This window comes from Astatotilapia calliptera, chromosome 10 (genome assembly GCF_900246225.1).
Source record: "Astatotilapia calliptera chromosome 10, fAstCal1.2, whole genome shotgun sequence".
Lineage (NCBI taxonomy): Eukaryota > Metazoa > Chordata > Actinopteri > Cichliformes > Cichlidae > Astatotilapia > Astatotilapia calliptera.
The window spans coordinates 18063914-18203266 of NC_039311.1; the positions used below are offsets into that span (position 1 = coordinate 18063914).

At 40.6% G+C, this 139353-nt stretch overlaps 1 protein-coding gene across 1 annotated transcript; it reads right to left on the bottom strand.

Annotated features, from left to right (window-relative positions):
- Window positions 1-3707: 3707 nt before the first annotated feature.
- rtn4rl1a (reticulon 4 receptor-like 1a) lies at window positions 3708-121244 on the bottom strand. The gene is made up of 3 exons (XM_026182938.1): window positions 120560-121244; window positions 8560-9014; window positions 3708-6743 (listed from the first exon to the last, which is right to left on the bottom strand). Exons 1-3 carry the CDS (start codon window positions 120570-120572, stop codon window positions 5844-5846), a joined length of 1368 nt encoding a protein of 455 aa, XP_026038723.1. The 5' UTR covers window positions 120573-121244; the 3' UTR covers window positions 3708-5843.
- Window positions 121245-139353: the final 18109 nt, after the last annotated feature.

Below are 139353 nucleotides of genomic sequence, written 5' to 3' on the forward strand. Positions count from 1 at the left end.
TTACACAGGCCACAGGCAAGTAAGTGCCATGCAAGTGTTAACTTCAAACTTGAAACTTTTGAAAAAGTTTCACATCTAGAAATGTACAGGCTCACAGTTTCCACTAGCTCAGTCACAGTTCAATACTTTGACCTTCTCTCTAATTAGAACCATATATTTGCCGATAATGAGAGTAATGTAGCCTGATGGTTATGGCCATGGAAAGATGGCTGGTGTTAAATGGTGCTTACAGCCAGCAACTGTAAGGCATGTGAGCTGGTGCACGAGAGATGCAATGCACTCGGATGGTGATGGGAATAAAAATCAAGTAAGATAGTGTGAATTATATTCTTGCAGTCTTACTGGTATAGATTGTATGCGAGACGAACATTTGCATCAGTGTGGTGCAGTTGTACACTTGCGTTTAGCCGAAGGTGTCTCTCATTTCTTCGTTTTTGACTCATTTCACAAAAATCCTCCTCTGTTCTTTCTAGAATAGCTTTATTTCTTTCGCTTTACTCTCCCTTGCTCTTTGCTGCTTTTCTTTTGCTGAGTCTCAACTCTTCGGGGATTCACACAGAGAAATCAATTTTGCCTGGCCTCTTTGCCGATGGAATATATATAAATATTCACATGCGGCTATTTTAGATCCTCAGCTTAGGGACTGAACTAGTGGATGAGCTGTTCTACTGTTTGATCATGAAGCTTGCATACATCTGTCTCTGAATGTTTTCTCTTTTCCCCCCCATGCATCCTTCTCTTCTTTAATTTCCTCCTTCCATTCCTCTGATTGACTTTAACGGCATCTGTTACGTCTGTTGATTGCTTTTTTTCTTCTCTCTCTTCTCCAAACTCTTCCTACACTTGAAGCGGGATAAATAATAGGAAGGCTCCTATTATTTATCACGCTTCTCTTCCTCACTTTTACCTTTCTTGTTTTATTTTTCCATATGTACTTATTAAAATCTCTAATTTCTACCCAAAATTTCCTGTTTGTTCAGAGATTCCTAACTCTGACATTTGCCAACTTGGTCATTTTTATTAATTCATCATGTTCTTTTCTGTTATGTAGTGCTGAGAAATTATTTTGCATATATTTCACCATGACATATTTCAGATCATCAAACAAATTTTAATATTAGTCAAAGATAAGCTGAATAAATACAAAATGCAGTTTTTAATTCATTCAATTATTTCAGTCATTCAACGGAGAAAAAGACGTAATCTGAACCTGCCTGGACCTGTGTGAAAAAGTGATTTCCTTCCTAAATCTAATAACTGGCAGTAAGAACTACAATACCAGCATTTGCATTGACTGGGGAGGAGTCTTTCACATCACTGTGGAGGAATTTTGGCTCACTGTTCTTTGCAGAATTGTTTTGATTCAGCCACAGTGGAGGATTTTCACGTATGAATGGCCTGTTTAAGGTCGAGCCAAAACATCTCAGGTGAATTTCTTTTTTGAGGTATTCAGAGGTAGACTTGCTGGTGTTTCCCATCATTCCTTTGCTGAATAATCCGAGTGCCAGTCATCAAGAAATTTTTTATCTAATGTGAAAATGCCCCTCTCCCATGGATGCCATTTTTCCTCATTTCTGCTCATTCTCTTACTGTTGAATCATGAACTCTGACCTCAACTGATGCTCTTCTGGAATAGTTTTGGTTGACCGGCCTCTCCTGGGAAGGTTCACCACTGTCCCAAGTTTTCTCCATTTGTGGATAATTACTCTCACTGTGGTTCACCAGGCTGGGTTCACTCAAGGCTTTGTAACCCTTTCTAGACTAATGATGTTGTTTCTCAGCTGTTCTTGAGTTATTTTAGATCGTTTGGACGATTTGTTGAAGGATTTCTTAATTCAATAGGCTTTGTGGTAATCAGGTGTGAGTTGTGGGGGGTAACTTTTTTAAATTTACATCATTAGAAAAAACGCACTTTATATTTTCTCACCTTATCTTAGTCTAATGTCTTTTTTCATCATCTGAAATTAGTATTCAGTCTTCTTTCCTTCGCATCTTCCATACATCTCACCTCCTGCAGTTTCACTGGCCATTCTTTATTGTGCTCATAAACCTTTTACTTCAACTATCTTTATAATTAATACCCTTTGAACCATGTGACTTCAATTTTAGAAACAGATTCATATTTCATAAATCTCCCCGAACTCACTGATGCAGAACCTTTCTGCTTAATTTAAATGCTGGCTTCTAGTGGTTTGCATAGTGCCTCTACATGAATGAACACATGTAAGCTGCAACCCAGGCTTAATTTGGGACGCACACAGCGACCGACTGTACACCAGCAGCCGCTGATGCTGGAGCCACCTGTGTTATGCTGACTTCCTATCCCCTGGCCGCTGGTCTGTCTGGCGCTGATAACTACTTCATGGACATCCACCCTTCTGCCTTAAATCCTAGTGTCTAATTCACTCTCTCTCTCTCCCAATTGTCAGCTTTGTTTTACAAACAGAGCAGTGATATTGTCTCTCAGAGGCACACCTCTCTCTGCCCTAGCCGGCTGTCAGGCTAGATCTGAGCCAGTGTGCATACAAGGTACAGCGGTGAGCATGCATATTTAGTGCACAAACACGCACGTCTGCATCAATACAACAATTCACATGCGGACACACACATGAGCATGAACACGAACACATTTAAAGCAGGCACAGCACATGCCAACGCTCTAGACGACCTCGCCTTGACCCGACGCAAGACAACTCACTGGCACCCTCGCAGCTAATAGAGCTCGACAGGTGAGTGTATTTGACAGTTTGTGCGCGCGCATGTGCTTAGACTCACTCTGATACATATTTAATATGAGGCTGCAGCGTAGTGAGTGAAACTAGGACACGAAGCAGGCCAAAATATATCCTGGCTAAATGTGAGTGTTTCTCTCCGAGCAGTAGATGATGTGCATACTTATTCATTAGCTTTTTTTTTCTTTTTTAAAAAAAACTTTTTAACCATTTTCCTCTCCTTTCACTCGCTTATCATTCAGCCCCAGGGCTCATTTTAGACGTATGTCTATTAGCCACACACAGACAGATGCGCATATGTGCTGACAAAAGGGAGGCAAACAAACACAAGACCACCTCAGCCATTTGAGGACACTTTCTGTTTAATGTTATTTATAAACAGCTTTTGAGTCTGGCATTGTTTGATAACCACATACAAAACATTTGGGTTGCACAAAGGAAGAGAGTAAAGGAAAAGAGTTTAGAGATAGAGCTGTGTGTGTGTGTGTGTGTGTGTGTGTGTGTGTGTGTGTGTGTGTGTGTGTGTGTGTGTGTGTGTGTTGGGAGTAGCAAGGAAAGGAGCAGAGAAGGAGGAGAAGGAAAAGAGAATAGACAGACAGACAAGGAGAGAGAAAGGATGCAAGTTTTGGAGGGGTGAGGAGAAGGGGAGGGGAGGGAGAAAAGGGGATGAATAGGAAAGCTGGAGGAGCGGTAAGGGGAGGGGTTGGGGGTGGAGCAGTGCAGTGTACCGTTTATCTTCAGTGAGTCAGCGAAAACAAAACAGGAAAGCAAAAAAAAATAAAAAGACTGAAAGGGAAAATGATATAATGATAAAAATCATATTTAAAAAATAATAATAAAAGTTCCAGCCTCAAGCTCCCTGTTTTTAGTCTCTCTCTTTTTTTTGAGGGAACTACTGAGACACATCAGAGAATCAGTTTATCCACTTTTTTTTCTCTTTTTTTTTAATATATATATAAAAGTCATCCTCACAGGAATAAACAGACACAATTTACATCACCTCTGGGTTAACAGCAGCACAAACAAGTTCACCAGTAGGGATTTCTAAATCCTACATGTCAGGAGAATGACTCAAGTGACAGGCTTCCCGACATCTAGATAGAGAGACATGAAAAGGCGGGGCTCAGTGGGAAACACACCCAAGCAGGGTACAAATGCGGGCCCTGCTCATGAATTCCCATCAAAACCAGGTATTTTAAGGATGCCAGCAAAACTAAACTCATTATTCTTTGTGCTTTTTGTTAGCGTGCCAATTATTTAGCTTGTTTTTTTTTTAAGCTTATAGTTCATCTTTTGCATAAAAGAGTATTTTTATTTTTCAAAATAAGATTTATAACTTTGTAATTGTAAAAGAAACAAAGAGATCTTTAGCATTACTGGCTTGCCAAGGTACCCGGGTGGCCCATGAGTATCTGTACAGGTTTTGTCATTGAGCACTTTGGCTGAGTGACTGAGTCAAAGTCTCGGCATTATCTGTGGTGCTCTGTTTATGATTCAAAAACCTTGGACTCATGGGGTGTTTATAGTGGGACAGGAAGGCTGTGAAGGTGATAGATTGGGCTATTTTGGGAGGGTTAGAGGGTGTGTGCTTGAACTGCTCAAAGGGCGCCATGTCACACAGTTCTTTCTGTGCTTTTTTTAATTTCTTGAAGAGTAGTCCCGAGCCAACAAAAGGCCAATGGGATTCTCTCTCCTCAAACGTAGCAGCATTAAAATCCAAGTCTCCAGTCAGGGCTTGCACATCGATGTCTGTTTCGGAGCACACTAAACAAAGAGAGAAAACCAGGAGTTTGTCAGTCGTCCGGTGATCATCACAGATTTTGAGCTACTTCTCTGCTCTCCTTTTGATGAACGATTGGATCTTGGCAGAAGATGTCGTGACTTGTGGTGATCATCATCTGATTGAAAGCTCCCGAAGAATATTTGGATTGGATCATCTCTCTTTAGAAGATGTATTTATAGCCGGTATGAAAGAGGAAAGTGCATATCTGTTTCTTGGAATTGTGAGTCTGGCTCAGGCCTCAGCTTTTCCTTGACCTGCATAAGCTGAGCCTCTGTTTTGTAGCCACAGAGGTCAAAGGCTGAATGAAATTCCAAAGTTTTGCCCATATTGGAAACTGGCTCTCGATAGGCACTCTTGCTTTCTAACTTCATTCTACCCGCATGGCTTTAGCGTTTTTTAATTAAATTTTTTAGAGGACACACACACACACATACACACACATATACATACAAACATTAATACAAAAAAATCGTAATCTTTTTCAGTCACTCGTTCCCATTCATTTACACTGACTGTGACCAGCTGGCTCCTTGAACGATTGGTTAGTTCTGAATGGCTTTTTGAAGTTTCGATGTGAGGGCACAGACAGATTATAGTTTTCAACAGTTTGAAGACCTGAATGGCGAATAGTTGAGTGACAATTTCTGTGGTACTTTCAGAATTTAGACTAAAAAGTTAAAAGTTAAGCATACAGATTCACATTAAACTTGTCCTGATACGTGAAAGAAAACCACTTTATTTGCAGGTATATAATGGTTATAGCTATTACTGCTAAAACGTTTCACAATGACTCATTTTCCTGCCACTTGTGTCAGCGGTATTTTCTTTCTTGATCTTAAGGTGTTGCTGAGTGAGTACGGTGACAGCTACAAATGAGTATGTCTTCCTCTCGGCTTGACTGACAGATGGAGGTTGCGGTTGAGAGCGCTATCGTGTCACGGGGGCTAAACGCAGAGACTGAGCCATGAACTGTTTTGTTACTTACTGTGTGTTCCTGTTGCTGAATTATTGGCTTGTTATTTTATGTGGCTGTACATAAATTCAGTGAAGCAGTTGATGCCAGAGACACAAAAGTTTTCCTGTTGTTTCCCTTGGTGACATCATCAAAGCAAGTGGGCAAAATAGTTTTCCCTGACTAACATGTATTGATTATGACTCAGAATGACCCCTGCATTAATACCACAGGGATTTTCAGTGATGTCCTTTGTACACAGTCATTTACACACACATTTATGTGCACATGCCTCATTTAAAGAGCCAGAACAAGGTGGTTCAGGAGAATGAATCATATGGTTGCATCACCAGCACAACAGTGTCCGTTTCCTGTCTCAACGTAGGATCACAAAGTAGAGTGACAGCAGCAGAGCTGATGACAAACACGAAACTAAACCTGCATGATGTGACCCTGCTTTGTTATTAGCTCTCTGGACCCCAATTGGTGGGCCAACGGAAGTTCTGGGGATGCACTTGTTCTTCCTCCTTGTTGTGGCAGACAGGTCATATTTATCACCATCTGGAGTGTAGTCTTTTTCACCCCCCTCCTGAAGTACCTGCACCTCATTGAGCCCCCCTTTTGCCTTGCGGCCACGGCGAGTACAGTTTCGGCGGCCTCCTTTAGGTGGCCGTGGTAGGGGTGAGGGTGAAGGCAAGCTGTACTGGTCCCCGTGGGGCAAGTATGGCCGCTGATGGTGGTTGTGATGGTTTCTGTGACGATTCAGGTGGTTTAAAGACTCCCCGTGCTCAATCTCTCTGCCTGGGGCGCCATGCGCATGACTCTCGCCTGATATGCAGCTGGGCAGCTCCTCTTTCTTGAGCGTTTTCAGGTCCCTCCCTGTCAGCTCAGGCGGCGAAACACACATCAGAGAGGAGGTGGAGCCTCTGAACCTCCGCAGCCAATCCCAAAGCGACAGGGCCTTGCAGTCACACTCCCAGGGGTTGTCGTTGAGTCGCAGGTACTCCAGGGCTGGTAGAAGAGTCAGGGTGGCTCCAGACAGCTCAGTGAGGGAGTTATTAAACAGGTACAAAGTAGTGAGACGCCGAAGGTCATGGAAGGCCTGACGATCAACCCACTGGATTCGATTCTGGTGGAGAAGGAGCCGGTCTAAGACTCCTAGACCTCGAAAAGTGTTCTGGCGAAGACTCCATAGACGATTGCCATGTAGGAAGAGATGACTGAGGTTCAGAAGGTCGATGAACAAATCATCCTCTAGGAATTCTAACTGGTTATCCTGCCAGGATGTAGGAATAAAAAGGAAAGATAAAAAGAGAAGCTTAAAATGGGTTGCAAGACATCAAGCATAGTTTTTATTACCTGAGTATGAGTAATCCATTGCATTTGCATTTTTCTGTTTGTTTTAGAATCATACAAGATACAGATAATATGTTAATTTTAATCCTTAAATAAACTATACATGTGTGTTTGGTGTGTGTGTGTGTGTGTGTGTGTTATAGAGAACACATGCATAAACTAACTGAACTGGCTAAATAAAGTGGATTAAAGAGCTCAAAAGTGGACCCTTTGAATTAAAAACTATGTTTTGAGTTTTGACTAAGTTTGGAGATTACTATATCAAATAAATAATAAGGGGTAATCTACTCTCATTCTACCAACTGATTTCTCTCTATTTTTTTCCCTTTGGGGTTTCTTTGAAAAAACAAACAAACAAACATTTGACGTAAAAGTGCTTCCAAACTTGTCAGTCTGTAGCTGTTGCCTCAGTTACTAAGTAGGTTTGAAACAATGAAAACATCATTTACTCATAATGAACCTTTGGACAGTTTTGAACTCACTCATGGTTCTGTACATTTTCAGTTCAGTGAAAAAAGAAAAGAAAAACTTTTTCATTTATTAAAATAATAACTGAATAAATACCCAATTAGCCATAATTCAAATTGCAACAGTTACAGCGCTTAAAAGCTACAAACAGTAAGTACTGTAAGAAAGTAAGAAAAAAGGCTATGAGCTGTTAACTCTCAATATAACAAAAACATAAATCAAATAAAACATATCCATTAAGGAGAAAAACACACACAGTCAGCTGTCACACAGTCAGCTGTGTAATTTCAGCTTCAAAAAAATTGCCCATAGTAACAATGATTTTCTCTCTGTTAACATTGAGAATGCAGCTCATGATCTGATGAGGCTTTTATCATGAATTTATTCCCTTTGTGAAAGTAAAGCGTGTTGTAGGAACACTTTTAGTGCCAATAAACTGTCCTTTCGAAAATATGATTTGAAAACAGAATTTTCTAAACCCTTCATATAATGTTATGAATTCCACTTTTATTTGGCCCAATATAAGTTTTCTCCAGAGCAGTGTAAAAATCTAAACAGACTCTTTATTTGAACACTAATAGGTAAAAAACAGTTTCTTTCATGTCTAAACCTGTTAGACTGCTATAGCTCACTGACAACATCTAGCAAGCAAGTCAAAACTACTAGACATCTGACATTTGCACTTAACAGACCCAAAGATATTTGATAAATGGGCTGGCACTTACATAGCGCTTTTGTACTCAATTCAAGCACTCAAAGAACTTTCTTACTACAAGCTTCATTCAATCATCCACACGACACTGAAGTCCTCTTTTATTTTTCTATCCAAACCACTTTTAACCTTTACTGTTCACATACTCACACTCTGCATCGCGGGCCACTGAGGGTTCAACATCTTGCTCAAAGATACTTTGCAGTAAATGCACCACTTTCATTCACTGCCAATCTTAGCAATTTTTCCATCGTGATATAAATAGATCATCCTTCTGTCTTCATAAACATACTGTGTAATTAATGAAATCATATATTCAGGCATGGATTCGGATTACATAGTTCTCTTGCAGCGTTTAGCCACAGAAGTTGTACTATAGGAGTATTGTTGTTTCAGGAAAGCTCGTGGTATTTTCATTACACTCAGTTATTTGATCAGGGACCAATTCATGGGGCGTAAGTGCTGAACCAACTTGATTGACAGATTACACCATAATGCGATTGTGGTGGCAGATGCAGTACACAATAGAGATAAAAGGCAGCTGTTATCCGTGTACCTGTAGATAGAGATACTGGAGATTATGTAAGCCTGAAAAGATCCCGGGAGGGAGGGTGATCAGGCCACAGTGGTATAGATGAAGGGCATGTAGCCGACCAAGGCCCAGGAAGGTGTCCGAGGCAATGGCCTTCAGGTGCCGGTTGTCCCCAAGATCAAGCTCCTCTAGGCGGTCAAAGCCATGGAAGGTGGATGGTTGTATATAGGAGATGTTGTTGGAGTAAAGCCACAGCATAGTGGTAGTGGGCGAGAAATGCCCTCGAAGTAGCCGTTGGATCTTGTTGTTTTGCAAGAAAACGCGCTCGCTCTGAGCGGGGATGCCCTCAGGCACAGCATGGAAGTTGTGGGCCTGGCAGGAGACAGTGCTAGGTGAAGTGTAGCAGATACAGTGGCGAGGGCAGGGTGAAGAGAGATCCAGGCCCCACAACACCAACAGTAGCTCCACCCCACCGTAACCTGAGAGGGGAGGAGGAGAGGAGGATGGGGATGAAAAAAAGAGAAGGATGGAAAGAGAGAGAGAGAGAAGCTTTATTAATTTAATTCATACGGCAGAAATTCTGTTATCAGACGCATCTTGAATGAAACACTCATTGCTCTCAGTTTACAAGGGCAACAATAGGCATGGTTCAGTGCAGACGAATTACAACGCTGACACAAATCTCTCTCTGTCTCGCACACACACACACACACACACACACACACACACACACACACACACACACACACACACACACACACACACACACTTGTGTATGGTTGTGTGAGCTCATTCTTCCTACATATTTTTCAACTGTTTGCTCTCAAACCTTTTCTACACCCACTGCTACCTTCACAATAAACACAATAAACTAGTTCAAACCCCCAATTTTAAAGTCATGGGATCATTTTCTACCAAAGCCTCAGAAAGGCTCTGTATACAATGTGCAAAACATGGAAAAATACTGCTCAGGTGTGCAAGCATTCTGTTAAGAGGGGAGAGTGTGTGGTGTTTTTTATCATGCGCTAGTATTGCTGTCAGTGAGGTAAATACATATATATTTTTCTCTTCCTTCCACTAATCTTGACAATATGGCGCACACACACACACACACACACACACACACAGCATCCCATCATGCAGTGTTATATCCTTTGGTTATCTTCTAAAGGCGACACAAAATCGATGTTTCTGCTGCTTACAAGTGAACACACACCACACCTGTAATACGTTCCCACAATAAAGGAAACCAAGAAAGGAGGATATTGGGAGAGGGAGGAGGTGGAGGATGAATAGGGGAATCATCTGCAGTGTGGCTGTGAAGTGGATATTACTTTTTGTTTTCAGATTCCCTTCATCTCACTCACATTTATTTGACTTTTTCCCCTGCTCTGGATCATTCTAGTGTTTGATGTGTTTGTAAGGCTGGGGAGACAAAAATGAAGTCAAGCAGAAAGAGATGAGGGTGCAGATCTCGGGAATAACTGCTAAATGAAGAGAACGATGACCTGTGTGTAACTTTTGGTGTGTCGGTGTATATGTCTGCCTTTCATTGTCAATTTTATTTATATAGCATAACTTTAGAACCACAGTCTGTTTAAGGCACTTCAGATTGAAGACCCTACAATATTATAATTATTATTCATTTAAATTTGATTTAGACAAGTCATATACAATACAGACAAAGATGACACAAGCAAGTAAGATTCCTTTTATTTGAAATGAAATGTGTGTGTGTGCATAACTTGTGCTTTTGCACCAGCTTAAGTCTCAGATTGTATGATTAGAAGGGAGAGCTAAGACGGGTATTGAAATTAAACCAATAAAGAAAGAAAGAAAGAAAGAAAAATAAAGAATAAATAGATTAAGTAGTTAAATGAATGGTTCCTATAATATTAGAAAGAAACTCCAACAGTCACATGACCCCTTAATAGAAAGCATGTGGTGACAATGGGAAGTAAGCACACTTTTTTTAACAAGAAGAAACCTCATACAGGAAAGGGCTCAATCTACTCGGTTTTGTTTTTTTCCGATTACAATTGAGTATCATCTAATTTGCATGTGGTTGTTATAACAACGTGGCCAAAAGTACGGTGACGTCATTTGTATGCAACACAAAGACAACACATCAACGTCGAGGTGACGGTATACCTGCTATAGTGAGTTTAATTTCTTGCGGTTCTGAGTTTTTGAAATCTGTTTTTACTCCATGTCTTTCTAACTGATGGTTTGCAATACTGTGCTCTCTTTGTTTTGTTATTTATTACATTTCGGTTCATAACTTGTATATTATTTCTAGTATTAGTTGTACAAATTGTAATAATCATCTTCCCTGTGTTTCTGCCTCATCTCTTCTTTTTCCAAATTTAGGCCTGTTTGTGTTTCCTTGTCTCGTGCATCTTGTTAAGTTTTTGTATATGTGACAATAAAAACAATAAAAAACCAATGAACAATATTTAACAATATAGAGGGGGAGCAAATTAAGAATGGAATAGAAAGAAAATAACACAAAGACAATCACGCCAAAATAGAAACATGTTTTTGTGTTAGCAGGCCCATGACCAGGGTTTAGAGATTAATGAGGTCCTGTCCTGTTTCTTATAAAGCACCTTTTTACTCTACCTGAGCACTCAAAGCAATTTATGCAGTATGCCACATTCACCCATTCACTTATCCCATTTGTTTTTATACTTAGGTGCTTTCTATCAGTCACACACATTCACTCTCCAATGAATGCATCAAAAGGCAATTTAGGGTTAGTATCTTGCCCAGGAAAATTTGGGATGCAGATTGGAGCAACCAGGGAATGAATCACCAACCACCGACACTACCTCTGAAGCTACATTTAAACCACACAAGTCATGCTTCCACCTAAACCCCCTAAATACAACCCAATGACAGGGAAATTAGAATTCCTGTCTTTTCAAAGTAAAAGCCATCTAGAGTGTCACTCATTGATTCGTGCCAATTTTTATTGTCTTATTTTGAAAAAAGTTTCAGGTTCAGTACTCAGTGATCTAATAGCTATTAACTGGCATGTGTGAGTGATATGGACAGATGTGATGGACAGATGTCATCCTGACCAGGACATCGCTGCTCTGTAAAGAACAACATGTTCTAAAATGTAAGCAGAGGATAGCAGAGTTTTATCCACACACTGCACGATTCTGTATTACTCTAAGCGGGACTGCAGCATTCTGTCCTGCTGTAACATAATGTGTGTTTGTCAGTATATCTAAATTCCTTGTAATAGTTCGTAAAGCTCTCAGTGGTTTTTACTTCCTAATTACATCTCTTACTTGCTCACTGTCTGTAACCCAGTGAATGCTCTGAGGTCATCAGATGCAAACAGCAGTTGCCTCGAAGCCCTTAATGTTTTAAGGTAAAGACCCTATAATAAAACAAAGAAAACAGAGAAAACCCCCAAAATCACATGAATCCCTTTGAGTAAAAGCTTTGGCGACAGTGGAAAGGAAAATATTCCTTTTAACAGGAAGAAACCTCCAGCAGAACCAGGCTCAGGGAGGGGTGGCTATGTGCTACAAGCTACCCTGTTGATTTTTAACTCATTTTCATTAATATACATTATAGTTAACAAAAGTATTTAGGATTAAGTTTAGAGGTTTTATTAATTTAACAAATTATTTAGATAATTTCAGTTCATATCTTAAAGGTAAATTACGCGGAACCTACAAATACGCTAATAAACAAAGACTACAACAAACAACACAATCTAAAAGATTGAACCAGCCACTACCTGCATTTTAAAACTGACCTCACAGCTGGCAACAGCTAAATAAGAAACACATTTTAATACAATTCTGTAAAACTAGAAAAGTTAAAGGTTATCTTGCAGCGTCTCTCTGTCATTTACCATTCATACGTTTCCAGCTCAGTCTGCAGCTCTTTACATCTTCAGCTCTTGTCTTATGGTCTGAAACTCATATCATTCTGCTGCTCCGCTCCGGGTTTCACTCGTTATTTGTTCGGATAAATTCTCCACACTGGACTCTCTACTCAGTTCAGATATTGCTCCCTTGCTTTTTTGCACAGGTATGGAGTAGTGTCTGGGTTCCACTCTGCCACAACTTTATAGTCCAACTGCGATGCTACAGTATGTTAATGCTAACAGATGGCTAATGTGGCTATTTTATGGCTGTATTTTATCTATTTGTGAAGTTTTTTTTGCCCTGTTTTTGGTAACACTTTATAACATGACCTGCGAATGAGAGGCAAACACCCTGTACTTACATGCATTCTGCGGGCAACTAGTCAGGTTTTTGCAGGAAACAATCAAAATAATTTCACTGTTAGACTGCAAGTACCCTGTAATTACATGTAATTTCATGTAACAAGTTTTGTACTAGGGTTGGGTGATATGTAAAAAATAATAGTAGCTCCATCGTTATTAGCAAACTTACTCATGGGCAAATAAATAAATGAATCGGCCTTGTAAAACGATCGCCGATAGGGGATAGTCGATATAGCCGTCCAATCGCCGAACCCTGCTTTGTACAGGAAACAATGAAATACTAACATAGAATTTAATTAAGTAATTTTAAGGGGTTATTTCATGGTAAATTTTAAGTGTACTTAAGGGTGTACAGTATACTTGATTCATTGTTTCTTGCAAAAACCACACGTGCTGCCTGCAAATTGCACGTAAGTACAGGGTACTTGCACCTTAGTCACTCCATAACACTACACGCACCCCAGAAAGTATACTTACAGTGTACTTGTTTCATTGTTTCCTGCAAAAACCTGACTTGTTGCCCGCAAATTGCATCCAAATACAGGGTACTTGTAGTGTACTTGTTACATGAAATTACACGTAATTACAGGGTACTTGCGGTCTAACAGTGTAATTATTTCAGTGTTCCATGCAAAAAGTATTTTAGTCTTACTTATGGTATTTTTGTGTTTTAATCTTTTATGTTAAGCAAATTTGAGATTGCACATGACAAAATCCTGGATTTCTGGATTGATTACTTATAAAAGTATTCAGATATTTCACACAATCTGGTTAAACCAATTGTATACAGACACGCACACTTTTAATGTCTTTATTGCACACACTAAGTAAAAAGTTGCGTTTCCCACCAACCAAGAAAGTGCAGACTATGCCGGTCAAGACTTTTTATGCCTTTATTTATAGGGAAGGAAATCTCTACAACCCACACATCCAATCTCATCTCCCCAGGAACACAGTGGTTCATTTATTTTTTTCCTGCCTTAACTGTGATCGATTGCTTAGTGTGTTCACAAAAAAAGGCATGGAAAGCACAGCAGCTTGTTTCCTTTAAGTTTAATCAGCTTGTTTTTTAGATAGAGATCACATTAGTTCACTTTTATAAAAACCTGAAACTCCAAGGCTTCACAAACTTTTGCTTGCAGAAGTATGTGACATTTCTTCTGAAGGATATACTGAGAGCACTGTCTGCTCTGTTGGACAAGTCTGACCTTTTTGTCAAAAAAAAAATGTTGGCACACAGCCTCCGTTATCACAGCAGCCCATCTTCTGTCTTCTCTCATAACAACAACAAATCAATGCTGTGTACTTTAAAATTGTATGATATAATGAATATTAATAAATATGGATGGTTAAGCAATAACTACTTAATTATTTGTGGATTTGTCCATGTTTTTACTATTTATCTGGAAATAAAAATACATAATTTATTAAGAATTGAAAGAAAATTATTATGCGTGGTTTGAAAAGTTAAACATGCTTAACTTTTCAAACCACGCATCATTAGATGCGTGGCAACCTTTAGCAGAAATTAAAGTAGCACCCCCCACCCCAACCCCAGGTAGTGAGTCCACCTGTATGTGCTGGTTTGTGCATGTGACTGTTGGCTCTCTCCGAGAAGGAAGGAAAGTAAGAATGAAAGGAAAACATTTTTAGAGTATTTCATTCATGTTATTTTATGTATGTTTATGTTATTTTATTGTTTATTTTATTCCAGCTCAGTGTGAAAATTTTTATTGCTGTTTTGCTGCTCTGCATCGTGACTGACCACGTTCAACACACGAGAGGGGAGCGCAGAGCAGAGGAAGACACACGGAGAAAGAGAATCTGACAAAAAGCAACAAAACAGCAGTAGAGATCTTTATCACAGCGGTGGCCCCGACACAAGTTGCCTTAAAGTGCAGCACAGCCATTCAGTGCAATCCAAGAGTTTGGATTTTCTCACTGCAGAATAAAAGGGAAATGTTTCAATTTGTTTCAGTTTGAGATGGTCTCTGGTCTCGTGCAACATCAGGTAGACCTCAATGTCATTTAACAGTTTTATGTTTATGTTTTATAAATTTTCATATTGAGAATCATAACTAACTTACTAGCAGTTTTTCTTGTCAGTCACTGTCAGTCAAGTATCTATACAACTAATGAATCACAGCACAAGCAAAACTTCTCTTCTTCTGTGATCACTATATAGCCATATAGCATTGTTCCCAAACTTATATCAATATCCAACTTACATGGCATTTTTTTAAAACACTGGCAGTGGAAATGTGCTAAAGTGAGATGAAGCAGATATGAAAGGGGTTTTTTGCCACTGAGGTAAGGTATAATAGTAATGCAGTAAAAGAAGCAACTCATTTTAAAATGTGTTGTTATACAGCAAATAAGTAAGCCATCGTAAACTAGCCGTTGCTGTTCGTTACTGTGTTGCGGTGCTTTCTGCAGTACCAACAAATAAGATCATAGCTTGGTTTGTGAGCTGTACTAATGTATCTAAATTTGAATATATACATTGCACTGACAGACCCACTCTAGGGTTGAATAATAAATATAAAAACTGATCAATTTTACATTAAATATTAATGTTAGAGTTCCCTTCACATGTGCAGCCCCCAGCTTCCCTAGTTGTCCTTGTCTGTCTCGTTTTCCCTGTCCTCTTTTCCTTTTCTTTTTTTATCTGTTCCACACATTTTCGTCCCCCCAGTCTGTGTATAGGCTTGACTGGTCATTCGTTATTGCTATAAACGGTAACACATATAGTGGATATTCAGTGTTGCGGGGTATAGAAATGATTTTATCTTAACTTTTCTCTACTCCTTTGCTTTATTGGTCCATCTATGTTGCCCGTTTTCTTCATGCTTCTCTGCCTTCTTTCTACCGAACATTTACACATGCCTTCCTCCCCAGCTTATCTTCATGTGCTGCTCTGCCCCACCTGCTGTTTCTGTTAATTAGGGATAAAGCTGCTGTTTGTTACTTTGTGTGCGTGAGCATGGGAAATAAATACTGTGCATGTACGTCTTTCTGCGTTTGCGTCCTTGTCTCTTTGTGGTTCTTACTGAACAGCATTGCTTGACGGGACTTGACTGAACTCTATTGTCTTTGCTTGAATAGAAGCTCATCTTAATCTTTTGCCTCGAGATGCTTTCAGCTGATGAATTTGTTGTTAAAGCTGACGTGGCAGTGACATTCAGCTCCTAATTGCATACACTGTTCCAAAAAATAGTAATGTCAAATTATTTTACTGTGTATTTTACAGTTGCGTACTGTTTTTCTAGAATATCATTACATTTACATAAGTAGACTGTGATCTGACACGTCAAATGTAAAATAACATAACATCACTGTAAATGTAATAAAACACAATTTACTTGTTTGTTAAATATATTTTGTTGTACATATGTAAATTTAGATCGTAAAAATACGTCCAGAAATGTCTCCCATCATGCCTTGGGACATGTGCTGCTGTTTAGATGTTCTTGTTTTAATGTAATACAACATAATTGTCATGATTATTAAATGTATCTGTCTGTACATATGCATATTTAGATTGTTAAAATACATTCACAAATGTATCATGATCTCACAAATATCTGTCCGTTATTTGAAAGATTGAACTGTTGAATTCAAATGTAATGCTATGGAAAAGCATATAACATGATCCCTATAAGCTTGTGTTACATCACATAAATATTATTATCGTTGCTAGTTAGGTCGTTTGTGGCTCAAGAGTTGTCAGTTCGCCTTGTGATCCGAAGAGTGCCAGTTCGCGCCCCGGCTCGGACACTCTCCGTCGTTGTGTCCGTGGTCAAGACTCTTTACCTACCGCCTACCGTATTTTCACGACCATAAGGCGCACTTAAAAGCCTTAGATTTTCTTCAAAAAGTGCGGCGCGCCCTATAGCGCGGTGCGCCCTATGTGTTGTAAGGAGAACGTAGTAGAGAACACCATGAGAACGTTAAAGGGTGAAGTGTGGGCGTTGATCGTATATACCGGGACAATCGCACATACCTGTATAAAAGAACAGGTATGTGCATTATGCAAGACATCGTTGTTTTAACAACCCTGAAAATGGCAAAGAGACACGCTTACGAAGCACAGTTTAAACTGAAGGCCATCAGCTACGCGGAGGAACATGGAAATCGAGCAGCGGCGAGAGAATTTAAGATTAACGAATCGATGGTTCGCAAATGGAGGAAGCTAGAAAACAAGCTCCGGCAGGTCAAGAAAACGCAGCTGAGTTTCCGCGGACATAAGGCAAGGTGGCTCGAGTTGGAGGAAAGACTCGAGCGGTGGATCATCGAGCAAAGAGCGAGCGGGAGAAGCGTTTCGACGGTCACCATTCGGCTAAAAGCAGTTTCACTTTCACTTTTTATGACACGGTGCCATTTTTCCATCCGGACCAGGACTACGGTAGCGCAGCAACTTCCAGCGGATTATAAGGAAAAGCTGGCCATCCTCCGCTCCTACTGCAGCAAACACATCGGCGACAAAAACATCCAGCCCAGCCACATCACTAACATGGACGAGGTCCCGCTCACTTTTGACATCCCGGTGAGTCACACTGTGGAGAAGAAGGGGACCAGCACGGTAGCGATACGCACAACGGGGTATGAAAAGTCTTCTTTTACTGTTGTGCTTGGCTGCCATGCTAATGGACAGAAACTGCCGCCTATGGTGATTTTTAAGCGAAAGACTTTGCCTAAAGAGAAGTTTCCAGCAGGAATCATCAAGGCAAATGAAAAGGGCTGGATGGATGAGGAAATGATGAAAGAGTGGCTGAGGGAGGTATATGTAAGGAGACCAGGTGGTTTTTTCCACGCATCACCATCGCTGTTGATCTGTGACTCTATGCATCTCACAGCCGATGTGAAAAAACTAGTGCAACAAATGCACTGTGAGCTTGCTGTCATTCTGGGAGGCCTGACAAAGGAACTCCAACCGCTGGACATCGGTGTGAACCGCCCGTTCAAAGTAAGGCTGCGAGCGGCCTGGGAGCGATGGATGACCGGTGGAGACCACAGTTTCACTAAGAGTGGAAGGCAGCGCCGGGCGAGTTACGCCACAATTTGCCAATGGATTGTAGATGCTTGGGCTAACATGTCTGCTGGCACTGTTGTTCGAGCTTTCGCAAAAGCCGGCATCGTTTCCGAGGAGCCGCACGGCACGGAAAGTGACTCTGACGGTGAAGACAGTGAACCTGGAATGTTTGATGGAGATTTAGCGCAGTTGTTCAATTCAGACACAGAGGATGAGGACTTCCATGGGTTTGATTGATGATAAAAATGTGAGTACCAAACTCAGTTTTGCTCCTGCTTTATTTTTAAATACGCACACTTGTATGCTTGTGTGTTGTTGATGATGACGATTACCGGCAATAGAAATGTGAGTAAGGTACCGAATTCAGGTTTGCTCCCGCTTTATTTTTAAATACGCATACGGTACTTGTATGCGCCCTATGATCGAGTGCGCCTTATGTGTGTGTTAAATACAGTAATGGCACACATAACTGAGACTGCGCCTTTTAGCACAGTGCGCCTTATGGTCGTGAAAATACGGTACTAGTGATGGCCAAAGGGGCCGATGGTGTGATATGGCAGCCTCGCCTCTGTCAGTCTGTCCCAGGGGATGCAATCAATTGTTATTTAAACCAACTGTTAACTGTATATTTCTGTACATTTACGTATTATGATTGTTGTTTATAGGTAATTTCATTGTTTGATCATGTAAAAATGTTCCTAATTTAATGTCTAAAACCACTTGGAAAAGGCAGAATCCCATGTCAAATTAGCGCAACAAACTCTATTTTCATTACTGAAAATGACCGTATTTTTATGGGACAGTTATTTTCTGTTATTTTACGGTCGCATTTTGGCGCCCCAGCTGCCGGAATATTACCCTTTTTTTAAGATGGTTTTGTTCCCTATTTATAGATGATTTCATTGTTTAATCACATTAACATGTTCCTGATTTAATGTTTAGCGGCACTTGAAAAAGGCGAGATCCCATGTCAAATTAGCGCAACTAATTGTATTTTCATTACTGGAAATAACCGTATTTTTATGCGGGAGTTATTTTCTGTTATTTCACGGTCGTATTTTGGCGCCCCAGCTGCCGGAATATTACCGTTGTTTTAGGATGTTTTTTTTAACAGTGTAACTTAAGGTCTTCATATCTTGGTAAAGTACACTCAACATTCTACTGGGAACGTCTCCAACCTCAGTTGCATCCCAAATCACATTTATGATTTCTCAGCTGTTAGTATACTTTAAATTTGCAATGGTAAACTCACCAGTAGCGTGTTCCCACTGGTCCCATTATGTGTATTTTTTCATCCAAATTGTCTTTGGTTCAAGACTCCTTGACACACACTTGCGATAATGCTGTTAGCGTTTAAGTTTGCATTTCCAATTGCTTTTCCTCCCTCGTTGCCTTTTGTTTACCCCTGCAGTCTTTCATTTCTTTTTTTCCTTTTGGTATTTTCATCATTTCTTTATATCTGACACCCTTCTCTTTACCCTTTACCCCCTTCAGTCTTTCCAATTATATCTCCCATCTTTCTGCTTTTCATTGTTCAATATAGTGTGTGCATGTGTTTCCCATTTGAGGGCAATGTCTGCTGATTCATGCTTATCTTTGCTTGCAGATTAACTGTGGGTGTTCAAAGTTTACAGATTGAGAGATGAAGCTGATGATATTAGATAAAAAGATTGCTGACTGCCATATGGCTTTGACACCGGGGGCAGTATAACTCCCACCAGCATCCATCCATCCAGACGCTTTATTTATTCATCATTTGCCTTGTAAAACACGAAATTTTCTCTGTTCACTTATGGTAAATGGTAAATGGCCTGTATTTATATAGCGCTTTTCTAGTCCCTAAGGACCCCAAAGCGCTTTACATATCCAGTCATCCACCCATTCACGCACACATTCACACACTGGTGATGGTAAGCTACATTGTAGCCACAGCCACCCTGGGGCGCACTGACAGAGGCGAGGCTGCCGGACACTGGCGCCACCAGGCCCTCTGACCACCACCAGTAGGCAACGGGTGAAGTGTCTTGCCCAAGGACACAACGACCGAGACTGTCCAAGCTGGGGCTCGAACCGGCAACCTTCCGATTACAAGGCGAACTCCCAACTCTTGAGCCACGATCACTTATGATGTTAGACAGCTTTTAAGAGTAAGATAGAAACAAAGAAAAAAGGGCTTGTGAGTCAAGGATTGAGCCACATAGGCATTCTTAATGATGCATAAGCTGTTGACATTTCTCAAAATGTACGCTACTGTTCTCAGCACCTTTGAGGGAAAATCTCCAATCCTGCATCAACAACAGGACCTTGTTTCCAAGCATGTTTCGAAACATCGTAATTTGAAGTCAGCAGTTCTTTGGACTCGCCACTGCCTTTAGCTTCACAGTACTAGTGCTGAAATACATAAACATGATTGCAAATCAGCAAGTAGCCGAGGTATCAAACTGGAATTGGGCCAAATCTAAAACCCCTAAAAACTCCCAGTATGGAGCTTCAAAGTAAAAAAACAAATGTCTTTTTCACTGGTAACTGTTTATGATGCATTTCCCCCGTGTGCTGCAGTTAAATAAGAAAATGAATTATGGGTACTTTCATTAAAGTGATTCATACCTGGCTTGAATCTTTCTTGATTAAATATTTTAAAGCTTATTTGATTTGATACCTGCTGCCTTAAGACATTTTTAGAGCTATATAGAGCAGTAGTTGGACAACAGCACATGTTTGCTTGCCCTTGATCCCTAATCACTTACCTTCCACTGGAAGTGCAAAAAACAATGTAAAGAGAGCTTCAGAGGAGTTTTTGTTGCCCCAAATAGATGTTTGTCAAAGAAAAATGTCTTCTATTGAGATTTACGGTATATAGAACCAGGAAGCATCTAGCAAGTAAGGCAGTAAAATGAACGACACAGTCATTAGATGCACAAATTACAGTAGCTTTGACACCAGGACATCACATGTACAAATTAACTTGAGTGATGAGTAACTGTTCAGCTCACCACTTACGATGAACCACAGGTTCTGCTGTGTCCATCCAAAGACCTTTCTTGCATGTTTCTCTGCCTGTCGTCTCTCCACTGTCTGTAATAAAGGCTTAAAATGCCCAATGATACTGAAAAATAATCTGCTGCCATAATAGCCTCCACTCTTCTGAGAAAGCCTTTGATAAGAATTTAGAGCCTGGCTGCAGGGATTTGTATTAGTGAGGATGGATGCTGTTGTTGGGTGATCAGATCTGGGTCCCTGTCATGTTCCCATTTCATCCAGAAGGTGCTGGATGGTGTTGAGGTTGGGATGGAAAGCTGTGTTCAGCTTTACGTATCTCTACACCAAATGGATAAAAAACTCATTTTTAATCTCTTTGTGTGTCATATCATCAAGTTGAAAGTTCAAAGTCTGCATATTTAGCATTCCTGTTTATTTGTTTTAACCAAAATGTATTGCTTTTCTTTTTTGTAATTATAAGCCCCCGACATAACTATTCTCCACTGACTATTGTAATTTGTTTGCTCACTATTCTGCTGGCTTCAACACTGATAGTTAGCCAGCAGTGGGTAAACACTTAGCCCAGCTGAACTATGCACAGTAAGGACTCCGTTATAATTGGAGTCCAAGGATGTCTTATAGAGGGACCAAACCACAGACTTAGATTTCAGACTTATTATTTGTAGTTTTCACAATGGGATCCTTAAAAGACAGCTCATGCTAAAGTGTTCTCCACGTTTCTCTTTTCCAGGACAGTGCAGTATGTGAGAGCTTCCAATGACTAAGCCTGTGTTTAAATAGTATGTATGAAAAACAAAGTCAGGTAGTGGCTGCTTTAATCAGTTACTGAGAATTTGCAGACAGGTGACCACTAATGATGTGATGTTAAAGTAAAGCCCCGGTAACAAAGACCTAGAGACTGAGCTGCAACCATCTGGCAACCACTGGCTGTGAGGAAAAAAATGAGCATTCACCCACTGATTGTGGGTGGCTGCTGGAAGCTAGTGAAAATTATTGCTCCTGTCTATATCCGAACATATAGACAGGCCTATAGACAGTCTGCCTCTCACCCTATGACAGCTGGGATAGGAATATTGGATAGATGGATGAAGTTATATAAACATTTGCCCAATGCTGCTGTCACAAGAGGAAAATTTCCTATCAAGACAACAACAACAAAAAAAAGAAAAACACTTTGGGGACGGACCATTTAGGGAGCTACATTTTTGATTTTTGTTTTCTCCTCCCTGTCCCGTCCGGTAGCTTTAGCCCTGTTGTTCATTTTATTTTATTATTTTTCATAATGCCATGGTCCTGCAGTTTTAGAAAGCTGTGCTTTGGCTTGATTTTCACCCCCTATTGGTCAAGATCATTTTTTGGAGTTGGGTGTCAACACACTTTTGGTCATGACCTTTCTGAAGTGGTAAAGTTTTGTCTCCAGTGGTTTGCTGTTCAAATTCCAGCTTGACTGCCTCATTAACACACAGATGACGATGTCCTTTTGTCCTCTGGTGTAGCGTACACAATGTGGTGTTCACTTTACACCAGTAATTGTCTGGTTCGGCAAGTGATGCCTTTTTAATCAAAACTCTTTCTCTCTCATTCTTTTCACTCTCTGTGTCTGCATCCATTTCCCGCTGGTTGTTTGTCTAAATTCTCATCTTAGCTTCCCTGGTTAGATATTTGCTGAAAGCTTCATCAAGCACAGCCAGGGTTCAATTACAAGATCTGTCTTCCTCTTCTCTCTCATTCTCATTCCTCCATACCAGTAATAATGTGCGTACAACACACAGAGAAAGAAGAAGAAGGAGGAAAAAAAAACTGCAAGCGCACATGCTGCTTGTCAGGTCGTCGTCAAAACTGCCTCCCAACAACAACTTGGCATCTGGAAGAGACACCTGCCACTCATTCTGGCAAACACAAGGAGAAGGTAACAGAATGTGGAATGTAAGAGCGGGAGGGAAAAGGAGAGGAAGGGATCCGGAGAGGGGAGGAATGGGCAATGTCATGCTCAAAGGGAATGTGGAGCTCTTATAACATGAAAGCAGAGGCAGGAGGAGAGAGGCACAGTGTGGTGGTGTGGGAGGGAAAGAGAGCATAGCAAGTGAGACTGTAGCTAAAAAAAGGATGATGGGGATGACAGGGATCTACTTCGAAGTGTAAACCATTATATAGGTAGGAGTGTAAATGTCTGTCTGCTCAGCAAAGAGTACAACTGTGACTTCCTGAATTGCCACCCAATTCAATGACCTTCTGCGTGATCAGTCAGATAAACACTTACCAATAAATTATACATACCACACTTGTATAGTCACTGACCTAAAAACTGCGAAAAAATAATTTAGTCACAATGAACCACATGTGCGCAATGCACAGGTGAACCAGGTTCACATGCAGACAAGCAAAATCAACTCCAATTAGGCAGCAACAGCTGGATTTGAACAGGAAAATAGCACAAGAAAAGCAGAGAGCAAAACACATACTAAAACATAAAGGCAAAGGTAGGGCAAAGAAGGCCAATGCCCTGGTTTTCACTTTTAAAGAAATTTGACATTTGGCTGAGTTGATTGTACTGACAAACAGAAAAGAAACAGGAATGATCACGCAGAACAAAAGTCCAGTTTACACAAATGCAGAAATGCAGGGGGCGAGGAGGGGTGCAGGAGGAAAGATGGCTAGCTCAGACACTCGATATAGATGCTGCTCCCCTCTTGTTAGTGGTTGATTTAGCTTAGCATAATCCCGAAGATCATTTAGCGTTGCTCATTCAAACGGTGATAAATCTCTGGCAGAGTTAATAGGAGATTTAAATGGCGTCATTGCCTCAAAGACACAGCTGAAATATCTCTGCACTATATAATCCTCTCCTCTCATGTAATATAGTACATAACATCCATCTTCATATTGCAGACAAATCAGGTCAATACTGCCGGCTCTGCACCACTGATTCCCTGTGGCCTAGGAATTATTATTTTGTAGTTTTGAAAGTTTTGTTCATTCAAAGTCCCACTCTTGTGACCCCAAACAAAAAAATTCAAACAATACTTAAAAGCAAATAACTGGCTATCCGAGTCTGAGAAGGAGTAACAATTGATTTCTTGAAACAGACGCAGCAGTAGCTACGCCCTTGTTTTGATCCTTGATGCGCTGTCTAACTGTTTAAAGAGAATCTTATGAGGAAAGGTAGAAGTGCCTTTGGGACATGACGTAACAAAAAAAGTGCTGCAGATCTTAAAACATTTTACACATCAGAATACTTTTCATTTCTTACACAGTTTGAAGCAAGTTTTACTTTTGAAAACAAAAAAGACAAATAAAACCACCGAAACAATGTTTTTGTTTGAGGGCCAGACAAGTTAAGCGCTCTTATTGTACTGATCAATCGTTACAAGCGATAAATCAGACTTTTTTTTCTTTTTGATTGAACCGGGCCATCCATCTATCCATCCGTCTCCATCAATCTGAGTCCTGTGTAACAACTAACAACCAAAGTGACATGGCTGCCATCTCCATTCTGTTCAGCGAAAACCTAATAATTAAATGTGGAGTTTTTCTACAGGTGACTCTCAAGTTTTTGATAATAAAGTGTCCTTGAACACACCACCGATGACACCTTTCAGAAGAGTCCTTGCTTGTGAATATGTGATTACTCCCAGTGTATTTGACACATAAAGTGCTCAGGTTGATAAACTACTCCTTTGGTGTTCACACAGAATTTTCCACATCAAAACTGCCTGGAAGGGAAAGATTACAGAATTGTGTTGTATGACGTGTAGCTACTGTTAATGCACCAAAACATGCATATCCATTTTGTAATCACATTAGACTAAAAACTAGACTCTTTAATCAGAACAGCAATGCTGTGCGCCTTTGTCCAGCAGGAAAGCAAAATGTTTAAAGCTGAAATAAAAAAAATCGATGTTCATTAGCATGAAAGAAGTTCACTGGCTCCTTGCTTGTATAACAAATTCACGAAGGCCTGCTTGAAAGCTATTTTCAAGGTATCTAGGTATCTTATAATTAGTGCTGGTCCTATGAGGTCTATTTTCCACTGCCTGACAGTCTCGGCAGTCTGATTCTCTGCTGTGGCCCCCATGGCCACTGGCCTGGTGTTGTGACATCTGTTCAGCACACAACATACTGGCCCATTAAAAATACACGCGCTCTTCTCCGATCGGTGAGGGTGTGTGCATGGACAACGGCAGAGATAGAGAGACCAAACGCATATATAACGTCTACCCCTCTTTGCATGCAGTAATTGGGTCATTTGAAAGGCTAAGCTTATCTCAACACTAATCAGACTCTAATTATACTCCGAAAAACTTTGCTCACCCCTCCCTCCCTCCCATATATGCACACACCCACAGTCTTCAGATGCATAATCAGATGATGCAGGTCACAGCTTTCCCTATTTAAATCATGCCTATTAGTGGTAAGATGTGAGCGAGCTCACGGCGCTGCTTCTGCTGCTGCTCTTCATCTTGTCCTGTCTCACTCAAAACTGCGACGATAACACAGAGCGACAGGGTGACGTGTGTCAATGGGAAACAGGGGGTATGTTCAGATTTCAAAGAGGAGGTGTGGCCCTTGCTCCTCAGGCACCCAAAACAAATTCATTAAGGACACAGGAAGGCCATGCACTTGTTAGCACAATGAATGCTTCTCAACAAATAGATAAAAAATGGAACAACGAGGCCATCTTAAAGTACTGAATGTAATATCACCCAAGTATCAGCCCGCCTGGACTTATCTTGTAATTTTGGCTGTAAAATTAGAAAATAATAATTTTTCAGAAACCATTTTAATTTTCTTTCTACCCCAAAGTGGTTGAGAGTTACGGTAGTTACAGTGAAGTGCACATGGTGAAATCTAGCTGGATCTGATTTTTCTATCTGTGTTTAGACACCAGTACCTTGTGAATGCTTTGTGCCATCATAACACATTAAAGTCTAAGAAGCTTGGAAATCTACCTAATCACATGAGCCAAGGTGTGAAGACAGGTGTGGGTCCCAATCAGCCAGGGTTTCGGGTGAGCTCACTGTGAAAATGACATGTGAAAATTCACAGTGAGCTCACCCGAAACCCTGGCTGATTGGGACCCACACCTGTCTTCACACCTTGGCTCATGTGATTAGGTAGAGGGGATACTCCCACTGGGTTTAAATCTGGGACTCTCCACCATTTGACCCTTAGAACTGAAGAAGATTCTCGGATGAGAGGTGAAACGTCTTCAAGCAACTTAAAGAAGTCCAGATGCTTTTCTTTCCAAGCTTCTTAGACTACGATGACCTGGATAACTGAGAACCTTCACAGACATAACACACTAAAGCTCATCTTACTACTCAAAATTATTTAAAAAACAAAATTATCAACCTTTAACATGCTGCCTGTTATTTCAATTCAATTTCAAGTCTTAATAATTTGCAAATTGTTCTGTTTTAATTTCAATTTGACACACTTCGCTCTTTCAAATGATAACACACAGGCTTACAGGCATAAATGCAGATGCAAAGTGACACATACAAACAGCGATGTATACCCACAGTGAAGCAAATACACACCAATCACAGGAATTTCACAGCTGACTGACCCTGATCTGGCAGCAGGCATCTGTGTCTGCTGAGATGGTGTGCATGAACAGTTTTAACATCTTTGTGTGTCTGTGTGTGTGCCCATTGATGCACACTTCACATGAATTGTGTGTTAAGGTGCTGGTGCCCCCCTGCCCCGTGTCGCCCCATTGCTGGATCCGGACGTCTCTTTGGCAGATATCCTCAGTGGAAAGTGGCAAGAAATGAGCTTGTCCAACAGCCCAAAGAGAAGAGGATGAGAAAGTGCAGCATGGGGGCGAGGTGGTTCTTCTCTTAATAGCTGTTTGTCCAATTCTCCCAGCACAAGGAAAATCTCTCTTCCTCTTGTGACTAAATCATTCCCTGCTCCCCTCTCTACACTGCCGGGATGAATCACCCTTTGTCACCCTCCTCCGCTTTCCTCCCTCTTGTTCCTTTAGTTTCCCATCTGTCTCTATTACAAAGACTGTTAAAAGTACATCAGGAGTTATTATTGCATACATCTTTCTAGCAATGAGTGTCTGCGCTCTTGCACCTTATTTCCAAAGTATTTGTTTTTGAGGCTCCCGGAGAGAAATTTCTGTCGAGCTCTGGGATTACACTTGTAAATCAGCCACGTGCAGACTCAAGAAAAGACAGAAGAAAAAGAGGAAGGCGACAGAAGGCGAGCGAGATGAAGGGTTACAAATCCAAATATCCAGAATGACAAGTGAAGTGTGCGATTTTAGTGCAGTGACATGTCTGAGGGATCATCTGTCGACGGGCTGTTTTATGCGCTAGCACGCTGCTATTGCACATTTGTTGTTGACAGAGCCAATCACAGGCAGGCACTGACCATTTTTCAGCCTGATTGGATGAAACAAGAGGGGGAAATCGGCATCAAGCCTCTCATCAAATAAGCTCCCCGTGGAGCACGACTTTAAGTCACATTGATGTAAACAGTTTTGTTCCAAATGGCTTATGCAGGAGCTGACAAGTGAGACCCAGAGCAACAAAATGATTAATGACTTGAAACCACAGCTACATATACTGTATTACTGCGCTGGACTGAAACTGATGGATCAACCATCTCAATGTAAACCCAGAATGTCACACTGTTTCTAATAGTTTTCAACTGATCACAATATAACTGCTCTCAAAACACTATTAGCATGATATTAGAGTTGCAAAGTGCTACATTTTCCCTTCGGCCTGCTTTTCATGTTGACATTTTTCACACCATGGTGCTTGTGGAAAAATGCATTCAGGTGGAATGACAGAGAAATGGCATAGAGGAGACATCAATCAGGAAATATGAGACGGGAAGTGGAAGGGAGAGGAAGGATGTATGAGGGGGAAACAGGGAGAGGTGTCACAGATTTTCTCCATCAGCTAAAGGGAGATGGATGAAACGAGAAGAGGATGTCAGTTAAACTTCCCTAATCAGTCATTGGATGTAGCTAATCTGAAGGTTGCCGGTTAAACTCTGCCATTAGTCACAGAGTTTGGCTGCTGTGAAGGTTAGAATAATCTAGAAATGTCTCATCATGCTCGTCTTCTGCGCTTTCTTATAATGATCGCTTCTGTTATTAGTATAAGGGCTGTGCTCTGTCTATAACAGCTATCTGGTGATCCTGATCGTGTTTCTTATTTTAGGGGCTTTTTTAAAATAAAGAAAAATGTGATGCACTGGAAATCTACCAAGAGTATAAAATACTCACCATCTGTAAAGATGGCTTTAAAAAGCCTGAAACTCATTCATTCAGGGTGAGGGTAAGTATGCAGGATTCAGAGGAGCTGTATTCCAGTGATGACTCAGTCACAACATCAAAAATGTCTCTAAACATACCAAGTATTAACAGAAACCTTTGAAATTCCTGCAATGCAACAGTTTTTCTTTGTTGCTTAGCTTTATGCTGGCTGTGCATCAGTGTCAATATACCACTTCACCATGTGGTAAGTATGAGAAGGAGTATGACTATTAGCAATGTTGTGAAAACTATGAGCGTTCCTCTTCAGTGGCATTGTAATGAAGGATTCAAACCTACAGTATTATAAAAAACACAGGAACTCAGATTCAGTGCACTGAAAATGCCGAGACCTGGTTCTGTGTCTATGCTCTGAGGTCTTATTACAGCTCAGTGTGTACAGACACAGCACTGTGCAGGTGGTTTTGATGACAGACAGGGGAAAATATCATTTCTGATGTGGTTAAACATGACTTTTGTTTGACTTTTCAGGTTATTCATATACTGAAAGAAAGAACATGCTAAAAAAATCACAATAACTTATAATCAGTTTTTCATACTTCTTGTATATACTGATTTTTTTTTTTAAAAATCTTTGTTTGTCTGTTTGACCTTGTTAAGATTGTAGACACAAACACTGTGTGGAACTTATATTCTCCACATATTCTTTCCAGTAAATCTCCAAATTTGGGGTTTTTTGTGCATTGTACAATCTGACATTCCAAGCTGTGATTAGCAGGATGAGTAGGTTTAAACTTTTCCTTGGATTGTTATTGTATGACTAAAAAAATAAAAACCTGTTCCTCCAATAAATGAATTAAATTACTTTTATTTGTTTTTATTTTGTTTGCTTTATTCTCCTTGTCTTAATTGGACGAAAGTGCAGCAGAAAGCTCTGGCTAAATAAAGTTCACACCAGAAACAGTATGTTGGGGCTTCGGTTTGCATAATTCAGGTTACGCAGGGGCAACCGTGGCTCAGGAGGTTGGGAATCTGTAACCGTAAAGTTGCCGGTTCGATCCCCGGGCTCTCTGCCCTGGTCGTTGTGTCCTTGGCCAAGACACTTTACCCTACTGGTGTTGGCCAGAGGGGCCGATGACGCGATATGGCAGCCTCACTTCTGTCAGTCTGTCCCAGGGCAGCTGTGGCTACAACTGTAGCTCGCCTCCACCAGTGTGTGAATGTGAGAGTGAATGAATAGTTGAATTGTAAAGCGCTTTAGGTGCTATATAAATGGTATATAAATGCAATCCATTATTATTATGCTTGAGAATTTTAAGACTAAATATTCTCACAGTCATCTCACATACACTATGGAAAAAAATACTCCTACATATCACACCTATAGATGATGCTTAACCATGGAAACCTATGCCGTGAAACTCCTGGTGAATCACTCTGTAAGTTTATGCGGTTGCTGAGGTTTCTAAACACTTCAGGTTTATAATAGTACCATTTAGAGCTGATCGTGGAGTATAAAGGAGGGAAGAAAGAAAGTTTCATGGCAACTGTTATTGTGATTTGGTGATAAATAAAATTGAACTGAATTGCCTGTGCTCTTTCGAATGACCTGTTCTTTCTTTCATTTTTTAAACCCTGCAGCAGCGAGACTGAAAATATGAATTCTCAGATTAAGCGGTATGGCCTAATAATCTTGTCCATACGGTATATAATCACTGGGTTTTTCCATTTTTCACATTTAAAAGTCAGTGCTCGATATAATTCTTTTCATTTACCTTCAGTTTTCTTTTCACTCTTTGCACTTTTTCTGACTTCGTTTTGTTTTTGTTTACTGTTACTCTACCATTTTTATTCCCCTTTCATTGATTGCAGTGACTCTTAGTTTATTGCCACTGTTTATTTTGGTAAAAACTTTTGAAAAGGGTTCACAGAGAGGTGTACGGATTATCCAGGATAACCGGGACACTGTTTCTGGAAAAAAAAAAAAAAGCATGTGACTGTTTTTTCAGATGTAATTTTAAGCTCTCTTAAAACTAAATTTGATTCACCTCCACTGTATTGGGGTGGCAGCAGAGGATTTAGAGATGGATCAGCCACAACATTAAAACCAGTGGCGTGTGGTGACTTTTAGACAAAGGCAAGCAGAGAGGAATGCAATATACACACAAAAAAAACCATCTCGCTCTACAATTTACCAATTTAACAGGATAATTTGGATGAGAGTAAGACATACCATTTGTGCTGTCTGTCTGTCTGCAGCACCTTTCTGTACTACAATTCTGGCTGTAGAATTATACAAACATTGCTTCTACTTTAAACACATATTATCACCAAAATGATTTATAATTAGCTGAAAATGACAAGGTGTGGAGGAATTTTCTCAAACCATTCCTTTAGAAAAAGAAGCAATACAGCACCATGAAAACACACTAGAACACATAAAACTATTACTGGAAAACTGTGCATAAAGTATAAAGAGTAAAAATTATTAGTTTTCAGAAAAACGTCCTCTACCAGTGTTAAATAGAAATATTATTAGTACTGCATGTCTTTAAGACTAAGCTCATTTTAGACACTGTATTTCTGTTCAATGCTCAGCATGATATTCTATATATAATCACGCGATCATTAGCACAGAAACACAGACCTGCATCTTGTTAATGTACTAAAGTAATTATTAACACCTTTTTCATGCTCCATCTTCTCTACATCACACATGCTGGCCAAGTTGGTTATCAAGAGGAAACTCATCTGCTATGTTGCTACAATGCTAGCTGAATGTAACCGATCTCAGAATAGTAAAAGCTGACCAGCAGCACCTTGCCTCTCATTGTGACCTCCCTTCACTTTACATTCACTGAGCAGCGGTTTATCCACAATGTGGAGGTGCAAACCTCTCAGCTTGCCCGGCACCAACCATTGTTAACAGGAGGCAGAAGCGCCCTTGCTATGAGATTGAAAAAAGCTTTCAGCAAACATAAGCTGGCTTATGTAAAGGGTGGATACACATATTAATTGACAGGCAAAGAGCTTTCTGAGATAAAAGCAGAGAGGTGGCTTTGTTTTGGTACATTTTAAATTATTTCTGTTTTGGAATTGTCAAAGTAAGCACTGCCTGCCTTGCTTGTCCTGATGGAGTGCCACTGACAGGTGATGTGAATAAGAATCATATTGCAATACAGTCTTCTAATGGGAAACCTTCAGACCTACGATTTCCTACGTTGATGCATATTACCTACCTATATGTTGTTGTAGAACAATCACACCCCTCCTTATGGCAATAGTATGGTCTCTAGTACAATAACTTGATCCGCCACACTCCAGAAACTGCACAGACCCAGACCTCCAGTCTCCAATTCCACATATACCAAAACAAGGCATCAGAGGATCTGCTCCCAAAGTCGTGGTGGCAACACAGGACACGCTCAGACGAATTGTGTCCATACCTTCACAGGTCAGAGCTACGATGGTGGGATATACACCACCAATATTGTGGCTGATAGGAGAAAATATGTTGTCTTAGTCTACGTCCACACGTACCCGGGTATTTTTGAAAACGCAGATTTTTCTATGCGTTTGCACCTTTCGTCCACACGTAAACGGCGTTTTTGGTCACTGAAAACAGATTTTTAAAAACTCCGGCCAGGGTGGATATTTTTGAAAACTCAGTTTTTGCATTTATGTGTGGACGAGGAAAACGCAGAAAACGCAGCGTCAAAGGTGTGCGCCTTTTTTGACGTCATACTGTGCGCCACGTTATTGTTTCGGTGAAATGAATTTCTACAATACTATTACTGTTAATTGTACTCTCTGCAGTGTTTGACTATGCTCCACATTTAATTTATTTAACATACTGAAAGCATGTGCTGTCTGAGACGCTGAACTCAGGGCAGAAATTTCAATTGAATATCTTTTTACATACTTTCCCACTCTCACAGACACGCACACACATACACACACACAAAGACAAGGGTTCTTCAACAAAACACACCTTTGCAATTCAGGACTGTGAATTAAACTGAAACATATTATTTCAGGCCGTGCAACTCCACTCTACTTCACCTGAGGCGAGGAAAGAGAAGCACAGTGCAGTGTGTCCCTGATCTTTTTCAGCATGAGGGCCAAACCACTCATCACGACTTCATAAATGTTCTGATTTTTCTTCCTGAAGGCCACAGTCATTGTACACAAACACCTCCAAATGCACACACATGTGAGCACACACTAAACAAAAAATTTTTTAAATGCAGAAACACAAAAACATGCAGTCAAGGGTGTGTGTCAACACACCCAGATTATGGTTGAGATGAATGAGTGCAATTGCTGCGGCACGTGCACGCATACGTACAAGCTAAAAAAGCAAACACGCACTACTTGCATAGTCTTAAGCACTATGCAAGTTCCATCCCACTCACACACATATTGTACATACTGTGCCAGAAACTCACACACAAACACAAATGCACACGCCAGCTGGAGATGAATTATGAATGCATGTCTCCAGCTCAGTCCTCCTTCCCAACTTACTCACCGTTCGCTCAATCCAATCCTTCACCTTGGCTACATAATCCTCAATTTCTCACCGGCTTTGTACCACCTTCCCATGACCCCGTCACTTCGCTCAGTTTCTACTCCTCTATTCCTTCTCTTCCTCCTCCGTGTGTCTGAATTAGAGTTGACCCACGCAGTTTGACTCTGAATTCTTTTGATCCTAGAGAGAGCTGGTCCTGGCTTTTCCCTTGTTTTTACTCCAGCTTAGGGAAGTTGGGCAATGCCAGTAATATATGTGTGTGCGTGTGTCTTTGTGTGCATGTGCGTTTTTATAAATGCCACTTTGTACTGCCAGCTTATGGCAGCCCTGAAGACAAACACACAACAATCGTTCTCAGCTACAGAGTTCTGGTGGTAAAATGTCTCACACTGAGGAAAACTATATACCAGCACACCCTCAACCCCCACACACCCAAACTCACGCACTCCTGAATTTCTCTCTCTCTTTATCTCTCTTTCTGTCTTTCCTTCAATTAGAGTCCATATGCTAGAAGGCCCCCAGCTCTCCATGTGCCCCTTTGAAGTGAAGTAGATTTAAAAAACAAACGTTTCGAAAAACCCTAAATGAGCACTTGCAGAGCTGTGAATGGGGGGAGCACACACACAAATTCCCAGAATGCATTTATTAGCATGCATAGACTTACAGTATCACACACATGTGCAGAAACATCCAGATCTCAGATGAGACCGGAATAAATCTGCATAAATACGCACATGCAGAGTCACCGTATTTTCAATATTCCATGTGACCTCTGCCTGTTTCATAAATGTACGATATGAGGCATGTGCTGAGAGATGGGTGGAAAGAGAGAAAAGGGAAGCCTGCATCCAAGTTATGTTGGATTGAAATTATTCTCTCCTGAATGTAAAGCAGGTTTGGAAAATTGGATTTTGAAGCCATTTTGTTCTCATGTTTAAACTCTGGTCAGTGCATTCTCTGCACAGGGATTTGTCACCTGTAGTGTAGCATATTATCTGTTCCTTTTTACAAAACATATACAGCGATTACTCTCTGCCTTTGCATATGAACACACTTGAGTGTGCACACACACATACGACTCACACGTGCACATACACTTCCTGCTGTGTTCAGCCGGTATTTACATTTCATCCCATATGGCCTTAGGATTGTTCTCACGAAGCTCAACAGCAATTAACAAGTCATTCTCAGTAGGGACTGCAACACAATCCACAAATAAACACAAGCATAAAGTAGGGAAAAAATATATTGTCTGAAATGACAGCTGTCACAAGCTAAACTAATCAAAATACCATAATTTGTCTTTTACTTACTACACTATAAAAAATGTGATCATTATGGTTAAAACTGAGCAGCAAATGTGGAGTTTGCATGCTCTCCCTGTGGGGCTGTTAGGTTAGGTTATAGATTATTATTATTATTATTATTCTGCCCAAATGAATATGAATTGTTGTCTGTCTCTGCGATAGAGCTGCCATAGACCTATCCAGTGTGGACCCTGCCCCCCGACCCTGATAAGGATAAACAGGCATGTTTTATGCATCACGTACAATCAAAAAACAAGTAAAACATGTAATTTTACTGGGTTAAGTTAATCATATGGTTCAGGTTCAGTTTAAAGTTTGGGTATTATTAGTTGTAATTACTGAACTACCACTTGAAAAGGAAAAAAAAGGAATACTGACCAATTCTTGATAACCCTGAGGTATGTATAGACAGGTAGATACAGAGAAACGCCTGTTTAATATTATAGTAATGCACACTTTCTGATAAAGAGTAGTTTCAAAAACATAATCTTGCAAAGGCACTTCCTAGCAGGGAAGTAACATCTTCATAGTTAAAAATACTTTTCCATAAAGGCAAAAAGTCAGCCAGCTTGTGATTCGTGTATGGCAGACTTTAGATGGCACTATAGATGACAAGATAATCATCCACACAAAAGACATGCATTGTTCTTGTATTGTAGGTTGGAGCCAATTAGCACCATAATTCTACAGTAATGCACTACATAAAAATAACCCTTGAGTATTCTGAAGGGCCGCTGCGGCGGGTAGGTTGACGTTGAATATTTATACTTTCAAACTCCATGCTTTACTTGAGCCCAAGAAAGAATTTGATGGGAAGTGACGCAAATAACCGATGTGTATTATTCTACCTTTCTTTCTTTGTTTCTATGATCTATTACAATCAGTAAAAATTGTTTGTGTCTGAGCTGACGTAGCACACATACTGTATCTTAAGCTGAGCGAAGTGTTAAGTATAAAGTCAATCCAAGATATGAAGGTTCCCAAATAAATGTCGTGTTAGACAAAGGATTGCTGTAAATAATATGTTTAACTTGTTCCAGTGAGGTATAATACTACAGAAGCTATACCTTCACAATATAAATACGGCAAATAGCTAATAGCATGCACATTCTTCTGGAAATCATACTGTCACGGTTTGCGGGGCAAGCCGTGTGGATTTGTAGTAAGGACCCAAAAGGCGGCAGCTCTGGTGCAGGTGAGTGTTTATTTACAGCAGTGGGTACAAACAGCAACGGGGTGTGAACATGAAACCGAAACCTAAACTGGGTAAACTAACAACACAAACCAGGAATGACGGTGCAGGGAGGTCCGGGGAAATACATACAGGGAGACCGAGGGGAAACAACACAGACGAACCAGCAACTACTATGACAGAAGACACAACTTAAATACACTCAGAGAACACAGGGGGATTACATACAGGTGGGAACACAGCTGGGAGTAATTAACATGACGAGACTAGGGAGGCAAACTGAAAACACTCACATAAGACACAGACCTTCACAATAAAACAGGAACTTACACATGAAAGGACACAAACTAAGAAACGCGGACTAGATACAGGAACACACGGGCAGAACAGAGTAAATACTAACCAGAGGAAGAACAGAACCAAAATCGCGAAGAGAAAACACAAAACGCTGGGTCAAAAGGACCCAGGATCATGACACATACATTCTTGGTATTCTTTGTTTCTTTGACCTATTACATTTAATCAGTAAAATTATGGCCAGCAGTACAGAATTACAGAAATTATGTTAATGAACCAGACCTGCTGCTCTATGACTTTGAACAAATCTGAAACTGTTAGTCTAAAGTGCCACAACCAAACCTTTTACACCAGTAAAAAGCAACCTGGATGACATTTCTGAATTTAAAAACAACTCTTCCCCTGCGATAAAGCGTGACAGCACGTTTAGGACAGAGAGAGTGTTTTCTCTTGTTTCTTCCTCAGCCTCCTGGGGTTAAACAATTTGTTGGCCTTCAGTCGCATCTCGGTCACGGCATAATGACTGCAAGAGTGACAAAGAGGTGAGAAGAGGGCGGTGGGAAATGCTTTGAGCATGTATGGCCAAGGTGTGTCTTTATGCATGTGTGTGTTGCGACTTAGTATATGCAGGCTTGTGTCTGCGTGGGCTACACGTGTCAGCAGGCCTCAAATCCAGTTGTGTTTTCTGTCCTTCTGTGTAATTAACTGTCGTCACCTTTCGGCTCAGGTGTAAATCTGACCGTAATGAGACTGCTACTACGAAGGCGACCTGACAGAATAGGAATCCTGAATGAGAGGATTTGGGGGAATTGTGGTGCATATATTCAAACTGACACAACAGAGCAATGAGTCATGCACAGTTAGCTGACAAGATTGGCTTCTCCTCAGTGACAACACATACATGTACATAAGGAACTGGATAGCTGTTAGATGCCAGTTTTATCAAGTAGTGGTTTACAAGTGCTTAATTGGTGTAAATACTGCAAAAACTGTAACAATAGTAGAGATTTTTCCTCTAAGATTATACTGTGCTCTGGTTCTCCTTATGCAAACTGTTAAATTGACACTTAATTAATCTTTTTCAGACTGGTTCAAATTATATTTATGTCAGGATCTATTTGTGTCTGTGTCTAGTTTTTGCACTTGGTCTGTTTTGTTGTTATACTAATCTGTTTATAATTATAATTATAATTATAATTATCCATCCATTTCTTCTGCTTATCCAACTCAGGGTCCCAATAATAATTATAGTAAGACCGATCATTTCAATTACAGATATAAAAGGTAGCAAAAGCCAGTAATCATCAATGTATTTAAGCTTTGCTCAGGTTGTATTGGAATTTCTCTTCTCATTTCAAGGTACAGCGGCTAAATGTTAAATATCTGTCTCAAACAGTCATGCTAACAGTTGGCGTCTTTGAAGCTCATTCCTGGACATACCCGTGTTTACTTTTTGTATATTGGAAAAGAAGCTTTTAATCTAGCACCGCTTTGACTGCATTAACATAAAAGGTTTAGAAAACAAATGTAGTGCAATGTAGGTAGGTGAGGTGCAGATTTCATTTACATTTTTGGCCAATGTAGTGTTATTTTACACCTAAGTACTATGTACTCCATTAAACCCACGCTGCATATGTCTTTATACGTGAGACCATGTGTTCTTGTATATAAGATGGTAATGTTTCTCATAAGGTTAAATACTCAGTCGGGGAATTAACCAGTTGTGAAATTTCAGGGTCAGCTTTGAGTAAATAGTTCAGCCAACGCCTTCTGATCTCAAATCAACAAATTTTTCTTTTGTTGTTGCTATTTTTCCCTGACCCAACACCCCTGCATTATTTCCTATGGAAATGAAGAAATCCAAAATTGTGTGCGTGTTTTTTGTTTGTTTGTTTTCTTTTCTTTTTCAGATCTTTATCGCCACATTCGTGAGTATCACTCTTTGCTAAAGGGTAGATATGCTTTCAGAGCATCCAAACCACCACTGCCAAAAACTGCAATAGCTCCTTTCCCCAGGCAAAAAGGCTTTGCCGCACCTTCAGGCCTCTTCCCCCGGATCAAGAGACAGCATGGTATGTCTGCACTGTACAGACTAACTTACTGCAGTATGTTTACATTTGGACACACTGGTAACCGTAGATTTTTACACTCTCATCTCATAATGATGTATGTTATATTCCACTAGCTATCCTATACTATATACAGAAACTTCATATCTACTGTCTAAAAGCTACTGGTACTAATACTGGCAAGTTTGTTTCTACTATTGTGAATACAACTGTCTATATCTGCACTTTAGGGTTGTCATGTGCTGTTAATTGTTGCAACATGAGCTGACAATAAATGCTGCTTTAACTTTTACTGTGTATTTGTATATAAACAGGCTCATAATAAGCCTCTCTTCAATCTTTTAAATAACTTTATAGATCTGTGTCATTACAGTATGTGGGATTGTACATTTATTGCCTTTAGGACAATAGGAGAAATCCTCCTGTAAATGGTGCATCTTCAAACTTCAAACTGTGATTTTTCTTTTAATCCATTTATAAAAACCTAACAAATCTTAACAATACTTCTAAAAGATTTGGAAATATGTTTTGGAGGAATAAAAAACATATCAGTGTTGGTTTATATATGAATAGCAATGCAAATGTAGGGTGCATGAGCGCATATGTGAAAATGAACAGGAAGACAACACTCAGTGATTTTCACACCAGAAACCCAGATGTGAGTAAATGTGACATTTACACTTTGAGCACACAAACGAGAAGAAAGAGAATAAATCTGTTGCGCTTTCTTTCTCTCAGCAGTTGTTTAAGTTTTTAACATTATTACCAGCTCTATGTTCTGACCTCCTGCAGCCGTTTTTCTGGCTTCTACACAGCAGCAGATGGTGTAATGAGCATCTTCCAAGTACAATAAAATGAATAATAAGATCCCTAATGTATATTTCCTGTATAGAGTAAAGATTACACTTAAAACACAAAGTCTATTTCTAAACTGAAGATCCTCATTTTTTAATTGTTTGTTTGTGTCTGTACTGATGCGGCGCGCATACTGTGTGCTTGGAGCCCCTTAAGCTGAGCCAAGTGTAGTCAGTCATCAGAACCCACTTATTATTTCATTTATGTTAGCTACGTTAAGTCAAGCCAAGATATGAAGATTCCCCAAAAATTCCATGTCACGCTAAGGGTCTGCTCTAAAAATATTACATTTAAGTTGTTCTAGTGTGCAGATGATATGACCATGACATAACTCTACTGCTCCCAAAATCAAATTTTTTAAATTATTTTTTGCTTTTGTGTACCACCTCCGTGTTCCTCCTCATCCAACATGTACACTTAAATTACAAATAATGAGAAGACATGTTTAGCTAAATTTATAATGGGAGCTTTTTTCCATGCCCAGTTGTTATGTTGTTTCTTCTGCTCTTGTGTTTTGTTGTCTAATGCACTGTCAATGTGAGTATTGTAGGAAACACACTAAACTTAAACTCTACATGGTGGAGCTGCCCTTATGGAGCTCCCAAAATACTGCACAGTGAGTTTTCTGCCTAGAGACAGATACAGTCACACAGAAAGATTGAGTAACTGACTAAAGATGAAAGAGGAAGAACAGCACAAGGCGGGATGGGCCTGAATGAATAATAGGCAATCTATAATGGATGACAAGTTGACCAAGTTCCCCCTCTCTGCCTCTCTCTCTCTGTCTTTCTCTTATATTTCTTATATTCACTTTCTTACTGTATTCTCCCTCCCTTTGCTTTTTTTTTTTTTTTAAACTTTTCTCCTCTTTCTCTGTGCTCTTCTCTCACTGTGACACCATGTCACTGCTTTGAGGCACATGTTCTGGAAGAAGACGGTGGCTGCCATCCTCCCTTGAGCCTCTTAGCTGCCTTTGGAAGAGAGCCGCTTTACTTTATGGGCTTCTCAAATCTCCTGGAGACGTTCTCTCTTCTCTCTGCTTCTCAGAAAAGTCCGATTAGAGGACAGGCAATGTAAAACAGGGAGAGAGGAAAGGAAGGGCGGGGTGAGAAAGGAGGAAAAATCACTGGTATAAAAAAAACTGTATACTCTTTTAACAAGGATATAAAATGGGGAACTGTGTAAATAGGGACAGACACTCATAATTCAAACATTTGCCACCAGTTTCTTGATCTTTTGCTCTTTCTGCTATGTAATTTGCACATCAAAATCATATTATTGTATTTGCCTCCACTCTTGGTATGTTTAATATTACCGCAGGAACAGACGTGACTCTCACAGACAAACAGTGTGTACACATAAATCTGTGTGCTCATAAACGTTGCACACAAAAATCTTGGATTTGTTTGAATTTGTTCATACTGCTTCCTGTTTTTGCTTCAGAGTCTTTCTTTTTGCAACAACTTCACAGCTTTCTTCACAATCTGCCTCAGGTTAATGTGTTTCCTTAATGTAGAGAAAAAGGACAGAATTCTATTTGGAGATTGCAGATAGCAAGAATCCACCTATCAAGGTATAATTCTGACCCTATATGCATGTCATTAAAAAGAAATTTGGCCAGTGCCCCCATTCCGTGACTCCCAATGGCAATTTTGCATGTGCACTTATACCGTATTGCCAAGAGAATTCACTCAGCCGTTTAAAATCGGTGAATTCAGCTGCTCTAGTCTCTTCCGTGGTCACAGGTGTACAAATTCAAGCCCCTATGCATGCAGACTGCGTCTACAAAGATTTGTCAAAGAATGGGTCGCTCTCAGGAGCTCAGTGAACTCTAGCGTGGTACCTTGGTAGGATGACACTTCTGCAGTCATGAAATTTCCTCACTACTAAATATTCCACAGTCAACTGTTAGTGGTATAATAACAAAGTGCAAGTGACTAGGAACAGCAACTTGGCCACGCTGTGTAAAATCATAGAGTGGATTCAGTCAGTCGATGCTGAGGCAAATAGTGAGCAGAGGTCAGCGACTTTCTGCAGACCCAGTCGCTACAGACTTTGAAACTTCATGTGGCCTTCAGATTAGCTCACGAGCAGTGTTTATAGAGCTTCACAGAATGTGTTTCCATAGCTGAAAAGCTGCACCCAGGCCTTACATCACCCAACACAATGAAACGCCTTGGATGTACAGTACACCACTGGACTCTAGAGCAGTGGAGACGTCTGGGTTTGCTAAGTGTAAAGTTTGTTGTAGGGGGAATTATAGTCTGAGGTTGCGTTTGAGGAGTTGGGCTTGGCCCTCTATAGCTTTAGTGAAAGGAACTCTTAATACTTTAGCATACCAGCATAAGATTACTGCACACCAGTGCACAAAGCATAGTACATAAAGACATGGATGTGCGTGTTTGGTGTGGAAGAACTTGACTGGCCTGCACAGAGTCCTGACCTTAATCCCATAGAACATCTTTGGGATGAATTAGAGTGGACACTGTGAGCCAGGCCTTCTTGTCCAGCATCAGCGTTTGACTTCACAAATGTGCTACTGGAAGAATGGTCAAAAATTCCCATAGACACATTTCTAACCCTTGCGAAAAGTCTTTCCAGAAGAGTTAAAGCCGGTATAGCTGCAATGGAGTGGGCTGACATCATTTTAAACCCGGCATGAAGAATGGAATGGCACTCAAGTTCATATGAGAATACTTTTAGCAATATTGCATGTGTTTTGCCCCAGGTGGGACAGTTTCTTGACATTCATCAGTGAATGAGGCACAATAAGAGAGAAAGAGTCAAGTGTGGCAGAAATGTTCATCTTCAGTTTCTTTATTTCTTCCTTCAGTCACACTGTCACTAATACATATTTGCACCTGTTATGAGAAAGCGGCGCGGCATGGTTTTCTATCCTTGGCAGCATGCAGGTAGCAGAGTCGCTCCGTGATGTTTTGTCTACAGCAGCTGTGTTGCTTGTCCATAAGCTCCTAAGCTCCCTTCCCTACTGCGCCACTCCCTGTGTTGCTAAGACCTCCCGTGGTTTTCCTCTGGTAAGTTTATTATACATATCAAAAGAGAGCACTGAGCGTATTACGACATGGAGTGAGGTGGAAATAATAGCCCGGGCATCTATAGCCTCTCTCTGCTTTATGTGATGGTATTTCAGGCTGAATCCACTTTGTTGTTGAAACAGAGACAGGAAAGAGGAAGGCAGAGGTGGAAAAGCCTCTTTCTTCCTAGATCAGATTTGTGCTTGTTATTGGATTTAAATCCTAGAATTGAATAAGCATGTTTGTTGCAGGTGAAAGGGAGAGCAAGCAGCATTAAGCGACAAAAGGATTAGATAACAGCAACGATAAGAAGAAAACACGGAAAAAAGGAGAGTTGAAAACAAACAACTGCCGAGGTGATTCCTGCATTGACTCTTGTGCAGTAGTCAGCTGGGACCCACAGCACTCAGCTCCCTGGGACCTGCTCATTTTTTCCATGCCCTCTGTTTTGAGTCCAAAACAGTTGAGCCTTTCCATTTCACACAACACTGTGAAAAACAGAGATTAGAAACGGTTGTTGCCTCATTTTTATTGCTATTTTGGTTTAGTTTGATCTATCCTCATCCATCTTTTAGCCGTTAACCACATCAATAGTCTCTCGCTTTCTCAGTAAGACAAACGCCTGCGAGGACATGAGCTGAAATATTTAACACGGCTCTCCCTGACTCCACAGTCAGCATACGAGCAGCTGTATGCGAGCAACATTAACCCCGCTCCAAACAAATTTGTTGTTGTCTCCACTGTACCGAGCTCAGTGCTCAGCACTAATTGGCATCCGTCCAGGTTTACAAGGCCAAAACCTGATTTTAAAAAGCAATCTGACTTTGTTTTTATTATTATTTATTTATAATTATTGCACCGTGAATGGATAAGCTGAGACCCGCAAGTATAATACCCATTTGACACATGAGGCACATTCAGGCTTAATACATTCAATGCATTCTTTTTTGTTTTGTTTTGTTTTGGGGGTTGTTGTTTTTTTTGGGGGGGGTAGTAAAAAACAAAAAAATTGAGGCACTTGTCACAGCTGGAGAGTGTTGTTGGATGAGAAAAATAATTGCTTATTGTTTTGCTTTGCACTCGTGTGCAGTGACAATGGAAATTGCGTGTTTTTATTTATATGGCAAACAACACGGAAATGACATTTTAACAACTCAGCACTTAGTGTGATGGATGTTTCTGATGACTGATGGGATATTTTCACAATCTGTTTATAAACGGGACTGTCGGGTTTTTACTTCAATGCATATTTTCCCATTTACTACTGCCATACCCCAAAGATGTCTGTCTGTGTAAAATCATGTACTCCATTAAGTTAATACCAAATCTTTGGCCTACAGATATATTTGCTTTATGCCGTAGTACGCCCACTGCTGTGCCTGTACAACCTCGTAGAAGAATTTCTTCAAAAATGTCATCCAAAGCCTTAATTAGTGCAGCATTTTTTTGATGTCTGGCCGTTTTTCATCAAGCGACATCGTCACGTGCAGGACGTGAATGCAAAAAGATTCCCTTGTACAAGTCAGCTCAGACAAAACTGCCCCACAGAGATACTGTGCAGACAAATGCACACAGACAAACAAGAATGCAAATATTAACATTCATTTACAGATTTGCAGCTTTTCTTGGCGCGTAAAATCACACATGGGGGTGTTTCGGGCAAAAGTAGCAACAGAAGTAATTTTTTATGTAATGCAGACGATCCGAAGAAGCAGTGAGTTCACAAGAGTGTGTGTATGTGTGTGCATGTGTGGATGTGTGGACACACTCCTGTTTGACTGACAGCTGAGGTAATTATAGTTCCACAGTGGCAGTAACCCCCGTGCAACCTCTCAGGCTGAGTCCTTGCACTCAAGCACTGATGAACCCCGGCACAGAGGCTAATGCCACAACGTATGCTTCCTCAGCTGAAAACATACCTGCTAAGTAGCTGAGGAAGGAGAACCAGGCGGAGAAGGAAAATAAACAAAGGAAACACACCAGCACTGGCCAACCAGGAGGTGGTGAAAAAGTGATCAAAATGGAGAAATGATGTGAGCGAGTACAAAGAGAAGGGAGGGAAATAGTGAGGGGCTGTCTGCAAAGCAGTGACAACCATCTTATGCTGCTGTGCTAACAGGCAAAGGACTAAAATAAACCTGTATGACTGAGCAGAGGTGAGAAGATGCAACCATTTTTAATAGAGAACGGGGATGGGAAGATGGGAAAGGAGGTGAAGAGAGAGAACGACTGGGGGGAAGGAAAAACTTGTTAGAATAGAGTGACTGTGAAAGTTGGTGTGGTGGAAAAACAAGAAGAAGAAGATATACTGAGAGAGAGGGAGGGAAAGACACGGGGAGTGTGCCGATTTGGGTTGTACCAGCTATTTCTAAAATCATGCAGCTTCAGGCTTTTTTCAGTGAAACAGCTCTGATAAACAATCTTTATTCTACCCTCTATCTTCTGTTATTCTATCCGTATTCAGGGAGGTGGAGGTTTTAGCCACTAAACAATAATTTGAAAACCAAAATGTGGATAGAAAAATGTCAGACGCAGTCGTTACTGGTTCCTAATAATATCAGAGGTTTAAGGGTTTTTCTTCATATTTTAACATTTTCGTAGGATCATAATAAATCTAGCTAATAGTGTCATATATGACATTCAGAACCACTATATGTCTGACTAGGGCTCAAACTAGTACAAAGCAACACCTCCACTTTTCAGATCATTTTCACTCGGAGAGAATATTTATATATATATAAAAAAGAGGAACAATTATATTCCCACAGCAAAAGAATACACAGTGAATGAGCATATGATGCCACAGAAGGGCTTCTTGCCAGTAACAGGGATTTTCTATATTTTGGTCTGGCCTATAGATTTTGGTTGCTGACATCTTAGGTCAACAGTTGCTCAACAACATTTATTGGCCTTTCATCAATGGGACAAGTTGTCCTCAATTTTAAGAACACATCTTCAAGCTGCTTCTCTGCTCTGGAGTGCATGTGTCACAATGACACAGGCACGCAGCTGAGCAGGAGATGGACACACACACACACACACACACACACATTTGTTTACATGTCTTAGTGAGGATATCGAATTGACACAATGCTTTTCCTAGCCCCTTACTCTAACCATCAAATTTGTGAGGACTAGCATTTTGTCCCCAAAAGTACAGTGATGCACCAAAGATGTTTAAACAAGTGCACACACACATGCATGCAAACACATTTCAGGGAAACTAGTGGAGGAGAGCTGCAAAAAAGACAGACACACGCTAAGCGTAAATGAAACAGGTGGACCTTAATTAGGCAAATAACACAAATAAAAAACATTTTTATGAAACCCTTTAAGGAGCTCTGCTTTCTCCCTCGCTTTTACAGCATAGTGTGGGAGGTCACTCTCTTAGTCTATTTATAAAAGCAGGAAAGTCCACCACACAGATCCCCTGGATGAAATGTTATAGTGAGGAGAAATTGCCCTTTTCTGAACTCATGTAACCCTCTCCAGAATCTTTCCTCAGCCTTAGCATCGTTTACCTTGAGAAACCAAACTCTGACCGTTGCTGCTGTTTGTTTGTTTCAGGTTATGTTTGGATAAAACTGGTTTGTGCATCAGCTTTTTTGTTTCACTTAATTGTTGCAAAAGTCCCCACTTAATGTATAATCTAGAAGTCGAGGCTATAAATCACGCTATACATAAGTTTAAGTGAGAACCCATCAACAGCTGACTTTCTTTTTCTCCACACTCTCTTCACCTTACCTCTCTCGCTCTCTGTCTCGCTGTTCCAGGATTTCACAAGTTTCATTAAATATTCATGTTTTCCTTACGTAGCCCTGCTCTCTTCCCCTCCCTTCCCTCCACCTCTTTGCCACTGCTTCATCTGTCATGAAAATCCAAATTGTTTTTTTGCTTTCCTCCTCCCGAACCCATCTGTGCTCCCTCTTTCCATCCGTTCCTGCCTCTCGCTGATGTACAACTAAAATCTTCCCCTTTTTTATTTAGCGATGCTAACATAATGTGTGGATTTTCTCTGTGGGGTGGCTGTACTGGAAGTGTTTAATGTAAAGAGTTAATGTGACGTACAGTAACAGAACAGCTCTTGTTAGTGGAGCTTTGTTAGTGATATCTGATATACAGTGGAGTGAAACATGCTCTGCTAAGCCTCGCGGCACTCTGTTGATAGATAAGGAGAAAAATTCAATACAGCAACTTATCAGGGGTTAGAAATAATTTATCATTTCACACTTCATATATTCTGTTTCCAAGCTGCTGACCCACCGTACACACTCTTTGCGCTTAACATGTGTAAGCCAAGAGTCAGCTGAAATGAGGCACATGCATCTCATCATTTCATTTGACATATCAAGGTCACATTGTATTATGTTTTGGGATGTGTGCTCCTGATCTTATACAACTGAATTCTGTTTGCCTAGGCTCCTGCTCATTTTCCAGCATGCTGCATCTGTAACCTTTGCTAAATGGTGCTAAACCAGGCACTGCATTTCCCCACCAGCGCCATACAATCACCTGAGGGTGTTTAAAAAGCAGCAAATGTAAAAAAAAAAACAATAATAAAAATAACATTAAGACACATATAACAAGGAAAGAGAAGGAGTTTATGAGCTAATTAAAAATCTAATCACCCGGTAAAGAAGAGTTAATAGTTTCTTAAATAATTTGATTGGATTTCTTGCTGAGTTCCAGACTGCATACAAACATGTCTTGGAAATGGCTACCGCCATCTTGTGCAGGTAATGTCACTGCAGCCGGAGTCTGCAAACAGCTTCTTATCCCAGCTTGTCAAATGTTACCATTCTGTCAGAAGCTGCAGGTGTTACAGAGATAATTACAAGGTGTCCTTTTGAGTTTGTGCCTCGACATCATCTACAGCAATGCTGAACATAGAGAGCTAATAGTTACACTTTAAAGGGCAAGTCCAGAGAAGAAGGTAGGAAGTATAGTGGTGGCAGAAATCACAAAATTCTTATCTAGGAGACAGTTATGGATGCGCTGTTTGGAAACATTGTGTTTTTATTTAAGTTTTGTTTAGTTTTCACTCAATTTATATGTTTATTTTCACTTGTGGTTTGGTTTAGGAAATGATTGTAGTTTAAGTTCCTCTCCAGAATATTAACCCTCCATAGTGAAAAATGATGCTTACACAGTGTAGTGAAATGTCATGGGTCTTCATCGATGTGATGAGCTGGCAGTGAAAGCCAGCAGTGTGTCACAGCACTTATGCCAAAGAACACCTTGAGTGTATGCTACTGTGCAAAGGTCTTGAGCCACCACTCATTTTATCTTTACATTTTGCTTCCAAGGAGCCAGACTTTCATGTAAAAGTTATTTTAAAAGCACATTGGTTTCATTTTCAGTCATTTTGACAAACATAAATTAAACAGTATTTTTGCACCATGTTGAAAACTTGGTATATCTCAACATGCTGAGCAATGTGTCATTAAAAAATTGAAGAAAATGGACAAACGGAAAACAAAAAAAGCAGACCTTCAGTTTATTAATCTACCTAAACACAGGAAAAAATGGCCTGTAATAGTCTCGACTCATTTGACCCACTGTTTTTGAATTTCTGCTGTCTCCACTTCTCCAGTTACCCTTCTGTGAGTATATATTGTCTGAGTCTCGCCTTGTCCTTTGTGATGTCGTCCCTCGTGGTTGTGTGTCCCCCTGTTTAATGCTTCCCTGAAAATGTCTAGTTTTTGGATTCCTTTGCTCCTTCCCACCCAGTTATTGGTTTGTTCTTTTACAGCTGCATTTTGACTTTTGGAATTTGGTCCACATCCTTCCTGCCACACAGCCAATACATGACACAGACAGATTGTGATCACCATGCAATACCATTTGGAAAGCCTCTGATTGACAATGGCTTCATTTTACAGCATTACAATAAACACAAACACACAGCTTATGTAAAAAAAACAAGCATATAATGGGACACAATCAATCATGGATTGGCCAATTACTGAAGCAGTGTGGGATCATCTTGACAGAGAACAGAACAAAAGGTAGTAAAAATCCAAAGAAGAGGTCTGAATCTCCTACAAGGAGCCTAGAGAATTATTCCTGAAGACTACTTAAAAAAATTACAAGAAGGTTGCCTAAGTGAGTCCAGACTGTGTTTAAGATTAAGGTGAACATGCCAAGTATTGACTTTCAAGCTCATTCGAATTCTACAAACTCTCCCTGTCGCTTATATGCTGGATGATATTATATCCATGTATCTTTGTGCATGTTTCCCATTTTCCAAGCAAAATGTATAGAAATGATGGGTGACTCAAGACTTTTGCACAGCACCATATTGCTGAGACTCCAGCTGCCTTGACAGAACAGCAGTATTGGACACCCGAAGAATGAAAAGAGGCTGAGGTTGCACTGTGGTGATCAGGAGTGAAACATTAATGCAATGTTTCGATCCTTCAGTCACTACTGAACAGACTCTGGTTTCAAATGACATCACCAGCTCAACATGACAATGTTCATTTCCAAGATATTTTGGCTTCACTTTGGTACACTGGGGAGAAGCTAGCGAGGTGTCTATTTTTATAAATTAAATGAGAATCTTGATACCACTCTCAACTCTAAGCAATAATAAATCTGCTCTTTCAGAGGAGAAAATCATAACCAGAGTGTGGCCATACAAACCCTCCATTCTGCACTCAACACAACTACAGACACTGTTAAATTATGAACAATAACAATGGAAGAGGAGCACAGATTGACTGTATTCCAACTGGGGTTTTTTTTTTTTTTTTTTTTTTGCAGCCCAAAAAAATCAAATAATTCTTCCACAAAGACATTTCATGCCTCCCCGTGTATTTTTTTCCCCTAGTAAATGAATTCCAAAAGTATCCCAACATTATTGCGAAATGATCCAAGAGACTAAATAGTGTCTTCACTTGGATATTTGCCTTGCTGAGGGATTGCATCACATGTACCATTTTATTGCTTGCAGGAAATCAAATGAGATGAACAAGATGACTGCCATGATGACATGATGGACCTGATGCACATCTCTGCTTCACATAATTAGTTTGGGGAACGGAGTGACTCCATTTCAGTTATTTAGATTCGATATCATAACAGTGGAGTGCGTGGGCAGAATGAGTAGGAAAATGAGCCTGCATGCATGCATTGTACTCCTGAATGTACTTAAGTGTGTCCACCATTGTTCATCTCATCAACTGCATGAAACAGACTCCACAGCTTTTGTCTCCGTATGACACAGAAACTGCATAACGATGCACTCTGAGCGTCTCAGCCAATCAAAATCTCCAGTAAGGGAGGTGGTCCAACGAGGGTAGGAGGTAGAGAGAAAAGCAAGTTGAGATGCAATGAGAGGAGGCAAAGGAAAGGAGGCTAAATGCTTACATATTTTCTGTTAAAATAATCTCTTCTCATTAAAGCACCGAGACATTTGAAAAACCAAAAGAAATGTACCCATATTTCAACCCTAATAACTGCGGATAATAATTATAATCTCCAGTTGTTTATTAGTTGTTCCCAGCCACTAACTCTGTATTGTAATTGGCTGTTTTCTTGCTGATTGCATTGTTTGTACTCTACTGTCTGACTTATTTTGCTGCCTGCTCATGCTGCAGAAGTTTCAGATACGCGAGTGTGCAATATGATGTGTAAATAAACCATTAGCACCACTGTGAACTGAAACTTTTCCGATTCACTTTCAAAGTGGAGAACATCAGATAGTCCACTTTTTTTCCTGATGAATAAATGTATTGACTTCTTTTTTTTTTAACAGGATGTCAGTTTTCCAGCCCCTCGGCAGAGCTCACAATCTCCCTGTGTCCCACGTGATGTGATGTGCGTCTCCCTAATAGAAATAACTTACATGTATTTCTTTAAATTAAACATGTGCATCTTTCTCTCTCTGTCCCTCCCACTCTCTCTCTCTCAGACACACACACATTGAGGCAGAACTGCTGACAACAGTCTCTGGATTATCTCTGAGCTTCTCCATCCTTCTTTACTATTCACACAACCATCACTCCTCTCTCTGTCCATTCCTGGTGCTTTCTTGTCTCCCTCCTTTTTTTCCCCCCATTCAGCCTCTTTTTTGTACATGTAATGCGTGCACAAGGGTACATTATGAGCGATAAGCATAAAAGACCAACATACACGCACAGTACAAAATTAGCAAAGGTCATCTGTTTTTCATGAATCCACGCAGGACTCATGGAGCAGAATATCTTCACCCTTGCATTGGCAGCAGGGCTGAAATATGTGTGTCATTGCCGTAACTGTCAGGTGCATTAGTCTTGCTGTTGACTAGGGGCTCCGGCTGCACTGGAAAAAGCCAAACTGCTGCAACCAGTGGTTAATGAGGTGTGTTCAGCACACTGGCATCTCTAACCATTATCTAGCGTGCAGGGGAACAAACCCACGAGAGGCTATTGATTATGTATTTGACATGCTGCTGAAGCCAGGAGGGAGGGGGTCAGGCCGATAAATCAGGTATGCACTAACAGTGATTGTGTTTAAGAAAATCAGATATGAAAAATGAAAGCACTTGACAGATTACTGTAATTTCCTTCGTTTTTGTAATGATGATTTTGAAGATGAGTTTACCTTTATTGAAACTAGATTTGTACCTTCCTCGACAGTTATAAAACCAAGGTGGTGTTTAAAAGGATTGTGAAGCGTGACGAGCAGTGAAAGAAGGAAATTGCAGATCTGTCATTTTTATATGTATTATTTTGAATTGGTACCACACGAGGAGCCTCGTAATTGCACAAGGCGGCACCGAAGTAATTTCGCATTGCCACATGGTAACTCATCAAACGGATCAATTACAAACATTTCAAACACTAAGCAGTTTGTTTGGTTGCTGTTATTTGTCTTTTAATTTGGAATTCGTGTCAGACTAACAGTCCCAAAACACAAATCAATTATCAAAATAAATTCTGGTTAATTATCCATTCTGTGAGTCTTCTTAGAGTGACTAGACTCAGGCTTTGGTGTCAAACATGACGGCCCTTGGCGTGTAAGAGTGCACCTCTGTGTAACCTTTGGTCCCTCTGTGAATTCCTCAGTCACTGATGATGCTTAATAAAAAGGCGCCTGGTGAAATTTTAAAGCAGAAGCAAAGATTTGACTCTTAGGCATTTTTTTCATCAACTTCCAGCAAATGTTGTTACCTTCATAAAGGACTCACAGACACAGTTCTTGCCCAGCATTGATTATTAATACTGCATCGTTCATGTTGCTGGCTACTCAGGGCAAATATCAAGGCATTTCAATAACAGGGTAATGATCAAAGCCATCCTCAGTGTGGATGTGAGAACAACAACATCAAAAAAGGCTCTGCAACAAATCTAAATCTACAAAATAACTATAATGATCAAACAAATGTCATTTCAAAGCTACCAATACTCATTCAGTCAGGGTGGAATTTTTATTTTTTTAATTTTTTTATGTTTCTTAAGTAGGACATTAGCATGAGTTGTTATTTGTATCTTTCTCCCACAGCTGGAAACCAGAAAATCAAGACTTTAGTCTGTGATGTTATGCTGATTTCCACCCTGGTGCTGCACGGTTCACAGTTAATCAAGGAGTAAATTTGAGGATTTGTGATTATTTGAAATACATATTCGATTGATTAAAGATGCGTCCTAATAATCAGTTCAGAATCAAGGCTGTCGGCTGAGAGGTGAGAGAATTTGATTTTACCAGCATAATACTGAATAAATGAAGGCGCAACAAGAGTAGGAATGAGGTTGTGGTGGATGATGGACGAGGATTTTGTAATGTCACGTGTTTTTCTGACAGTGGAAGCTGAGGTGATGCATATCTGTTCATGTGAGATAGACCCCTCAGCCACATAACTGAAACCAGCATAGCAAATAACATTCCCTCCTCATTACGGTGTGATATTCTGCTGGGAAACATTGGAGCCTGGTAGCCAAGGACCCGTACAGACAATGGTACACCAAAAAAACTGCAACAACTCCACATAACATCTCAGGAACTATTTGAGGGTTGCAACAAAGAGCCAAAGGTAGCCTAGCTTTCAGTTTCCCCACACTGCAATGTGACTGAGTGCAAGCATGATACATTTATAGTACTGTGAAAAAGTCTGGAGCCAGATCTAATTTCTTTGGGATTTGCTTTTGAGCCAGACTTTCTTGTAACTTTCTATTCTCTTCTCTGGGCTTCTGAAGGTCTGTCAAAGTTTTCCTTTGGACATTGGCTGCTTTTACACTGATGTTCAGTCCAGTCCTCCTACTTTTATGAGGAATGATCTTTTGCTTCTTAAGCCACTTAACACTGACCTATGAATCATTCAAACATCTAAAGGAACATAACTCAAGGTATAAATCAATGCTGTGTCTTCACATAACAGATGACTTAGCAAAGAATCGATTTTGCACTTTTAAACTGTATCTTAAGCACTTTGTTATTAGCAGCCAATATGTTTCCATGTCTTTAGCTGAATGTGTGAAAATGCCAAAGTCACCACAGTTTGACAGGCATAAAATAAATAGCATTTTACAAATAGAATAGACCAAAGCAAAGACCTAAGAGATGCAGCTGACCCTTCCATTGATCTACTCTTCACTGAAACCTCAACAGAAAAGGTTTCAGTGGAAGGGTGGCTATCAAGAAGCCATTGTTAAGGAAGGGAAACAGAGAGAGGTTGAGGTATGCCAAATTACAGAAGAACCGGACTGAAAGTCAGTGACAACACTTGTTATGGAGTGATGAATCCAAATTTGACAGTTCGAAATGTCATCAATATATACAAAGAAGGTCAGGAGAAAGGTACAGCAGTGAATGTCCAGAGCTGTAAACACAGTGGAGGCTCTGTCATGGTGCAGGGCTGCATTTCAGTCAGAGGTGTTGGTGATCTTGTCACAGCTGGTGGAATTTGGAATGCAGAAAAGGTTTTGATTCACCAGTACTATCTGGAAATCATCTAACTGGCATTAAGAACATGATTGGATAGTGTGATTGGGAACATGACACTTCCCAATCATACTGCCAATGCATGTAAAAGAATACCTGGATAGGAAGTATGAGATCTTGACAGAGAACAGAACAAAAGGCAGCCAACATCCAAAGAGGAGCATCTAAGAAGCCTGGAGAACTATTCCTGAAGAGTTATTAAAGAAATGACAACAAAGCTGCCTAAGACAGTTCATACTGTGTCGTGGTATGAAGGTGATCACACCAAATATTGACTTTCAAGATCATTAGAATTGTATAAACTCAGTTTTTGTCTTACATACTGTATTTTCATTTATGTTTGCACATGTTTCAATTAATCTCCACACCTACGGTAGTTTCTATTTTGCAAGAAAAATATGAAGGAATTAATAGTGACTCAAGACATTTGCATAACACTAAGTCTCGTACCACAACCCACAGGGCCCATAAGATCCACAGCCTAATGCCAGACAACACAGGAGAGCCCCAGAGGTCCTGTGTCTGTGTCCTGACAGTTTAGAGCTGTTTTGATGGCAGGGGGTTGCTGATCAGTGTCCCTGAGTTCGAAGATATTTTATTGCTTAACAACAACATGAGAGATATTTTCACATCTAGCTGGAAGGGTAAAGCTCCTATTCAATCACCATGTATTTTACTGTCATAGCATTTGCAACTACAGCTGTTTTGTCACTTTGGCCAATGTCAGGTAGCAAATAGATATGGCGCTATGAAATATTACCTGGTATGGTTTGACTTTGCTTACAAAACTTTGTCAACTTTAGATAACCAAACTTTTATTTCACATTTCTATTTCCTATACTGTCACACACACTTTCAGTAATTCCAGAAGCAAAAACCTGGAGTCCACCTGTTTCTCTAATGTTTAAATTAAAGTGTGAAATTTCACGCTTTCAATTGGGGTTTCATTAATAACCACGCGTGAAAACCATGGACTGCTCCTGAAATAGGGGGGAAAGCCAGTATCACTGCCCTGCACCAAATGTTGTGAAAAATCTAATACTGCACAGCATTTTGTGAGTACTGAGGCAGGGCTGTGATAGGAGATGGCCGTTCTTCGTTCTTATCTGGCACCAATTTTGTGGGCCAGAAGCCAACACTACATGAACCAGCAGCAGTTCGCATGCTTATCTGCCTGACATCAAATCTACACACGATTTAGACGTAGGTACACAAAACATTAGCGCACAGGAGCGGAACAGAGCCTGGATGTGTATAAAAAAAAAAAAAACCTTGGCATGTTCTGACCAGTCCTGTTATATGAGATACTGACAGCAAAAGAAATTCAGCTGCAGTAACCAGTGGAAATCCGCACTCAGTTAAAAAGTACACATGTTGGATGTTGGAACAGGAACAGGGGGGTCAAGCATTAGTGGAAAGGTCAGTGGCATTCCATTACTGAAACTGTTGTATTTCTGCCCAACCTAGCACAATGTGACACACCATCCATTCCTCCTAGCCCCTCAGGGATGAGGTCTCTCCCACTAAGTCTTCTTCACACAGACCTTCCATTATCAAAGTCATCAGATAAAGGCCGACATCAATACGTACAACTGACCGGTGGTGCCAAAGACTGGCTGTGATACTTCAGGGTTATGGGATCATCTTTATGTTAAATGGTCAGTTCCACAGTCACTCAGGTGTAGAGGTCAGTGCTTATCAGACCGTGTGCATCTTTGTAAGTGTGTCGTCGGGACCCTATGAATGTTAGTGTGCAGAGATCTGTAAAAAAAAAAACGTCAAACAACTGGCTTCGCGTTTCATTTCCCAGAGGGTTTTTTCCTCAGGCTTAGCCAAGGTGAGAGGTTATCGTGGATAAAGAAAAATAGGATTTAGTACTGGATGTTATTCTACCTTCAGCCAGGTAGAGACAGAAATTAGAGCAGGATAAAAATAGAGAAGGCGGTGAGAGGAATCCTCAGAAGTGCAGATTATAACACAAAGTGAAACAAAACTAAACAGAACCATCAGGAAAGTAGCTAATTTCGTGTTCCTTCAATGCTACATATGCAGACAGTCACAAAATTATTCCTACTTTCAAACACTGCTCCAAAATACATCTTATCTGCTCCCCTCTAATCTAATAACAGCTAGCTCATCTAACTGTGAGCAGTTTGATTCACAGCCTTGCTGCATCATGAGAGTGCAGTGTGTTACCTGAACTTTAAACTGTACAAACTGAGTTCTCAGCACAGAGAAGCATTTAAATACCTACTTCATGCAATCAAAGGCTAATTCAGTACTGGTGTTTGTAAACCGAGAATAGAAAGGAGAGGGAAAAAAGGCTTTGATAAAGCCATAAGCCTTAAATACAGTAGGATATAATAGATGATGCATGTGGGCATTAGTGGAGTAAGATTAGCTAGTGTGATAAAGATATTAGATAATAAAGAGGCCTGCCTGCCAACGTGGAAAGTTCCCATTATGACAGCACAGAACAGAGCAGCTAAATCACATCATGTTCTGTTTCAGAGATTAAAAATTCTACCAGTGTGTTCCTTGAAAGCATACATTGGACATCAGCAGTTTATCCCTAAATCTCTGGATGTTCAGAGAGTTAGAAAGTCTTTGAAAACATAACAGAATCGTGCAGCTGTGAAAAATGTGTTCTTAGAAACCTCATGGGATTGAATCTCTTAGCTGTAGCAGAGGTGACAACTAAGGCTTGCCTAGAAGAATCAGAGATGTTTCTGCACACACTCAAATGATTACCTAATGAAGTGCGACATTTGTTATTGGATGGTTGTACAGGAAAAAATGAGATGTGAAGCGAGACACGGGAAGGCTGAGAGTGAAAAATGGTATCGCTGTAAGGAGGAGGGAGGAACTGAGGTCAGAGTAATGACCTAATGGTGGAGCAAAAGAAAAGGAAAACCAGAAAAATGTAGATAAATGTGATATGGAGGGTGAGACATGTAGAATTTTATTCACTCTAGAGAGTAAAATTTAGTAACATGTTTCTTACTTAACAACCAGTGTTGGGGAGTAACGGAATACATGTACCGCCATTACGTATTTAAAATACAAAATATGAGTAACTGTATTCCGTTACAGTTACCGTTTAAAAAGGTGGTATTCAGAATACAGTTACTTTGTTGAAATAAATGGATTACACTGCGGTACTTTCCTGTTTCATTTTGTCGTGGGTCAGGACTGTTTGGGTTTTGTTTGACAGCTACGTTCTTTTGTTCCAGGCGGCAGCGTTACGGTTGCCATGGTTACAGGGCGACGCTCTCGCTCTCTCTGCGACTGTGTGCTTCCTGTGTGAGAGAGCGCCTTTTCGTTGTTGTTGTTGTTGTGCTAAGCTAACAGGCAGAATGCTACAAGCATAGCTCTAAAGAATGTAGCATCATGGGCAGTGTAGTCCGTGTTGCAGGGAGAATGGACTGCCATACACGTTATGAGTCTGTGAGCGCGAGGAGGGAGAAAAAGGGGAGTGGAAAGGTACGAGTTGTCATCGAGCAAAAACGGGAGCTGGAAGCATGTAAATATAATAATAACCACTTCAGCCAAGAAGAGTGCCTGATGAGCCCAGTTGTAAGTAAGCTATTAAGACTCGACTGTACACCGTGTTCGTGTTTTCCTCCGAAACAATAAGTTCCGTTGGAGCCTTTCAACGCCTCTCTCTGTCTCTCGCAAGAAAAGTTGACCCACACAACAAAGTAAAGCTATTTTTCGGCTACAAGCCGACAGGGACCCCGCCGTATTAGTCAAAGGTCCCTTTACTACAGTTCGGAGTCGCGGACCTTCAGTAACAGTAATAAATCACACAGCAATAGTACATTCACGTTGTTGTAAAAAGCATGATAATATATTAAGTAATCCAAAGTATTCAGAATACGTTACTGTCATTGAGTAACGTAACGGAATACGTTACAGAATACATTTTGGGGCATGTATTCTGTATTCTGTAATGGAATACATTTTAAAAGTAACCTTCCCAACACTGTTAACAACTGATGTCATGAAAAGTGCAGCAAACAACTAAATGATGAAGATGAGGACAGTCCTTTATGGTGTTGTTGTAATCAGGTGCCCGTCTAACGGTAGCCTACTGCATGATGGACAAAAATCTAAAAACTGCATGTACCTACACTTTTCCACAGTATTGCAAATGAAACATCTTGCAAAGTATTTTATCTCCATGCGTCACAGCACATTTGCGAGCATTAAATAAACTTCATACACGCTGTATTGTGTTGCAAATATGTATGTACAAATATGTAATCGCATATTCGCATAGTCTCCACAAGAAATCAACCTTTGTACACGCAAGGGCTTAGAGGGAGCTGGTGCTTCTTATTGCCTTAAGAAAAAATGTGCTGCAATGAGCATGTAAGTAATTACACATGATGCAGTGAGCTGCAAAATGCATATACAGTACCAGCATAATTATAAGTTTCAGTTTACATCCAGTGACATGTAAAGAGATGATGATAATTGTGCTGAGCTGTAGGGGTTTAAGGACCATGTGTTTTCTATTGGCACCACTTAACTTAAAGCTCATCTTCACACCACAGGCCTCACATGTTCAGGTTGCTCTAGATGAACTGCATCCACATGCCGGACATTTTAATGTTACATATGCTAAGACCCCCGCCACCCCGCGACCCTGAAAAAGGATAAGCGGAAGCGAATGGATGGATGGATGCTAAGAATTACTAGTAACTGTATTATTCATCCATCTAAGCACTGGCAGGTCTTTGAAGCTACTAACGGAGCATTAATATAAATCCAAAGTCATGACGTAATGTCCAGCCTAGCCTGCGCACTTCACTGAAATCTCACACTGTCTCTTTCTTTCTTTTCCTGGAAGAAAAAGCGTGTTAAATTATATATTCTAAAACAACTTGGTATCCACTCTGAGAAACTTTAAAAAGCCAAGAGCTTACTTTTGCTGACAATAAATAAATTTGGCACCCATGAAACTTTACCAGCTGTATAATCCAAATCCATGAAGTTAGCAATTCTCTCTTGAAATTTACTGAAGTTTTTAGGTGTAATTTTTACTTAAAGAAAACTAGAGCATTCTATTCTGCCCTTCCTCCTGTTACAGTACCTGCAACAAATGGGGAGACCAGACGTTCACCACAGAGAAAACGAACAGGTGGCTTTGGATAAGAGGACAGGCCAGTGACTCACTGCTGCTGGGATGCAAGCCAGGACTTCATCAACTCTGGCTGGGTAACCTGGGTGAAGGGTTCTGATGCTGAAACCCTCCCCACCTTTCCCACGATCACACCAGGGACATCTATGTCAATGCATCAGAGAACATCCAAATGCATCGTGCAGCCAATCTAAACTAGCATTGATCGCTCGATCCATGCATGGGCTCGCCTCTTTTGTCAAGCTATGACATTTAATTAGCAACGATCTGGTGATCATAAGAAATGGGGTTCATTAAAGATGATTAAAAAGAAAAATATTGGCTCAAATACAAATATTAAACACACCGCAATTTTCTAGGCATATAAGGAAAGCCACATAGTATACTACTGGCTACATTTTTGTTGTTGGCATTGTTACAAAAATAAACAAGACTTTCAATGAAATTTTCTAATTTCAGGTGTACAGTAACATTGCTACAGTCTTACTTCTTTTGTTTATATGCTACTGTTTTACAGACGCTTTCAAAAATGGTTCATATGTCATGTTGTGCTGCTAACATTGCTGACATTTTGCCAACTAGAAAATCGAGAACCTGCTGAAATTATTACAGTTTATCCAGTGAGGAACTTAAAGGCCTGCAACAAGCTTTTCCAAAAGTTCACTCGGCAACCGCTGCAAAGCATTTCACTCAAAACCACATCATAATCATCGAGATGCTAGAGGAAAACCTGTGGGAAATAACGAAATCTGAAACCTGAAACTTCAACATACCAAAAGAAAAGCAGAGAAAAATAAATATTTTCTGAGCCACGACTTTATAGCACAACTCATTCGTGCAAAGGCTGAGGTGAAGATGCTAACAGCGACAGACATGGAGCGGCAGTGATGTGACTCATTTACACCAGGCATCAAACTTCCTGAACAATAATCTCTCCTGAATGTACATCATAGAAATGTACAGCACAAACCAATCTGGATATATATTCACACCGGCTCTGCACGACGTGTGATACATATGGAATAGTGCAGTGGAGCATGTGCCTAATTACACTACACACTCATAAAAACTGCACGCAAACACAAATATACACATCCTGTTGGGGGATACAAGTGTCCGCTTAGGATACTTAAAGAGCCTACTGCAGTGCTGGAGGCAGATGACAATGGCATGAATATTGACAAGGGAAAATGCTTCTGTATTTTCATAATTGTAGAAATGTGAAAATAAAATGGCTGATATGAATATGGAAATAATCGTGGAAAACAACGCAAACATGTCACAGTAAAAGTTGAAGAATGGCTGCGCTCAGGCTGGAGACAGGTTGTAGGGGGGAAATTAATTCATGTACAAGCACAAAACGAAGGCAGTCTTGGACCAGAATAAGCATGTTTTTTTTATGCAGGAAACAGCACTTAATTCCCAGAAGAACATTTGCATTCCGGTTTAAGCTGAGAGACAGCAGCAGTACAGCTGGAAGTTAAGGCATGAAGGCAGTTAGAAGAATCAAAGCACTGACTCTTGCATTATGCAACAGCGCATGTTCTGAACAATAATAATTCTATAATATCCCTTTCTTAACAATTCCCTGCTCTGTCTCTTCTCTCCTACAGCCCTCGCTTCAAATGCACATACTGAGGCTTTATTCTGCTAATGTCACTTTACTGTCACACAGTCAGATCACAGGCTCATTCCTCATGAAATATTTTCATTTCATCTGGAAGTGCACCGAATCATTTCATTTACTCAGGACCATGATCACATATTATGAAGCGCAAACAAATCCTGGCACAATAACAAAACACTGGCATCGCAAAAGCCCGAGAAATGCTGAAGAAAAGCGCTCACATGTCGCACAATAGGATTCGTGATGCTATTTACTTCGTTTGTTATCTGGGTTTGTTTTGGGGCTAGGTGACACAGCGTGCTCTCGCCTACTTTGTAAACTGAACAATTATTTAATAAAGAGATTTTCAGCTGTGCCACACAACGATGGCTGAAGTTAAGAAAGCCCAATCATTGCACTAGCAAGATGAAACGGACGTAAGGGTTCAAAAATGCCCGAGCTTATTGCTAAATCCGAGTGTGAGAATACCCAGAACAAATGAGAGAAATTGTTCATAAAACCATCTGTTTATGAATAACTTTTGGTGTATCTTCCAATAATTATAAATGTAATTCAAATACTATTGCTCTCTATATTTCATTACTCTCCAATAAAATAGTTGCAGATCTAACGGCTTCTATCCACTGAGGACCTTGGGAAAGTGCAGACTCATGTTGTTGAAGTTCCACAACAGTTTATTCACCTTGTCCAGCTTTGTATTTCCCTATAAAACCATTTATTTCTACCTTTTTTGTTCAAGTGTTTGTAACTGTGACGTGATCCATTGCTTGATGATCTGCCGGTGAGTTTCTTCCACAAAAGTTCTTCAGCAATCCTTACAAGAAAGCAAATAATCAAACTAGTACACAGAAGTTTCTCACATTATTAAAAGCAAATGATGACCCTGCCACTTTAAGCTATTATCATGTGGAGTTGTTTTGCTGCTATTTGTATCATCACCACATTTCCAAATCAATACGCAAAGCTTTCACACATCCTGTAATTAGCACATCAGTTGAATTTTTCTTTAATGACACATTAATTCTATGTCATGTTTTCATTTAGGGTGTAGACATTCATGTCACCACACTGTGTAATATTGTGCTTTTAATTACCAAAATTAATAGCTAACACATTTTAAACTGTTTGAGGTCTGTTAGTAACAATTATCTCAAAACTCCATCACTTTTAAATATGCCCATCATCTCCTGCGCATGTTCATCATCTTATCCATATTTTGTTTACAATCATTTTTGTTCACATCTTTCAATAAAAACTAAATTTAAAAAAAAATCTATAAAAACTTGTAGTAACTCATGATGATCGGCTCTCATGATGATCTGCTCTCATGATGATCTGCTCTCATGATGATCTGCTCTTTGGTAAACAGTAGATTGCCATAGTTGCCAGTGTTTTGCCAGGAACAAACTAAATTTTCTTTAAACGTCACACCAGTCAGTGGTGTAAACTGGAAATGGAAACTGTTCCCTTTCAAAGTAAAAGTTCTGCCTTCTGAAATGCCCTGGCTGCAGCGGTAAGCCACAAGGCAAGCGTGCTAAATTTCCCATTAGGGCTGTATTTTTTCATGTGTCACTACAGCTTAGAGGTATGGTGAGTGTTTGCAGACTAGTTAGCGTATTCCATCCAATTATAGGCGATCGCAGCAATCTGCTAGCAACATAAGCAATCACAAAGATTGTTTTAGTGTGGTACTTTGCAACCAATTTCACCTGGTACCAGCCACCACCCCTCCAGCATCCGCTCACTAACTGGTCAGGGAATACGCATTTTTCCACAACAACCATAGATCACCAGAGGGTTGCTGATAGATCTCTTGGCCTCTGTGACATAAGTTTTACTGAAAACTGCCTCCTTTATCTGCACTTCTTTTAAATTGTTGCACAGAGATTTACTGTGGTCCTCACTGCTATATCCAGTGTATGCCTTTATATAAATACAGTGTCTGTACCTCAACTTTGTAAGGTCCTCACTGATGAGAAGACTGATTTGAAACTCACATTTCCTTAATAATATTATATAAATCATCAAGTCAGCAATTTCCTCATGCTCAAAAGTCATGATCATGCACCACTAAACTTATTCACAGCCATCTACACATTAACACATCATCTCCACCACCTTTGCCAGTCCAATTCTTTTAAAAAGAAATCTTGCTAGAGCCTTTTTTTTTCAATTTGGCTGTGTTTCTTTCAGTTCATCATCTCTGTATTTTTTCTTCTATTTATTAATTTTGTTTTAATCCACAGAGTGGAGCACACTTGTATCTGCACCACTCTGATTACTGCAGAAATTGATTCTGTCTGGTTTGTGGTGTGGCCTTTTGGTTCAATTCCCCTCACTGAGAATATCCTGTCTGTGAAAGTGAATGAGTAATTTTCATAAATGAGTAGCCTCCCCTTTAATTCTCCCATCCTGCAGAAAGCTGTTTTGGCTATATTGTAGCAGCACATAAGCATGCAATATGAGCCTATAGCTACTATTCTATGCCTCTTCCAGGGACCTTCTGGGAATTAAAAATGCAGCAGCAGGAGCTCAGCAGGCAGCTATTTGAAGGGAGAACTTTTGATATTTTGAGAGAATAAAGTCAGAAAATTGGAAGATTTTGCAATGCATGAATCACTATTTTCTTCTTTTTTTTTAACTTAAGATGTTGGGAAGCAAAAAAAAAATGTATATGAATCTGAAATGAAGCCTCTGGATGTATTGAGCTTTTTTTTTTCTTTTTTTCTTTTTTTTTTACACTGAAGAGCATATTGTATCAAGTACCACTATTCCCAAACTGGGGTAAGTGTACCTCCAGGAGAGTTTTGGAGCTCTCTAGAGGGGTATATGAGGCAAGGCTAAATTTGGCATCAAATTATTAACGATGAACCTCATTAACTTTGAGAGGCTTCTGCTTATAATGGCCTCCTTTTAATTGAGCGCTTGTTACTAGAATCTTTAAAATATGTTTTGTTACTAATGAAAAAGTTGAAAATACTGAGCACAGCTTTGTGTTTTCTTTCCTTTAACCTGTATTTTGGGCCTTTTGACATAAAGTAAACATCCCGTTCAAGCCCTTTCCAGATGAATCTGTATTTTCCACTCCAATGCTTGTCATGATCCTGGGTTTTGTACCCAAATATTACCTTTTCTTAAGTTAAGTTGTGTTCGCTTTGGTCTGTCAAGTTTATGTGTTTAGTCTCAGTCTGTGTTAGTTTCCTGTTTTATTTTGATAGTCCCTTGTCCTTGTTGCTGTGCATTTCCAAGTGTTCAATTCAGTTTCCATCATTTTTTCCTTGTTCTAAGTTCCTAGTTTCCAGTTTCTCATTTTCCGAGTTTCGTGCTTTTGTATTTCTTTTGAGTCTAATAGTTACAGCAAATAAAGCTGCCCCCCTTTAGTTACCCCTTTGCTTCCCAGTCCTGCGTTTGCCTGCCACACAGCGCTACCATGACAATGCTTGTGCCTTGGAAGCAATGTGTTTTAAGTCAAACAGAAAGTGGAGGAATCAATTCTTTTTATGGTGAGACAATTAATATGGAAAAATTGTGAACAGCAGGTTCTAAGATCTAAGCAGCTCTTACATCTAAAAAGGATATATTCCAAACCTGTTTCACTTTATTTTCATGTCTCTTCTATTTTAGTCCTGGACCTACCATGTCAGTCACATTTCCCAACTTTCTCACAGTATAGCAGTCTGCTCAGGCTTATTGTTCGCCTCTATTTTTGGTTCTCCTTCTGTCATAAGATGATGGTATTTCATCAAATGAGAAGTCGTGAAGAATCTTGTTTAAAATCTTGTTGCAACATTGCCTGCTGCTCTGCATCCTTCTGTTGCCTTGGGCACACACAGAAACAGTGCAGATCAAAGAGCAACCTAATGTGCAAACAGTATATCAGTCAGGCACACGCAAGAGATTTGATATTCCTGAATTTCATCTGCTAGTAATCCAGCCTGCAATGACATAGAGATGCTTCCATATTGTTATGCAGCTTGTCTTTTCTATCTGTTCTCAGGAGCTTAATGTATTCCAGGCTGGACTGAGTAACTTGGACTTCGCAGCAAAAACTCCCGCAACTGCCAGGTCGTCACAAAACAAGTCAAGGTGTACCGTGAAGAAAAGAAAAAGCGCCCCAGAGAAAGCTCATTCAAGCTCTTTCACTAAAAACTAATGGAGATGAAAGTGAAGTTGAGCAGAAAGAATCAGCTAAACCGAACTGTGAATCACTTCAAGTCAAGAAATTTCACTAAGTCAGGAAACCACATCTGAACTGCATCACTGGAAATATCTGGCCGTGTCTTCACTTGGATTATTGTCAGCGTCTGGACAAATTCCAGAACACTGGGATGGAGCCAGCTTCAAATAAAACTGCCGGGAGAAAAAAAAACATGAATACCCGCAAGATGTTTATATAGAGAATTCAGCAAAGCTGTGAAGATTAAGTCTTTTTAAGTGGTGCATTATTTCCAGATCGCAAATTTAATCAACAGTTTCGTTCACTCAAGGTTTATTAGTCCACCAAGGTTAATGGAAGTCTAATTAAAAGTTTTCTACATAGTCCCTTTGTTTAGACCAACACAATAAAAGTGACACTGCTGATAATGCTTCTAGTACTCCTCTTCCTACTTAGAAAGAGCCACTAAACCAACAGTGGCTTATGTGGTTGAGGGAGATGTCCAAATGCGGTAGTTTTAATGGTCCTGTGTGACAAATGACATGGTCACCGTGTGTCAGTCCTACTAACAAATCATCCAAGAGGTCTGTTCTCTAGTTTGATAGAATTCTGCTATTGTATTTGTATGTTATGCAACACTAATTAACAGCTATATGTATCTGTGCAATGGACACCTTTCTAGCCAAGATTTGTAACTGTTATCTGATTTCACAATCTTGACCAAATATGGTCTCTTCAAGCTCTGAAAAAAAGCCCAAAAATATGGTTTTGGCCAAAGTGCTGACTTTGAAGTCTCAAAATGAGGCTTGGCATACCAGTCAATAGTGGGATTTGAAGCCAGAAGCATAAAGTTCTCTGCAGAGTCACAACTATACAGAGTTTAAACATGTATCAACACAAAAGCATAGCTATAAGTAAATATAATAAAATACTAATTTATCTGAATATCTAGTTTTGTAAATCTCATTCACTGAAGGACAAGCCTGATTTCCACTATCAAGAAGCCACAAATCAATACTTGCACGTTATTTCCACTTATTTCTTTGTATTCATGAGCCGGGTTGCCTGTCTATTTGTTTTGTTTTGTCTGTTTTGTTGTTGTTGTTGTTGTTGTTGTTGTTTGTTCTTTTTGTTGTTGTTGTTGTTGTTTTGGTTATTTGTTTGTTTGTTTAATTTTGGTGTCAGTGTAAAGTTTAAAACTCAATAAACACACAGTGATTAAAAAAAAATGCTTGCACGTCTGTCTGCATACTGAAACCTTTGTCTGGCATCAGTCAAGTTGCATCAGTGAGATTCTACAAACTGCAGATGTCAGCAGCAATGTCTGCAGCTTTTTTTTAGCCCCTATGTCTTGCACTATATATGGATTTCATCACAAATTCTTGGTAGCAGTTATCATTCAGTCATCATTACTAAATGGCCCACTACTTGTTGCCAGTTCCAACAAAACACTAAATCCCTCATCTTCGGACTTGGCTGCACTGCTTGCACAATTTTCCTGCACTTGTCTTTCGATGGTTTACAGGATTTTTTCCTATAAGTGGGGCAGAAAAACAAAAACACATCATACAGTCTATCCACACGACACTTCCTTGACAAAAAGCATAAAGGAAGCCACCAAAAAGTAGCAAATTGCTCACATAAAAAACTGAATGCTAAGACCTCAACATTAAATTGATTTTTGCTTGATTTTGAATCTAGCTATGCATTTCAAAGACATCCACGCTTTTTATTTGCCTGAGGTATGGAATCTGTTGCTTTTGTGAGCTGCTTAGTATTGTGCGCTATTATTAAATAAAACTGGGGTTGGAATATCAAAGGTTCGGTTTTCGTTTGATTTTCTTTGTGAGAAATCTGTCTCCGTGTGATGGAAATTGATCAAATACACTCTCCATTAATCTTACTCTCAGCTGTGTGAGAAAAATCATGTTTTTTAAAAAAAAACTGCTTCTCTTCACTTTCTGCCTCTCTTGGCTCCTCGGAGTGGTGCTCAGTGGGCAGCCTGTGCTAACACATACATACGCATTGACCGTGTACGCCGTAAAACACACATACACACTCTGCTCCGCGCTCTCATAAACACAGAGGCACACACACAGAACGGGTAATCTGTCTGATTGAAAGAGCTTTCAGACGGGTAATTAAATTTCCCAATGATCCGCTGCGGTGGCTACACACGAATCCGGCTTTCAGAGGTGAGCGGACGACCGAGACCCACAGCAATAACACACGGCTACTGCCACAGACAGAGAGAGAGGGAGGGGGACAGGGAGAGGGGGGAGAGGTTATATTTCATGTTGACAAGGACAAGATAAACACAGGGGCCTTTAACAACCATTAGCTCAACCCTAACCTTCATCTTCTGCGCTTCTGCCATCCTGGCAAAATGCGAAAAATACAAAGAACAACATGCACAGATATACACACGAATACACACACAAACACATGTGCGCACATATTGGTACCAGTGCCTCCCACAACCAGTAATGATAGTACAACCATAGACATCCACAAAGAATAAATAAAATGCTTTAAAAGCATTACGGATATAAAATTGGTCCCTGACCAATAGTGGGTATACTGATTACTGGAGTGTATATTCACTGACTTTTTGTGTGTACATATAGATTTAAATACATTGTTGTATTGAAAAATGTCAGCAACTTCCAGTACTACCCTTCAAACTCCTAGTCGTATCATTTGGAATCGCCTTGTTCTCAAGTTATCACATTCACAAGATTTTCAGAAAACTTGACCTTGACCTTCAGATTGAGGTCACCTAGATTCAAACTCTTCTGATATTTTTAGTCGATACACCTATGGTATCAGTTTGAAGCCCGTACATCGTCTCACTGTCGAGTTATCCCAAACTAGTGTGTTTACGGTGCCCGACCTCCTGCCCATTAGCCCTCCCCGCACAGTAGTTGTATCATTTTTTTTTTTCTATTTGTAACATTTTTTTTTATCTAAAGTTAATCAACAGCTTACAGTTAGGACTCCACTTGACCTTTATTCTAACCAACACCTGCTCTAGCCATGAGATACAATGGGTGCCACTGTAGGGTTGAGCTGACCTATGTACAAGTCTCTCGTAGAGCATTTTTCTGTGTCATTCCCCCACTATTCTTGATTTCCTGTCTAATCTTTCTCAGCTGTCGAATCTAATAAAATGTAAAATGCCAAAAAAAACGCTTTCATGTGCTGTAGAGTGAAAGTGTGGAGACAGAGCTGGACAAACAATGTGATAGCAACATATCCATCAACATATAAATTCAAATATCTGTCACGCACATATTATGATGTGCACATGAGTAATGGAGGTATCTAAGAAGAAAAGTATTCAGCTTTTTTAAAAATCTGTGGAAGGTTGAGTTAAAAAATAGGGGTTTATTCTTAAATGTCACTGAGTTGTTGCCAGGTTTGTAGAAGTGTACCTATATTTTTTGGTTGACAACAAAACAACATTTTGTCATTCAGATGTAATGAAGACAAAGATCCGACACAAATTTGCACAAATTCCTCTCACATGTATGACAAGTAGCTAGGTCCTCTTTCTAAAACGTCCAAACAGATGTTTAAACTATATGTCGCCAGTATTCAATCAGTTGCCTTTTTATAAAAAACACCTCACTAGAACTAATGCAGTATAACACGAGTCCTGCAATAGACTCCAATCATCCTGAAGCTAGAATTTATTGAAGGGCTAATTTTAGCATTAATTATATACCTCCAAGTGCAAGTTTCCATGCTTTTAATGATTTCAAGCAGTGTAGTGCTCCCTAACCCTAAGCCATGGTACACAATGTTGCTATTCCCAAGCCTTGTAAACATTCATATTTGTTCATTTTTCTCAACTTAAGATTTTGACCTTGATATTTTAGGTTTGATCAGCTGTATTTGTCAGGGTCCTGGGTCTCCTGACCCAGCGTTTTAGTTCTTTGTGATTTTTGTATTATTGTACTTGGTGTGAGTTTCTAGTTTCGATCCCTTGCCCTTCATGTTTCTCTATGTCCCCTCTGTTCTGTGTAAGTCTGTGTCTGCATGTTTGATTTCCCCTCTGTGTCTCTCGGTTCTTAGAGTCCTCTGCCTTATGGTTTATGTCTCTGTGTTTCTTAGTTGCTGTCTCCACTGTGTCAAGTTCGCGTCTCTGTGTGATCCTTCCTGTTTTACTTTGAAGGTCCGTGTCTTATGTGAATGTGTCCTGCTTTGCTTGTCTCGTCAGTTCTAATTACCCCCAGCTGTGCTCTCCTTCTGTGTCTCATTCTCCTCGTTACTTCCCAGTGTATTTAGTCCCTGTGTTTCTCTGAGTCAGTGTTGCGTCGTACCCTCAACAAGCTGTGTGTGTTTTGCCTCCGTGTTGCCAGTGTTTTGTTTCCAGTTCAGTGTTTTGTGTTTTAGTCCACCAGCGTTTTTGTTTGTCTTTTGGTGAGTTTAGTTAGTAAGAGGTTTTCCAGCATTAAAGCTGCGCTTTAAGTTGAACTTCTGTGTCTGAGTCCTGCATTTTGGATCCACCACTCCTGCTTGCCCGCCTGCCACACAGCCAACCATGACAGAACGACGCAACCATCAAATGGATCCTGCGGACTCACGGTCTCAGTATCTCGCGCAGTTGTGGAATTACTGCCGGGAGGTAATCCACGCTGAGGACACCCCCAAGAGACTCCTTCAGGTGGTCTTTTTTGACAACTTTTTGTCTTCCACCCTCTGCACAGCTGGTTTTTTGGACATTAACGGATTAAAACAATTAATAACAGCTCTGAGAGCCAGGATTTGCTTCGAACTGTTTGGCATGGGCGGTCCAGGCAAGGTAGAGTCAGCTACCCTCCTGGAAGCCCTTGCTGCCTGGTATTCTCAGCATCAGCATCTGTTCCCATCAAGCTTTATCACTAAATCATTCCATCCTCCCTTAAGAGAGGGACTGCATCCTCGTTGCCTTCACCCCAGTACACCAGTGTCACCTGTGTCTCCAGCAGCTCAGCTCCCAGTGTCGCCTGCTCAGCAGCCACTCTCAGCCCAGTTAGCTCCCCCGCAGCCACTCTCAGCCCAGTTAGCTCCCCCGCAGCCACTCTCAGCCCAGTTAGCTCCCCCGCAGCCACTCTCAGCCCAGTTAGCTCCCCCGCAGCCACTCTCAGCCCAGTTAGCTCCCCCGCAGCCACTCTCAGCCCAGTTAGCTCCCCCGCAGCCACTCTCAGCCCAGTTAGCTCCCCCGCAGCCACTCTCAGCCCAGTTAGCTCCCCCGCAGCCACTCTCAGCCCAGTTAGCTCCCCCGCAGCCACTCTCAGCCCAGTTAGCTCCCCCGCAGCCACTCTCAGCCCAGTTAGCTCCCCCGCAGCCACTCTCAGCCCAGTTAGCTCCCCCGCAGCCACTCTCAGCCCAGTTAGCTCCCCCGCAGCCACTCTCAGCCCAGTTAGCTCCCCCGCAGCCACTCTCAGCCCAGTTAGCTCCCCCGCAGCCACTCTCAGCCCAGTTAGCTCCCCCGCAGCCACTCTCAGCCCAGTTAGCTCCCCGCAGCCACTCTCAGCCCAGTTAGCTCCCCCGCAGCCACTCTCAGCCCAGTTAGCTCCCCCGCAGCCACTCTCAGCCCAGTTAGCTCCCCCGCAGCCACTCTCAGCCCAGTCTCCAGTGCCACCCTCAGCTCAGTCTCCAGTGCCACCCTCAGCTCAGTCTCCAGTAGCCAGCCGCCTGTAGCGCAGGCCCCAGTAGCTCCTGTAGCGCAGGCCCCAGTAGCTCGAGTGCCTCCTGTAGCGCAGGCCCCAGTAGCTCCAGTGCCGCCTGTAGCGCAGGCCCCAGTAGCTCCAGTGCCGCCTGTAGCGCAGGCCCCAGTAGCTCCAGTGCCGCCTGTAGCGCAGGCCCCAGTAGCTCCAGTGCCGCCTGTAGCGCAGGCCCCAGTAGCTCCAGTGCCGCCTGTAGCGCAGGCCCCAGTAGCTCCAGTGCCGCCTGTAGCGCAGGCCCCAGTAGCTCCAGTGCCGCCTGTAGCGCAGGCCCCAGTAGCTCCAGTGCCGCCTGTAGCGCAGGCCCCAGTAGCTCCAGTGCCGCCTGTAGCGCAGGCCCCAGTAGCTCCAGTGCCGCCTGTAGCGCAGGCCCCAGTAGCTCCAGTGCCGCCTGTAGCGCAGGCCCCAGTAGCTCCAGTGCCGCCTGTAGCGCAGGCCCCAGTAGCTCCAGTGCCGCCTGTAGCGCAGGCCCCAGTAGCTCCAGTGCCGCCTGTAGCGCAGGCCCCAGTAGCTCCAGTGCCGCCTGTAGCGCAGGCCCCAGTAGCTCCAGTGCCGCCTGTAGCGCAGGCCCCAGTAGCTCCAGTGCCGCCTGTAGCGCAGGCCCCAGTAGCTCCAGTGCCGCCTGTAGCGCAGGCCCCAGTAGCTCCAGTGCCGCCTGTAGCGCAGGCCCCAGTAGCTCCAGTGCCGCCTGTAGCGCAGGCCCCAGTAGCTCCAGTGCCGCCTGTAGCGCAGGCCCCAGTAGCTCCAGTGCCGCCTGTAGCGCAGGCCCCAGTAGCTCCAGTGCCGCCTGTAGCGCAGGCCCCAGTAGCTCCAGTGCCGCCTGTAGCGCAGGCCCCAGTAGCTCCAGTGCCGCCTGTAGCGCAGGCCCCAGTAGCTCCAGTGCCGCCTGTAGCGCAGGCCCCAGTAGCTCCAGTGCCGCCTGTAGCGCAGGCCCCAGTAGCTCCAGTGCCGCCTGTAGCGCAGGCCCCAGTAGCTCTGGCTCCAGCATTACCGGTTCCACTCGTTCACTCCATCCAGGGAGAAAGCCTAAGTCCTACTCAAGGTGCTTTTCATGGTTCAGCCGCCATTGGCACTGTTTGCCGCTCCAGGGCTTCCCCAGAGGCTAGGTCCCAGTCCTCAGCTGATGCTGGACCCCTGGAGTTTAAGCAGCCACCTGGGAAGTGCCCCGTGTCAGTGCTGTCTGAGCAGGGCCAGTGCTCAGCACAGCACCCATTTCCTTCATGTCTGCCAGTGGACTCCATGCCTGCTGGCTTTGTGATGGCTTCTGCTGGAGGGTCCAAGGGGCCCGTCCAGCCTTCGTCTCGTGTCTCCGCTGGAGGGTCTGAGGGACCGCTCCGGCCTTCGTCTCGTGTCTCCGCTGGAGGGTCCGACGGACCGCTCCCGCCTTTGTTTCCTGTTTCCGCTGGAGGGTCCAAGGGACCGCTCCGGCCTTTGTCTCCTGTTTCAGCTGGGGGGCCCGAGGAGCCCGTCCAGCAGCCCTCCTCGTCAGCTGGTGGTTCCGGAGAACCACACCAGCCTCATGCCTCGTCGGCTGGAGGGTCCGAGGGGCCCGTTCAGCCTCCTGTCTCCGCTGGAGGGTCCGAGGGGCCCGTTCAGCCTCACGCCGCGTCAGCTGGAGGGCCCGAGGAGCCTGTCCAGCCGCCACCTGCGGCCGCCTCGTCGTCGCCTGGTCCGGCTTCATCCGAGTCTTCGTCGACGCCTGGTCCGGCTTCATCCGAGTCTTCGTCGACGCCTGGTCCGGCTTCATCCGAGTCTTCGTCGTCGCCTGGTCCGGCTTCAGCCTGTGCTTCGCCTGGTCCGGCTTCAGCCTGTGCTTCGCCTGGTCCGGCTTCAGCCTGTGCCTCGTCTGGTCCAGCTCCATCAGAGCCTTCGGCCTCGTCTGGTCCAGCCTCATCAGAGCCTTCAGCCTCGCCAGGCCCAGCCTCCGTGTCTTCATCCACGCCTGGTCCAGCTTCTGCCTGTGCTTCGCCTGGTCCTGCCCCGCCTGGTCCTGTGCCCACCGGGCCTCTGCCAGTTTGCTTGACACTGGGGCGCCGCCGCTGCCTTCCGCGCGGTCGGCCCCCTGAACTGCTCCGTCGTCTCCTTCGTCGCCACCGTTGGCTTCCGCACGGCCGGCCCCCTGACCTGTTTGGACTCCTGTGCTGTCGGCCCCCTGGCCAGCCCCCTGCATTGTTCTTTTTTCTGGGCTCGTGTTTTGTTTTGGGGCTTTCTTGTGCTTTGGCGTTTTTGTTTCGTGCCCTCCTTCCTGGGCCCCCGCCGCCCGCCCTGGTTGGGTTGTTTTCTGTTTTGGGCGGTTTTTGGGGTTTTTTTTCGTTTTCTTGTGTTGGGCTGTCGGGAGCCAGCCCTTGGGGGGAGGGTACTGTCAGGGTCCTGGGTCTCCTGACCCAGCGTTTTAGTTCTTTGTGATTTTTGTATTATTGTACTTGGTGTGAGTTTCTAGTTTCGATCCCTTGCCCTTCATGTTTCTCTATGTCCCCTCTGTTCTGTGTAAGTCTGTGTCTGCATGTTTGATTTCCCCTCTGTGTCTCTCGGTTCTTAGAGTCCTCTGCCTTATGGTTTATGTCTCTGTGTTTCTTAGTTGCTGTCTCCACTGTGTCAAGTTCGCGTCTCTGTGTGATCCTTCCTGTTTTACTTTGAAGGTCCGTGTCTTATGTGAATGTGTCCTGCTTTGCTTGTCTCGTCAGTTCTAATTTCCCCCAGCTGTGCTCTCCTTCTGTGTCTCATTCTCCTCGTTACTTCCCAGTGTATTTAGTCCCTGTGTTTCTCTGAGTCAGTGTTGCGTCGTACCCTCAACAAGCTGTGTGTGTTTTGCCTCCGTGTTGCCAGTGTTTTGTTTCCAGTTCCAGTTCAGTGTTTTGTGTTTTAGTCCACCAGCGTTTTTGTTTGTCTTTTGGTGAGTTTAGTTAGTAAGAGGTTTTCCAGCATTAAAGCTGCGCTTTAAGTTGAATTTCTGTGTCTGAGTCCTGCATTTTGGATCCACCACTCCTGCTTGCCCGCCTGCCACACAGCCAACCATGACAGTATTGTTTTTTTCTGAAATGTTTACTTGAAAATACTATTTTCTTTGAAATAAATAGGATCTGTACCTTGCAGTATAAAGCACCTTGACATCACTGTCGTGTGATTATGTGCTATATAAATTGAAATTGTAATATTTAGATTTTAAAAATGTTGCAATTTCTGTTGTTTTGTTAAACACTTAAACTTCTGTCCAATTTCTTTTCTTCTTGTAAATTAAAGAACACACTTTTTTTTTTTTTTTTTTTTTTTAAATGCACCGTACGTTCATCAGTAATTACAGCAATGGTTTAAGGGGGGAAAATGATTTGTTTCCATCTTGCCTCTTCCTTCCTAGCAGGTGGCTGGTTTCACTTACAGTATTCATCCTACCTGGTTAAAATAAATGAGCAGCGTTACTGCAAGAACATGTTACCTCTTCGTGGCAAATGGAGGCTGAGAAAAACAATAACAGCCGTCCATTGGACTAAATGTAGCGTATCGGCGGGAATGAGAAGAACAGAGGTTATAAAAGCCACGGTGTGATTTGATCACCAATTGGCATGGCAACCAGCCCTGGCCAAGCAGCCTAAATTAATTGGGGTCTGCCATGTGAAACAAAGGCCAAGCTAATCGAGCTGTTCGGGGCCAGTCTGTTAAACTCAAAAGGTAATAAGGGCAGGTTGGACACACATCTGGACGTGTCATCAAACACAAAAAGCTCTGGAGTAACTTGGTTGGTGTTTAGATTTAAGTGTGTGAGTTTTCTTCATTCCTGCAGGGAAGCCCTGTAGTTCTCCTCTGCAAAGGAAGGTCAAAGTGGAGATCTCAGAACAGCAGAGGATCCCTGGAGCTGATAGAGATATGGTGTGCTGCTCCAGGACACTTCAAAAGAAGTGTATATTTGTGTGTGTGTGGGAGAAGAAGAGAACATTTATCTCTATAAATGTTTTAGATGATTTTTCTTCATTTTACAAGTTTTCTTCAAGTTTACAAAAAGGTAGGTGATCAGTGTGCCAGACTCTCTCTCTCTCACTCACACACAGACACATATAAACACACATACACGCACGCACGCACGCACACACACACACACACACACAGTCTAATACAGGCCCACTTTGAGTTGTGCGCAGTGCACACATTGTCCAGATGGGCGAAGGAGCCGATAATGTGAGCTGTTGTCATCAGCAGATTTGAGTAACTGCGCATGGAAAAAAAAGAAAGGAAAAGAGGTGATGAGAGTATCACTCATTTAGGTGTCATATGTGTGTTTAGGTGTGTGTGTGTTAAAGATGAGAGGTAACGAGAGTATAAAGGAAGCTCTCTGAGAGAACAAGGGAAGGGTGGCTTGGAGGGGTGGAGAGAGGCCTGTGTCTTGTTCTTTCTTGTTCCATCTCTTCTTCTTTTTTCCCCGTTCCACTGTAATTAGACAGGTCTGTGTGAGGCGCATAGCAAGCAGAATGATAGAGGAGCCACAGGGAGGTGTGGGGGGGAATTAGTCAAGGGAGACATGATGAAGCCAAATACCAGAGCGTTGCAGGGTGCTTAGAATAAGATTGAAAAAGAAAAGTGTCAGGACATCAAATAAACAGTGCTGAGTGGCTCTGATGAGACAAACAAGAAAGCGATGCAATGTGATAGCGTGGTTGCGATGAAAATTCCCTCCTCTGTTTTTAATTGCAGATGCACAGAAGTAGCTTGATAATTGAACAATCAGAAGAGGACACGGGGCACTGAGGCTCAGCCACTACAGCTACTCCATCTGTGATATATATCTGAGATCTGATTTCACTTGTAGCACGAAATTGGGACAGTAGGAAGGCAGAGGGGCTGGGACAAGAGAAAGACGATAGCTGAAGGGGAGATAGGTGTGAGACTGTGAGAGAAAAAGAGAGGTGAAGAGGGGTGGGACTGGGAGCAATTCACAAGCTTGTTAAAATACCACTAATTACCAGCTGGCCTTGTGATATAATGAGTCTACCTCAGTGCTAAGAGCTGAGGGGCCATAGTGACAGATATAATAGGATAAAAGCAGAGAGAAAAGATATGATAGGAGAGAATGATGAAAAACAAAGAGGGAACAAGGAGGGGTCAATGAGGTACTGTGTTCATGTAAACACAGTGACTGTCACAGAAACAAAAGCGGGAAAGGTTAAAACTGTGTATGTGACTGCTGAACACACACCGTTAGAACGGGGAAGACAGATCTGAGACAGATTGAGGAAGGTGGTCAGTGGGAAAAACTGATCAAGTTTAGCAAAACTCGAAGTGGACCTAATTAGGGATGTCTTTATCAGGGCTGCCATGATACTTGAAACCAATACCCAGGTAACTATTAGATACTCAATACCATTTTAGATATCATGAGGGGGAGTAAAAACTAAAGGACATATTTTTCTTTTAGATTTACAGTTGTGGCTCATCCAAATGTATTCAGCTAGTCAGCTCTTTTTGTCTTAGGCTTCTGATCAGTTGGAAAGGTAGGCTGCTACTGTTTCTGACTAGTTTCTGGTGGACTTTTCTCAGCTTTAATCTGGCCATGTTAACATTTGTGATAATTGTTTAATACTTGGGTGTTGTTGCAATAGGAGCTTTACTGACAAAATGCTTTATAATCGGCAGAGTATAAGTCTTTAAAATGTTTCACAAAGTTTCTTGTGCTACTGCTGATGTGTTCAGCTGCTACCATTGATGTGTTCAGCTGCTACCTCTCATGTGTTCAGCTGCTAGCGTTGATGTGTTCAGCTTCTACCTTTGATGTGTTCAACTGCTACTGTTGATGTGTTCAGCTGCTACCATTGATGTGCTCAGCTGCTACCGTTGGTGTGTTCAGCTGCTAGTGAAGGAGGGACTGTGTGTCTGCCAGTTTGCAGCAGTGCTGAGTTTCATTATTAAAATGGCACTGTTGGTATTAATATTGCAGCCAATTAGTATCTAATGGAGTCATTTCTTTTAGTATAAAAGTGTCAATTAGTATCCAAGTGTTTGAGTTTTTGACAACCCCATACCGCCTACAGAATCTCTGGAACTAAAAAAAAATAAACAAACAAAAAAAGTACTGTTACAATTTCAGATTTTGGTAATAGGTGGGAATAAAGAGCAGCACTGCACCTATCCTTAATACTCTGAGCTAAATGTTGCTTATAATGACATGCCTGCACGCAGGTTATAGTTATATCATGTTTTAGCTAAATGCCATAAAAAGCCTCATGTGAGAAGAAATGCCAGTGGATAAATAAAGTTAGAACTCTCGCTTTCAATTCTCAGTGAAAGGGTGTTAAAAAGTGTTACAAATTATCCTCAGTAAATATGGAGATATGTCGCTCTGTACTATAAATGTCCACCTCAGGGTGGTGCTAGAAGGAAAAATCATGAATAGAATTCCTCCTCTTAGGATCATAAAGGAGCATTTATTTATATCGATTAAATAAATGCACTGGGTTATTCTACGTATTGCGCTCTCTTTCAGTTTATTATATATTCAGAAATTTTCTACCGATGTGACCAGGCACTTTGTGGAAAAATTTAGCGCACCAAAGTGATCATGCATCATGTGAAGTGTCCAACTGTTTACAACAACAGATTCTAAAGTGAACAGCAGACATAAGCATGAGGTGACTGTTGTGTCATTTCTCTGCTTTATTGGGGAAAACAGTTTCTGCTCCACGGGGCGTGCACACTAACCACTGAACATACAGATTCAGTGGATGGAAATAGACTTAAAAAGGTCAGCGCTTACAGCAGCATTGGCAATGCTAAATGCAGTGTCCTTGAGGAGCATGACAGCAACAGAGAGGGAAACAAAAAAGACTGTAGTACCTTGTTGGAAGCACAGGTTTGAAGTTTAGGAAGTTGTGAGTATTAACACTGACGCTGCAGCGAAGTATGTAAATGAACAACATATTTATTGACCACACAAAAAGAATTTTTGACTTTTTTTTCCTTTTTTTTCTTTCATGATCCTCTACAGTAGAGAAAGAGAACCAAATGGGATGACTCTTGACATAAAACAAATGTCACAGACCAGACATGAGATACGGACATGACTATTACATCATAGCTGCTGAGCCAAGTGAGCCACCAGAATGCCCTGAGGACTAAATGTGTGACAGTTTTTACAGTGGAAGAAAAACAAAGATGTTGCATACAGTACATTTTCTCTGTAATTTACTTCACATATCACAGGGAGGACAGTTACTTTACATTATACTCAGGGGTGCACATAAGTGGTCCGCAGGTGCGCATGTGCTGTCGAAATAAAAAACGCACAGCAGATAAAAAGTTGCAATGCGCGTTTGCGTACATAAGATTTTCTGGAGGAGGACAGACATTTGTTTAGGACTCTTAAAGATGTCAAAGAAGCTAGCTCCTTTAAGCAATTACTTTGGTGTTCCTTCACCTCCAAACAAATGTCAGAAGGAGTCCGAACTGCAAAAAAAGCGCATATTCTCGGAAAAGTGGTTGCAGCTGGCTTCAAACAAATGATGAACGCACAGAGATGTGGTGCAGAATATGCCGTGAAAATCCCACTTTAGCGGACAACTTCTTATCTGGTGCGCGTCTTTTATTTTGACAGGGCATGTGCACCTGCAGACCACTTATGTGCACCCCTGATTATAATCAGACAAGCAAAGCAACTGCATATGTTTAAATGTACAAAAAAAACAATAAGCATTTTATTAGTGAGCAAACATGCACTGCAGGATCATGTTGACACCAACAAGAACAACAGTGTTATAAAACTACAGGCAAAATGTTACTTAGAAATGTTAGGGTCCATTTTGATAACTAAGCTCAGGATAATTTTAACAGGTTATGAAGTTTTAAAACTGTAACTACTAAATTTCAGCTGGCAATTAGTACTAACAAGTCAGCTGCTGTTGTCCCGGCTGATTCCCGACTGTGCACTTGTTCAGTAATAGTAGAGCTGAACATATGAGGCTGCTTTGCTAGGTAATTTAACTTATTTTAATGTGGTGCAGATGGATTGTACAATAATCTAGTGTCCACCAAAATCAAGGCTAGACTAGCAGCATTTAATTATTTAACTATTCTTCTCTGTTATTGTCTTGCTTCACTTTTCTCAACATCCAGTAGGACCACTCCTCTTCATTTTCATCAGGTGGCTTTCAGTTGATTTAAGCACACATGAACATCAGTTGAAAGGAGAGTGAGTCAAGTGGGGCCCCTTAAGGGAGTTTTTTTCTATACTGTCACTTCAAACTTCCCACACTGGTATATTGCTTCTGCTGTAGTTTGAAGTTCATCAGCCATTGGGAGCCTCCCAGTGGCCTAGGAGCCCCAAGCAGTTCTCTGCCTTGCCTGATGGCAACCGGCCTCTTTATAAGGCTGCCCGTACACATTTTAGCATTGACATTTTGCTCTAAACTATAATAATTCATGCCGTATGTTTGTTTTCTTTTTTTCCACAAATAATTGCCATGTTAATGCTTCAAATTACCTCTGCTTCTACTCCCTTGTTGAGAAATCCATAATCTATGAATATGCAAATTCTGTTGATTTCATGTGTTGTGTTTGAGCACTGGGAGCTTCAAGTTTCCACATCACGCTTGTGTAAATTGTATATTGGATTAAGATTGGTTTCCAGAGAGTTGTGTTGTCAAAAACCTGCTTGTATGCACAAGTTAAATTGAGATTTAAGGTGAGCCTGGAGACACATTCCCCCTCAGAAGGTGAATGTAAAAACAGCCTTCCGCTATCAAACTCACTCGCATACATCACTCTGCACAGTGAAGGTCAACCAAGCCACTGAAGTAACAATGAACAAAACACATTTTGGAATGGAGAAGGAATTTTGAGAATAAATTGCAATGTGTTACAAATATACATTATATAGTTATGCAGGGGGGTTGAAAGGAAAAAGGCTTTAAAAATTCACCCTCACCTAGAAACACAGAGGGCAAGAAAAGCACAGCGGAGTTAGACCACACTTATCCCTGAAATGAATGTATGAAGAGGCCTGTGGTAATGTATGACACCAGGATATTTGGAAAAAGAACATGTTGCCTCACATTTGTTGGGGGAAAAAAAGTGGTCACGATGTCTGTTAATGACTGGCTCAACAAAAAGAGCAAGTTACAAAACACATGTGATTCATAAGCAACATTCTGCTGCCATGTTGATGAGTAATGGTGGTTCTGCTTTCATAAGTAGAATATGCATAATGAATTCTGGATTATTTTAGTGCATGCGGTTCACGTTGTGCCAAAACACAATGTGAAATAAGCACGTACAACCCTAATGAAGACGTTTAAGACTTTTCAAGCCACAAATTTAAGGGATCACGTTTTTATTGTATGGCTTGTGGATGTTATTTTGCACCAGATTTATCGAAAAAACAAAGGCCAACTGAAACTGAAGTAACGGCAGCTGAATAATGCATAGAAATAAAAATGAATTCAGATATATCAGGTGAGAAATAACAAATCCTTTCTTTTTAATCATATCACAGAACATATCTACATGTTGTCCATGCAAGTAGCCAAGAATCTCTGCTTTTAAAATTAAACAGTATGTATGATTTCAAAAGGCCATTAAGACATACACACCACTTTTGCATCGTTCAATCATCCACCACAGCGGGGAAAGCTGCAAACATAACAGAACACTGTTTTGTAGTTTGTAAAAATTTCTGCCATAGAGGGTTTGTATTCAGCAAGGTTTTTCCATGCTGGGAACCAAGTCAATACTTTAGGGTTAAGTAGAATCCATAGGGTGTTCTCCAACTGTTTGGCATGCTGCACCATGAACACAGGATCAAGGGAGCTCATGCATCTGACAGCCCGCCGCACACATCAGAGGGCCTCTCAATCAACTTTTCAGTGATGGTGGCAGTGGAAGAGAAGCACTCCGTGTTCATCTGCTTTAAACTCTGCTGGTTTTCCAGTTTGTTGCATGATGCTCCCTCTGTAGCTTTTTTATGCAAACGAAGCAATTTTATTGCACTGTTGTGTCAATGTGGCCTAACTTCAAGATTTAGAATTGGTTTCCACTCTAAGCGTTCCAGTTCCTTTCACTAACAGCTAACACTGGATATCAATTTTCAAATCCAGAACTGTTTTAGCTGCACTGCATTAAAGTACCGAACTGTGGCCTCAAAAGGGGTGTGAAAAAGGGCTGCCTGCTGCCATGCCACTCATGTGCATAAGCAGCAGTGGCCTTTTCCAAAGTATTGTAGGATGCTGATGAGATAGATGAGGGGCCTTTGACATCCTTTGCTTTGCAAGTCTTTTTTTCTCTCCCTTGCTGTGAATGTAGACCTGCATGCTCCTCGGCTGTTCAATTTTTCAACCATGCATTGACAGAGAACTTTGAAGGAAATCTGAAAGAAAAAGCAATGTGCAAAAACAGCTAGTGGAAAAAGTTGCCAAGTGGCTCTCACTGTCTCTGCTTCTTTGAACGGTCTTAAAGTGTTTCCCTCATCCATCTGATCTGCCTTACATCTTGAGTTCTAATTTAAGTCCCACTGCGCAGTGGCATGCACAGACTGAATTTCAATTTAACAGTAAAAAAAATCTGGTAGTGTGACCTGATAATAAACTGTGTCTTCAAGTTTACTTTCAGTGTTCTTTGATTTGTTGACAGTAGTGGTGGTAACTTGACCTCATTACATGTAGAATTTACCCAGTCTCTTAGTCTGTTATGTTAGTAGTCTGTTAAGTGTGTTATAATAGATGTTTCATCCTATAAGATGGACAAGAAAAAAACCCGAAACCAACATTAAGTAAAAATGGTAATTTATTTTTTTCCAACTGTGAAAATATTTCTGAATCATATATTTAGGTATGACTTGCTGCTTTTAATCATTAGTAATTTGTTTTGTTTAAAAAAAGGTAGTTTTGAGTCAATGAGTATATTTTGTTGGCAGAGTATACTGTATATATTTATTACATATAAGGGAACCTCTTAAAATAAGACATCTGAATGGCAGATTTGAAATAATGCATAGGCAAGTCAGTAGTAAAGGTATCTTTAGTTCACTTAGTTCCTTTCTCAAGTCCCCAAATATAGGGATGAGAATATTTAAATCAAGTGGGCAAACTCATTCATTAACGTTTGCCGAATGCGCTTTATTTAATTACGCCAATATTTATTGCACTTGATATGGCTGTTGGTGTGCAGAGGAGGCATCACAGAAATTTCAGAGCAGGTACTACAATAATTTCTCCATTGTTTAAGTTATTTGGCAAATGGAAAAATTTTGTGTCAATTTATTTGAAATGCTAGAACAAGATGTAATATGAACATGTAGGTTAGCAAGCCACCTAACTCACTAACTTGTTGCAAGTCTTCAAATTTTGGCATCGGGTAGTTTTTAAGGCTTCGTGTTCTGTGGCAGGAATTTCACAGCCTGTGCAATGGGGTTCAAAGCGAAATGATTTGAACGAATCTCTCCGAAGAACAGAGAGAACGGAGGGATGACGACGCTGACTTTGGAAACTATCCTTCGATGGCATGGTTGGTTTGAATTGGTCTGATAATTTGAAGTTGCTGCTTGTTGTAATCATTTACATTAATACATTTTAAAAACACATTTTTCCTTAAATAAAATTAAATAAGATGAAATATTGTTGCAATTTCAGCACCATGGATAGTGGTTTTCACTGTGATCTCATTAGCTTTGCTCTAACACAAAACTGTTTTCCCACAAAGTTAGTACCTTGCACACACACACACACACACACACACACACACACACACACACACACACACACACACACACACACACACACATATATGATTTCCCAAAAAATCTGCTAATCTTTTTTTTTTTAAATTCTCAAAACAATAGAAAAATTGTGGTGATACTGTTAAAGCTACCAGTTGCAGTATAAAAATATACAGTGAGACATATTGGGCTTGTTTTATTGCTTTCAGGGATGTAACCTGTCCTCATACGAGAACATAATGCCTAAATACTGTCACACGGCTTACAGTCCTTTCATTGAAGCCTATCATTTACTGAAGCGTCTTTCCATTATAACACATCTCTCTGCCAGACTGCCATCTTAGGCCTACATTTTACCAAATATGACCTACAGTTATACGCTTTTTTAATTACAATTAACAAACTGTACCTATCCTGTTAGTTAAAGCAGCCAAATATCATCTCTAGTTTGTCTCTTGGAAGATTGGACATGTCATACTGAAATGAAGAGATTCTTTGTTCGAAAAACAGTACAACTTTTGTAAATCACTTGAAAAAACTAACCACACCTGTCACCACTATTTGGGGATTACATTCACATGTAATACTTAGTGAATCTGATCCTTAATCATCAGTAATTTGTTTTGGTAATTTTTATCACTTTTTCTACCTTCAAGCACCAATGAATACAACAGGAAGTTTGTTTTGTAAATTATGAAGGCCATTAAGAGTCAAAAAGGTTAAGGTCTTCCTAATGATTGACAAGTTGCTACCACATGAACAGACAATAGTTTCTCAGTAAGATTACCCACTTATCAAATCCATAAAGCACTTTGCCAACCAACGGATGATATTGTTGTGGCTACAATCATCTTTCATATGCAGCCTATAGAAAAGCCTCCCCTCACCCACAACTTAACAATAAAACAGAGGCAGGTTTTGTCACAAATATAAAAAAAAAGACCTGCTATGATATCTAATTACAGTGCAGCCAAACATAATCCCCTGTTGTTTTGTTACTATAGAGTTTGTTTCCATGCTGAGGAGTTGGAGTTGTGCACCTGCAACTACTCATCTAACAGCTATTTGCAGGGGGCATCTTATTCATCCATTACATCCTGCAATATTTAAAAAATGTGTCTACTCAGATAAAATGCATGAAATGCCTTTTGTCTTGTAGGAAATTTTTGATAAACAGTTAAAGTCAGAACTTACTGCAGTGACCAGACACAATAACTAGGTGAGTGTTTGTAATTGTAATGCAATGGCTGCAGAGAATGTTCCATTCGGATTAGAACTAATTGGCTGTATTATTGCTAATCAATGATGGAGCCTGTTATTGATATAAATATATGCATATATACAGTTTGAAATATATGCATTATTGTGTCATGTGAATCCTTTGTCCAGATTTAACTAAATGCAGATTAATTGCTGCAACAGGCTGAGAAAATTTCGATATTGTATCGTCCAGCATCTATTCTTCAAGACTTCTGTGTGTCGAGAAAAGAAAAAAAACTTTAAAAACTTCTTGTTATAGGAACATTTTAAAGTTAAACTTTACTGCAAATTTACAAGCTCTGAATCCAGGACACAACCTTTCGTTCTTTTAACACTGAGGTGCTGCAAAACCATCTTTTCAGACGGTGTCACTTTGCTTAAGCCTTTTTCAAATGATATGACATCACGCTTGACAACTTTGTATAGCTGAGTCGCTGTCCTCTAAAATAAGATGACAGACCAAAACATGAAAGGGAAGCTGTTTTTGTTCCACAACATGAATAAAACTTTGCAAGTCCAGCGTCTGGGAACATTTGCACCCGAATGCTAGACAAGGCTGAGCATGAGCTGAATAGGAAGCTGATGATCTGAATGCACGAAACGAGTGCTGTATAGCAGCTGCACTTCCGCGCCGAGTCAATACTACTTTCGTTTGTGTTGCAAACAAATTGTGGTAATTATCCCCTTTTGTTTACACCAAGGGTGTCATGTATTGAGCACCACTGATCTACAGTTGACTATTTTACATTGTCTACTTTAGACTTCGTGCTTCATTGGCTTTCAATTTTCCCAACAGATGAAACTCTCCTTGTGTGATGTAAAGGTCATTTTGAAGTAGTCTGAGACCCAAGATGGGTTTGGCCTTGTGCATAACCCTTGAATGCTGAAAGATGTATCATCTTGATTATCATCATCAAAGAGGTTTCTCCACTGTTTGCAATATGCGCTTTTGTAACCCGAAGGCTAATCCGTCCATATTCTTAATGTTAACTCTTTGTTCCTTTATTTGAACAATTTTTCAGACACAGTCAATGTGAAATATCCAATTAGTATGTGTCTTACATTTTTAGCAGCCCTATAATAGACTGATTCTACAGGGTCCTCCTCTTGCTCTGTAACAGAACCCCAACCCAAAAGGATCAGGGATCCAGGTGGATGGATAGCAGAGGTAAACAGCAGCATTTCAATTGACAGCTTTGTACAGCTGAATTTGAGGTTGTCGGTCACCTCAGTTAAGTCTTTTTGGAGCCATTGTAGGGAAGTGAGATATTTATTAGCTCTAAAGGTTTAGTTTTCTAGCTTTCTTAAGTGTGAAAAAAGTTTAATCAGCTACTTAACACCTCCCACACTTCAGGCGGCCACTGCCAAACACAGCTGCTGCACTATTGTTTGTGCCTGAAACTAATTTTTCCTCCCCAGCACACAAAGTATTCTAATATTACTAATGTTGTTATTGTTATTGTATATCTGACTTTTTCTCCAAGCGATTTAAATCCCAGGAGAACCAGTGAACATGGTAAAAATGCAAGGTTCTGTTGTCTTGTGTGTTTAACCCGTGTTCAAAGAGGAACTCAATCTCTAAGTAAGTGGTGGTTGATGTAGTCAACCATTTTGGAAATGGGTCACTGTTTACTGAGGGCACAGATGCGTGACAGACAGCAGAAGCTGAATTGAGGGACTTGGTCAGTCACTTCAAGGTTGAATTTTCAATTTCTTTGCTCTTTCTTTTCAGAGGTGCTGGTAGTAGGTATGTGACTCATGTGGTTGAGGGCACAACTGTATTTCACACATTCCTCACATTCACTGCAGCCAGTGTATCCTGGTCAGTGGGTGAACTCTCACAGATTTGAGAAAAGGAGAGGTCTGTCAGCGACATAAATCGAACAGATGAATAAAGGCAAAAAGCCAGTGGGCAAAATTTACATTTTAGTTACATTTATCAATAATAACCAAGAGAACTTCTCAAGTATGATTTTACCAGCATTCTTTGGGTCATTTGGCAGGATCATTGCAACTCAGTAAAATGCTGATATGAGTTATCACTTTTGTTTTAGTGTCAGTGTTTCAAATTCATTTTTTTTTAAATTCTGTGTGTTTTCCATGAGTTTAGAAGTCATCAGTGGTCATCAATATTTGGTTGATCCTATAGAAGGAGTGGGGGGGGGGGGGGGGGGAAGGACATAAAGTGAGAGTCTTTCTTAAATGTACACCGTAGGTATGTTTATGTAACCATAAACCCCTCTGAAACCCTATAATTTAACCTGATGCACACCTTCCTGGAAATGTAACTACACATCACAATAACGCAACTCGCAACATTTGTGCATTTCTGTGAATTTATCAATAAGAAAATACCAATCAAATCCTCTATATAAGGACTCATAGATTTCAGCAAATACCTGGAGGGAGACTGACAAAACTGACTGCAATGAATGTGATGGAATTTACAAAGCAGTGGAAAAATGTGAGGCAGAAATATGTTTGCTTTCAAAATTTAAAAAGAAAATCTAAACTGACCACAACAAAGAGAAGAAAGTCCCAGCATTTTATTTTATTTTTTTCTATCATGGCGAGCACCACATGTCAAACACAGAGATACAGCTATAAGGTAAATAACACATAAGAAAACATTCAAAAGCATGGATGCTGATAATGGAGTCAGTCACTCGTGTGGGCTCTATAAAGATTCACCACAGAAGTCTAAATCACACATCAGTCCGTTCCAAAATGATGCAAGCAGAGATCGAGAGGAAGACAAGAGCTGAGGTAACAACATGGGACATTCTTACCTTGGAGTCTCATTTTAACATAACTGAAGTTAAAGATGACATTTGGCTCAACTGCATTATAAGTACTTTTCTTTAGGGCCCAACTATGGCTGTATTTGATGGTGTCAGATGTAACAATGTTCATGACGCTTTTATATTTAGGCCGTTTTTTTTTTTTAAGAAATTCGCAACATGGCAAAATGTGATGCCATACCTTATTTTGAATCTCATTGTGAAGTTTGATCATACAGTTGACCAGATTAAGTAACTGACCATTAGAGAAAAAATAGTTGTTTCCCTCCTGCCATGATTTATATATTCCAGTTATGTATCACACCTCTTGTATGCACTAAAGGTAAAAATACCTATGTAAAGCATACACTTGTGTATCCAATATTATAGCTCCATCTTCAAGCCTCTTGTCTCCTCCCTCCGCTGTGCTCCAGATGTGTTTTAGGAATTGAGACATCCTTCAAAATGATGTACTGAGAGTGATTTTCACAGACAGGAGCACAGAGGACACTAGAGACTAGGAGGCACAAATTAGAGAGATGCAAAAAACCTTCTGTCTCTGTGATTGTGGCATATGGCTGACACTTTGAATTTATTTGTTTTTTTAAGTATTTTCTTATTCTCTCAACCATTATCATCCTCTCGCCCTTTCACCACCAATGAATGTAAAGGTGCATTTCTTAATCAGTTGTTATTTATAGTTTAATAAGCATGTGTCATTTGTGTGGCAGCTTTCTCACTTGTTCAATTCATTACTTGGGGGCTTATCCGGGATTCAGACCTTGGACTTCCCAAAAACCAGGCAAAACGTACCCTTGATGAAACATTGTTTTTAACAGATGTCATGGAACATTTTGATCTCAATCTGCCCAACACCTTTCAGGGACAGTGTTAGGTTATAATTAACTTACTGGTAGTCACAGAGTTTAAAAAAACAACAAAAAAAACATGCAAACACTTGATGAACAGAAGCAGAGTGACAGAAACGACCTCAATAATTATTACGGCTCTACAGCTCTGAATTTAGAGATTTCCCTGCTCTTTTGTACTTTCAGATTTGTTATTCATTTGTGGAGGGAAATTTTAATAGTGAGAAAATTGTAAAAAGAATTTCTGGTGCTAAAATTACATTTGATTGTATCTGATTGCACACTGTCATTTCCTCATTAATTGCCTTGTTTCCAACCCTTGAAAAGTGTTTTGTGTTCCAAACCATTTCTGCCTGTTGCAATAAATTTCAACCATGAACATCTGTCTCCTATCAAGCCCCAAAACACACCTGTGTGCATGCATATTCTATGACCACGCTGATCCCACGCATTTTTGAGCGTCTCTGCAGGCTACTTGAGTGTGCTGCAGTGCTGTGATGTGCTGCCACAGCTGTCTTATCATTTTTTAGTTTAGACAGTTGTTTTTTACTGCTGCTACCTCTCATCATTTGTCACTGCTGACGCACTTGCATGCTTGAGGTTTTCTGATTGTGGAGCCCAGTGCGTGTGACAAAATAGGGAGAGAGGTAGAGTAGGTAAGCAAATAATTTTATGATGGGAAAGGCACTTAGCCCTGTAAAGCCCTGAAATAATTGCCAGAAAAATCCAAATTTTTGAAAATTTAATGTTTATTAAACCTTTTGAGAATTTTCACAAAAACAATTCTATATTAATTTGCATGTTGCATGAGTTTTAGTCTGTATCATATTTGCTACATCTGTTTTTGTTTTTTTGTTTTTTGCTATTTATTGCTTAAAACATTACTGTGAACATTTTTAAAAGATAACACTAATGTTGAAGAAGCACCCAGAACTCATGTATTACATATGATACACTACCACTAGGCATTAGGGGTTACATTTGGAATTTGCATACATACATGTAAAACTGCTTTAATAATTGACACCTTACTATCTGAAACACAATGGGGGAGAAAAAGTTTGCAAGCACAGACTTTAATGCATTTTTCTCTGTGTCTCCATGTTGGTGCGCTGAGCCTGCTTTGCATAAATGCCTTCCTCCTGCGGCCCCTCCGAAAGGAGATGTGGATTGGGACAATAAAGGAGGATTCGATTGTGTCTGATTTTGTGTGTATGTGTGTGTGCTGGTTCCCAAGGCATATGGGAAAACGATTTAATGTGAAGCTCCAGGCGATAGACCTTAAAAGATGATGAGAAAGCATCTCACACAAAAGGTATTAAATAGCCAATATTACAGTATTTGAGAAGTGCTATTGTGATTAGGGAATGGAGACTAACATGTGAAATAAAATGTAAGGCCCTTCTGTTGTATTACAAAAAAAAAAAAATACTATTTATGAATGCTGGGATACTTGTGTTTATAAACAGAGAGATTATTGTGAGATTATGTTCCTGGGGTGTTGATCCTCACAAATGGGATCACATTCTGACGAATATGACAGCTGAACAATATTCACTGAGGGTTTGAATGTTACGCCTCTTCCTGCTTGTGTCTTTATAGGATTACAGGCAAGATGTCACATCATATAGAAAACTTTGGCACTTAAAATGCCTGAAGACCTGGGACAAATCAGCCTTCTGCATGGTAATACCAGCATTCGCTTTAACCTCACCAACTGTTTGGGGTTTAAAATGTCGGGTCAGATCAGGTGAGTAGTCAGTCATAGTGAAATGGCTTTCAAATGCTTTCCTCTGAGTGGAAAAAACCCTAAATTTGGCATCTCAGAAAGTCACAGCAAACTATGAAAAGTTTCTGTAAATGCGGTTTGACCCAGGTTTGTGTGTACGCCTGAGTATTGCATTTAGTCACTTCAGCCCACTCCCATGTCTGCCGACTGCTTCTTCCTCCCCCTTCCTCCCCCTTCTTCCCGCTCAACATGTCTGTCACAGCTCTGGCATTTCTTCATCCTCTATCTCCGAAGCATCTAATGTCAAGCGCACAGAGCTGAAATAGAAGACTATGAAATATGAAACGGGGTTACATAAGGAGGATTCAGTCAGCTGCAGAAAGCTGAGCTCTGTTAAGCATCTGTGTACAAGCAAACATGCTCCTGCATCCACACAAATACACATTCAAGCATTATAAAGAATATGCTGTCAGCCAATGAAGCACGCCTTTCAGCGGCACAGCAACCACCAGTCTTTTTCCAAGAAATGTTGTGAACAAAAGGCTGATTATTAAAATTTCCTATTTTCCCAAATTATCTGCAACTGCATAAGCTGAGCAGAAAGAAGGCAATTGGCAAGTTTATATTCCCCAAAATACTGGCTGGCATCTCAATGGCAGACAGGATTTTAGGGTAAATGCACCATCAGCAGGGTTTTTGTGGAGCTCCAATTATTTTGTTATCACTCAAAGAAATTCGTTATCTAACCAAAGGGTGGCCAGGATGGCTAAAATGTGCAATCTTTCTTCTATAATGTCATATTTAGGCATGAATCTACATTGTCATATATACATAAGTTCCTGGAAATTCAACTATGAATGTACACTTAGACAAGTTTAAAAATTCACTATTCGAAAAATCCTTCTTGCCTTCTTCTTACCTGCATCTATCACTGTGCTGCTGTGACGTTACCACCACCTGTTCATTACTGGAGCATGTGAAACTGTTGGCAGTAATGTTCATCACGCCATGTGCATGTGTGTGCACAGGGCCTGCGAAATGATTCATTAAAATGTCTTTCATGTAAAAATGAGTACATTCATTACTGATCAAAATCTCCACAGGATGCCTTTAAGCTCACAGGCACGCAAGAATCGTGGTCATCTAGTACCAGCACTAAAACAATATGATAATTAGTAATTAAATAAAGCAGTCAGCTGCCCTTTAGCATTGTGAAACAATGTATTTGACCAAAGTCATTTTTTTACAAATTTAATCATGTAACTAAAAACTAAGGTTATAGTGATAATGACAATGCACACTTTTGTGGGTTGTTGTTCTTCCTTTTTGATGACAACAAAGTATATATACAGTATAATGAAGGTACAGCTTCAGTACTGTGCAAAAGTTTTAGCCACCCCTCATTTAATTATATATTGTCTCCAACGAGCCTGACTTTCTTGTAGCTATTGCTTAAGTGGTCTTGGGAAATAGTTCTCCAGGCTCTGTGAAGAGCGCTCAGTGTTTTTGGACATTGGCTGCTTTCTCCCTCATTTTATTTTCAGTCCCTTCAGTATTTTCCAAAGCATTGTTTGTCCTGTAAAGATATATCGAATTATGAACCCAGAAAAGTACCATTAGATTTTAATCTGCCATGCAGTACCATGCATGTAGCAAGCATCTGATTGGAAACAGCATGACAATGGTCCCAAACACACTACCAATGCAGTAAAAGCTTACATGGATAGAAAAACACAAAGGAACACAGTAAGTCATGGATTGGCCTCCCCAGAGCCTGGACCTCAAATTATTGAAGTAGCGTGGGATCATCTTCACAAGAGAACAGAACAAACGGCAGCCAACATCCAAAGAAGAGTTTTAGATCTCTTTCAAGAAGCCCGGAGAACTATTCCTGAAGACCAGTTAAAGAAAGTTCAGGCTGTTTTGAAGAATAAATGTGATCATACCAAATATAAGTTTTCTGGCTCATTATCATATCAGAAAAATGTCAAAAATTTAAGATTAAGATATGCTAAACATGGTTAGAGAATTCCTTAAAAGCAGCAAAAGCCATTTGCCAGGAATTTAAACTGTATTATAATCAAGCTTTGCAATATAGTTTAAACTATCAAGCTGCCAAGTTATTTAAAGTTTCTAGATCAGCTGTATAATAAACACACGTGTGACATTTTTAAGTTGTCTGGTGGCATTTATTTTAGTGCCACTGTGTTATTATCTTTTAATCTGTTTACACAGCAGCATGTTGTTAAATAGATATAAAATCTCCTCACTTCACTCTGTTCTCCCTGCTTTTGTTAGGATGCCTGGGTCGTTGACCCATGGTTTTGAGTTTATTACATTATTTATCATTTCTAGTCTTTGGTTTCTTTGTTAGAGTTCTGTCTTATGGTTTATGTCTCTGTGTCTGCCCTGGTCCCACGTCTCTGTTCCCTCTGTTGTAGTGCCTGCCTGTGAGTCTGTGGCTGTAAGGTCAGTCTGTGTTATGTTTCCTGTTTTACTTTGAAAGTCCGTGTCTCATGTAAATGCATCTGGTTGTGCTTCCTTTGTCTCGTTAGGCCTGATTTGCCCCAGCTGTGTTTCCCTCCTGTTACTCATTCCCTGATTGCTCCCTCTGTGTATTTAAGCCTTGTGTTTCAGTTTGTCCGTGTCGTGATCTACTGTTTACGATGCTGTGTGATCTGTCTGTTTGCCTGAGTTTGTTTTTTTTGGGAGTCTCAGTTTTGTTACCTTTTTTGAGTTCACGTCTGTCTCTGGAGTCTGCACTTTGGGTCCTTTTCCTGCCTGCACACAGCCGTTCCATAACAGCTTTGAGTGCAGCATGACTTGTTTGACATGTTACTTGTTACTGTTGTGGAAAGGGAAATGTTTGTTGAGCCACTGGTTAAAATTGATTAAGCAAATATAATGCAATGCTAGTGCAACTGTACTCTAAACACTCTAAGGTGTACACAGATTTAATAAAGCAGATGTGATACTCTCCAAATGAACAATATTTTTTTTTTTAAATAGACAAAAAACTAAGCTCACACTGAATTCTGCTCAAGTTTACATGGTTATTTTCTGGTTCCTTCCATGTTAACTAGGTAGAGTCTCTACTTTGATAGACATTTATAGCTTAAATAAAGGGAACATTTCTGAGTCCCATAGCAGCATGGCTGTCAGGGATGCTGTGCGAAAAACATCAAAGCTACCGCAGCCCCATTTTCTTTTTACACCTCATCAATTCTGCTCCAAATTCCTCTTTTCACTCTTTCTTGCAGCGTTTTTTAATTCACCCTCCACTTAGCCTCAGTGACAGACACTACTAGACTGGAATATCGCTGCACTTAAAAGTACAAGCATTATGTGCACAATGGATAATAGCTTAAATGTGACATGAACACAATACAATCAGCATATATAATCATATATGTGCAAAAAAAAGAAAAAGAAAAAGAAAGAAATATTGGCTGAAAGTATTTTAATGCCCTTTTAAAATCACATTTTTTATGATTTTTACTCATTCTTTCAGTTCACTAACAACTGCTTTCAAAACATACATAAAGTTGTAAGGTGGGTATAATTATAAACAGAAGTGTCCATTTCAGAACATGTGCAGTAGTGATGTTAGATATTTAATGATACAGTCGACATTCTGCAACACTTTACCTTTGACCCTCTGGAAAGTACTTACAGCCAATCGCATAACCTTGTGGTGAGTGGGTATATGAAAGCCTACCTAAGTGTTCTTGTGTGTAAGTTCAAAGGCATGAGACAAATGGAAGAGGATCATGAACTGTCTCTGAACCAGTTCTAAAACGAACTGCTGTAGAAACCTGTTCGCCCACTGTTCCTTCCTTCTGGTACTGATACTGATATACACAGTTTAACAGAAAGTCCTTGGTTTCTCTGAAACATGAAATCTTCAGTATGCCAAGTATTTCTGCATTTTGATATTTAATTACTGGGATTTCATTGTTGTTTTTCTTTTCTAATTGTGGCATTTAATAACAAATGTACAATGACTGAAATAATTAATCTTTTTTTTAATATGCATTTATCCTGGGAAAACATCATTATCAACAAAAGAATTTCCTCTGAATCCCTTTTGCTTTTCCACCTGCTTAAAAGATTTTGTACAGCCAAGGCTACGTGAATGGCCATGCACATATAAGTGAGCCCATTAACTTTGTATTTCTTTGATGTCCTTCTCTTGCAGTCTTTTTTAGAAACTAGCCTTCAATCTGACTTCAATCCCCCCCCCTTCCCACACTTCAAGCTTCCTTTTAGCTCCCTCTTGATCCTCCCTTTCACAGTAGCATCGCCCAGTCCTACCCAAACAAGCTCCTAATGAGGCCAAACCTTCATTTTCACAGTCAGACATTCACATGCATTTTTAGGGTGGTGTTGCAGGCCCCTTATTGGCTTAGGTTCAAAATCTTCTTTCCATCTGTCTGTATTTTACTCTCTCTCCTACTCCCTCATCTCCACCACTCTCTGGGGATACCAGCAAAGAAGTCCCTGTTGAGATTTAAAGCCTTAGGAAAGTGGGACGACACAGATCACAAGTTTAGGTGACACAGATAGGATGGACACGGTGACACAGCGTAAAGAACCCCTGCCCTGCACCTACCCTTGTTTTTAATTCCTCTCTCTAAGGTATTTTCTGGCGACCAGCTTTCCCTGGCTAGGGAGCAGCAGATGTTATGGAGTTAAGCTGTAATCGTTCTGCTTTAGCTGTCGGCGACAGCTGTGCTTATAGATTCTAAAACAGCAGCATCCCCCTTCACTCCACCACCTCCCACCTACTGGAAGAGTTATGGTTATTGGACCAAGCTTATATCACTGCAAAAACCCACTCTCTGCTTCAATACGCTCTTGACTTGAAAGTTGTTCATTTGCATCGATCTCTTTCAGTTTGCTTGATAGGTTGCCTTCTTTTTCATCTATTCAAATCATTCTTTTTCCATTTCTACTTTGTTCAGTGCCATCAGTCTGACTTTATGTGTAGTCTCTGTGCAGACGCTTGCCCATATTTCAGTCTTTTGCTTCAGTGTCTCATTCCCATCCGGGGCTCTTAATTGGTCTGTCCATAATGCATAATGCCATAGACAGGCTTAGAGCCTCTCCAGCTTCCTAGCAGATGAAGGAGAATTGATTGGTTTATTCCAGATACCATGGTGACACAGTCAATGAACATACTTAGTGGAATTTCATTAAGTATAGCCATGGTTCTGTTGTGTGTGTGTGTGTGTGTGTGTGTGTGTGTGTGTGTGTGTGTGTGTGTGTGTGTGTGTGTGTGTGTGTGTGTGTGTGTGTGTGTGTGAGAGAGAGAGAGAGAGGGGGAGAAGGAGAGAGGGAGAGAGGGAGAGAGACTAAAAATAGCGCTGTACTTTTTTAGGTTCTGCCTGTTCTATAATAGAAAGTAGCACAGTGAACTGCTCTTTCCTGAGAATACTTCAGCACATTTTATATTTACTAAGTCCTCGCACTTAGCAATTAGCACTATGGTTGACTGGACTCCTCAATGGCACTTTGCTGTCATAAGCACATGTGGGTTGTCAAACATTGGAGTGACGTGACCTGTTTTCGCTCCGTTCAATGTGATCTATTTTGCCTTTTAACTCTCTGGTGATCGAATGACCATCAGGACAGTCAGTTATGTCAAAACCTATAAGCTCATTTTAAATCCTCTTCAGCCCCTGTCATTCAGTTCTAACTGTGCAATTGCACTGCCTCATATCTTCTCAGTTTTATGATGCTAAGCGTGTCATACATTTGCATAATGTAAATGTAACTGCTACGCTAGCATAGAGAGGAAGTTTAAAAACTGCTATAAAATGAAATCCTACTGATATTTAGTGTAATTAAGGAATGGAATCCTTTATATAGCCTATAAACAATTAAAAAATTGGTTTTCCATCACAGTATTTTATGAAGACTAGCAGACAACTGACAGTCTTCTTTTCTCTTTTCAGCTGCTTTCTTTAGGAATCGCCAGAGCGGATCATCTGCCTCCATCTCACTCTATCTCATCTTTCTCTGTCACACCAGCCCTCTACATATCCTCCTTCACTACATCCATGAATCCTCTCTGTGGTCGTCCTCTCTTCCTCCTCCCTGGCAGCTCTATCTTTGTCCAGTATACCCACGATTCTTCCTCTGCACATGTCCAAATCATCTCAACCTTGCCTCTCGTACATCTATCTCCAGTCCACTGAAACTGAGCTTTTTCTCTCATATATTCATTTCTAACCCTGTCTGTCTCGGTTCCCTCCTAACAAAAATCTTAGCGTCTGCCACCTCCATCCAGCACAGCCTGTGTTTTTGTGAGTGCTACCATTTCCAACCATTCAGGTCTCACTACCACCTTGTAAATCTTCCCTTTCACTCTTGTTGCTTTCCCTCTGTCACTCCTTACTCTCGTCTGCACCCGCTCCACCCTGTCTGCACTACATTTCCCCCTGCTTCCCTCCCATTCACACACGTGTTGCTTCTACTGACCTTCATTCCTCGTCTCTCCAAAGCATACCTCCACCTCTCCAGACTCTCTTCCATCTGCTCACTACTCTCACTACACAACTTTCACAATGTCATTTGCAAACTTCATGAAATTAAGATATATAATAGCTTATTTACAGGGTAATCTTTGTAAACAGGCAGCTTTCTGGTTGTAGTCTGACATTACTTAACAATCACAATTGAGCGGCTTTAGTAGCATGAAAGTTTACAGGCCATATGAAGAGCACAAACTGCACTAAATAGCTGTGAAGTGTTATCTGACAGTAATTAAGCTTATTAGCCTTTAGTTACACTGGAATCCCGTACACCCACGCACTGTTTTGAAAAAGAAAGAAAGAAAAAACACAGAACAAAATTGAAAAAGATGTTGTAAAGACTTTTAAGATGACTTTGCTTTTTGTATGAATGAGTGAAAAGTGAAAAGCTTTCTTTCAATTCATTGAAAATACCTCTTTTATTTCTTCTTTTTTTTATTTGGTATAAAAAGTGAAAAGACACTCTTCCACTTCAGTACCTCTGCATACTGCTCAAACAACAAGCAACTCTTCTTGCTGTGAGACAGCAACACTGTGCAAACTACTGTGCTGCCCTAGCGTGTGGGAACAATGGGCTTTGATTGTGCAGAGGCCCTCAATGATGGGCTCACCACGCAACACACAATGAGACATAACCTGCGGAAAAACATAATTTACATATATAAAATTGATACACACATACTAACAAATTACTGACTACTAACATTAGTCTGCATGCGTGAAGTGGATGTTGTTTGGTGGTCTGATCAACACAATTTTACGTACCAATCAAATGTCAATCACATGTGGTAAAAAAAACAAAAAAAACAGAGACACGTGAATTTGCATTTATGAAATATTAGAGGAATATAATGTAGTTGTCTGCAAATCCTTTGCTTTTATCGAACAAGTTTAAATTCATTATATTATAAATCAGTTTACATAGTATTGTGTTTTTCAGTAAGAAGAGGATGTTAATCCTGGGACTGGATGTTGATGTGGTGGATGAGTTCAAGGACCTGGGCAAACACATCAAAAACAGACTGAACTGGGAGATCAACACAAGGTTGTGTACAAGATGGGATGAGCAGGCTATATCGCCTAAACAAGCTGAGATCCTTCAATGTGTGCAGAAAAACGATGGAGATTTTCCATCACTCAGGGGTGATGAGCGCAGAGTACATTGTTGTGTTGTTCAGCTGGAGACTGGATGAACTGATCAGGAAGGCCAACAATGTGACTGGCAGCTTCAGACTGGGTGCTTTTGAAACTGTGGTGGGAAGAAGGTCCCTGAACAAATTGTTATCCATCAGGGCCGCTTACAGGACAAGTAGAAGAGCATCTTTCATATCACATGCACCATATAGCTGTTTATATGGTGGGTATTTGAATGATGCTATTATTATTTTGTTTATATTAATCATCATTTCAACTGATGTAACAAAAGATTTTTCCCAAATATGGCATAAATAGACAATCTCTCAGTCTCATATGTGAAGCAGACACAATTTTAAAGACAAACCAACCAGAATTCTTAATGGGATACATTCAGAGCCGAGCTAATGCTAGCCTACACTTTGAATTGTAGTACTGAATTTCAGAAGTGGAGCCACACCTCATGCACTCGCCTTCCAGTTCTCTGTCTATATATACCTCCTGCAATACAAGCTGCCCCCCAACCCACTTTTCAATTCATTCACCTCTCATTAGTACATAGGGATCTGCCTGGCCCAGAGCTGCCGCCAGTCCCCTCTGAGGACCTTCCCGAAATCATAACTTCAGTTTATGCTTACTCCATCTGCCATTACCTCCTAGAAATCAAATCTGAATGAGGATGTGGTCCCAGCTAGTGAAATATTGTTTATCATGAGGGGAAAGACATAACAGCGCTATAAGGACTCAAAACAATGTTGTGTTTATGACTGCAAACATTTCAGCGAGCACATTGTGTCCCCATGTGACTACCTGTCTATCGGGCAGTCCCTTCTCCCAGCCACTCATCTCCTTGTCTCTTCGCATTGAGTCTGCATGAACATTTATGCAGAATTTCTGGAAGTGGTGTTAAAGATTTTTGATTTTTTTTTTTTTTTATGTACACAAAAAGAATGTGTTTTGCATATTTTTTGTTAAGATATTAAAATCAATCTGCTGCCATGTTTCTTTCCTGGAAACGAGAAAAAACAATACATCTTCAAATCTTCTCAGAGGGCATTTCTGTACAACATTAAATACACGACTAAATGAGCAAGAATCAAAGCTAAACTTCAATTAAAACAAATGGTTATTATTTATTAAGTGCTTAAGCTCCATCAGGGCTGCGAGTTTGCCATTTGATCAGATTTGACTGACAGCGGCTGTCAACATGAGCAAACTAAAATCTAACCACAATCTGATGGGTGTTCAGAAATACATAACACTGTTAAACTGTGCCCTACAGTCAGTAAACAAATTAGAGACATGAGGACAAAAACACAAATAGAGAAATCTGCCCATGAGATAAGAACTTACTCATTGCATGAAGCTGAAAGAGACAATAGGTTTTCAGGGTTGCCAAAGTATTTAAAAATAATTGTGTTTCTCAAGAGATTCCGCTGCATTAGGGGTGTGCATGTGTGCACCCAGTCCATTTGGGTCTGCTTTTAGGAACCGATATCTGTGGACACACACATGATGCGGATATCAGTGGCTCATTTGGAAATAAACCGATGCACACAGATCAGATAAGGAGCTTATCGTGTCGTGAGGCCATCTAGTAATTAAAACAATGTTTGAATAATCTCTAGAGAACACTTTTTGTTATTAATGCAGTGTGTTTTTTGGTCACATAATGACATCTGTGTCATGCAGATATGATATCTGTGTCAGTCTCCTGAGCACACAGTCTGATAACCCATTCACACAAAGCTCACAAATTCATCCTGAAAGCAATACCTTTGCCAAAGGTGCGCCTATTAAAGTGACACAGCATATATCCACGAAAAGAGAAACAACCCGAAACACGACTTTGTCCCCCAGAATGAATTGATTAATTGATCTTTTTTTTTTCCTGCCCTCCTGGAGAAGCATTCAATTAAAAATGCAGGCCTGAGTGGAAGGCAACAGCAGTGCATGAATCAGCTCGTAACAAAGCGGGATTGATAAACAATAAGCTGTCAGGATGATAAAATATGCCTTTAAAGTAAAGAAAGGTGAGTCTGGCACAAACTCAAAAAACACAACTGCGCGCGCACACACACACAGATGCTACACACACTCCTGTGGAACAGATGAGACAGCTCTGCTTTTGAATTGAAGCTGCCCATCTTTGGTCAGCCCATAAAATTCCCCTCAGAATCACAAGTCTGAACCGTAAAATTCCCCGTGATAAAGGGAATATATGACAGCCTCCCTCCTTTCTACCTCCCCCCCTCTATCCCCTCTCTCTCTCTGAGGCTGCTGTGGATGGGCCATCCCCTTTGAAGTGAGAATAGAGCAAGGGCTTAACTCTACTCTGGCCTGGCTGACTGACTCCGATTCCAGGAGGTATTACCATGCCAACTCTTTAAGGTGAGTCCGTGCTCCATCACCTCTGGACCACAGGGGGCTTCTGGGTTAACGCGCAGAAATTGAAGTCGGAAAGAGAAACCCGTCTGTAGATGGTGTTTTGGATGTACAAACAAGCCTAAGTGGGAAAATATAACGAACCAAACACAGAGTTTGTGCGCACATTGTGTATTTTAGTATCCATAGTGCACATTTAATCCAATTTATCTACCTTTCCTGAGGTGCCCTTTATATTATTAAAACACCAAACAAGCCTCCAAACAAGCAGCAGTAGTAGGAGGGGATTGAAGGAGTGGATTACATGTTTATTACCCTCTTTTCTGGTGACATCTCAGGATGATTAAGGAGGAATTAAGTCCATCCATCTCTGACTCCACCATTTAAACAACACAATACTTTATTTACCCCACATCCCACTTCCCTTCTCGACATGAAAACACATGTAATCTATTAGGCACGCTCATGACATACACACGAGACTTAATTGGTTAATACCCCAGCTGATCCAGACAAAAATGTGACATCTCTGGAAGCAGACTCAACTCCCACTCGGTGTACAACCAGACGCACACATGCACATGTGACTACATGAAAAACCTCTTCCATAAACGTGTCAAGGGAAATGCCTGTGAAATGACATTTGGAGATGATGTAGCTGTCTCGATCTGTTGCTGAGACGAGCCTGTAAGGTCCCTCACACTAGCAGAGGAGACAGATGGGAAGAGACGGGGCAGGTAGGGGTAGGCAGAGGGAAATGCAGACCAAAACACGTTCTGAGAGGTAGGCAGGGACACTGGCACTCTGCATTAAAGTCATATTCATAAAGGTTTGATATATTTTACACCTGTGATTGGCTACAGAAATCTGTTATTAGCTTTCATTACATTTTTCATGCTTCGTGTTATTTCACTGTTCATTTGTTCTGTTCTCTGATTTTTTTCCCCACTCCTGCGTTTCATAATAGTGACTAAAAACAGATTAGTCTTTTGTTTTCTGATACAAAAAATTGCTTTGTACTTATTTTCATTCCCATTATAGGCAAAGACAGCAATATTATTTGTTGTATTCATGCAGCGAGTGAATAAATAAAACTAAATTTTGCAGCACTACATTAATTCCTTGGAGTTGCCCATATCTATTAAATCTTGTGAGTTCTGAGTCAATGAATGCAAGAGTCGCTGGCTGTGTTCAATACAAACAAAGAGTTTTGCAGGACTGAATGTTGTCAGATCAATGCCTGCTGACTGATTAGCTTAGCCATAAGACTTCATTTAATTGATGAGACATGCTTATCTTGCCAATAAAGCATGTTTATGTTAATATGTAACTTTAATATTCATGCATCAGTGATTCCCCTTTAGCAAAGATTCATAGTCACGCAATGTGAACATAAAAGATAACCTGTCTTTTTACAATATAGACAAACGTACTCATCTCGGTTGCCCTAAATCTTGAGCAGTGCGGCACAAATCTGCCCTGGGGATGAATGATTTGCTCTGAGAGTCGTTGCCTGACATGGTGTTAGTCACACATATTCACAGAGCGAGGAGAGAGGGAGGAAGGCATAAGAGGAATATGATAGATTGTTAGATACAGTCATATGGGGAAAAAAAGTACATCCCGTGAAAATTGTTTTCTGACATATCTGGACAAATAAAATCATTTGATCCTTTCTGAAATGCCGCTGGTTGACAAAAAGTGTAATGTCAAACAAATGACACATGTAACTGACATTTCTTTATTATTTGTTATAGTAAAAGCCAATGAGAAAAAGGATAGCGAGTTCAGTCACATGGAAAAAAATTACTTGAATAATTTCACTGTAAGAACAATTATCTACAAAATAAAGCTGATTTTAAATGATGGCTGAGCTTTTGCTGTCCAAAGGGAACATTAAATTAAAACTACAGTTTTCCAATTATCAGACCAGACCATTTGGAATAACTTGCCCTGGACTAAAGCCTGATTGATTTATCAATTTGTCGATATTATCAGCTGATATTAACTATTTGTAAACTATCTGCTTCTGCATTTATAAATGATAAATGACAAATGATGATATATAAAAATCAAATAGTAAAGAAGAGAATGGAGAAACACCCTTCAAACATGTTATGAGTGTTAGTGTTGCATAGTTTCTCCACCAGAGGTCACACTTCTCTGGTTTGGACTCCACAAACAACAACCAGCGGATCTGAGCAGAGTCGGGCTTAGCATAAACAAGTAAATAAGTAACTATATATAGCAAATTTATATTGGATTTTTAAATCAGCAAAAATTAGTATCAGTCTCTATCCTGAACAGACTAATCTAATATAGCTTGGTTGTATGTGTTTTGCAGAAAGGACCGTCTTTGCTCCCTTTCTTTCTCTTTTGGAAGATATATATACACATATATATATATATATATATATATATATATATATATATATATATATATTTGTGTTCAACACAAAGTTGTGTTATCAGACCAGTGCCTGTTGACTGATTAGGTTAGGCAAAAGGCTCCATTGAACTGATGAGACATGCTTATCTTGCCAAAAAAAACATGCTTATGTTAATACCTAACTTTATCATTCATGCTTCAGTGGGAAACGCTACGTCCAGATAAACAGAATCAACCTTTTGGGATTTACTTACCTGGATGATTGAGCATACATCAAGACATGCTTATGTTTAACTTTAATATTCATGAATTAGTTATTTTCCCTTAGCACAGATTCATAATCAGGCAGTGTCAAGGTAAAGCACAGACTGTCTCAGACAAACATTGTGGTGGAAATGTTACGGTTTGGTATCGCTTCACCATCTCAAGGACTGGTCAGATTGCAGTCACTCATTCCGCTATGATATGCTTCAGATCAAAGAGTGCTTGAAGATGATGTGAGGCCATCTGTGAGAAGGCTAAAGTTGAACCAGAAGTGAACCTTTCAACAGGATAATTGGTCATAAGAACACTATCATATCCGTAAAGCAATGACTCAATAAGAAGAAATGGAGGAGCTGTGGCTGGGTAAAGCCACTGACATGTTCAGGGAAAAAGTCAATCCATGCATAAAAAATTATATACATTGTTAAACTCCAGGAATTCTCCATGAAAAACTGCACGAAGTTGATATTCAGTGGGAACTGATGAAAATCTGCAAAACACCAACAAGAATTCAGTTTTAGTTTTAGCTCTGTAGTCAACCAAAAAACCTCTATCTATCCACAACTGACTGGCAAATAGTTGGTGACAGCGAGGTGGTTGCAGCTACCAGGAGTCTGCACAGAAGAAAAATACTGGTCTGCAAATACTTGCCATTTAATGTCTGAGCATTGGAAAAAGGTTTATGCGAACTGGAAACAGAAACTTCAAAGCAAACGTGTCTTACTGCTGTAACAAAAACATTTCAAAACGCACAGATAATCCGGCACCTTCCATGTAAACTATCGGCTCTACATTTTTCCCTGGAAGTCATCGACTGGTATCTAGGCCTGTGTAACTGAGGCTTAACAAAGTGTCAGTTATTTGAGTGAAAGTTCAGTAAATGTAAATGTAAACATTAGGGCTAAGGCCCTAGTTAACTTTGCTAAAGAGAGAAACACAAACAATTTCAATAATTGAAAACGTTTTTTTTCTTTGCGGTGGTGTTTAAACATACCACCTATAATAATTGAAAAAACCAAAACCTTTCCATGCGATTAATTATTTTTTCACATAGCTTACATGGGTCAGTAAGTAGCAGAGACAGAGAGACTTATGTTTGCTTTAGATTAAAGGTTGCGGTTTAATATTTCCTGGGATTTGTTCAAACAGAGGGATTTGTTCACTGCAGTCCAGCCTTGGTGTTTGTACCGATGCGAGTGCTTGCTGTCTGCTAAATACAGTGGAATGTGGTTGCATACTGCTCTTGCTATTACAAGACTGATTGCAGCTGTATTGATCTAGTCGGCTGAGAAATCGACCTAAAATATGTTTGACATCATCTTCCCCTCCTCCCCAGTTTATCTCTTTCACACTTCGCCTTTCATGCTTTTTGTCATTCTACAGTGTAGGCCATTTTCCTTCACCTCAGTTCTTTATTTCCTTTTACAAATCACTCTCTCACCTTTCCTCTTCACTCTTGCTGCCATCACTCTTTTCACAAGACTCACCTTTCGCCCCATCTTCATCTATCTAGCCTTCGCCTCGGTTTACTTCTGGTACCACATCCTCTTGCATCTCACAAATTTTTGTCTTCCTCAGCCACCCATTCCCCCTTCGTTGAATTGCTTGATTTTTACATTGGCAAGCCCTGCTCAGTCCTCTCTATCCCCCCTTACAAAAGACCCCAAAACTTGTCTTCTTCTTTATCCCTTTGAGCTTTTGCAGTTTCCCTTTGGCAATTTGTTTTTGACTGCAACATTCTCACCTTCACCGCTTCCTCCTCTCCTCCCTCCCCCTCTGTCCCTACTTTCCTGCTTCCCTCCCAGGGTGATTAAGTGATGGTTGGGCTGGCACAGCTGGTGTAGTTGGGCAGGCAGCCCATCTTCATGACAGCTGTGCTGCAGTGTAGTTGCCAAATTCTTATTGGGGCAGTAGCACTGTAGTAATCATAACAACAACACAGGTCATACAGGCTTTCTGGGACTCACTGTATTATTGTGTAGGCATCTGCTGTGCTGCGATTATCTCCTGGGTCATTATATGGCTAAATAACGGGTGCAAGCCAAGGTGTAAAAATTCTTTCCTGTGAAGATCATCCTCTGTGTCATTTTCCCTTCCTTATTCATTCACACTTCCTTTCAGTGTTACAGCATTTGCTTCACACTGCTCTGGCATGCGTACCTTTCATTAGCTCGCACCTGCATGATAACCACATGGATGCCTGGTGTCATGCGGGGGCGCGCTGACATTAACTTTTTAGGCAGTGGAGCCATCTGGTAAATTGCACATGTGGACGAAAAAAAAAGTCTCAAAAGGTGACGTTCTCTTGGCTGCCCCGATGCACCGAGAGGTTACGCTTTCCAGGTGAAGAGCTTGAATCACTCATGAGTGAGCAGAAACAACTGAGGCAAGCACCTTTCTGAAAGCAAACTTGTGCCAAGATGATGGTGCTACAACTCAGTTATGAACTTGGTGAGCTGTGCTAAACTCACTATTAGTCACAATCTGTTGTCTATTTGGCAGGATTTTTCTTCCCCCTCTCCTCAGCGTGTTTGTGCATCATCAGTTTTAGGTCATGTTGACAGCTTAAGAAGATTAATGCAGTGTTGGTTAAAGGGGAGGCAGTTCAAATTGTGTACTCTCGATGTCTTCACCCATTCTTCCTCTAACCACTGTAATATTATGTGGGCCTGTGGGCCAAACTAACATTGGTGTATGTTTTGTGATAATCACCCCCTAACAGACCCTAACCCTCAACGCTAACTGTGCTGATACTCATGAACACAGATGCTGCAGGGATAAGTCTCCCATAAGCATCACTTACACAGGACAGCAGCACTCCCATGAACCGGCTCTATCAACAACAGGCACTTTTATTTAAAGCTCACTACATTAAATGTTGTCTCTCTCTCTCAGCATGTAATGCAGCTCTGTGCAAAGACTCAGGTCCATTCGCATGATGATATGAACCTGTAATGATCTCCCTATAATTTAAAAAGCAAATGTACTGTGCCACTGTTAACATATCATAAATTAGATCTTTCATTTTCAGCCACAATCCACCATTTGAATGATGACTGACATAAAATCAAAGCTCGCTACATAAAACAAAATTCACTATGTATTATTACAGCCACTACCTTGAGCCCATCATGTACAAATCATTTCTAATTTGCTGGAAATAAAGCTGACAGCAGCAGGTTCAGTTTGGCATTTTCAATTGAATCCCCTGAAATATTAGTTCCTAACATATTTCTTCTACTTTAATCAAACCAGTGTGACTCTGATTTGGTGACTCATTGTAACAATTTTTTTTTTCATCCAGGAGAATGCTATTTTAGAGAATGCCATCCATCATTTTGCTGCTTCTCCAGTGAGGCTTATGTCTCAAACAGATTCATAGTCCTCTGGACGGCAGCTGGCAATATTACTCCTTGTTCTGCTCTGGATCCACTACAAGCTGGAGAGCAGCTCTATCCAGATCCTGCAGCAGGTGTAGAGCTGCTTTACGTGCTGCTATGCTCCACTCCAGTGCCACTGCAAAGCAGAACAAGGAATTGGAAATGGACTCTGAGTTTATCATTCTTGGACTTTGAATTCACATTTATTAACCTCTTAAGCCCCAAGCCTACCTGATCTCCTGCCTTTTACCCCCGTATCAGGGGGCACTGTGACTTAAGAGGTTAATATCTCTGTCCAGTTATGGGTCTTAAGGTTCATCATTTAAAATCTTTAGCTTAGCTATAGTCCAGGTTTTCCTTACTTTTATAATAATTGTGCCATTTCATGCCTGTTTGGAATTCGAACTTTTCCACTCAACCTTATTAAAGGCTAGTTTTGTGTTCTTCAAGCCCGCCTTGTGAGTGCTGCATTTGTGTCCTTTTGTCCTGCAAACACAACAAGCTGCAGTCCAAGGCCTGGGAGTCCAGAAAACGGCCACAAATAGAATCCAGATTTGTTGGGAGCGCTAAAAATGTCCAAATGACATGTAGTGCTTTAGTAGATATATTTAATTAAAAATTATAAATATACACCTACTAAAAAACATTCCACACCTGAATTCAATATGTCAAGAAAAAAACTTGCTAGACAAAAAATGTATAAAAGCCTATCTGACATTCTCATTCTGGAAAAATAGCACCAGTGATGCCTAAAATATGAATGCAATGTCATGAAAATGACTGCAGGTTTGTGCAGCGATGTCTGCAGTGATGCTGATTTACTTGAATATTAGCGTGAGTGCACATTTATGACTTTTCCGGCTCTGTAAAAGTTCACCACTGATTACTTTTTTTTTTAGCTGTGTTCCAGACGGCCTCCTCACTCAGTCCAATAAAAAGGCATCCTGGGATTTATCTGTACAGTGTCCCCAGCTGAGCAACTGATTGTTATGTAAGACTAAGTGTGACACACACACACACACGTACAAACACCATGCTTCAGTTTTATAATGAGACTCAGACTGAAGACACAAACAAGCTGTGGCAGCCGACAAACAACACTTTCTCACACGTCCCTCATCTCCTGTTCTCTCACATCACTCCATCTTTACTTCCTCCCGTCACTCTGAAGTACATGTCAAACACAGACTCCCACAAAATATTTTGTCTAATTTCACCCATTAAATGTGTGTCTTTGTGTGCTCCTGGCTTTCTCGTCTGAAGTCACGTTTGACTTTTCACTACTTGCTGTCCTAAAGGCTAATTTATTCAAGACTTGGACTGAGCATTACTCATATGGATCACAACAAACCACTGGGGGGGTCTTGGTAAATGAGAGTAGAGGACTTTGCTATGGAGTTCAAATCTAGGACACAGGTTTCTGCAATTAAAACAAACAAACAAAACAAAAACATTCGGTATTTAGTAAAATGTGTTGATATTTTTGACTATTCAACCACTGATTGGGTTTTGCCTCCTATCATAATTTCAAATTTGCATTAAACTGGCAGTCGGGCACTACAGAAACCTACATCCCTAACCGTTAAAACATTTCCAGAATAAACTGTGCTCATTAAAAAAAAATCAGTGGAGGAAGTTGGACATCTTTAGCCTGTTTTCACCTGGTCAGTCTGCTTAAAAGGACAGCTAAGGCGGTCACGCTGGTGTCTGTTCACATATATTCATAATGTGTCATTTAAACAGCCCCCTAACAGTAAGTCTAAGCACCAGTCAGAGGCAGATGGGCTCGTTAATGCAGTGATGTAGTTATGTAAGACTTGCTACTGCTGCCGTTGCTCTCTTTCTATGCCGCAGTAGAAAGAGAGAGGCAGAAGATGTAAAACAGAGCTTATAAGTCAGCGAGCGTCTGAGCAATTACCGCCACACACATGTTTGTGTGCGTGCCTCTGTGTGTGTGGGACAGATTGATGTGGTAAATCAAGAGGAATTGACTTGTTGTCCTGGGTTTGAGTAACTTTTCTCCCTCTTTAACCCATCTTCTGCAATTCCTCACATTCTGGGTAACAGCCAATACAGGCACTTAACATTTTCTGCACTCTTGTATCAGCAGGGATGACAGACCAGAGCAGAGAGCTTAGAAGGGGAAAAGTAAAAAGAAAGAAAAAATCGCAAGAGAATTTGAGTATATGCATATTAATGCGCTAAATATGTTTTGGGATATGCATGCACTCTGAGATTTTTTTTAGGTGTATAGACAAAACAACATAAATAATATATGAAAAACAACTATGAAGTAAATTAAGGAAAGGATTTTGCTTCAGTGGAGTATACAGAATGAGGTCCAATGTGCAGCATATGTTAACCATAAAAAAAATATTAGACTGTTAAATTTGAAATCAAAACATGGCAATTTTTAATGTATGACACAGGCTGAGTATCACAGCTGAACACAAAAACAACTAAGCAATGGCACAATTAAGAACAACCTTAAATTTCCACTGCTCCCAGTGTTATCTTGATGTCACTGTCTGCAAATATCTGTCAAAACTATGTCTGAGAAATGAGATGTACTGAGCAGCTACTGATGTAAAAACTGCCTCTGCCAGCAAAATTTAGCCCATATATTGGTGCTTTAGCCTGTGGCAATCTTGTCATATGGGTTGTGGCTGGTCAACAGGTTCCTGTAAATCTTGTGGAGTTTTAATTGTTTAAAAACATGCTACAAGTGAGTATTTATCTATTTGCATTAGGGCTGGGCCTAAAATCCATATCGCGGTATAATTTGAAGCACGTGCGGTAACGACATATATCGCAATATATTCTTTTCTTCTGTAAAACGTATTTTCCACACTATAAGGCACACTTAAAATCCTTCAATTTTCTCAAAAATTGACAGTGCGCCTTATGCTGGAATTATGGTTGTGCTTACTAACCTCAAACCGATTTCATGTGGTACACTGCACGCAGAAATCTGTCAAAAAATGTTTTAGTACGACTTTGGTAAGCTATGAAGGCACACCGCTTGATGGATTGTCGGAGCATTACGGCCACCGTAGTCAGGAGCCTCGCGCAGGAATCTGTGTCCAAAACTGTCCTCTTCAGTCCCAAAGTCAAACGAACACTGCGGCATCACTGAGAGTTAAAAATGGTCTAAATTCTTTCATCTTTAATAAAATGATCAGCGTTGCTGATTTACCAGGTGTAACAATTAAGTTTAACATCCAGGCATCCATGAAAACAGAATTTATTAAATTTAACAGAGTTGGAAGTTAGCAGGAAGTTAGCTCGCTAGTTTCCACCTAAACATGACATACCATGTTCTGACTGAGAGTTTTTTGAAACAAATTAAAGCGTACAGCTCTACTATCACTTCCAACATAAATGAAGACAGAAAACTAAACAGCAGTGACTTTTTGTAGGGTTACTGAAGTTGGACTAGCTGGTATAAAATGTTGTGCTACGTGATCGCTAGCAACACAGCTATATTAGCATAACATTAGCACAGTGAAGCTGTAGGATGAACGCTAACTTTTTTCCACTCGATAAAAGTTAACGTGAGGGTTTCTGGCGGTCAGGGACAAATGCAATCGCATGGCAGGATGCTGTACACGGACCAAACCTCAGTCAGGAGAACAACTGAGATAATCCATCCACAATATGAGGTTAGCTATTAATATACTGAAACAACATGGGAATAGAGCAGCTGTGAGAGAATTCAGCATTAATGAATCAATGGTACGGAAGTGGAAGAAGCGCAGTTTTTGGCTTTCAACATATTCCAAAAGTGCTTCGTCTCTTTGCTATGAATGTCGCCCGGCATAATTTGCAGATGATATTGCTTGCAGCCCCTGCCATGCTTTCAATAAAAACAGGCGCAGCTTGATGACACCATCAACATGCGCTATCACGGTAGAGCGGTATAGTCAAAATCTCTACCGTTGGCCAAATTTTAGCGTTTCTACTGTATACCGTTTATACCGCCCACCCCTAATTTGCATTGTTACTAAACCGCAAGAAGTCAAAGAACTGACACAGTTTGACATATTGAAGTAAAAACTAAGTAGAAAACTAACAAAGACAGATACATAAAATCTGTTTGTTTGTTTTTTGGGTTTTTTTGTATGTTGCTCTAGAAGTTTTCAGATTTTTAGGGAACCTAAAAAAGCCAGAAATGGCTTTTAGGTTGCTGCATCAAGTTGTAAAAATGGTAACACTCTGTTGTAATGAAGAGCTGGTGTGCTTCTCATTTGTCACTACTACATCACTGAGTGGTAAAATGGTCACAGATCCAAATTTTTACGTCAATTTGATTATGTTTTCAGGACAATGCTTATTAAAAAAAGAACACCTTTTGTCTGCCAGGACTTAACAATAAAAATGTTCTGCATGAAAACCGAAAAAAGAAAACATCTTATGCTGACCATCCTTGACCTTGACCCGTTTTACAAGGTTTTCTCTTGTCTTTCAAATTGAGAGCAGTTTGTGAAAGACCGAGAAGTTGTCTTTTCATTGTGCTCAAGGACATCAATTACAATTTTTCCATACTGGCTGAGCAGCAAACTCCATATTAGGAGGTAGAAGGCTGAGGTAACACCACAAGTTACTATCATTCACTCAACAGGGCTCTAGAGTGCGACCAATTTGGTCGCAAATGCGACCAAATTTCTCCATGGTGCGACTAATAAAAAATACTTGGTTGCACCGGTGCGACCAAGTAAAAAAAATACTTGGTCGCACCGGTGCAACCAAGTATTTTCTCGGAAAAAAAGTTTCAGCAACCCTGAAAGTCTCCGTGTGTTCAACAACAGGCACACATTATGTCCATGTCGTGTTCTAAACCAATCAGAGATACTCAGAGGCGGGGACCTCTGTGATTGGCCGTGGTCCAGATATTCCTGCAGACCTACTTGTGTTTACGTTTGAAAGTGCGGGCAGATAGAGAAGGGTGAGTAGCCCAGGTCAGAAGTGTATGAAGTTGGTATTGAGAAAATATGAAAAGAACAATTGATAACTTTTTCGTTAAGTTAAGGCCTGATCAGTCCAAAATTCTGAGCCAGCGCTCTGACACGGAGCCATCAACCTCTCCGTTTTTGTCAAACACTGGTCCGGAGACGGCATCAGAAAATGAGCCACATACGATCGACTCCCAGCCGGAGTCCACTGAAAGTAAAAGTGAGAAAATGTATAGATTTCGAATCGAGTGGCTTGACCAGTTTCCCTGGCTAAGATACAGCCAAGCTGACAATATGATGCACTGCATTTATTGTCGCGAGTGTGGAAAGACCATGGCCGGCAACACAGCATTTGTCACTGGTGCTAATACGTTTCGAATTGAAACGCTGAAAAAGCATACAGCATCGAGAAGACACATTATATGCCGCGATAAATGCTCTGCCAAAATGTCCCCGCTCCCCACTGCCTTTCAGCGGCAGGCAGGAGTAAACGGGTCATCGGAGGAGGCCGAGATGATCATTAAGTTTAACATCGCCTACAATATTGCAAAAGAAGAAGTTCCGTTTACTAAGTTCAAGTCAGAAATAACTCTTCACAGGAAAAATGGCTTGGACATAAACCCCACATACAGCAATGATGTTGCGTGCGCCCAGTTTATAGGCGTAATCGCTGACACACTGAAAAAAAAGACGTCAGTGGAAATTGCGAACAGTACATACATGGCCTTCCTGATCGATGGAGACACAGACATCGCCACAAAAGAATGTGTCATTGTGTACGCTCGTATCTTGCAAAAAGGAAGACCAGCGAATATACTGATTGGACACATTGAGGTCCAGCATGCCCATGCCCAAGGTAAGCCATGTCATGTCACGTAGCCTATGTATATGATTAATAATATTACGTCGTGTTACTGAATTAACCATATCTAGCATGTTCTTATCATTGAAAATTAAACATAGCAATAATACATGAATATAGAAACTCAAACTGAAAAAGACTGCATTGTAAACTCTTGATCTGATAAGTAAATGGTATTTTTTTTTAATTTGTTTAGGAATTTATGCTGCCTCAAAGAAAGCATTTGCTGCTCTTGGGGACCAGTGCAGTAACTGGTTGGATAAAATCATTGCTATGGGGGCTGATGGAGCTGCTGTTAATTTGGGCAGCAAAGGGGGTGTCAAGTTAATCATTTTGAAAGGTTGTTAGTTAATCATTTACAAATAAAAAAAAACGTGAACATGTAAAACTGCGGTGTTAAGTAATGCAGTTTAAAAATTTGGGTACGCCTAACTTTTGTGCTTGTACGCCTAAATTTTAAAACGCCTAAATTAAAAATAAAATTTAGGCGCACCAGTGCAACCATGGCAAAAAGTTAGTCTAGAGCCCTGCTCAAGATACTCTACTTTGTACCCTAGACCAGGATGTTTTTACACTTTCTTTGGTATAACGTTAAAAGTGGAGCTGTGTTTGCACTGACTGTTTGCATAGGTTATGTCACCAAAAAAAAGAAAGAAAAAACTTCTTGGTGAGATTTACATAAAGACAGTGGATTAGGTTAAAATACAGAATCACCGCCTTGGTGACACGTCCCCACGGAGGAGAATCAAAGACATATGTGTTGAAGCCGTGAAATGTTCTCACTGTCAAAGCAACAATGCATTTCGGCACTTATCTTTTTCTTTGCCATGTGACCAGACTGTGTGACAACACCACAATGCTTCCCTGTGTGAATGCAATGGTGGCCTATGCTGGGCCTTGTTGGATTGTTTTGTATTCTGACAAATGCTGAGCAACGTTTTCTTGCCAGAGCCCTCTGCGTTTGCACCCCCACTGCACAGCCCCATTCAAATGAACAGAGAACACGACCTGAGGGAAATGAATACACAACTAAACCTACTGTTTACTCACAAGGACAGTCTCAGGACACTACTAATTATAGTGTCATCTTGAAACTAAGAGGGATTGACAGTATAGGAGACGTCCTTAAATTCTGTCACTGGGCATGAAGCCTGCTTTATGCACATTTCCGTGTTTGCTTTGATGAATCAGCCACCTAAGTTGAAACTTTTCCAAAGAGTGTTTCTGTTAATTTGACTACCCTCTGTAAACAGTAGGGTGTACCTTGGATCCCATGCAACAACCAGCATATGATGGCAGGGCTGCTGCACTGTGAGCTGCTTCATGCAAGCATATTTTAAATAGCTTATCCTTCCTATACTTGTTTTTTTGGATCTACTACTTCTGTTTCCATGGTAATATCCCGAGTATTACATTTATTTATGTTCACATGCTCCTTTGTAATCAGAAGAAGAAGATGAATATCAAGGCCTTATCAAAAATAAAACCTGGAACTTGAGCTGTTGGCTACGACATGCACGCCAGCATGTTATCAGAATAACTGCGACGTGGAATAAGAGAAGACATGGAGGGGGGAAAAAGAGGGAGGCAGTGAAGAAGAGGAAGAGAGAGGGAGTAAAAGGACGGACTGAGCTGTGTGATCTACCGTGAGGAAAGCAGCAAGCCCATACTGCTGAGAGCTGTGGACCCCAAACGCCTTATCAGAAACCAAAACAGCTATCAATTATTCAACAGGTACAGAGTGAACCAGCTACAGAGGAGAAGACATGGGAGGCGAGGAGATTTGAAGGGAGAGAGGAGGGATGGAGGAGATACAGCCTGGGAGTTAGACACAAAGGATTTAAATTTTTTATTTTATGTCAGTGTGTTCAGAAATACACTATGTGGTGTACTCGTATTGATAATGCAGCTGTCATATTTTGCACTTTTTGACTAATTCATCAGCAACAGTGAACGAATGCAGGAAGTCACTTAGTTGGAAACTGTGAGAAAGTTTATGGCTTCAGCTTAAAGAATTGCTTGTTTCTTAACTTTTGATAAGCCCGGAAGCTTTACCTCTAAAGTTTTCTATTTGTTTTCCTGCTTCCATAAACTATATGTAAAAAACAGATGCAGTCACCAAAACATCGCCCATTGTTTTGTTTATTTTGTTTTGAAACCAGATATCACGATTAAGGGATGGATCTGACTAAGAAGCTGAAGGACACTGCATGCTCATGTGGTACAACTTGTCAATCATAACAATTTCCCAAACACATCTTGCTTAATGGTCTGTTTTCCTCTAACCCACAATTTATGTAATGACCATCATTCCACATTCAAAAAGTCCTCAAACTAGTCGTCAAGACATTCAGGGAAGTGTTTACTTATGTGGGTAACAGTAAAGCATCATAGGTTCAAATTTCTCATAGATTTCTATACAACTATGAGAAATTTTAAAGTAAAAGTTACATAAAGACATGGATGAGCCAGTTTGGCATGGAAGAACTTCACTGACGTGCATAGAGTCCTGACCTCAACCTGATAGAGCACCTTTGGGATGAATTAGAGCAGAGCTGTTATAGCTGCAAAGGTTGGCCGACATCATTTGGATTAAGAGTGGGATGTTAGTCAAGTTCAGATCCCAGGAACGAAATCCAAGATCTTTGTCGAGAAGACCGCAGTACTGGAAACAGCAAAGATACTGCATTCCTTTTTTTTTTTTACTTTGTCTATCAATTTGTTCCTAATGATGTCACACTTTTGCAGTCTCAGGGGACCACAGTAAAAGGAACTCAATATTGTTTATGTAGTTTTAATAAATTCAATGATTGGGTCAATATTTACCATAAAGAAGAAAAACTGTTGCCATCGCTGCCTTCATCAGCTTGATGGGTACCTTCCCAGACTGGAAGGTGTGATATTGTTGTAGAGGTCGCTGGATCTGATGTACCTGACAGAGATGATGATGCTGCAGTGTTACAAGCCCTGATCTGAGCAGCAATGACCCTCCTGGGAATGAGCAAAGCTCCCACTGATGACTGCCCAGTCCTCAGGTTGAAGACTGATTCCACAAAGCTGTTACATTTGTTCCTGAATCACAGACATGAAGGTAGCAAGTGCTTGCTCTTCCTGTCACAGGACCTGAGCACAGCATGAAAGAATTTGGGTGCTATAGCTACCTATTGTGTCTGTTTAGCTTTAGTTATGTTTAGCTGCTTCTGGTCCACTCATACTCATTCTTTTAATAACATTTATGGGCAGAAATTCTAGGTGCAGCCCAGGTGTGGACGGTTTTATGGTTTCAGGATCTCATATCTGTTTTTTGTAGATGATGTGATTCCATTAGTTTTATCGAGGGTTAAGGGGAGAGCTAATCGAGGGATAAGGATCAGCACCTCTAAGTCTGAGGCCATGGTTCTCGGCTGAAAAAGAGTGGAGTGGCCTCTTTTCAATTGGAGCAGGAGATTGACAGAGACACTGCTTCTGCAGACGCTCGGCTGTGGTGACAAGAGAGCTGGCCCTCAATCTGTCAGTTCATAGGTCACGATCTCTGGGTAATGACTGAAAAAATGACATTGTGGATACAAGCTGAAATTAGCTTCTTCTAAAGGTTGTCTGGACTCTACCTTAGAGGTAGTAAGATAGAAAAGTTTGGTCATTTGGGAGGGATTCAGAGTAGAGTAGTCCTCTGCATAGAAAGGAAAGCCACTGAGGTGTTTCAGGAATCTGACCAGGATGGATGCCTCCTGGGCATCTCCTAGGTGAGGTGTTTTGGGCATGTCCTAGGAGGAAGACGTGAGGAGGCCCCAGGGCAGAGCTGGAAAGAGTACATCTCATGATACTAGGAATTTATGTCTATTTGAGTTTTTCATATTGGGGTCAAAATGGATTCATCATAAAAATTTAACACAAATAGTGTTTGTTTAAAACTACTGAAAAATAAGTGACACCAGAGCAAAGGTATGGTAAATACAGTAAACTTTTAGGTTAAGCTAAAAGTTGTAGGTTGTTTCAAAGAAAAGTATAGAATCTCACAAAATGTGCAAATAATTATAACTTTGCAAAAATAATAACAATGATATTGTTTTTTGTTTGGGTTGGGTTAGGATGCTTCTCACAGTAAATTATTCTTGGGGTCCCCAGTTGGTAGTCCATATATTTCAAAATGTCGATAGGATTGGGGTTAAGACACTTCTGTGTTGGCTTATAGTATGTGTTCAAGTGTATGTTTGCAAATGCATGACAAATGCTTGATGAGATGTAGAAAAACAACAACTTTTTAGCGGGAGTAAAATGATGGATCTGTTTCTTGGCCTTGCTTCCTGAATAAGTTGGAACACTTTGTATCACTGTGCCTGTATAGGGCCAAAAACAGTCCTCATAAATCTGGCAACCTGCATTAAAGCCAGATGGATGAGCTGCTGTTTGTTAAGAAATACCTCAGACACACACACAACTCCCCCATACAGTCCCCTTTTTTTTTTTTACATTTCTGTTGGTGCACAAGATAAACAAACGAGATGCAACCTGTTATTTAGTAAGCTTTAGAGATTTTGGTTGGTGTACTTTTTTCTTTATCTCTGAACAGAGCCAAGCTTTATGTTTCCCCCTGCTTCCAGCTTTACTGCTAAGCCAAGGTTCTCCTTCACTGTACTTAATGCACAGACATGAGATGTACATCCTTCCTTTCATGTCAGTCTCAGAAAGAAATGTCTCACAAATGTTTCCAAAATGTCTACGTCTCATTCGCTTTCAGTAAGAAAAGGAGAGGGCTGCTTCATCCAACTGTCTCTCCCTCTGAAGACGAGAAAATACCAAAGTTACTTCATCAAAGCGGGTGACACCCGTAGCACACATCCGCGCAGTAAGCTCATATCAGCTCCACTACCCTTACCTGCCACTGGCTCGCTCTGTGTGTATCCCATGTAAATTCTTTTTCCTGATAACCACTCCTTTTCACGTGGTCTGTTCTCCCTGCCGCATCAGCACAGTATAACTCCCCTCTCATGCATCAGCTCTGACATTTACAATAATGATTCCTGAGGCTCGAACACACTTAAAAATCTGTATGAGCACCATGCTCTGACTATGTGATCACTGGCATTTGCATCACTTTCATCTGAAAACTTTCTCACACTCACATATGCAGCCACATCCATGTGCATGCTCATTCACACACAAACATATTCACAGAGAGAGAGAGTACATGCAGTAAATGCACAGCTAGCCCCAGCTGTTGCTAAGTGAACCTGCAATCAGAGGCCTTCACAGGACTCCTGATAGGGAGTAATGTCTTCTTTGATTGGATACTTAATTCACACAGGACCTTCCTGCTGTGTGTGCCGCCAGCTCTCAAGGTAAACCGTGGAGATCCATAAGCAAATTAGTGCACTGTATTTACCAACAATCAGCAGCTACTTCACTGCACTGCCAATTAAAGAAGTAGTATGAATCTAATTCGAGGGAAATGAGGAATAAACCACTTCAGCTTTGTTCATTCTGCTTGGCAGCCTTATGGGTTTTTTAAGGCAGAAAAATGGCTCCTTTCTTATAGCTGTCTTAACTTGCACTTTACCCCGGTGAAAAATACAGAAGATGCAAAAAGGGGTATGTTTGGTATAAAAACAAATGTGTAATAAAGCTTTACTTGGCAAGAAAGTTGGAATAAAACACCACAGGGCCATTGTGAAATGCCATTTCATGCTCTGTACTGCATAATTTGTAGCACTCTGTGTTTGTTTATTTAGCATCAAAACAATTTCTGCTCATTAAAGGTTTTTTGTGGGTTGTTTTTTTTTTTTTTTTTTTTTGCATTGTGTTTGTGAGAGTTTGCCACTTTAGAAGCTCGGAGCTGTAAAACACCAGCCCGTGTAATTATTTCTACGCATTTCTACGAGGCACGTCGATTGTAAATGCCGTGCACGTTCCAGAAAATTGTGGCGAGACGTAATGATAAAATAGAATTCAGCAGGCGGACCACACTGAGCTCAGGATAAAGCAGAAGAAAGAAAGGAGTCCGTGAGTGACCTTGAGATCAGGCAGGAGGAGCGGTGCAAAGATGTGCAAAGGTCATTGATATGCACAGCCATCACATGGACACTCGCTGCGTTGCGGTGTGTGTGGCGATGCGTTTCATCCTGCTCTCCACTGTGGCTTGCATTAGGGATGTAATTGATTATGATATGACTTCCATTCCTGTAATCAAATCCCAAGATGATTTAGTTCTCTAATATAATATATCCACAAAATCCGCACAAAGCATAATGTTCCCTATATTGTCCTAATCTGTAAAATCTGTCTGCTGCCTCAGGATGTCGGTGCAGCAAGAGCAAATTTGGATCAATCTCAGCTCTCAATTACTCCACCATTTGGTGCTTCACGACCCGAATAAACATTTTGTCACCAATCCATATGTTATTATCATCTACCACAGCACTCATCTACAAAACACACACACACACACATGCATAACAAAGCAAACGGGCAACAGCAGCTTCTAATTGTGTGACTGTGGACTTGACAGTGGCCTGCAGGCAAAATGTATGCGTGCCAGTGCAACTGTCATCTCACAGAGAAAGTAAGGATGTGGCATTAGTCTTTTGTCACAATGCCATCAGATGTACTTCATGATACTGTGCTTTATCCGAAGAGAAAGCAGGCTCGGAGGTGACAAATGACGGTCAGCAATCCGTAGTATAGTATGCAAATAAAAACTGGAGGTTTAATCAGGAATGACTTAAATTTCATAACGCTGCTAAAAAGTCTGTTAATCAAATGAGGGCTTTATTCACACTGGGCCCAGAGAGAGCCTGGAGCGAGTCTGAGGCTATAGCCTGTATGAACAGTGACTTGCAATTTTAACAACATATATTGGTATGTCTGTGAAGGTTCTCAGTCATCCAGGTCATCGTAGTCAAAGGAGCTTGCAAAGAAAAGCGTCTGGACTTCTTTAAGTTTCAACGTCTTTCAACGCCTTCAAGCAACTTAAAGAAGTCCAGACGCTTTTCTTTGCAAGCTCCTTTGACTATCATATATTGGTATTGATCAGTGAAATTCAGTACAGAGCTGACGTTTGTTATAGATTATCATGGCTGAATGTAGTAACACAGAACATTTCAGTATTTCAAATACTGCTAATTTTTTTCTTTCTGGATCACAGGGTGTATCCAACGGCAGGAATGATGACGAAAAGTGAGAGGATGAAATCGTATTGAAAGTGATGAGAAGCAAGGAAGACGCGGCGTCATGTTTTTAAAGGCTGAAGTTCACAGCTCGAGTAGGAGCTGCACGACCGTGCTCTCTTCCATATAGATTGAACTTGTCCAGCCAATCCAGGCAGCAACTTTTAGTCTTCAAGAGTTGCGTAGGAAGAAGGCCACTGAGGAAGGCATGTGAGGCAAAGATATTGCATCAGGTGAAAGGAGCGCATCGACATGTTTACTCCTCTGAACCATTACTCATTTAAATCTCACGCAGAGTAATGTTACACACAGATGAAGACTTAGCTTTGCCGATCACATCATTATGTTTGATGTGCACTTGGAAAAAATGGGAATAAATCAGCACAGAAATCATAAAAAGAAGATGCTCATGAAAATTTGTTGGGGAACGTTTGTAGTTTTTTTCTGTCTATGACTGATAGTTGTCTGTACATCACTGGGTACTTCCAAGAAAGTACTTTTAATAGTTACTTATGCAAGCCTCTCATCTTTTCGTGGTACCAAGTAGGAGCACAACAGTATTGTTTGTTTGGTTTTTCGTGCCATAGGCAATGTGGGCATGTTTTTGTCCATGCTCACATATTTAGAAAAAGAAGACTGCCCACAAAGACAGCAAATACTACATGATTGACACGGCAGCTAGTGCAGCTGCAGTAGCTCGTTGCTAAGAAAGTCAGTAAGCATGTGGAAGTACTTTGGATTTAAGGGAAATGACCAATGGATTATACTGATTCACAAAAGGCAAAATGCAAATAATGCAAATGATATCATTTTGCCTTTCTCCAGAAATACAGAGTTAGGGCTACTGCCAGTGATGTCTTAACCCTCATAGGGTTAATCAGATGTGCTTAATCCATTTTTTCTCAAAGGATAAAGAAAAGAATATGTCTTAGGATTTGCTAAGTGGTTACCCAAACAACACCAATGGGGAAATCCTTCCAATTCCTTCTTATGTTATCCTGAATTACACGGTATTATTTTGTTTGAGGAAGCTAGCATTACCGAACGTTAGAAGTGGCTAACATTATTTAAATGTCTAAGCCATCGTAATGTATTTAACGTGAGGCCATTTCAGTCTGTGTCCCTTAAACATAGTATAATCCAGCCTTTTAAATAAATCTTCTGCCCACACCAGGTCAGTGACTTTAAATTAATTTTTAATGATTTAATGATTTTTTATTTTATTGTCATGTCAAATCAGTTTTGAGAGTTGTGTAATTCTACTAATATTGATTTGGGCTGTAAGGTTTCTGGTATAATGGCATAGCTAGCACCAAGGTGCAGCAAAGAGGTTTCATTTAACAGAAAATAATAGCTTCTGATGGGCTAACAACAATTCTTGAAACTGCACTGTTTGGCAAACTGTACTCTACACCTACTAAACATTTATATGTATTTCTCACTCCAGTTAAGCCACCAGCAGGAATTTTCTTCTACAGCTCACTCACTGTAAATGTTGGCAGGTTGTTTTTTTTGTTTTGTTTTTTTAAGAAAACAGCATGAAAGTTTCTTTCTTCAACAGAATGTTTTCAAATTGGTGAACATTTTAGTGCCAAATTATATGGCTGGCCCCCTGATATTCAGGACTTGAGATACAAATTGCTTCCTAAAGTACTTACTTGTGCTTAGCTGTGCTAAACATTGAATGGGCTTACCTGTGCTTTATGGGTATAATTGCTTATTAGGTGGCCAAACACTTAACCCTTTGGGGTCTAAGTCATCATCTACAAGTATCCTAGCCCTAACTCTAACCCTAGAGTTCCCAGAGTAATGAATTTGCCTTTCTCCAGAAATACAGGGTTAGGTCTACCGCCTATGGTGTTTTAAACCTGAGAGGGTTAATCCGATGTGCTTTAATCCAATTTTTCTCAGAGGGAAAACAAAAAAAGAATATGTCTTCAAATTTGCTAAATGGTTATCCCAACAAGTCTCCATTGGTTAGCAATATTAGCACCGGTTCTGAAATAGTCTAAATTTCAAAATGTGATGAATCAGCTGATAAAAATATTATCTGTAGCTGATAATTGACCAATCATTTTAGGTTTTAGTTAAAATACCAACTGTTAACTAATGTACCCACTAAAATGTAAGAATTTAACATATTTCCTAGCTGTGTGTGAGAAAAAGGTCTTTCAGTTTGTGGGGTTTTATTTTATTACAATGATCTGATATATGAATAATTCACTGATTGTTTGTTTTATTCAAAAGCCATGAGCATCCATTAAATAGCTGACAATAAAAACCGGTCCGCACTTTTGCAGAACATAGCAAAGCCTTTTTTTGTCTTTTTTGTTAAGTGGCCATTATTCTTTTTGTGACTAATTTTAAGGTTTGTTTTGGTTTGTTCAGTGCCTGCAAACATCTTACTGCAGGAAAAAAAATGTAGATAAATAGGGAAATTGACAAGTTGGGTAACAGAGGCAAAGTCAAGTAAGGGAGACAAATCCAGCTTCAAACACGCTGGGAAACAAAGCTTCGGCAGCCACCCAAACCAGCAAGCTAGTAGCCAATCAGCCTGCCAGGCCGCTCTCAGTTTGAAGCTGGCAGCAGGAGCTGGTTGGCCAAGCAGAGAGAAAGAATGAGAGACAGACACGGAGAGAAAGAGAGAGGGAGTTTTCATTACACAAAAACACTTATCCTCTTTCTTCTCACTCTCTCACTCTTGTTTTATCCCACTGCAGAGAGATACTGTGGGTAAAGGTGACAGACAAAGATAACTGTATCTCAGGCAGACTGCACAATTACTCTGGATTTTATTATTGCGACTGACAGTCACATATTTGTAGGAGGAGATACAAAGCAGCGCATCAGCCATCACCACTGTGTGTTTTTTGCTGTGTGTGCGGGTAGGTGGGTGGGTGGATGCTATCCATCTGAAATTACAGGAAGATTAAAATTAAAGCTTGTCTCCCTCTAGCCAGCAAACTCTTTTCTCCCTCTCTCTTGTGCTCTGTCTCTCTCTCACACACATACACAGTGACAGCACTAATCAGCCCTCTGTCAAGCCCATTAGGTCCCACCCTTAATGAGGAGATCGCCCAGCTTGTGCCCTGACTCAGGCCAACCAAGTGAGCTAATAGATTATGATGTGCATGGATGTATGTGTGTTGTTTCCCCGCTCTGCGTTGAGCTGCATGGAAATGACAAATGACAGACATCCAGTGTCTCTATTAAAGAATGTTTTTCCATTATGTTCTCGGGGTTCAGTCAGCCGCGGACTGCATTCATTTCCAAACAGTTCTCAGACAAGCTGTCTTTCACTGGAGCCCAACATGCATACATGTTTTGGGGGGGCAATTGGCAGATGAGTCACCATTCCACACCACAAATACTCTTCTTTAAAACGTGTGTGTGTGTAAGTGTGCGTGTACTTTCCGTACACTTTGCATCACAGTACTATTTAATAATTTCAGAAAGGTTGATATGTTGTTTAATACCGGATATGAATTTGTGAAATTGCTTTTTTTTTCCCACTGGATTTGTCAGTCGTGATTTTTAATTGTCAATGCGCGTGCACGCACGGAGAAAGAGGTGGCGGGAGGGAAATGGAGCTCTCCTTTATCAACACATGAGCAGGCAAGGTCATCGTGGTAAACCTTAATACCTTTTCTCACCGTAACACGGAAGCGTGTGAGTGTCAGAGTAAACAGCGCACAGCTATTCTCTGGGAGACACTTTTACACCTGTTTTTAGTCTCCCTGGGCCCGCGGAACCCGTGGGGAGACCCACCGTCTCCCTCCCTTCAGCGACAAGTAGAAATCCACGGGCTGAGCGCCTCCTTCTGTCACGCGGATTAACACAAAGCGCCAAAAAACGGGGTAAACTTTTGTAGAAAACCAGTCAAATTGTAAACTTTTTTTCAATTTCACTCTCACGTGCTCTCTACCCGTTTCTCGCTCGCGCGTAGCAACAGCACCAGCCACCCTCGTGCAGACAGGTTCTACAAACTGCAGTGCGGCAGCGGTTCGCTATTTTAAGAATAATTTTTACATGAAGTGAATAAATATTTAATCTGCTTCCCAGTCGCGGCCACCACGGCGGATAAGAGACGACTGGGAAGTTTGAGAAACACCGAGAGCCTCGTCTGTAACTCAATTTGCCCAAAATTTAACTAAATTAATTTCTCAAAAGAACAAACAAAAAATGTATCGCTCGCACACACCGACTGCGCGCGCTCCACATCCTCGTCAGCAACAAAAACAAGTGGAGCCCTCTTTCCTTACCTGGCCTGAACATATTGGCAAAGGCTGTTTGGACCGTCTAGTAGCCTCTGTGCTGGAGTAGCATCCTTGTCAGGGTCCAGTCCTGTGCTGATGTTGATTAGATTGTTTTGATCCCCTTTGAAAGCTGGCGGGTAGAGTGTAGTCGTGTCTCCTTGGTGGCTTTCTTTTTTCTTTTCTTTTTGTTTTTTTAAACCAAGTGAAGACGGTTGGAGGAGGAACGGGAGGAGGAGGACGAGGCGGTAGTGGAGGAGGGAGAATAAGGGGGTCGGATAATGTCTGACAAAATTAAGGACAAAAATAGCCTAGAAGGTCCGCCACCAGTGGAAAACAAGTTCTGTGTAATAAAAGACAAGGAGGGGAGAAGAATAACACCGTGTCCCGTCCCAACACACTCAGATGTGTTTTAGTGATTTTTCAGCTCACCGCCATCTGGTGTTTATAAATCACTGATGTACATTCTGACTTTATTTGATGTCCGAATTTACGGGAAAGATGGTGAAACAGCCTCCCCCCTAAAAAAAAATCTGATGAAAGTTCTCTTATGCCTTCATAATAGCCCTCCTGTCGGATCTTCAACTGCAGGTCAGGTAGAGTCTAAAATGTGCTGTCCGTGGATCGTCAGCGTGAGTCAGTGCCGTCTACTGTCTCTGTTACCGGAGAGCTCCGAGGCAGCCGCTTCAATCCCCCTCCCACAGCGAGATGTGACTGATGAAACCCAGAGCATCTCTCTCTCTCCCTCTCTCCCTCTCTCTCTGTAGGATGTGCTTTATTGGCATGACAGAGGAGTGTGTGTTTGTGAAACAGTTATAGGTTATCATATTAAAATTCTCCTTGTATCAGTCACCCTCTCGTTCTTTCACTTATGTCTGCACTGCTTCTTTATCTCCCCCAATTCAATTTCCTTTTAGCAATCCAACACGCTGCATAAACATTATTACAAAAGCTTCCATTACAATTCATTTTCTCCTTTTGTGATTTCTCTCCTCTTTGTAGCACTGCCACTCAAATTTGAAATTCCTGTATTGGCCAAGCCATAATGGAATTGGGTACAAGTAAGTAGTTTAAAATGAGTATTTGAACATTCTGAATTAGTGGGTTGGAAAATAAAAAGTCATGAATTAGTTTGGTACTTAGAAAAGAAGAAAAACATTGCAAGGAAATTATCACATGAAGAAGACAAAGGGCTATGGACATTTGAGATATAGTCTTACAAGACTTTTTATTAGGTCCACCTTGCTAGATAGCATCCTACAGTTGCTGCTATTGGCAGCACATCCATGTTGCGAATCTCCAGTTCCACCACATCCTAAAGGTCCTCTACTGAAGTGAGGCAGTTTAAGTACAATAAACTGATTTTCAAGTACAACAAACTAGCTTGAAATACTTAAAAACAGCTATAGAAGAACAGTGCACTGATCAGAAAGAGATGGACATGGTCAGCAGCAATCCTCAGGTAGGCTGTGGCGATTGAGTGATGCACAGCTGGTAGTAAGGGACCTAAAGTCTGACAAGAAAACATCCCCCACACCACACCAAACCTGCAGCAGAAGCCTGCACAATAGATAGAAGACAGGATGGATCCATTCTTTCATGTTGTGTATGACAAATTCTGAACCTACTGTCCAAATATCACAGCAGAAATTGAGACTCATCGGCAACGTTTTTTCCAATATTTTTTTGTTCAATTTAGTTGAGCCCATGCTTCTATAAAGTTCTTTACAGATATTCTAGGTATGTGGTAATAGCAATTTCAATACTTATGTGAGAGAATCAGTTATGTTGAGGCAGTTTTAAGCCAAATTCATTTAATATTAAAATCCACTTTGGCAAGAACTGCACAACATAGTAAAGATGCAGTTTGTTATTACTTTAAGACATAAGCATACACTAAGTTTGTCCAAAAATTTCAAGAATTTTTGTGTGCAAACAATTAAAGAGTGAACACATGCTTACAGGTATTAGGGATTTTTCTTTTGAACGAGATTAACTCATAATAATACAAATAGTACAATAACTAATTAGCTATATAATAATAGTAATAACTTAATGGCACAATAACAAATTAGTCATTGTACATCAGTTATTGACATCTATATCACACACAATAAGTACAAAAGGTGAATCCACTTGCTTTCATTACCCTTTGGTTGGTCCACTTTGTACAAGGCCTGTGCTCTTACTATAGTTCTCATTTTCTCCAGTTTTCACCTCTGGTTTGAAATTTAATGATCCTTACTATTAACCTGTCAAAGCAATAACCCACAGCTAACTCTTATATGAATGATGTTGATAACTTGTATGGGTGAATGTCCCCGAATGTTTATTTGAATGTGTAACAGTATAATAGAATCATTACATTTATGTAAATCACACAAATGGACAAAACGTTGATGAAAGTAATTACAGTTTCCCTGCATTTCTTAAGTGATATTTCTCTTTGGTTGTATTGTGTACTGATCTTTGGGGAACATTTCTCTCACAGGAGGCATTGCATTTTGATTTGATCAGAGGATTTACTAGTCTATATAATTTTCCTGTATTCTGACCATGCTAGCATTAACATGAATAATTAGTATGAGAGTTCATGTATAGGTATGAATTCGATGTAGTCTTTAGTTTTGTTGCAACCATTATCTGGACATGCAAGATTGCATTACCTTCTCTGAACCTCTTTAAAAATAAATGCAAGTTTTGTCATTGCTTAGTGTTATTTGTGTGCATTAGAAACAGGAAGGCATTCACCGAAGACTACAAACTGCTTTTCCCCCCTACTTGATAGAAAAAAAGCTGAAAAAAAAGAAAAAGGTTGTTACTGTTAGCATGTAAGTTTCCAGGTTACAGACCCAGCAGACATAAACATTTCCTTTGAATCAGAATCAGAAACTTTATTGTCGTTGTCACAGGTACAACGAAATTAAGAATGGTCCCCAAACATTGCATCATGATTAGTGTTTCTATCCTTGTGGTAAAATTGAGTATCGGCTCTCTTGTAAAGACTGTGATGGTCTCACCTGATGAACTCCAGTGAAAAATATCTAGCTCCTTAGATGCTTAACAGTTTACTGTGTTCACCATAGTCACTAATTGAATCTTGATCATAAGCTTCCAGCTGTGGCTGGTACAAATGTGACTCATTTGCTAATTTGACAACTGACATGGATCTGGTTCCAGCCAAGTGTAGGATCAAAGAGGTCGCTTCATCCTATATAGTATGATTATTGGAAACGTACATCCACAGAACAATGGTGCAATAATTAGTCCTGTAAATATGCCCACTGACCTTCAATTAAAGCAAAAATATGAAGAAAAAATCCCATGAAAAATATTTTTGCTCTGATGGACAATGATCAGTGTGTAACAAATCATTTAAACTAGTATATGTGAATACTTGTTAGCCCTGTTGTGCTACATGCATAAATGTCTGCAACGCTCTTGCTTTGGAGACTCTCATCACAAATCCTGATGCTAAAGGGAAGCTAGTGAAAATGCATTTGTTTAATGAACGCAGAAGAAGACTCCTACAAACAGCTGCAAGCCAAATACACAACCTTAGCTTCTGTTAATGTTTTATCAGACTTACCGTATGTTGTATTCATTATTGGTGCTCGTTAAATGACATACTACAGACAGGCCTGTCTGTGGGCATCAGGGCCATGGGGAGATTCATTACATTAAATACTAAACTAACATGGTAAGCATGGTAAACATTATGATCAGCATCTTATTATCTATTTTTGAATCTTGCTTGTGAATATTTTCACATATTTTTAGCGTGGATTATTAAAAAAAACAAGATGTAAATTTCTATGTAATTGGCAATAATGTACATGATCAACAATGATAGATACACTCACCAATATCATAAGGACAAAAGAGAACTTGAGTGATCAAAATGGCATTATTTTGTTAAATGAATGTCTAGACTATGAGTTGATTTTTTTACATAAAACAAATCCCTGACCTTCACAGGTCACACACACACACACACACACACACACACACACACACACACACACACACGCACACAGGTGTTTTCAATTACCCCGGCTGATTAGACCTTTAGTTGTGTGGAGGTTGCGTGCAGCTCAAAGATTAAATAAGGATTACTGTATTATAGTTCAGTGGGGATTTGTACTAGCATAAAAGTCTAAGTTGTCTCACACTAACAGGTGAAACAAAACTAAGAGGCGAGCGAGGCTGATTTATGTATTTAAACTGTGATTCTGTGCTCTAGCTTAGCTAGCAATTCATGCTAGAAATGTGAAATGAACTCCTCTTGTGTATCTCTTTTATCAATGCACTGGACCATCTGCCCGGTTTTTTTTCTCCATTTATGAAATTAAATTATTCACATTTGGAGTAATTTGGTTGAAATTCAATGTGCACAGATTTCATTCATGAGAGCAAAGTAAATGGTCAAAGCTGTAATATTGTACAATCAGTCTATACACATGAGGGATATCTTGCTCACCGTTGGGCTCTGACTCCAGCAGCCAGGCCAAGCCTGAGCTGGTTTACAGGTTTACAAAAACCTGTGGTCTGGTACTGCCCAGCTCACAACTCTTTACTGGTGCTTTGCTGGTGCATTCCAGTACTTAATAACATCCACTCCACATTTTTCACAGTTTCATCAATTTTCCACAACAAACCACTCAATGTTAATGATTATTGATATCAGATTTGTAGACTGAGGTGGACTGAGCTTGGAAAAGGTCAGGTCTTTAGAAATGATTTCTCACAGAGCATCACTTCTGTGTCATAAATGTCTAAATTGTCAGTTGACTCCTGTGGTATCATATAACATGGCTTTCCATTTGATGAGAGAAAGCCAGCGTGATAACAGTTTCATTCACCGAAGAAGTAAGGAACCAGCGGATTACTTGACGGCAGGATATTTAGTCCAAGTTAAGGAATGGTGTGCAGGTTAGTTTTTAAGTCAACGCCTGGATCCATCACAGAGATATTACGTGAGTGTTAAGATCCCAGACACAAAGACATAAAGCTAGTGACTAAACTAATAGAAATATAAAGCCAACACTAAAATATGAAAACTTTTCCTACTTTTAACTGCCTGAAAGGTAATTGCTTTCACTATCTGCTCTACTGTCCATCAAAAACACCAGTTTTTCCTTGTTTAGATGCTGTTTGAAGAAATGGTTGTTTAAATCATATCGAATCTGTTGTATTAAGGCACAACTTTTACTTTTAAAGCAGAGCTTGTCCAGTTCACTTTTCCATGTTTCACTAAGTAGTTGGTGAGGTTTTGCAGACAAATCTCAACCAATTTCACCCAGCAACATCCAGCTCCCACTTGCCTACATGCCAGGAAATCCATATTTTTCCTAAGGAACAAGTCACTGACTCAGCTGAGGCCTGTGTGACTGTTGCCTTAGTTTGTCAATATCTTACTGCTGAATATAGTAAATACAGCAGGATCACATCATGGAAATAATATCAGTATTTCTCTGTTTTTTTCTTTATAATTTTGTTATGTTCTCCAATATCTATTTATTTCTAATCATCTTTTCCTTCTCTCAACAATACTTTTAAAAAAAGCTGCCTGATTTATACTGATTTTCTACATTGCAATATGATTTAAAAAAAAAAAAAAAAAGCAACTGTAAAGCATATACACTGTTCTAAACAGCAGCAGCTTTTTCAAAGATGTTCCTCCTGAGTGAATTGACACGGGAATATTATGGGACGCAAATCATGAGTGTTAATTTTACCCCGAGATGTGAAAGTAAACACTTCAGTTAATTTAACTTTTACGGTGTTTTTAAATTGCCGGACCAGAACCAAATCAACTCTGAGTGATTGAGTAACACAACAATCACAAAAAAGGAAGGAAGAAAGAAATGGAAACGGCCATGGCAATAAAATACAGATAAATGTGCTTTTTAAGAGCACAACAATGTTTTGTTTTGTTAATATTCAAAATGAGAAATGGAAAAATTGATTGCCCTTTATGAAACAACCAGAAAATTTGAAGGAAGATTAATCTCAAGACCAGGTCAAAGATGTTATTTTAAGCTTGAAATATCACACAAACAAGTGTGTGTGTGTGTGTGTATATATATATGTGTACACACACACACACACACACACACACACACACACACACACACACACACACACACACACACATATATATAAGCTTTTGTCTAGCACTATTGTAAATAGCAATCCAAAGAACCGTATTAATTTGCACAGAATATTAAAAGCACTTGTGTATATGACATGGCTCCATGTAAGGAGAACATCAACATGATGCATTTAGACAAATAGCCATGTTGTCTTAGAAATATATATGTTCTGTATTTCTCAAAAATCTCCATGCATCAATGGATTCATTTTCAGTAAGAAAAATAATAGTAGTAGGCCTAGTATTTATATAGGATATTTTAAGAACCCAATATACTACACAAGAGCCGAAGCCCAAAGGCTAGAGTGAATAGGTGACATTTCAGCTGCTTTTTGAAAATGTCCAGAGATGGGGAATTGCAGATCTTAGGGGTAAGCATGTTTCATAGAGTGGGAGCAGCAGCCTCTGTCCCATGGAGAACGCCGTGTCTGAGATGGGGTGTAGAGGAGAAGAAGGTCCAGTAGGTACTGTGGAGCAAGGGCATTAAAGGATTTGTTGGTGAGGAGCAGGATTTTATAGGAAATATGGGACTTTACCAGGAGCCAGTGGAGGTGCATAAGGGTGGGGGTGATGTGTTGTCAGGACTTAGTTCAGGTACGAATACAAGCAGCTGAGTTCTGAACAGACTCCAGCTTGTAGCAAAGGACTATAAGCCATGGAGAAGCTGTGGTGTGTGTTGCCATAAACTTAGCTGTGTTTCTTCATTCTTACATTTCACTTTCACTTCTGAAAGTGGTACCTGCAAGGTACAGGCACCAAAAACTACTTGGTTAGGTAGTAGAAACACACACGCTGCAGTTTTTACTTGCAAGGGCCATCACAGAGCGCTCACACGAGAGAGGGGTCCTGTGATGTGTGCTCTGAGATTGCTCCTGTCTTTATTTATATACAAGGGTAATACAATAATGAATACGTCTGTTCACAGACAGAGGAATGTTGATGCGTATGTAGGTGTGTGTGTGTGTGTGTGTGTGTGTGTGTGTGTGTGTGTGTGTGTGTGTGTGTGTGTGTGTGTGTGTGTGTGTGTGTGTGTGTGATTCTGAAGGACGCACCCTCTTCTTGTTAGGGAGCGAAGATAAAAGTGTTCAGCTTTCCTCTTCCTGGTAGGGAGTGGCAATAAGAGTATTCAGCTCTTATTATTGCTATGGAAAGAAACTGATAAAAGAGAACAGAACAAGTCTTGTAGTGAACAACAGTCTAAGTCATCAAAAGGTCATCATGCAGTATTCTATCATATGTAAACTTATATCATTAAAAGTTTATACTGACTACTAAGTACAATTCTCCATTGACACTGCAGAATGAAAGAAAATCACACTTAAATATTGCGTATAATATCACACCAAGTGGCCCTTAAGGTTAAAGTTGACACAATCATCTCAACGTTGCTTAAACCTGGGGTGTCAGGTGGTGGGAAGTAGGACACCTTGTGTATGATATGGTGACTTTGACAAAACATCAGTATTTATGGCTCTGGGAACTAGATCAGGTTGTGTCACTAAGACATCAATAATGTTTATGGAGCCAAAAGTCAAATCAGATACAAAACTGCTTAAAAAATAATATCTAAGAACCTTTTTCTTTTCTCCCAGAGGTTGTAATTTTGGAAAAGAAGTTTATTGCGATTATTCATGTTGGTATAAAAAAGCCATCAGATTCAGCTTCTTTACCACATCCCACCTGAGCACTGTACAAACACCATGCTTATTTGGGAAGAAAATTATGTATTATAATTATAATTACATATTAACTACATATTTATTGTTATAATCAGTAAATAAAGCTGCTACTGCACAGCTAAAACTTTAACTGTGTACATGCATCAGTGCAACCACACGGTTACCAAGTACCATGTGCGTGCGTGCGTGCATATAACTCCATTCTTAACAATCCATTCAAATTTGGCTTACATCCATCAAGGTCTTCAAAATCAGCTTAATGATTAGTAGGTTAAAAATTGACAAAAGGCCTTATAACTTAGAAACTATGATTTTTACAAGTGTGGTATGCATTACCAACATGTAAAAAGTACATGTACAGTATAAAGATATTATGTCACACTTGACCTCTGACCTCTCCTTAAAGGTCAATAGATTGATCTGAAAGTCAAAGTGGTGATAATGCTTAAAAAAACATTGTAAAATTGTTTCTTACTACCATTGTTTGTACTGACAACATATAGGCACATAGGGAATTATGGAATTATGTGTATTCTAAATACACGTTACTGTCCAGACTTTGTTTTATACATTGCAGTTGTTTTTTCCTGTGTAATAATATTCAACATTGCTATCAATACATTTTTCAAGAATGTGGGATACTGTTTGTCAGTGATTTGGAGAGCACCGCGTGTGCTCCCAAAGGGAAAACCAATTCTGCAGGGGAGACCTACCTTGGCACTTGTGCAGGTGAAACCAAAGGGAAGATATGCTTCATCATATTTTATAGTCTTTGGCTTGAAGGAAGTTGGTTTGGAAACATATTCAGCGATGCTGCATCTCCTGTTTTGCGTTTGTGTGGGAGCCCCACCAAAAACCTGTCCATTATGCTACCAGTGTCCAAGTGTTTTTTTTTTTCCTTTTCATACCCAAAGTACCCATTACTTTTAAGATTGGCCTAAATGGTTTTTTTTTTAAATCAAAATTATAGTAAGTGCTGGATCAGGTCACCCTGATCCAGCACTTAGCTGTGCTACTGTTTTTGTTCTGTTCTTCCAGTACAACCTGTCAATAAAATTTTGTCTTCTCTTTGTGTTTGTGTTTTGTCCTCATGTCTCTATGCTCTTCTCTTCTATTTTCCATAACAGCACAACCTTTTGCTGCAGATGGCTGCACTTCTCTGAGTATGGTCGTAATGAAAGGGAGTTATTTTTTCCCATATGGAGTCAATTATCATATGGCTTTTACCTATAAAGCGTCTTGAGGCAACTTTTGTTGGGACTGGTCGCTAGTAAATTTAGTAAAGTTAACTTAATTTGATTTATAAAGCCCATTAAAGCAACAGATGTTAACTCAAAGTAATTTCCTGACACACTCCTGTTTCAATCCTGGTCTCCAAAACCCAATTACAAAATACAAAACTCCCATAAACAGACAATATAACAGCATTTGTAATTGGAAGGAAAAAGAAGAAAATGTCAAAAAATACAAATTAAATATAACTAAAATCTGATAAACAGTCAAATAAAAAGAACAATAAAAAAACATTTACAGTGAGTTTGACCAAACTATGAGAGCTACAGTTGAAGCAATTGAAAATAGGTAGGCCCTCAGAGCCAATTTCAAATTGTCACATGTTAAAACAGGTTCTCACATGGGAAGCCAGACTATAGCAGAGCCTGGTGGCAATAAGAGCAAAGTCCTGCTGACCTTTAGGTTTTAGGTGAGAAGAATGGACTAAGAGAAGTTGTGATGATGAGCTCAGAGACCTGGAGGCAAAACACACCATTAAAAAAATCTGTAATACCTTGCAAGCTAATCCATGGAGTATTTAAAAAGAATCTTTTCCAAACTTAATAGTTATCCAGTGCAGCAGAGCTAAAATAAGAGTGATTTAGTGTCATTTCTATCTTTCTTCTATGGAAGATGCTTTGCTGTGCCATACTCCAGCCTCTTACAGAAGCTGTGTGAAATCTCAGACATAACATGGTAAATGGACGTATATAGCACTTTTCTACACTAACTGAGTGATCAAAGCACTTTTTACTACAAGCCTCATTCACATGAGAACTTTATCTGTGCCTAAGCATTTTGTTTTATGCATTATTCAGTCTGGATGTCAAAGGATAGTTTGACATGAAAAGTAGCCAGGCAATCGATCCACTGACCGTGTAGCCTTAGACGACCTGCTCTACCTCCTGAGCCACAGCCACCCCAATATGTAGAAAAAACTTATAAAGAGACTGTGAAAAAGCATCAATCAGAGAAGTCACATCCTATTTAACCTCTCCTACACTCATAACAGCTTCCTGTGCAAGAGGATGTTTGCGCAGTTTGCCATTAGAAGGTCATTATGTTGTCACAAGTGTGTTTTTGATTTGTTGTTGGGAGAAAAGCCTGAGAGTTAACCTGTATTAAAACCCAGTGCTTGCCCAATAATGTGTATACTTAAAACAGCAAAGAAACTAAATATTCAGAATATTTTTTCATAAGGAACAATTTGCTTCCTTTGATAATTTTTTTAATGGGTTGATTCCATTTTTTAAAATTCACATCAGACACTAATTGTGATTCACAGCCGAATAATTTTTAAATATCTTAAAAGATGTCTAGAGGGGATTTTTAAACATCCACTTCTCTGTACCTGATATGAGCGTCAGAGAGTCAAAAAGGGGCTTCTCACATAAAACAAACAGAGCGTCTCATCCATAATTCATGGCTTCCACATCTCCTGTCGACTGCTATTTGCTATCAAAATAAGATCTGTAGTTATGTAACATGAAAAAGTGAATAAATTATCGCCATATCAGGTTTGACTCCTGTGAAATCTCCCAGCCAAATATGGTCTTTTTCCCTGCTTTAGATGTCAACACCGGTCAGCCACCATCTGTCTGCCCATTCACTCATCTGCCAAATGTTGTTTAGTATCTACTTACTGGTAAGTCTGGCAGGTGACCAGTCATTGTTTGCCGATTTTATTCCATGATTAAAACCGACTGCTGGGTAAAACAATCACAGTCTTGAGTAAATACTAGGAAATGTCAAAGTCTGCACTCTGACCTAGTACACGGCTTTTTTTTTTTTGGAAAAATGTGACTTTTCCTTATAATTCATAGAAGTTGCTTGCATCAGTAAAAAGGTGATGTGGGATTTTATTCAAAAGATTTAAATATTTAAATATCATATAAGGTTCTTATGTCTTGTGAGGTTTTTTTTCTAATAGGCAGTCTGTTATTGTTTCTGTTAATCTTTTCAGAGAAATACATATTGCCGCATGTTATCCAGAGAGGGAGTCTTCTGGGTTGCTTTAATTGCAAACATATTTTTTCCATCTCGCTTCCATCTGTCTTTCCTGCAGTCCTGTGTTGCTGCTATAAATTACTTTCTTCCTTTCTTGTTATCTCCTCTTATGAGGCTAATTTCTATCCTGGCCAGATGAGCTGTGCCTATTTTGAGTAAATACTGTGCAAGCCTCACCCAAGAGAAATGTGTTCGACACTGAGGCATTAACAGCTCTCCTCCGTCTCACTCTCTCACTCACCTTGCAAGGATAGGTCATCTACAGGGATGATGGACAGGTGATCTGTGCTGGGTTACCGTGACCTTTATAACCTTTCAGTGACCTTTCACAACCTTCTGACCAGCCGATTAGTGTCCACCACGTCCCTCTCTGATTAGCCTGAAAATTGGAGCTATTTGAATGACCTTTTCAGCTGAAAGGTCTGCTCCCTCTTCTGCTTTCCCTCTACATACACTCATATGTCTTTTACACTGCCTTCATTTGCAGTACTGCACAACTACACACATGCACGCACACTTCGGCACTCAATCTCAAAGGCCCATCTTCTATCTCCCCTTTTTGCTTCTGAAGGGTAACATGATGAGGCTTATCGACCACCGTGTTGTTAACCACAGCAAATTTGTAGCTGCGTTCTCCTACATTTCACTGTGTCCTCACTGTGGACTCTGTCCTGAGTATGTTCTTCAATTACTCTTCACTTCCTCCTGCTGTTTTCATTTGCAAGATTCCAATCACTCTTTTTTTCACTTTTCTTGTTACTTTCAAACAGCAAAGAGTGACAGTTTCAGCTCACAGGTTACTCAAGAAAACACAAACATGCAGGGAGCTGGACTGTGAGGAAACTAAAGAAACCAGAGCATAGGTAGCAAGACATTATCCAAAGACCACCAACGGAGCTCTCAATGCAACTTCATCCTGTGTGGTCAATCAACAGTTCGGCTAGACTCAATTTCAGGTGGGAACAATAGCACAGTTGCAGATGGAAATATTCAATAGATTATATAAAGTGGTTACCATTGGCTAGATTGTACACTGTCAGCAAAGTCTGCCCACACACTGCCTTTATTCTTCCAAGACTACCCCCAAATGAGTTATTTTATCTCCTAAATCCATATCTTTCACTTGTCCTCTCGTTTATCTTTTTCTCCCTGTTGTACTTTATCCCTGTCGATCTTGTTTTACGGGGTTTGGGGAAATGAGATACAGAGCAAGAGAGCGAGAGTGAGGGTAAGAGGAAGACAAAGTGATATGTTTACTGTGAAGCTTCACAGCAATATGCACTCGCTGGTCCCTGTGGGGTATAGCCTGCTGGCCTCCACCTTGGTTTGTGCACATACTAATAAACATGCTCCTGCTCAAACATTGAAGTTGATGTTAGTGGACACTAAAAAAACAGTTTGGGTTATAGACACTGTAAACCTGAATCTCAAAAGACTTAAAAATGTCTTTTTCTTTTTCAGTTAACATGGAATTGCTTCCTAAAATGGCGATAACAACAATGTATCAAACGATAATGGAAAACAATTTGAAAATCTAAAAGAGGCTGTTTCAAGTGGATTCCCCACAGATAATTATACTGAATCTCCAGTTTTATCTCATTGTTTGGTTATCTTTTCCCCCACTTAACCGATTAGGTTCCCTCTTATAGGACTCATTGCAAATATTTTGAAAGGAATGAGCTTGAAAGTCGACTGTAAACTACCTGCACTGAACTAAACAATGATGTCCTTGTGAACAGAGAGTAGCATTTACCATCTATTTACCATCTACTCACATCAGCTCAATTTTGTTTATAAAGCACCAATTCACAACAACACTCGCCTAAAAATGCTTTATATTTTAAGGTGAAGGCTTTAAAACATAAAAGAGCTTCTTCTTCTTCTTACAGCTGCCTTCTTTAGGGGTTGCCACAGCAGTGTCTGTCTACTTCTCACCCTATCCTTAGCATCTTTCTCTGTCACACCAACCCCTCTGAATCCTTCTTCACTATATTCATGAACGTCCTCTGGGGTCTTCCTCTTCTTCTCCTACCTGGCAACTCAATATTCAGGTTATCCACTTATATCCACTACCTGTCTTCTGCACATGTCCAAAATACACTCAACAAAAATATAAACGCAACACCTTTGTTACTGCTCCCATTCCCCATGGGATGGACGTAGAGACCTAAAATTCATTCCAGATACACAATATAACCATCCCTCCCAAACAGTGGTCACAAATCAGTCCAAATGTGTGGTAGTGGGCACATCTGCTATATTGAGATAATCCATCCCACCTCACAGGTGTGCCACATCAGGATGCTGATCTGACATCATGAGTAGTGCACAGGTGTACCTCAGACTGCCCACAACAAAAGGCCACCCTGGAATGTGCAGTTTTTTGCGCTATTGGGGGTCTGGGGACCCAGAACCGGTCAGTATCTGGTGTGACCACCATTTGCCTCATGCAGTGCAACACATCGTCGCATGGAGTCTATCAGATTGTCAATTGTGGCCTGTGGAATGTTGGTCCACTCCACTTCAATGGCTGTGCGAGGTTGTTGGATATTCGTGGGAACTGGTACACGCTGTCGTATACGCCGGTCAAGCACATCCCGAACATGCTCAATGGGTGACATGTCCGGTGAGTATGCTGGCCATGCAAGAACTGGGACATTCTCAGCTGCCATCTGCCCTGAACAATGTGAACCATGATTCATCCGTGAAGCGCACACCTCTCCAACGTGCCAGACGCCATCGAATGTGAGCATTTGCCCACACAAGTCTGTTACGGCAACGAGCTGGAGTCAGGTCAAGACCCCGATGAGGACGACGGGCATGCAGTTGAGCGTCCCTGAGACGGTTTCTGACAGTTTGTGCAGAAATTGTTTGGTTGTGCAAACCAATTGTTCCAGCAGCTGTCTGGGTGGCTGGTCTCAGACGATCTTGGAGGTGAACCTGCTGGATGTGGAGGTCCTGGGCTGGTGTGGTTACACGAGGTCTGCGGTTGTGAGGCCGGTTGGATGTGCTGCCATATTCTCTGAAACGCCTGTGGAGACGGCTTATGGTTGAGAAATGAACATTCAATGCACGGGCGACAGATCTGGTTGACATTCCTGCTGTCAGCATGCCAATTGCACGCTCCCTCATTGCTTGTGGCATCTGTGGCATTTTGCTGTGAGACAAAACTGCACATTCCAGGGTGGCCTTTTGTTGTGGGCAGTCTGAGGTACACCTGTGCACTACTCATGATGTCAGATCAGCATCCTGATGTGGCACACCTGTGAGGTGGGATGGATTATCTCAATATAGCAGATGTGCCCACTACCACACATTTGGACTGATTTGTGACCACTGTTTGGGAGGGATGGTTATATTGTGTATCTGGAATGAATTTTAGGTCTCTACGTCCATCCCATGGGGAATGGGAGCAGTAACAAAGGTGTTGCGTTTATATTTTTGTTGAGTGTATCTCATAACTTTGTCTCCAGACTGTTCCTTCTGAGCTTTACCTCTGATGTAGTTTTTTCTAAACTTATTCATTCTGGTCAAATGGTCAGTCTGGTCAGTCAAAATCAGAGCATCTTCAATTGTGTCTCCTGTATTTTAGTTAGTGCCACAGCCTCCAACCATACATCATAGCAGGTCTCACTACCAGTCTTTGGTGTAACACATTACAATGTAATGTATAACTCTAACTGCTCACTGCTCAGCATCTTTGGACTTTTCCAGTCTCCTGTGTTATCTTGATGACCTACTGGTATTTGCATCTTCAGAGGAGGAGGCCCTAAAAGGACTGGAAATTGTTTTCTCTTGCCTGGGAACCAGCAATCTGAAACTGGTGCATGCTGTTTGGTTTCTGGGTCATGTATTGGATGCTGGTGGTGTTTCGGTTGATCAGGATAAAGGGAGGGTTATGGCCAGTTTTCAGAAGGCTGACCTCATGAATGTTATGGTTGCGGAGGAGAGGAGAGTGAGATCCTTCCTTGGCATGGTAACATTTTACCGGCATTTTAAAGCCACTCTTTGCTCTAACAGCTGGTCAGAAGAGGAGGAATAAGGGCTGCCATAGCCGCGGGAAAGCTGGAACCTTTTGTGAGCTGACCCCTCTTGACTGCTTGCGAGAAGGCATTTAAAGGAACTCAAAGGTGCACTCCTGAACTACATGGTGCTGGCACATCCTGATTTTGAGAGGCCCTTTATCCTTTCTACTGATACTTCCACGATGGACGATGGACTGGGTGCTGTCTTATCCCTGGTGCCAGCTGCTGAGGAGAGAACAAGACCTATAGCCTTCGCTGGTAAGCCTCTCAGTCAGGATTGCAGCCTGTTTCTACCTGTTCATGTTTCTACAGTATCACTGTGGTGATTGCTTTGAAGTGTCTTTGGGCTGGTTTTCAACTTTACTTTATGCTTTCAGCTTTGGGTTTGTACCTAAATACTTAAAGAAAGATCCTATGTGTGTCCTGTAGGATAGGAGGAGAGATTGTCATGGTTGGCTGTGTGGCAGGCGGGCAAGCAGGAGTGGTGGATCCAAAATGCAGGACTCAGACACAGAAATTCAACTTAAAGCGCAGCTTTAATGCTGGAAAACCTCTTACTAACTAAACTCACCAAAAGACAAACAAAAACGCTGGTGGACTAAAACACTGAAGCACAAAACACTGAACTGGAACTGGAAACAAAACACTGGCAACACGGAGGCAAAACACACACAGCTTGTTGAGGGTACGACGCAACACTGACTCAGAGAAACACAGGGACTAAATACACTGGGAAGTAACGAGGAGAATGAGACACAGAAGGAGAGCACAGCTGGGGGAAATTAGAACTGACGAGACAAGCAAAGCAGGACACATTCACATAAGACACGGACCTTCAAAGTAAAACAGGAAGGATCACATAGTGACGCGAACTTGACACAGTGGAGACAGCAACTAAGAAACACAGAGACATAAACCATAAATAAGGCAGAGGACTCTAAGAACCGAGAGACACAGAGGGGAAATCAAACATGCAGACACAGACTTACACAGAACAGAGGGGACATAGAGAAACATGAAGGGCAAGGGATCGAAACAAGAAACTCACACCAAGTACAATAATACAAAAATCACAAAGAACTAAAACGCTGGGTCAGGAGACCCAGGACCCTGACAGAGATATTATACCCCTTATGCCAAACAAGTCATTTAATAAATATGGTTTATGACCTAGGAAGTAATAAAGGGAGTAATAAAACAAATGGCGTCCATAAAAATATGTTATTAATAAAATAATTATATTAATAAAATTATGATATTTCACAACTCATTAATTTTAAAAAAATAGACAATTTTTATCATCAATAGCATTTTTCTCATTTTAAGCCAAAAGTTTATTACATTTTATTTGCATTTGTTTAATCCGAACTATGAAATCCAGAGTCCGAGTCACAAACATCTCCTACGATCCCGGAAAAAAAAACCCCAAGCATAAGCTCACCACGTATCCCCTCTATCCCCAAAACCTTAGAAAAGTTAACAGGGAAAGCAAAGTGTTCACAAAACCAGTTTTAGAGAACTTACACACCTTTTTCCACAGTGCTTGTATGCCTCTTGCAAAACTGTACTTTTCACCATAAGACACAATAACTCACAATTATCTAACACCAGCCATGAATTGTCCATCGCTTCTTCACAATCATTTGTCCCCGCTGCTGCCCTCAGATCCAAATGCAGTCTTCTGTACTGGGGGGTAAAATGGCTCTTTTGGTGGTTCATAAAAAATATCTCAAAAAGTGATGTTGGTGAGGGGACCAGAAACACTGGGTTGCAGAGCAGTTGGTAAGGACTTGTATATTTCTGGAGAGTCTGAAAAATCTCAAAAGCTGTTTTGGTTGTTTTCAAAAACTCTGATGCGCTTCACTGTGAGAAGGCTGTAAATTCGGTCCTGCTCCTGATTGGATGTGTGGAGCCCGGCTCTGATATCTCACTGGTAGCAGCTAAAGGTAGGCACGCCTTGGAGGCGGAGTTCGTCTCTGGCGCAATCTTTCGAACAAGCCTCACGGCATTTCAGGCAAACTCAGACCGGAAACAAGATCTGGTCACTCGGGGTCAAAATCCACGCAGAGCTGGTGTTTCGCAGGGATCAGGTTAAGACATTTGGCTTAAATCAGAGTCTAAAATATAAAGAAAAACAAAAAGAGTAAAATATCAAAGGAGTATAACATAACATGAAAAAGATGATATGAGATACCTGATAAGGCCATGATAGGTGATGTAGACATGTAATGTATAAACTTTGACAGGAGTTTTTATGTATTTTTTAAAAGGGTATTGTATGTGTTACAACCCATTGTGATGTCTTTTGAAATTAAAGGATTGACAGAATGGTCAAAAGGGAAATGCAAAAAGTTAGACAGGAAGATTAACACTTACTTAGCAAGGGGTTTTTTTCCTGTTAACTTATCTAAGGTTTTGGGGATAGAGGGGAGACGTGGTGAGCTTATGGTTGGGGTTTTTTTCCGGGATCGTAGGAGATGTTTGTGACTTGGACTCTGAATTTCCTAGTTCGGATTAAACAAATGCAAATAAAATGTAATAAACTTTTCCCTCGGGGCATGCAGCCCCTACCTCTTGCCATCCTCACTGTTACAAAAGCACAATTTCAAAAAAGCACTTTTACTATGGTTTAACACATTTTCACACACACACACACACACACACACACACACACACACACACACACACACACACACACACACACACACACACACACACACACACACACACACACACACACACACAAGCATGGGCCCAGACACAGGCACGCACATATGCACTGGCCCAGGAACAGATGGCATTTTTGCCCATAAAAAAAGTAAACTTTTATTTTTGGCTTAAAATGAGAAGAATGCTATTGATGATAAAAATTGTATATTTTTAATAATCATTTTTTTAATATTAATGAGTTATGAAATATAATAATTTTATTAATATAATAATTGTATTATTAACAGATTTTTATGGCTGCCATTTGTTTGATTACTTCCTTTATTACGTCCTAGGTCATAGCTCATTTTATTGGGGGTTATAAATCACTTTAACTAAACTGAACTGAATTACTTTAAAGAAAAGTAACAAGCAATGCATAATACACTGCTGCTTTTGAGTAACCCTCCCCAACACTGTTCACTGCCATCTTGTAAAGCTTGCCCTTCATGTTTGCTGCCATCCTTCAGTCATAAATCATACGATATTAAAAAGCAAATCACAATGAGGAAACACTTGGTGACTATGGGAAGAGAGGAAGCTAACAGACTTAACAGCTAAATATAACAGCAGTGGAAGAATATGCAGTGTTTTATAATAATAGTGCCTGAGAGAAGCAGGTACAATATAATGTAGTCCCAGTACAGAACCTTGTGGGACTCCTTTGTGTGTAAAGAAGATTTCTTGTTTGTATAAACAAACTGGAATCTATCAAATAAATACAATTCCATCCAGCGCAGCATTAGCCTTTCATACAGTTCTCCTGCAGATGGATTCTACTCTCTTTTGTTAAATGCTGTATCACATACTGCATTGGAGTCTACCAGGGCAAGTACAGAGACAAGTCTACTGTCAGGGGCCATAAGAAGATCATTACTAACCTTCACTGGGGCTGTTTTTCTGCTATGATGAACTGTTGAAACAAACCAGTCCTGTCCAAATGATCACACAGCTGAT

What these genes read in the sequence shown, in the direction of transcription:
- rtn4rl1a (XM_026182938.1), bottom strand. An exon ending in TCCAGTATCTCTATCTACAG is followed by an intron (nt 6,744 to 8,559) that starts GTACACGGATAA and finishes ACATCCTGGCAG; the next exon opens with GATAACCAGTTAGAATTCCT.